General features: G+C 39.6%; 9 protein-coding genes and 1 long non-coding RNA gene across 10 annotated transcripts; 4 read left to right on the top strand and 6 right to left on the bottom strand.

Moving 5' to 3' along the window:
* The first annotated feature begins 6,386 nt into the window (after positions 1–6,386).
* Positions 6,387–35,186, top strand: LOC105388502 (adenomatous polyposis coli protein). Its single transcript, XM_048621864.1, has 14 exons — positions 6,387–7,393; positions 19,486–19,897; positions 21,575–22,885; positions 23,029–24,958; positions 25,358–25,523; positions 25,954–26,084; positions 26,647–26,762; positions 27,043–27,131; positions 27,305–27,342; positions 27,571–27,785; positions 27,985–28,056; positions 28,337–28,416; positions 28,802–28,929; positions 29,426–35,186. Exons 2-14 carry the CDS (start codon positions 19,592–19,594, stop codon positions 33,961–33,963), a joined length of 9,120 nt encoding a protein of 3,039 aa, XP_048477821.1. The 5' UTR covers positions 6,387–7,393; positions 19,486–19,591; the 3' UTR covers positions 33,964–35,186.
* Positions 35,187–39,225: 4,039 nt separating this feature from the next.
* LOC105384915 (zinc finger protein 569) lies at positions 39,226–44,853 on the bottom strand. The gene is made up of 7 exons (XM_038119793.2): positions 44,688–44,853; positions 44,042–44,439; positions 43,747–43,845; positions 43,200–43,661; positions 42,290–42,502; positions 40,520–41,304; positions 39,226–40,224 (listed from the first exon to the last, which is right to left on the bottom strand). The coding sequence occupies exons 2-7, from the start codon at positions 44,305–44,307 to the stop codon at positions 39,848–39,850; spliced, it is 2,202 nt and encodes a 733-aa protein (XP_037975721.2). The 5' UTR covers positions 44,308–44,439; positions 44,688–44,853; the 3' UTR covers positions 39,226–39,847.
* Positions 44,854–45,847: 994 nt separating this feature from the next.
* LOC105384932 (mitochondrial protein C2orf69 homolog) lies at positions 45,848–58,685 on the top strand. The gene is made up of 11 exons (XM_048621863.1): positions 45,848–45,992; positions 47,907–48,027; positions 48,539–48,568; positions 48,902–49,029; positions 49,498–49,602; positions 51,593–51,689; positions 56,893–56,948; positions 57,129–57,281; positions 57,723–57,829; positions 58,153–58,265; positions 58,544–58,685. The coding sequence occupies exons 2-11, from the start codon at positions 47,926–47,928 to the stop codon at positions 58,649–58,651; spliced, it is 999 nt and encodes a 332-aa protein (XP_048477820.1). The 5' UTR covers positions 45,848–45,992; positions 47,907–47,925; the 3' UTR covers positions 58,652–58,685.
* LOC105384933 (TWiK family of potassium channels protein 7) lies at positions 46,182–47,543 on the top strand. Its single transcript, XM_011555229.3, has one exon. It carries the CDS (start codon positions 46,406–46,408, stop codon positions 47,471–47,473), a length of 1,068 nt encoding a protein of 355 aa, XP_011553531.3. The 5' UTR covers positions 46,182–46,405; the 3' UTR covers positions 47,474–47,543.
* A 1,351-nt stretch (positions 58,686–60,036) lies between the features above and the next one.
* On the bottom strand, positions 60,037–67,826 carry LOC105383799 (FK506-binding protein 59). Its single transcript, XM_038119737.2, has 8 exons — positions 67,452–67,826; positions 66,907–67,049; positions 66,448–66,568; positions 64,538–64,735; positions 63,228–63,425; positions 62,576–62,847; positions 61,333–61,443; positions 60,037–60,820 (listed from the first exon to the last, which is right to left on the bottom strand). The coding sequence occupies exons 1-8, from the start codon at positions 67,651–67,653 to the stop codon at positions 60,644–60,646; spliced, it is 1,422 nt and encodes a 473-aa protein (XP_037975665.2). The 5' UTR covers positions 67,654–67,826; the 3' UTR covers positions 60,037–60,643.
* Positions 67,827–69,187: 1,361 nt separating this feature from the next.
* On the bottom strand, positions 69,188–69,774 carry LOC125491487 (glucosidase 2 subunit beta; the record flags this gene model as incomplete). Its single annotated transcript, XM_048633618.1, has 1 exon — positions 69,188–69,774. A coding segment is annotated over one exon (537 nt), but the record flags the coding sequence as incomplete, so codon positions are not given.
* Positions 69,775–70,378: 604 nt separating this feature from the next.
* Positions 70,379–95,872, top strand: LOC105383798 (BTB/POZ domain-containing protein 17). The gene is made up of 14 exons (XM_048633619.1): positions 70,379–70,682; positions 70,945–71,085; positions 77,070–77,167; positions 77,619–77,700; positions 78,041–78,160; positions 78,708–78,844; positions 79,482–79,598; positions 80,226–80,338; positions 81,418–81,605; positions 82,142–82,312; positions 83,183–83,271; positions 83,556–83,672; positions 87,495–87,576; positions 94,834–95,872. Exons 1-14 carry the CDS (start codon positions 70,596–70,598, stop codon positions 94,897–94,899), a joined length of 1,608 nt encoding a protein of 535 aa, XP_048489576.1. The 5' UTR covers positions 70,379–70,595; the 3' UTR covers positions 94,900–95,872.
* On the bottom strand, positions 88,850–90,058 carry LOC125491488. Its single transcript, XR_007268338.1, has 2 exons — positions 89,467–90,058; positions 88,850–89,221 (listed from the first exon to the last, which is right to left on the bottom strand). It is a non-coding gene; the product is annotated as an uncharacterized LOC125491488 (long non-coding RNA).
* A 56-nt stretch (positions 95,873–95,928) lies between the features above and the next one.
* On the bottom strand, positions 95,929–102,494 carry LOC105390938 (dTDP-glucose 4,6-dehydratase). The gene is made up of 7 exons (XM_038119923.2): positions 102,355–102,494; positions 101,981–102,154; positions 99,553–99,758; positions 99,034–99,187; positions 98,295–98,563; positions 97,812–98,027; positions 95,929–97,152 (listed from the first exon to the last, which is right to left on the bottom strand). The coding sequence occupies exons 1-7, from the start codon at positions 102,404–102,406 to the stop codon at positions 97,099–97,101; spliced, it is 1,125 nt and encodes a 374-aa protein (XP_037975851.2). The 5' UTR covers positions 102,407–102,494; the 3' UTR covers positions 95,929–97,098.
* A 3,202-nt stretch (positions 102,495–105,696) lies between these two features.
* Positions 105,697–113,446, bottom strand: LOC105384103 (synaptic vesicle glycoprotein 2B). Its single transcript, XM_048621862.1, has 10 exons — positions 113,440–113,446; positions 112,979–113,140; positions 112,514–112,676; positions 108,831–108,952; positions 108,257–108,492; positions 107,517–107,671; positions 107,100–107,220; positions 106,487–106,776; positions 106,197–106,324; positions 105,697–105,862 (listed from the first exon to the last, which is right to left on the bottom strand). The coding sequence occupies exons 1-10, from the start codon at positions 113,444–113,446 to the stop codon at positions 105,744–105,746; spliced, it is 1,503 nt and encodes a 500-aa protein (XP_048477819.1). The 3' UTR covers positions 105,697–105,743.
* Positions 113,447–120,659: the final 7,213 nt, after the last annotated feature.

Raw genomic sequence — 120,659 nt, 5'->3', positions numbered from 1 at the left:
AATAGGTATATACTTTGTATAATTATCCTCTTATAGGTAGAACCTTTTGTTTTCGCCAGTAGGTTCATATTTTTCTGGCGTGATTGGTTGTGAACCGTACAGCTATCTCCAGTATTCAAAATGCCGATTCAGAATTAACAACAAAGGTTATAAATACTGGTCCTAACTCCAAAGCTCTGACCCGAGCAACATAAGACCCTCTTGGAAAATCCGTCCCGCATTACACTCGGGGGAGAGGAAACCCTTATTGCAGCAAGATTAGATTCGTTCCTCCCCTCATTTCTTACGTGTTGCAATTTCGAGCCATTACTGTCAAAATAATACCTTGGCCGCTTTGTATCTAGTAATCTTTGAGGCAGGGATGACTTTATGAGAAGCGTTGACTTCGCTAATAAATTATGGGAAATGATGATGAGGTTTATTTGGATGGGGTTTGAAATTTTGATGAAGTTACTTCATTCTTTGACAGTATGATTTGTATTTTTTTCCTATACTTAGCAATAAAATATGATGACTTTTTAATTTACGGGTGAAGTACGTAAAGCGTAAAACTCTGCGCCCTCATAAAGATCGAGTATACTTGGTGCTATAGGTAATTGGTTGGAATTTCAATATTTTCCTCTTTGTATTTTCATTACAGAGGAGTTATGCGCTCACACGATAACCGACCTTGTCTCATATTGCATATGTTATTACCATACTTCATGAGGATCGCGTCCTTGTTTAGTTGTTTATGTGACGGATGAAATTTAATGAAAAATCTTATTTCCTTTTGCCCTGGCAAATGGGGCTGAATTTGAATGCTATTTTACTCCTCCCTTGGGTGGAGTAAAATATACCACCAGTTCTGTGACATTGGATGGAGCTTAGGTAATTTCTATGAAAAGTTGTAAGTCACGTTTATATCCATTGTATAGCATTTCTATATTTTTTTTTAATTTTGCTATACGGTCCACATTACAACCTGATCAAATTTGTTGAATTTTTCCGTTATTTCGTTACTACTACGCCTAGCTCTCGCATGAAAAAAAATTTCGTGTTGACAACCTCAAATATCTACCCCTGAGCCCCTGACCTTTCTTGCCGCGTCGCATGCGACTCCTTGGCTACATAAATATCCTCCTCAGGCAGGTAAAATATATTAAATGAACATTTCCCTGCCATCGTAGCGTTCGCCCGAGCGTGAATATGATAACATTAACCGCTTGCTGAAAAATTATGCCTGCAAATATTATATTTTACCTCCGTCCGTAGTCGTACTTTAGATGTTGTAGTTTAGGCATAAGTTATAACTTATAAGGATTCAGTTTACATAAATAAATTAAGTTTGCCAGATAGCCTTCCGATGAGTAAAATTTCAGTAATGTCGTGTTCACAAATCTTCGTATAAATTTACGTAATTAATATATTTCTTTTCACTTACATATATCTAACTATTCTTTAAATTATCGTAAAACTAATTCGCTGGAAACCAATGCGAAGCGAAGCTCGCTAATATAATACTCTACAACCTAGCAGTGAACCTGCAATGCCAGATTGATAAATAATGAGCTAATTACTCAACAAGCTAAAACTCTACGCCAGTTAGTATAAATGAGTGCAGCAGTTCCAGTAGGGTCACTTTTGCTTGACGGTTTCGAAGCCCTGCTACGCTAACCACTGCTCTATGTCGCTGCATTAAACTTACCAATAGCAAGACTGCTCTCCGAATCGTTGTCTTTTGTCAAGCAAGAATAGCCCCAGACATAAAGCTCCGACAGGCAGTGGAATCGACCAGTCTGCTTTTAAATACTCGTGCCGTCTGCCTGATAGCGAATAAAAATGCAAATAAATGATGTCTGCACGAACTGCCGTGGCTCATCGGAAATGAGCCTTCTTTCTTCGTTAAAACGGTCCAGTTAATGCAGTAATTAGATAATTTGTGACGAATAATTAATCCTTAGTTTTGTAGAATCCTTTCGGGTTGTAAGAAGATTTATGTATTCGTTAAGACGTTTAGTACGTAGGGATTTAAAAACAAAAAATACGCTTTCTATCTCATAGCTACACAATGTCGGCTTTACGTAAATGTAATACGTATACTTATACATTACACACACTTACGTCTTGTAACAAAATTATCCCTTCCGGAGTAGGCAGGGCAGAGATGCACTGCTGCACCTATTTTTATCTAAGACCCAATATAATAGAGACCCGTTGCCATTTCCCGGGCATACCCAATTACCAGTGTTAAAGCAAATATCTGCTCGGAATCGATCCCGGGATCATCCTTCCTTGAATCAGCAAACATCTGACCGATTGGCTTCCTTGTCTTGAATAGCTAGCACCTGTATCGTTGTACCTTATGCTGGTTCCAGCGGTCGATACAGCCTCGTGCCTGCACGTGCAGCCGTCAACTGCACCGGCGTTGTGGGGCTTCATTAGTAGCTGTACAGTCTCAATCACTTCCACGCAGAGTAGATAATCAACTAATTATTCTGCAACTCCACTGCGTGTAGTCTGGTCAGACCACTTTTCACAGACACGTCGTGTAACTCATAAAACCCCCCCTTTTACGTCGGACGTTAAAAACGGGCATTCCTGAAGCCACAACAGGCGTTGATAGACTTTGTACAAATCACTTGTAAGATAAAATCGAGTAATTGAGGTGTCTGTTCATCTGCTAGCTATAAACATATAACCCTAGATAAGCAATAACCATCCACCGCTATTACTTTCACAATAAGCCTCTGATACCTCATAAGTGGCAACTAAGAGAATGGCTCTATTCAAACGTATGCTTCTCCCATTACTGCGTTCCTAGTACAAATAAACATAAGCTTATCCCGTTTGGCCTGACTGCCTTGGCCGTATTGATTCAATCACAGTCTAACTTACTCCTACGTAGGCAATTATGTGTCGGCACTTCAAAATTAAACTTCCATTGATAATAGCCGTAGTACACTGAATTTAAATTCAAGGTAGTGTTTAAATTATTTAAACTAATCTAGCAAAATTGTTATCATAAATCATAACCACATACAAATCAGCAAAGAAAATTATGCAGAATGTACACAAATAACAGTATTTATGAAAGATGTCTAGCCATACGTGAACATTATTTATTGCATGGAATGTGTCACCATCATGGCGATAACTGGACATGTCGTTATCGACAGATCCATCAACAAAAGGTTCCTATATGTGTGTAATGAAAGCGGAAAGTCTGTCTCTAATATTCGCCAAACAACGCCCTCTCTGTCTTTTCAACCCCCATTCACACACAGCGACCGCGCCTCATCCCTTAACTTCCCAAGGAAAATGCCATCGGGAAAACCACCACTATTTTCTCTACGCCTGAGCTTAAAACCAAATTGAAGCGAATATCCGCTTGCTACCATTCGGTTCTGCGCTAGAAGCAGTCGGCACGACACAATTCCACCTTCAAATTGTAGACCTTGTGTCCCGAAGGTTAGGGTTGAATGTGTTGGTGCACAGTGCGCAAGCACGCAGCCTCCCCTAGGGTTGGCACGTTCGATCCTGCCAGTCACCGCGCCGGCGTCGCCCGCTCGCGTCCCGGACCAACATCGAACCGGAACAAAAAAAAACAAAAGCTTTCACCACAGATAATCACCTTTTCCTTGCCCCACGTAAGGATAATGGTGGTGTCCTAAAAGAGTTTTCGCGTAATTAGCTTGCAATCGTTAATTTCGACGAAGTTATTTACAGTGGTTTTATAAGTGCAGTTTTATATTTCATTGTGTAATTATTTTTTGGTGCAGTTAAAGTGTGGTGCTAATTGTCCTCCATAATAATTCATCGATAAATAGTGAAGTTCGTGTGTGCAATTTCTTAGTATCCAAACAAATCTGCAACTAAAAAGGCTTAGTACTTCCAGCTTAGTACAAAATATTGAACGTCAATTGTTATTTTTAAAATATCTGAGGTACTGTTCTAGATGATTCTATTTGAATGTATTGGGTATCGTCGTGTGTGCTTCCTTCGTAGATAGAGTCGCAAAAGCTTCTGTGCCTTGAGGAAAATTTATTAAAATCACGAGCTTGCATAACAAAAACGGCAACAAACGCTAAGATATTAAACTCTTCTATCTAGATCTGCACAACAGTTCAACTACACTGTTAAAGAACCTAAAACCTCTAATTGAATTTTCGTATGAGTGTTCCTAGTAAAGTCACTGAAGAGATGACGTCAGATAAAGATCTATAGTAGTGCACACAGTATCCGCACTGCACCAATTTAAATTGTATTTCTAGGATAGATTTGAAATTCTAGGAGGACATGAAGATTTTTTGCAAAACTTTTTCTAAACTCACTTTTTCCAGATTATTCCAGTGCTATCGTGTGTTGGCCACCTTCTTACAATTACTGATTTATAGATCTTTCTAGCATCTTCTTCTCCTAGTAACAATTTGAATATCAATAACAACTGTTTTGGAAATGGTAAGGCACTGTTTACAGTCGCAATGCGCAAGTCTATAGGCTTTTTCAGTTCTAAAACTGGCTTTGAGCCAATTTATCAGCTGAGTTCCAACAATGAAATATTCATCCACTTAGTTAATGATGATGGGAATATTATTCATCCGAGCAGACGCCTCCGATCCGGTCGCGACTTTGAATAATGTTATCCGACTGAAAAACTTTGAAAAGGATTTACGAAAATGTGTCACATCTGAAACTCTTCAAACAGTTTGCTTCGAACCGCGTATCACGCATACAATTTGTTGACAGCAAAACACTTTCTATTACATTCATTACGATGAACGTTAATAATATAGCATAAACAAACAACACAAAGTACAGTGCAAGAAATGACATAAACGCTGGTACTTCCTCGTCAGGGCAGCTGCAGTAAAAACAAAAGCAACCCACTTCATAGTAATCACACACCTTCCTATAACTCCTGGAACAATTGCATTTATTTTACGAGCCAAGTTTAATATCCATTAGTTGGTTTTAGTCCCCCTTTTATAGGGAGCATGGGAGTGGCCGCGAGTGGTCACCACGTGTTAGTGACAGCGAGGGACCAGCTTAATTAAACTTGTATGAGGAATTAGTTCGCGTTTTGCTTCAATTAAATGGTTCGTGAGGGATCCATGTATTTGGGTCATTCGGCGCTTTGAGCTTATGAATTTCCTTGATGCTTGCAAGTCTTACTTTGTCTACAGAAGGTTTTGAAATGCTTAGAATTTTGAAATGAATCTACATAGTGGTTGTGTCGGTTGAGTATCATAGATTGATTGCAAATGACTGCTAGATAAGAGGTATGGTGTGCGTATGAAAATAAAAGAGAGTAATGAGCCGAAGATGAAAACGCCTTCCAAAACTACGTTTGTGTGAGATGAGAACTTCGACCTTCTCATCATTCAATTGCAGAAGTAAAACAACAATAATTTGTTGTGCGAAAGACAATCAGATAATTATTCTGCTGTATAACATTAAAAACACTGAAATCAGTGAATGTAGTGTGACTAGTTGAGACAGGGAAAAAAATAGACTTGCATTCAGTGTGATATAACATATTAAAGTCTAAGAACCTTATAAGGGTATGTGTGTCGACAGCATTGAATTTATTGTTCCAATGTAAGAGATTAATGAGGAAAACCTGAAACACCAGCTGCAATTATTCAATCTACTATACGGATAATATAAGATAGTTATTTTTCGTTTTTAACCTAGCATTGTAGATAAATAAATGCAATTCTTTTACCATTAGCGGCACACAAAACAATGCAAAAACATACCTAAGTCTTCAGCGTGACAACAGTAACTGTATAAAGTACTTAACGAGCTTTAAACTTTAAAAAAAAGATCTATTAGAGAGCCTTTCTTCTAATTTCCTTTCTTCAGAGGCACTTTGAGTAGTCACCGTGTAAGTGACAATACTGGCAGTGTTAACACGAGCCGTAGCCCAGATAAACGTACTTAGTATTGTTTTTACTGCAACAGTATTCAGAGCATGGCGCTGTCGTCGCAACCCCGATACGCGATCGACTCTAGTAATATCGAATATGCGACGTTCTACTCTCGTTTACGTTGAAACGAGACAATATCACCGTCTGGGCTGCATGCTTGTATAAATTGTTGCATAGAGAGCTCTCTATAATCTATGTTACATAGTTTACCCCAGATTGGGACAAGATCGACATGGTTAAAATCTGAAGATACCTTTGTATTTCTGTATTTCGAGATGTTTTTTTAGTATACCTACCTACCTAAATCTATGTTTAGCATAATTTTTCTATGTGTTGATTTCTATCAATTCAAGCCTCATCTCTGGATGAATTAAAAATATGTCCAAACCAACATGATTACTTATAATTTGCAGTACTTATATTAAATTTGTTTATTTCTCTTAACCATATGATTAAATTTAACGTTGTTGTGTTCATTGATTACTTAATCTCCCGGGTCTAAGCTTCAATCATAGTAATTGTTAGTCAGTGTATCTGCTACGTTCGTGAAAGTACTGTCAAATAGGTTACATTACACGATGATTCAATCGCTACGTCGACTTCTGCCGAGCTTGATTGACGATCGATGGCCGCATACGAATTAGTGTGATTTTCTACTAATTACCCCTCAATTTTACTTGTTGATTACGTGAATCGTTACATGCTCCAGTGCGGTTTACATTATTTAATTAATATGCATTATCTGTTCTTCGAAAGCATTTTTCTTTACTGCAGATTTTTCCTAAATTATATCCTTGTACCTAGTAGTTATCCTTTGATCATGATTCGTGAGAGTAGTCTGTACAGCTTTCGATTGTGTGTATATTTTTGATGAATCTAAATAATAATAGCGGCGCTTACGTTTCGTTATCACTTTTAAATTCCGCTTCGTTTATTTCGCCATAATCTTAATTGTTTACGGATAGGTACGGCCATAACAAAGATTATTGCGTGCTGAAACACTCCAATGCACATGGAAATGCATGCTAAGGTTAACGCTGTTCAGTTGACTGGCAATAGTGAGAAACATATCCCACCTCGGCGCGCGGCTCGCTCGAGTGGCCGCACGCGCCTTCAGTCTGTGTCGACCGCAGCGCGGGAACTGCGCGCGCTGAGCTTCGCGCCGCACTCGAATTTCGAACACGATATTCTTTTTCCAAATCGTGCGTCGTGCGTGCGGTCCGGCAGTTTTTTTCCTCTAATCAGTGCTTACCGGCCAGTGTTTTGATCGATTCAGAAGAGAATTAATGACAGTGTGCTGCCGTTTTATAATCGTGTCTGTTATCGGAAGAATGCGTAGAAATCGCAACGCTTCAGCAGCTGGTTAGAAGACGGGTATGGTGGCGCGTGCCCGGTGGTTGCCCGGGTTGATGACTGCAGGCCCCAGTGGTGTTGGTTCATGGTGGTTGCGTCGGCCTGATCGCCATAACGGTTGCATGTAGGTGTGTTTTTTGGAATTTGTAAAAAGTTTACCTCACGCACAGGAACTAGTGTGTAGTTTTTGCACCGATGGTGTTTTTACTAACAAATCTAGCCCTGATAATGAAACGAAATATTCTGTATAAACCAGTAACTCCGTAAGACTGAAACAATCAGCTGCATTTTTCATGAATTAATTTTAATTATGAAATGTGTATGTAGTAAGAAAGTAATTTAAATGAGAAAGTGCTTAATAAAATGAAGTGTAATATAATCATAATGCGCATTGCTTAAAAAAGCAGAGAGATTATGAAGGCAAATGAAATTAAGAGAAACATTATTATTTCACCTAAAGTAAGCAAATACACACGTTTGAATTGAATTGCCCGAAGTTATAGCACAGACCTACACTAAGGCCTGCTATTCATTGCACAAAAATATTAAAAGCATTCAATTTAATATGGACTTACTGAAAATCAGTCAGTTTATATCTAATAGATGCCATCGATAAACAAATTAATGATTCTGGGTTTTCCTTTGACTAGTGCTCCGTATTTTGTAAAATAAAACTGACCTTGTCCAAAAGTCATGAAACTCATGAATGAATGATCTCGTCCTACTCGTAAACTCGTAACGTAACTGCAACGCCCTACGAACAGTGCATTCGTTCTAAAATTATATTCTGTTTAGAATTGCTGCTACTACAGGATCTCTGGGTTGTGTTCCCCATGTTTTGATACGGTGGCATGTGTATCCTTTGAGAAATTTAAACTTGATATTAAGATTCTTTAAGAAATTTTCTGCCTTCAATCAACATTCTTCGTATGTTTTTGTCTCAAAAAATAAGAATAAATTTATTCTTATTTTTTGAGTATCAATTTTCACTGAGTATCTATTTTCCCAGTACCAAGATAAATATTGTATTGAGGTTAAATTTGCATTTAGCCACGATGAAATTTCCTTGAGAAAGGCCATGTGAGTTATCTTGTTAAGCAAATAGAGGTATAACAGGGGTATATTCCATCGAATTGCATTAATAATTTTTGCTACACAATCATAACTGATTAGCTATGATTTCATAGATACTCATTATTATAAACATAGTTATCTCATCAAAAACCTCTTGTAACGTGCTTCATCGTTAACCATGGATATCCTTATTTTAAATTCATAATCCGTAATGAAAATGAACCTATCTCAACAAAACTAACACTGACTATGTAATTTGAAGATACAAGTGGTTTTAAGTGTCTTGCAACATGAACTTCGAACTAAAAATACCATTACAACTTAGAAGTGAATCTTTAAAGCTTACTTTCTTTTACAATTTAACCATTGTTCCTCGGCCTGTGCATAAATTAGCCCTTTCTCTAAATATAGTGTACATACTGCGCATAGAAAGTTTATTGTTGTTCTGTGGATTTCTGTACGTATCGACTTTTGGTAGCGATCACCAACAACACTCTAACACTAAGTCAAATCTTAAATTTTATTCCATTGCTATCATCAATCAATAAGAGCATATACGCTTTAACGCAATAATTCAATCAATATTTATTTAATCTGTATTTTTTTAACTAAAATATTTTTGGTTCTTAATTTTTCACTACAAGTTCAACCATGATATTATCTAATCTGTCAACTCATACAATAACTGTCGTTTACAAGAGCTGCCTCTATAATTAGTCGCCACCGTACTAAGGCTGAGTCATATTCTGAAATAGATAGTGGAAGGATTATAGCTACGGGGCCATAGGTGTGTTGGAAATGTGGGCCTTTTCACAACTATGGTTTCGTGTACTTGTGGTTTTGTGTCACCATTTTAATACCTTTATACGAAGGGCTTGCTTCGTTCGGTGGTTAAAATTGGTAAATTACGCTTACGATATTAGACGGGTATCAAATCACCGGTTTTATGAAACAGCGAATTATAAATAGGTACAATTATACAAAGTAGGTAATAAGTCCGTCAAACACAAGTTAATGGACAACCTATAACTGAATTTTTGAAACTGAAACTAAAAAACTGTACATGAAATAATGAAAACTCTAACAAAATATAATCGGATGGCTGCACACAATGATCTATGGTTAAGAGATGACTCATGAAACAATTAGAACAATTACAACTAAAGAACTGTTAGTTCAAGCCGAGCAGTAACAACGATCACGAGTCGCAAACACTTTTTTTGTCTATGATTCAACACTGCGGACATTGCTGATAAACCAGACAGAGCTATTCTGCTCCTTTATTGCATCTTTAAATATTTAATGGACTTAAAAAGTTAAGCAAAAGTACAGTTTTATGACCTGCAGAAGACGTTTGACCAGGAAAATAAATATTAGATAAACAAGTGGAGGACTAAGTAATAAGCAAAAATATATTTTTTGAGTAAAATCCTATTTTGCTATGTTAAATTTCTTTCCTGTGGCAGTATACAGTATGATTATACTATAAAATGCCTTATGAGCTAAATTATTACAACTTCCAATGCGGCGGAATAGCCCCGCGCGATGAGTCACTCACGCGCAGGTGAGAGAAACGCCGGCGCCGGCCAATGACTGTGGTCCGGTGCAGCGCATGCGCACTAACACATTCATTGCAATTATCTCGTTAGATAAGTACTTTAAATGTTCCTTGTGCCGTATCTTTCCGAAGCTTTGAAATCCACTAGCATCTTAGAACACGGTTCCAATTTTGAAATTGTCATTTTCTTTTTCGCCGTGGCGAATGGCCAGCTACACTTTCTTTCATGTTGGATTTTGTATTATAGCTTAGCTCATTCATGTTTTTTTTCTTCAATATATTTATAGATTTAGGTATTTTGGTAATTTAATTTTTATTACTTTTCTTGCATTTTCACTGCTGTTCGGTTCTTTATTTATCGATTTTAGTTCAGTTCATGTTATTTCTATAATCCAATCAGTATGGGTTGTAGTGCGTAAAATCAGAGAAATATCATAGAACACGACATGAAATTGTGTCAGCGATTGTCATGTCAAACGCAACAAGAAGATGTTAACGGTTCCACACCGCAAACTGCGCTTAATCCCAATCACCGACGCTTAAACTAGTGGCTATATTCTCTTTGACCAACACTTTGTAGAATTGAGTGTAGACCTCAGTAATGTGCGGTTGAATAGATTGAAATGATTGATAGATTGATCGTACAGATTAAAAATCGGATTAGATCGTGTCTGGCTGTTAGTTTATTGTAGTTGACTACTTATTTATTTGTTATATAGTTTCAAGAGAAAGCTTATGTGTTTTAATCACCTGATTTCAGTTTACATTCAATAACTTTAATCATATCAAGTAACAAAATAGGTTCTTCCATTTCAGTTTGATCATTCAATATTGGTTTAAAGTAAATATACTTCAATTGTGCGGCTTGTTACACTGTTTAGAATAACATGCTACCTCTCGGCTAAAGGACCAATTTTGATATTATTGTAGGAATAACGGATTAATTAATTCTCTTTAATACCTTAACTAGACACCCGTAAATCTCCATCTGTTTCAGTGGGTGTTTTATGTCTGTCCTGTTTCGGCCAATCGTCCCCGCCCACTCGCTGTCTCGGTCTATCCAATTTATGTGCATCGTCGTATATTTACTTGAACACATTAATTCCTAAAGAGATTTCTGTAGAATACTCGTAGTCTCCAACCGATAACATTTCTACGCAACGGTTATTGGTCCTTCGGCAGATATGGTCAGCATTGTACAGCAGCTGCGATTTTTCAGAGTAGAGTATCTCGTTAATCTTAATTCTCTGGCGAAAATCTGAATTCTGAAACGATCCTTCAGAAAAACCCTTAGTAGGTTTTTTTAAGTTTTAAAGATTTATATAATTATCCTATTTATATTAGACTGGCATAAAAAAAAAATAGTTTTCTATTCTAATAAGATACTTTTTACTGAACCAAATACCCCTTAATATGCCGAGAGGTCCCACCACCATCTCTTAGGATCTGAGTCTCCTGGTTGCGTCATATGACGGCGTCTGTTGAGTCATCTGCCCATACCTGGCCCCTAACCGGTCGCATTCGCAGATTTAATCACTTTCCTGATGCAGCTTTTGGTACATTGCTATTTATCTCACCTTTATCGTTTATCCTATTTTGCTTAGTAGAAAAACCGTTTATTTAATTATTAGATAGCTAAAGCTAGATGCACACTACTAAAAAGTTAATTAATATGTTCTAAACATAAACTGACAGCAACAGATGAAACAAGTGAGATTATTATTATGAAAACGTTATTAACAATACCATAACTAAAATTTAAATTGAAATGCCGACAGAATAAATTAACTTTTCATGTGACTTTGAGATTAAAATGAAAGAATGTGGAACGGTCTTTTAAATGAAAGTAAGAGTACGTAAGAAATAAAAATGCAATTTGTTTTTATTGTCTGCTAGTTAAGGTATAATATTGTTTGTGACTTTGTTGAACTGACCTCTCATAGGTCTGTGAAGTGTTAATTCTAACATTCGCTAATCTTGTGTAATGTGTAGTACAATGGAGATTGATTTCAGATGTTACATCATGAGAGAGTTCTGTGAATAAAGTCATTGAACGGTAGTAACTAGTTATTTCTTATATCATTCGATTGAGCGAATTCCTTCGGCTCAATCAATGAAGCCTTGAAGCGTTAGTAAGAAATATGCAACATCTTTTTTATTTATAGACATAAATCTAATCTACCGTAAATTTTAATTCTTAAATCGTTTACCGCCGGAAATTCAGATAACATCTACCACGAAGCCTGTTCTGTGAAAGACAGGACGTCCAGCCATTACACCGAGACCCGTGAAGGGCCTCACCTATCTTTCCTTCAGGAAGGAAGCACTCAACAATATCCGATCGGAAGAGGTCAAGTACGTTGGTCTGATGAAACGCTATAGGAAATTACGACCTGCATTTCGGCAGTCGCGCCGCCGCCGGGCCCTAGGAGATACGAATCTTGTTTGCCAGACTATCACCATCTCATAGCGATATACCAACAAAGTAAGTTTCGTTGTGTTACTACTTCATCGTTGGCTGATCTTGATGTTCGTAAAATAACACACCTTTACACACATTGTTGTGAAGCGTCCCGGCGCGGCGATGGCAGATAAAACTATAATTACACTAACGAGTACGCAATATTGGTAACATTTACAAATACGCAATTTAAATAACTATTATGAGTTTTTTAAAATGTTATAATTATAATATAACGTATAACTTATCGCAATAACATATTATGCTAATCGCAAGCGCCTTGGGTGTATGAAGCCAAAAATGGTGGTCCAAGGTGACTGATGCATTCTTTGTCACGCCTCCAGCCAAAGAGAAGACAATCAGACTGCCAATTCCATACAGAATTAATGCATAACAAAAATGTTGGGCCTCAAAATTAATTAAAGTTAACAAATGAAGACAAGTCAAAGGAAAATAGTTAATGAGATACTCACGATAAGAAAGTGGTGCGTGATTACATTTTCATTGTTTTGTCTGTTATAAATAAACTTAAACTGCAAGTATTGTAGTGTCAGTACTTTAATTAAACCATATATTATCTAAAATAGAAGTCTCTGAAGTAGGTATCTGGAATACTAACTAACTTTTTCCTGGCATCTTAGATCATAACTTTGCCAGCAGTGTTACTGTTCACACGTACACTAGTGGGTACATAACTCGGTTTATCTCGAACGTGTGAACTGTGCACTGTATTATTATTTGCATCGATTGTGTTTAACACAGTCGCTTCTTGTCGTTATGCATTCCCCGGTTCCCATATTTGTGTAAATTGAGAGTTTATGACGCTATTGCCTAATTCGTTTCCTTCCTGCTTCTACTTTTTCCACTCTTGTTATTTAATTTGGTGTTGTTATTGTTCTCATGTAATGAGTTTAAAATTATACGAATGTTTTGCGTAATTAGTAAGAATTATTATGAACAAAAAAAAAGTTTAAGTGCTACATTTTCATGAAGACCGTAAATCTTCTATTGAGGTTGTACGAGTTTCAGTTCAATCTTGGTTTGATGTGTAGTGCTACTCGTTTACTTTATCACCGTAGTAAAGTCTATTTATAATCGTGAAATGCCGAATTTATGTCAAGGTCCGATAACACATGTTTAATACATTATCCCTCATATTTTAGGAGGCTAATTCCTCTTAAGTCGTTTTATGTTCTGTTAAAGCCTCAGAATAATAATCAAAAATCCTGTTGAAATGTTTCTGGGTTGGTCCTCCTTGATAAGCATCTCTCAATCGCAGTGAAGCAATATCATCTAGCTCAACGACAATAGTTCACACTGGACCGTCCTATTTACCAGCTGTTAGCTCACTAGCCCGGTTCCGCTTCTTAGAATTAGTCGGGTCACCGCATCAGAGATGTGCGGCGCCAATGCATTCTTGGCTGCTGACCTGACGGCGAAGTAGCTTCGGCATCCAGGCCTCATTGTTGAATGTGGAATTGGGACAGGTGCGTGAGATTGGATGTTTAATTTATAATGTTAACCATATGTTTCGTAAAAAGTACAGTTTACATTTTTATCAACATAAGATAAACATTTAAGAGTAAAACAAGAGAACATAATGAACGACAAGAAGATTCTTAGTTCTCAGAATCGAATCTAAAAAAAGAGTAAATTATGTTTCCTTTGTTGTAAGATCATAACAACGATACGAGTGAGTCAAAATATACATAACATGTGTCACATTTTAATTGATTATAATTGCTTGGCATAGTTCAAATAGCTAATATTATTTTCCTGTAAGTATAAGTTATGTTTGTAATTTTTTTGCACTCTCCCCTTTTTCCTATGTATAATTTCTCTCCTCCGAGGTAGTCTGGAAGAAATTACTCTTAGTAATAAGGCCGCCAGTTGTACCATCTATGTTGTGTATTTCCTCGTGTAATTTCTGTGTTTGTGTGCAATAAAGAATTATCTATCTATCTATCTATCTATCTAAGAAAACTGCAAAGACAGATAAGGATGCGATGGAAGATAAGTTAGGTAATTGTTTAGAGGACACGAGTCACATATGTTATAAAGTGTAGAGGTCAAAGAAAAGTAGAACATTGATGTGTAAAGAAAGGCAATCTCCCATATCTCAGTCACGTGATCAGGCAAATGACCAATAAACTTATGGATAACCATTCTTTCGCTGTAAGTATTGCTGGTATGAACCATTCACATAATATGTATACGTACAAGAACTGCTGTGTCTTTGATTATGTAATTAGCCATAATTATACACTTACAAGTAACAATGTTGGTACCTGACATAAATTATGCAGTCATGACTTTTTGCATCATGTTATCCAAGCTTTCTCCGTTTTATGTGGTTTTTCTTATTACTTGTCGTTGCACTTTTGCTGAAAAGTACTTATCGTAAAACTAAATCTTATGTCATGCTTAATACAGCGTAGATTTACCTGGCAAGTTGTGTAGTAAATTTAGAGTTCTTTGATGTATTTGCCACTTATCTTTCGCTACGCCTTTTCATAGTTGCACAGTTTGATTGAGAAATGACTTCATCTCCAATATCTGGCAATTGTTCTTACGTTTATTAAACTCACTTTCACTGCTAGAAATATGATTTCACTTTGTGTTTCATTATGTTTTTGCGGCGACCACGCTCTTTTGATACACATTTGAAGATTCGTAGAAATTAATTTAGATGAGAAAGAAGAATCGCATTTCATTTGTGTGCGTAACATCGGGAGCTGTATTCTTTATGTTAGAATAAAACTCAGTTTTGTTTTTAAAATTACATACCTGGTTCTTTTCTTACTTAAATGAAAAATATTTTCCTACTACCATTGGTTTTTTGAAGATTGTCCCGCCATCATGAGCCTGTCTCACTCCAATAAGTGTTGCAGACGGGTGCATCGCTTTCACTCTCGCCTGTGCCTTGTCTGTGTTACTTCACTTTCATCACTCAACTCAAAATTATTGTTACGGTCTCTTTTAAAAAGTTTATAATACCTAGTTAAGGTTATTTCTTTCTTTTCTGTTTTGTGTTTGGCTCTTTAGCCATCCTTTTTCGATACTATTCAATTGATTTATTATTTCGTTGCGTGTTCAGTATTCGTCTTTTCGCCAAAATTAACTTTAACTAATGGTTGTTTAAGGTTCTACAAAACAATACAGCAACCCACAAAAAATACGATAGTAGTTACCAACTTTCCATAATAATGTGTAATGCAGTACCATAACTAAAATCCTTCGTTACCCTTGTTTCACATGTGAAGTTCCCTGTCCAGGACCCTATCAGCACTACATTTAAACTCGACAATCGCATGTCCAATGGGTCTTCATAAATGGAACCAGTTAAGTCTAAATTGTCCTGACTACATCATAAATTAAGTTAACATGCATAATATTTCCGCCGTTGATTGAAAGAATCAAGAATGAAATGGCTGGATAACCATTTCTTAAAACGTATCCCAGCAGTGCCGTGGTTAGTGATTACGCCTCTAACAGTTGACTGTCATTAATGTGTGCATGTCTCTAACGGTTTACTTTTAGCTGGTAAAAACTAACTCTATTTATAGTGAGCGCTTCCTGTCACGGATCGGGGTTGTCGTAGTACCACGCATGTCTTTGGAATAGATAATACACTCATGGCATTGAAAAAGTTCCATTAACAGCAGTTTAGACTTGTCCGAATATTATGTATTTTATTACATACTTAATATTTTTTTATGGTGATGAGATAGATGTAGACTCAGCTAATTAATAACGACTCGATCATTTAATTGTTAAGATTTATTTTTGATGTTTCTGTCACTCAAAAATTATTATCAACAGCGACCGAGGAAAATTTATGGTTCCAATGTGGTTCTAGTCTAGCCCATGCAGGCACATCAGGAGCGATATAGAAAGAAACCCATTATGTGATGCTCATGTCCCCTGGCGCACAGTAAATTAAGTTAGCAATTACTTAAGTGCACAATGTGTATACCGGGTAAAGGATACAATTTACTAAATGGTTCTTATAGCCTTACCTCAAGTTAAGCTAAGCACTTCATATTATACTAGTATACTATTATAATTTTATCAATATCGTTCTGTTGGCAGCTCAATGTAATAAAAATGCTGTACCATACTGAATAAGTATGAAGTACTTAGCTGTCTTTTGTTTCCACAGCTGAATTTCAGTGTTGGTCCCATAATGAAAGTTTTGGCTTGCAACAATGTCTTCAGAAAAGTTTGCAAATGTTAAACCAGCACCTACCAAGTTTAGCTTTTCTAGAGTAACTGCCTAGAGTACAGTATTTATAAGGCAGAGAAATCTGACCTGTTATTATGAGAGGGGGGTCAAGGGGGGTTTCTCTGCACATGACCGTACAGTCAGCTTTAAAAGTACCTATACACTTTTTTACTTCGTCAAACTCATAAACCGCCTATGCATTTATTCAGACATAGATCGTTGGAAGTTTGACAATGTAAAAAAATGGTAAGTATATCTACTTATGAATATGACTTTACCTAGAGTAGAATTAGCGCGACGATCTCAGTACGTGGTTTCACTTATGTAAGGCGGTTCAATGACTTTTTGTTTTGCTAATTTCGTTACTAGTGCAATTAGTAATTACTCGTCGTAGTACGAGATTTGTTTGAAGCACGCTGTGAGTAGGTACTATGGTTTAAACATATTTAATTCGTTAAAAAAATATTAAGTCTCTTTGTTTTTGTGCAAAAATAACATTGATATATCAAAATAGATATTTACCGCTATAAACATGGGTTTACTTCCGAAAAACGAACCATTTTTACGCCTCATAAAAATTTAACGTCACGTTATGTTTGTATATATATATAGTCAAGGTTAAGTCAATTTCTAATATCCTGCTAGTATTATAATATTTATAAATTTTAATTATAGCACTGGACGGCCAGTAGCTAAACACTAGAACTTTATTTTTGATCTAGTCCCTGCCGATGGCGGTATATAAGTACATATTTGTTCAAAGACTTTTCAAGTCACTCAATATCCTAGCTTTTATATTCCACTGCAGATTCATATCAATGAGTGAATAATTTATGTTTTTTTAAATCTGTTTTAAATTAGAAACGAGATCATTACTGCCAGCGTTTTAAAGCCATTTAAAAACCCCAAGTCTGCTCGAACGGCGCAAAAGGTTTGACAAAGCACCCCTGAATATAGGTCAACAGGCTCTAGAAATAATCCTCATATACGACCATGTCTATGCTTCTTCGCCTGCCGCGCTGGCTTTGTATCAATATGAGCATACCTTATTTAAAAGAAGATGTGATAAGTTTCGAATCGATTTGGTTACTAGTGACTACATACTATTGTATGGCATACTCTGTTGGAGGAACAATAAATAAATAAATAAATATACAAATAAACTCTCATAATTATATTACCAAACTCGTATGACTGAAGCCTTTGTTTTCAGTTTAATAGCGACGACGTAATGTGAGTCATGTAAGTTGTAAAAAGCTCACACTGCGCACTTGACTAAATCCTACAGGCTGTTTTATTCTCAACAACTTTAGTTCTAAAAGGTTTGAAAATTAGAAAAAATTTAATATTACGCAATTCTATTTACCTACAGGCACTTTAGTTTGCCACGTGACTTTGGGGAATTTCATGTTTTTTTTATTCAAATAGAACAAAACTTGTATAAAACGTCCCCATTTCAGCTTACTATAGTTACCACTTTTGCAACATCCTGTATACAACAGTTTTCATTTTCTACTGCTGATCGATATATTGCTATACTTACAGTAAGTGTATACGTATGTGGGATAAAGAGAGATTTATAACCTTGTAGCTACATCCGCTGATAATTATGGAAAATCCAAAGTGCTTACCCGTCTATTTCTGAGAGAGTGCTAATATAGGTTAATGCTCTATATTTGCCCCCTTCTATGCGTCCAATGTGTTTGCCACGTGGTTCCACTGTGTCATCACATCTGTTGCTATGATCCCATGTCGGTTGTATGCCTTATTGCGTAATTCAGTTATATTATATATAACTAACAATCATTGTTTTGTATGTATGGTGTCAACCAGGCAATGCAATGGTAGATGGGGTCCGAAACCTGGCATTATTCAGCTACTATGCTGTTAGGTTTTTTGCATAAGTTTAGCCTCACTTTGCGTGCACTTCAGTGTGTGTTACAATCCAATAAACATTCATAATTCTGTTCGATTGTTTTATTGATAAAGAATCAGAGCGAGAATAACATAGAAAATGGATTCACGTACACTTACTAATATGCAAATTGCATCACAGAGTTTGTGATTTCATTTCATGCGCCCATTTTCTTAGAATATATGTTTTGTTTGTTTCTATTATATCACAATAAGCACTTACATTGTTATTAAACATACAGAGGTGAGCATGTGTAAAATTGCTCCATCTCTTCACATTTCCACATTACCACCTGGCTCCGCTCCAAATAATAGAATCGGCAATCGCGATAAATTTAAAAGTATTTCAAATGTGAACCACCTAGTTCAAGCCCTTCTTATTTTGTATGTAAGCTAAATGAAGATTAACCTATTTATATAAATATCTTTAAGTACTTCTTACCACAGAAATTCAATTTGCGATAACGCTATGAATAGAGGTCATTGGCTTTTATAGCGCTCTAAAATGACTATACCCATGGGTATACGCGGTGTGGTATACCACTAAGTCATGAAGTTTTCAATTTATAAGTCACACACACACACGCACTCACGCCTTGTACTAATGTACTCCCTTGCGGGGTAGGCAGAGGTGCATTGCTGCACCCACTTTTCGCCAGAGTGTATGTTAGTCCCAATGTAATAGGGGGCGGGCCTATTGCCATTTTACGGGCACATCCAAGACCCGAGAACAAATATCTGTGTTTAAACAAATATCTGCCCCAGCCGGGAATCGAACCCGGGACCATCGGCTCAGTAGTCAGGGTCACTAACCATTACGCCATTCGGTCGTCAATTTATAAGTATAGGAGAAAATGTAGCAAATAATTTATTTAACACCGCCGATACCTAATACATTCCACCATAACGAAAAACCTGTCGCAACCACCTAAAACATTACACCAGACAACAAAATTCACTAACTTAATTCTTCCTCGCGACAAAATAGAAGCAAAAAACAAACTCGCTCCAGTGACAAAAACCGTCAAACCGATCCGGGAATAGAAACATGATATAATAAACAACTCAACTGGAGCAGACGCAGTGACGCAACCATGAGTTCCCGGGAATACTACAAAGTGACGTACAGAAGCAAGACCACCGGCGACCACCCATCCTACGACAACCATCCCGACGCATTAGACAACGACGCAGAGTTCAACGCCAACCAGTTCAAACTGTACGATGACTTCACCACAGATTTGAGGATCAACTACAACCCTCTTAGGAACAACCTGTTCCCGGCCGAGCTCGGAAGGAGGGACTTCGCCGACAGGAGGAAGACTGCTGACCCCAACGACTCGGGCGTCGACATGGAAAACGGAAATCCGGTTGATGTTGCGTCTAATGACAGCGATTTGGTAAGTGGTACAGAAGCGGTGTAGAAGGAATTGATAGGTTATGGATAGATGATGTAGCTTGATTGGAGTGTGCCCAAAACAAGAGTGAAGCGAATGTTTAATTGTCTGTCAACCTTAATCCAGTGTTGAACACACATTCGGTGTCTCCGGTTATGGTTGGAGTACGCAATTCGTCATCAGCGTTTTTTAATGGATTGTAGACATTTTGTCACTTCCGTTGACGAGCATTTCGTTCATGTTCCCGCCATGTTGCGTTGCTCAGACGATTTGTTGCCAAACAGACCGATTAAGTCGTTCTTTTAAGAATGAATGTTTAACAATTTTATGTACTAAATTTGTTATAAGGAAGATAAAAAACACGCATTGCCTACACACATTGTTGGATTGCAATGGATGTTCCGGTCCTGAATGTTCTTTCTGCATTTGCAATCAATAAGTCCTTATAAGCGATCGGCCGGCCCTTACCGGCTCCCTAACAATATTCATAATCGAAATAATTCGTTCCTACTCTCTTCCTCGAACTACGTGCTTAGTGAATAAATCAATTGTTTAGGTCATCCACCTTTCTAGCGGAGGTATTCACAAATCATATTGACTTATCGTTTGAAGCAAACCAGTGTATGTTTGACAAACAGTATTATTTTTGTAGTACCGAACTGCTCATGTTTGGTTGCATGTATACATGGTGTGAAACAAATATTATTTTCCATAGAAGCTTTGTTGGTCACGTGACATTTCTACTATGGAGAATCTAAAATTGTTTTCGCCAATTTGTGACATCCTGATTTTATTTTCGGATTAGATATAACATGGTGCACACGTAGGTTTCGGCTTAGAATACCCTTTTTGCAACACCATGTATATAGTTATTATAATATATAAAGTTTATTTATAAAGCTTGGAATCATAAGAATGCAACTTCTGGCTGGCGCGTGCTGAAACAGGGTATTGTTGATTAGTTGCGCCGGACAATTTCATTATCAATGGCCATTGTTTTAGAAACAACCATTACCCTTTGACTTGCTGCAACAACGCAAGTGCAGTTCATAAAAGGCGGTGTCAACGTTTCAAACCCTTGACCTTTGAAGAATATTATGTAAATAAATAAAACACATACAGACAAATATCGATAATGCATGTAATGTTAATATTGTTAATTTGCAATATAATGTAGTTAGCACAGAAAATAAAAGTATATGCTTCGTAAAACGTTAATAGTTGATTGCAATAAACCAATCTCAACAAAGGCGAACCAAACTTGAAAATCTCTTGCCGTGAACTTATTTCCTGTAATCCTCGGCATCGGTATGCTCCCTGGCGTATTGTCTTGGCAATGAGTCATTGCAACATTACTATGCGCGATGAGACTTCATGCGGGCTTTATGTGTGACACCATTATGACTCTGTAATGTATAATTGTATATGTAGCACTGTTATGTTATCGATAATATAGTTAGCTTCTTTTCAATTCGGGGAGAGTTAAAAATTATTTGGTTTCGGTTGTTTGGTGAAAGTTGTTGTTTGGTAGTAAACTTGTTGTCACCGCCAGCCGGCCTTGACTGTACGAATATCATTGTTTTTAATCTGCCGTCGTAATTCGTCCTGTCGGCCTTTACCTTGGCCACGATACCCTTATACGGTCAACGTTTTAACGCGTTTTGTCTCTCGTTGTTGCAGTTGGAGAATGAAGTGATGGTGGACACGTGGAGCAGCATGGACTCGTCCAACTCTCCGCTGACCGACTCCGGCGCGTCCGCCAGCGAGGACCTCACCCCCTCCACCTCGAGCGAGCCCCCGCGCCCCGCGCCCGACCCCCGCGACAAGCCCAAGACCCTCCCCAAGCCCACGGACAAGCGACGCGACCTCACGCTGCAACTAGACACCATCGACGACCCCCTCCCGCGCCGCCCGCACTTCCTCGACGAAGACTACCAGCCCCCGTCTCGCTCTAACCTCGAGTGCAGGATACCCAAGCCGCACTTCCTCGACCACTCCCCCTCTCCCGATGAGCTGGACGAACGCAGCGACATCACCAACCCGAATTTCCTAGACGATGATATCCTAGAAACAGATGACGGTAAGAAATCCGGTGCTTTACCCAAACGACAGCAGAAGCAGGAGGAGCGACCGCGGACGAACTACAGGACCGCACTGCACTATGGGCTGGAGAGTGCGGCGCGGTCGAGTGAAAGAGACAAACGCGCATCGCAGTTGTATCGCGGCACGTGGCCCGGCGAGCGAGAGCCGTGGCCCGACGCCGCCAGCGTCCGTAGCTTCTCTAGCAGTGGCTCGGGCGACGCACCCCGCCCCGCAGCAAACCTCGACAACAAAATGGAGTGTGTGTACTCTCTGCTATCGCTCTTGACCCTGTCGCCCGACAACAACGCGGATCTCAGCGGCCCGTTGTTGGAGATGAGCCGCTCGGTCGAGAGCTGCGTCGCCATGCGCCAGGCCGGCTGCATACCGCTCCTAGTGCAGCTCATACACTCCAAACTGCCAAGAGAAACGAGGGATCGCGCGGCGAAAGCGCTCCGCAACATCATACACACACAAACGGACGACAAAGCCGGCAGACGCGAAGCGAGAGTCTGGAGACTGTTGGAGCAAGTTAGAGAATACTGCTACACGCTAGAAGACGTGGTCGAATCGCGGAAGGAAGGGAGAGAGTTAATAGAGGATGACGCGACGAAGCACCCGAGCCAGAGCGTGGCGGCGCTTATGAAGCTATCCTTCGACGAGGAGCACAGGCACGTGGTGTGCCAACTGGGCGGGCTGCAGGCATTGGCCGCTCTTGTCAGCGGCGACCAATCAGCGCACGGCAGCGGCACCGACGACCACACGTGTCTCACCATGCGCAAGTACGCCGGCATGACGCTGACCAATCTCACGTTTGGGGATGGCAATAATAAGAGTCTGCTCTGCTCGTTTAAAGACTTCATGATGGCTCTGGTGGAGCAGTTGGAGAGCCCCAATGAAGATATGCGACAGGTTGGTACAGAGTTTGAATTATTTATTGTAATGTGTCATTTCTTTCTTAAATAGAAAGTTAAGAAGGAAAAATAAGTATTCCTCAGCTGTCACTCAACAGTGGTCATGGTCACGTATATAATTATGTAACCTTTCTTTTTCAGGTGACAGCGGCAGTCCTAAGAAACTTATCCTGGAGAGCCGACACAAACAGCAAACAAGTATTAAGAGAAGTGGGCGCAGTCAAGGGTTTGACGAAAGCTGCGATGTCGTGCCAAAAGGAAGCCACACTCAAGTCCGTTCTGTCGGCGCTGTGGAACCTCACCGCACACTGCTCTATGAACAAAGTCGCCCTATGCTCGGTAGATGGCGCTTTAGGCTTCCTAGTAGACATGCTGAGCTACAACTCGCCGACTAAAACATTAGCAATAGTTGAAAACGCGGGTGGCATCATGAGAAACGTGTCCAGTCATATAGCCGTCCGCGAAGATTACAGGCAGATTCTCCGCGAGAGAAACTGCCTTAGTGTCTTACTGCAGCATCTCAAGTCCCCGAGTCTGACCGTCGTCAGCAACTCCTGCGGAACCCTCTGGAATCTTTCCGCCCGATGTCCGCAAGACCAACAGTTCCTGTGGGACCATGGAGCGGTGCCCATGCTGAGGAGCCTCATACACTCCAAGCACAAGATGATAGCGATGGGGTCGAGTGCAGCCCTCAAAAACCTTCTCAACTCCAAACCGGGGAAGACGCATATCATATCCTTGGATTCCACCGCGAGGAATATGAACCTACCAGTTCTGCCTACTCTCGGTGCTAGGAAGCAGAAAGCGTTGGAACAAGAATTAGACCAGAATTTGGCAGAAACATGTGACAACATCGAGCCAGCCACTTCTCCTAGCACTAGCAACAGGGAAGAAAAGAACCTCTTCACAGCTACTGAAAGACAAATTGCCATGAATTTAGAAAGGCATAGAATGACTTCAAGCTCCCCTTTGATGGGCAACTTATCTTCCCAGATCTCTTTAAGCCACAGTGCCCATTTAGCTGGTTATCTGAGCTGCAGTAACACACTGTTAAAGGGTGCTTTAGGGACGCGATCCGCTTCAGGTGGAAGCTCCAACAACGTCAATAGATCTGAGAGCAAAGACTCAGTCACCAGCACACACTCAGACACTGTCTTCGAGCGTGTAATGAGGACGGGGAAAGTGCCTGTTCCAACACCGAGGAACAAAGACCTGATGAAGACGGAAACGAGTGAAGCATTCAAAGCTAAGGACGGGAACTTTATCCGCTATAGTAGCCAGCCGCCCATACCCCCTCCAAGGAGTACGGAAATGAGAACTAACTACACCGAGTCCGGTTATGACGTCGACCAGGACTCGTGCGACCAGCCCATAGACTACAGCAGAAAGTACTCGGAGACCAAGAGCAGCGAGCCGGCAGAAGCGCCGCCCGAACCAAAACCCAAGTCGAAAAAGTCCAAGAAAGATAATCCAGACTTTGGAGACTATCAGGAGACAGACTTGGACCAACCCACGGATTATTCCCTCCGTTACGCCGAACACCAATCAGAAACTGGCTCGGATACTTCAGATCCCCCTGTTCCGTCTATCAACGAGGATACTATCAAGCACTTCGCCACCGAAGGCACTCCCTACGAAACTCCCATCATATTCTCCACCGCAACTTCTATGTCTGACCTCAGAGTTATAGGCAAAGACGGCAGACCTAAAGCGCCTAACATCAAAGAGAACCCCGAAGTCATGACGCATTCTGACGAAAAAGACACCTGTTCAATAGAAGACCCACCGATTGACAATGATCGTGCTATCTCAACTGTCGTCTCCTCTCAGCCAGTGGAGGAAAAGAGAGGGTTGTTTGACACCAAGTTCAGTTCAGGGATGGTGTCTCCTGAGAAGCCAGTGAACTATTGTGATGAGGGGACCCCAGGGTGCTTCTCTAGAGTGAGTTCGCTGAGCAGTCTCGGGGAGCCGACGGAAGAAGACAGTTTGGCGAAGAGGAACGCGATGGCAACCATCAATGTTGATCCGTGTTTAATGGATGAGAGTATCAACTCGGCTAAGGATAAAGATGGTGAGTTATGATTTATTATCGTTATAAAGCCAAGAGAGGGAATGAAAAGCTAGGTAATTCTCATGATAGAGTTAATAAAGTTTCCGTTCGTCACTAAGCCTATTTTGCTGTGAATTGTCGTTTAAAAAGCCCTCTAAGAAGCAATGACCGAACACTGCAGCGATGCCTACTCTGAATAAAGTTGGGTAGATATTTGTCCATAGCCTTTCTTTTTGGCCTATTTCATTGGGCCTAACACGACAGTGGCTAAAATAAGCTATGCTATAATGTGTAATAAATACTATACGTACCTCGCAAGATAGTATATTAGTAGAAGTTGTTGTTGCTTTCCTATGGCACCCCAGAGGTGCAGAAGGTCTCCACTAACTGACTGCTAATGTATACGTACAACTATTGCAGGTTCAAAAGCAGTAACCTTCGCCTCAGACGCTATAGAAACAGCCGCGTCCTCACCGCCCTGTGTGCAGGACACGCCGCTCATGTTCTCCAGAAGCAGCTCGCTGGGGTCGCTGCCGCAGGTGGACAATGATAACGATCATCGGCCGGATAACTTGAGTGATTTGAGGTTAGTCATATAGGTTTATAAAATTAACAAGTTTTAACTTAATTAGGGTACCAAAGGTCTTATTACGTAAAGCGATACTAGCTACTTAAATTATGTAGAAAGAAAGTCTTGCCGCAAAAATAAGTTAGAGCTTAATTTTGTTTATCGTGTGTCTAACGAGGCCATAGTTGACAGACAAATACTAGCATGCAAGTACTTTAGTAACTTTTGGTTTCGTGTTAGGTACCTAAAATTTAAATTTATACCTTCGTTTCTCGTGTCTATGTGCTTTATTACATAAAGTCTAAATTAGCCCAGATTTATCGTTTAACACAAAAATAATAAATTCACAATTAAAGTAAAAATACGGTAGTTTCACTCCTTACCATTCAGTAGATCCTTAAAATAACTTTCCACACTACACCACTCTTATACCACCTTACCCCCACAGTCGCATGACCTCGGGCTGCATCTCTCCGAGCGAGCTGCCCGACTCGCCGGGCCACAGCGCGCCGCTCAGCCCGCGCCCGCCGCCCGACCGCGACGAGCCTGATGATGATCATGATGATGACTCTCATGCAGGTACACCGGAGTTAACAACACCCTGTAGCAGTAGCAGTACCCACTGTCGCATGACTCACTAACACCCTGTAGTAGTACCCACAGTCGCTCTCATAAAGGTAAACCGGAGTTAACTAAGGTATACCCTGTAAACATGTGGCCCGCTGTGCCCCGTCATAGTGTGCGATAAAATGCGTAGAGAGCGTTTCATCAAAAAAAACATCTGAAACAAACAAAAACTACCCTTATGCCAGGTGTGTGTAATAAGGGTTTTGACAGATGTATTATTCGGTGAAACGGTCTCTGAGGTAAGTATACATACAGCCTGTACATTTAAAAACAGACGCCTCATGTGCGAAAAATCCTTTGTGATATGGTGGTTTTTTGTAATAAATTGATTCTACAACTGAAACCAAATTTGGGCCGTATGTGACAAATCCTTTATTAATAATGTTCACGACGAAATACCTAAACTAAACTTATTCTATTGTTCTTAGCCTAGGTTTATCGTCATGAACAAATATGTGTTTCAATGGTTTTTTATCATTCTTTCTACAAGCTAACATTCCTCATAAATTCGCAGACGAGCAGCATTCTGTGTTCGAGGAGCGCGCCACGACATTCCTAGTTGAAGACACTCCCGCCTTCTTCTCCACCGCCACGAGTCTGAGCAACCTCACCATTGATGATGACCCCAAGGTACGGATCAGCATCATCATCAGCCCATACTTCATCCACTCATAGGCTTCTCTCGAAGAGCACAACATGTCAGTTTATTATCTCCCACAGGACGTTTAAAAACTCAGGTCGTCATTCTGAAAGAATATTGCTTTTACGATTATTGGAAAAGTCTTTCTTACCATAGTAATAAAGCACTTGTGTTGGAATTCGATTCTCATTTAGTAAATTAGTTTAATCAAACTCACAAGCAGTAGACTAGAAAGAACAGTTTTAAAATAAATCCGTATTTGTTTTGCAGCCAAGTCGGCGTGACAAGTCTTCGTCTCAGGAGGATCACAACACGACCGCTTCCAGCAATCACACGGAGTTAGGTGCTCATGATGACAGGTAAATATCCAGATTACTTATGCACCATCTATGATCATATTATTATTCAGTCGCTAACGCTGACGGTTTTTAAAGTTTTTATTGTAAGCACTAACACTTGATGGACCAGAAATCACTCATTGACAAATCTTTACGGATAACACGGATATTGATAATGGTTATACATTTTTCAGATCTCAAGAAAGACTACCGAAGGCTGACATCGCTAAAGGTAAAATAATTTTAACTAATACATATTTACTATTTTGAATGAAAGAAATAATTTATTCGCCTTCAGATTACATAATATAAAGGAAAAATATAAAAACACAAATTAGGTTCACAGACTAGACAATAAAAATGCTAAAGCAATATCTGTACTGTCCAATGCTGGAAATAGGCCAGTCCCAAGCGCCACAACAGTCCTCTGTCACTCATCGATTATTTCCAATATCCGCAGGCTCCCAAACCCCAGGCGCGGACACATGCACAATCTACTTCACTGAAGACACCCCAGCCGTGCTATCTAAGGCGGGAAGCAATTCCAACCTGTCTGTCCTGTCGATCAACTCTACGCCAGCGGGCGCGAGGGAGATAGCTGATACGAGTGACAGCTCGAATTTAAGTGATGCTGATGGATTGTTAGAAGAGTGCATACAGAAGGGTATTGCTCAGGTATGTGTGATGTTATATGTGGGGACATTTCGCCTGTTGTAGGGTGTCGGATAGCCATCTATCTACATAGATAGATACATAATCAGTTCACGCTACGCAAGTCTGTTCTTAGTCTCCACTCGACAACTCGTTTACTCCACCCGCTCATTGGTTCTTCGGCAGATATGACAGGATAATTGAGTGAAAATTCCTTCCACAGGTGGTAAAGAACAAGGGCCCTCCATCAGACGCGGGCTCCGGCCATCACTTCATGGCCAGAGATGGACCTTATGTGAGTATTACTTTCCATTAGCTACAATCCTCGTCTGCTGGACATAGGCGTAGCATAACCTAAAGTAGTCTTCAGGAGAATCAGAAATCAGAACTCACGATACTCGCTAGTTCAGTCACTACCGTTTTACGCAAGATTTGTGTGTTTGTACTACTCTAGAGAGTTCCCCACAACGGTTATCGGTTATTCGGCAGATACTTATGCCTGAACTCACTTGCAGTATTTTTTTTTCAAATATATTGACTGTTATAGTTATTAATTTGAATGATTTTATTTTCAGCGTTCCATGCCTCCGTATTTGAGATCATCGACAGAAACCGTAAAGATGTCTCATGACTTCGCAGCCAACATCCGCGACAGGTATTCTTACTAATCTTATTTATTTATTATCAATATCTTTGTTGTGGCGATTAATAAAATAATAAATGAGTCTTTATCTGTAAACGTGCAATCGTTAATACACACTTTCATATCAAGGCCACCAGATTGATAAAAAATATATTTAGTCTACTTTTATTAGTCAAAATATCAGTTAGAAAGTGTACGAAAATACACTAAACGGTTTGTTTATAGACACAAACGGATTTTATCATAAGACATTAGACATTTTATTTCTGGTAAGGTAAAAACCTGTGGTATTTTAATTATGTAAATGTGTTTTTATCGCAAGAAATGTTGAAGATGGACAAGTTTTATTAACTTCATAGCATCATTGTTTATAATACAATCTCCATTATATCCACAGTCGCACGCCGAGCTCGGAGCGCCGGCTGTCTCAGGAGGAGAGCCCGCCGCCGCCGCTGCCGCCCAAGACCAGCTTCCCGCCCGCCCCGCCGCGCCCGCCGCCCATCGACGACGCGCACGCGTTTGAAGGTATAATTACACAAACTTTTGTATGCTTTAACCCTGAACCGTTTGCCACTAGGCTACTAGGCACTAGGCTTGTAATTTTGCGTTGGTTTTGGCTCGTAATTCAAACAATGTATGGCCCTAGTGCCTTGTTAAGGTTTACATAGACTGTCAACCTGTAATGATCTGTACCTACTTTGTATGTTTCTATGTGTATGCAAAAAAGAGTTTAAATAAAATAAATAAATAAGGAGTAAATATAATAAGTGAGTAAGGAGTAAATAAGTAAATGAAATTGGATGACTTCGGCATCAGCCAAAGTTCTAGAACGTTTTTGAATTCTCTCGTGTCATAAATAGAAAACGGACTAAGCAAAATTTAATGCAGCGAAACAGTAGGCTGGTCTATTCAGCAAGAAAGCCTTCGGTAATAAAAAAAAAACAAATACTTACCAATAAAGATAACTGAAATATCGATTGAATCATTACCATCAATACTTACTTCCATTCTTCCTTCCCAGGTCGCAGACACGAGAGCCGTCTCCCAATCAAGTCTCAACGCAACTCCCGCGAGAAACCCAAACTACCGGCCACTTCCAACCTCGCTCGAAACGATTCACTCAGCTCTCTGAGCCTCGACTCGTTTGGCTCCACCGACCGGGAGATATTCGAGAAGACCGTCAACGCCGGCCTCTGTAGTCTACACCCGCGGGCACGGGAGGAGAAGGCACACTCGGTGGAACGACCTACGGAACACACTCGGCACAACCGCCAACACAAATCCTTAGACCGCAGCGATAAGATTGTCCCACAGAAGCAAAAAACAAAGGATGCGGAGTTCGAAAAGAATTTAGCGTCCGGGGCGTATAACATCAAACCGACGGGGAAAGTTAAGAGACTGGAGCAAGAGTTTGGTAATCTACATGTGAGTAGGTCTCCGTTCTCTTATCACGGTGATACGTCGAATTCTCTAGCTTATCTCATGAGGACGAGAGGGCCAAGGTATTTCCAGGACGGCCCGCCTAGTTTACCAGCTAGAATTGACAAGGAACGAAGCAACTCGCTTAGCTCTCTAAGTAATGATTCTTTCGGATCGACTGATAAGGAGGCGTTTGAGCGATGCGTCCGTATGGGCATGTCTAAAGGGTTAACGAAGAAAAAAGATGATGGAAAGATGCGAGTGCGAAGCGACGATAGATTAGAAGTGAGAGAGACGCATCGGTCGCGACAGAAGCCGGCTTCGAGCAAAAACAAGCGTGTAGAAGAGTTCACAAGTGCTATGACGCGATCGCCGTTTTCGTACCACGGTGACACTACTACTATGTCGCTCGCGCATCATTCGAGAATGAAGGCGCATTCTTCTAGATTGTTCGACGAAGGCCCTCCGAGCCTGCCCGCTAGGATAGACGCGCCTCCCAGGCAGTTGGAACGAAGCAACTCGCTGAGTTCTCTAAGTAATTGTTCGTTCGGTTCTACGGATAAGGAAGTGTTCGAGCGCTGCGTCCGAATGGGCATGGCTAAAGGACAATCTAAGAGAAAGGACGACGAGAAACTTCGAGTAAGATCCGACGATCGATTAGAATCGCGGGAATTACGGGCTCGTAGACGCAAGCCCGACGGGCAGAGCAAGCTGGCTCTAGAATACAAAGATAGGTCGCTTATAGAGGAGGTGAAGCCGAGTGTTTTGTCAAAAAACGTCCAGCCGCCGTCTGCGCCCCGCGCGCGCGCAGACGGAAGCGACGGCCGCGCGCCCCCGAGAAGTGGGTCTGACGACAGACTACAGGCTAACGCCGAATATCGGTGTGCCTCCGAAATAGACTCCGCTTTTGACCCGTCAGAAACCCTGAATAAGACGAATGACTCGGAACATTCGGTCAACACGACTGCAGAGTCAAATCACGCAGAATCGGATGTATTGAATAGATCGAATGAAATGCCGACAGTCGATTCAGGGAATACGACTTTCGAGTCGACGGAGCTGAATGAAATGACTCGCTCGAACGAGTATTTAGCGCCGAAATCTGCGAATACGACGCTAGAGTCTGAAGTGAAAGACGAGCTGAACCGTTCCAACGAGTCGTACGCTGATGTTCTGGACGGCTCGTGGAGCGATGTCGGATCCCCACCTAAACACTACGAAGCTGGGACACTGACACGCAATAAGAATAAACTAGAATGGACCGACATTAAGTACACAGAAAAACCAGCTGACTATGATGACGCGTCCAAACACACAGATACGTGGAATGATAATACGTGCCCTGATGACGTCACTTTCCCGACGATCAGCGGGTCAGTCCACATGGTTTCTTCCATCAGAAGCGAGGTCGTCGACCCCACAAACGCACTTCCAGATTTGCTAGAAAAGAGTGAAATCACCAGCATGTCATTCTCCAGACCAGATTTAACTAACAAACTCGACAGACAGTCCCCAGACCACGTGATGCCGATGATAGAAGATCACTACGAACACGACAGAATGCTCGACAACATTCCCGAACCCAGCTACATGTCATTAGCAGACGATACCGAACCGAAGTTCGATTCGATTCTATCATCGGCCATTGAGAAAGAAGCGGCGAGATTGGCCGCGCAGCTAAAATGCTCACAATTTAACGGAATGGATACCAGTGTGACGTCATTAAACTCTTTAGACTTAGACAACATCAAGCCTCCATCTAACTTAGGCAGTCTACTGTCTTTAAGCGCGTCAGGCCACTTCGACGATACATCGACGCAAATGTCCAAGAAGTGTTCACAGAAGAGCCGAAAGAAGTCTTTGCCTCATTCGCTTATGGTGAAACGGGCCCTGAGCCACTCATTCCACATTGGCAGTAGTGAACATCTGGACAGTAACCCCATGAGTTTAATAGGAGATATGAAGCCTCCGTCAGAAATGGAGCATTTAGATATGGAAAGCAGTATGGTTTCCGTATCAAGCATAGTATCAGAAGTAGCAGACGCTAAGGAAAAAACACCAGTTGTGTTTGACTTTAAGCAGCCAGTTCAAGACTTCCCTATGTGCAGTCACTTGACGAATGCCTTCCAAGACCTAGATCAGGTCAATCCACCGTCATTATTTGACGAGATGGCAGAGTCGACTGTAGAAATTGAACAGACGACGGCGCATCAAGTGTATGAGGATTGCTTATCAACGCTGAATGTCGTGACGGATATACCTTCAGGCTCTGAGAATTGCACCCCGCTACCCTCAGATATGAGTAGTGTAGAATCCACTCCGAAGCGACAAAGATACTTGACGCCAAAAGAGAAACGTTTAGTAGCTAAGGACAGATACCAAACGTATACAATAGCAGACCCGGCAGCGGAAAGTGACGTCACACTTGCAGTCGACACTGAAACTGACGAGTTCCTCACTTGGACGAAATCCGAGAGCGATTCCAGATCCGACGACTATGTGACTGCAAATTCAGAGGCCAAGACTAAACGACGTATCAGTGCGAAACAGAGACGCATGGAGGACAGAGCGAGATATCAGACGCAAACTGTGGATATAACCAATATAATCACGCAGAATGGTAGCATAGATCCTCAGATAGCGGAGTTACGGGAGCGGTTAGCCGCGAAGAAGACCATGAAACAGAAGCGGGTAGAAGACGCGGAGAGGTTTAGAACCAGGACTTTAAGTGACGACGTGGCGTCGCCCGCGCGGGAAGACGCTGTCGAGTCTACCACAGGATACGACAGCCTGTCCTCCGCTGAACTAGACCAGCAATTACTAGAAGGGCCCCATGATGATGACGAAGTTACCTCAACGCAGATGCTAACCTACACTAAGACTTTCGGCCAATACCTCCCCGTCATAGAAAGCCCAACGACCATCGATCTATGCCTGGTCAACAATCTTAAAAACATAGAAATGACCGCGTCGTACAGACGCGCAATGCAAAATGACCTCAAAAACAACCCGAGTAGCAGCGACTTTGCGAGCTACGAGGGCGACAGCCACTCGGAGGGCCGCGTCCACTCGGACTCGGAGACAGACACGCCCGCCGTGAAGCCGAAACCGAAGATCACCAAACCCGACCTGAGACGCGACGAGAGTCTAGACTCCAACGAATCTATTGACAAGGAACAAGACGGACCCAAAGCGATCAGAGGACGGAAGAAAGCAATGTATGTGTCGCCCTACCGACGCACCACCGCGCCCGCCAAGCGCCCCGCGCCGCCCGCCAAGACTATCCAGAAACCCGCCATCACTAAACCCCTCGCCAAAGCTCTGAGTGCCAAACCCCCCAGCAAAACTCCAACCCCTACAAAAGCCACCAGCGCAAACACGTCCCCTAAGAAAATTCCCCCAAAGTCGCCCTCAAAAATTGCACAGAAGCCGATGTCTATTCCGTTGGCGAAGCCGCTGCCTTTAGAGAGGCAGGGCACGTTCACTAAGGAAGAGAGCTCGGTGCCGGCCAGAGACCTGCCGGTGCCTGAGAGAAGCAATGTACAGAGTCGTCTGGTGAAGGCTGGTACTCCCACCAAACCGGCGCCCACATCACCCAGCCGCCTGCCGCGCGCCCGCCCCGCTCTCACCAAGGCAGCAAGTGGTGACGCTAAGAACCCGCCCAAGAAACCCTCCCCTAGACCCTCCACCTCTGGCATGCGGCCTTCAGCTTCCAACCACAGCCTCCAGAGCAACGACAGCGGGAAAACTGTCACCGTCAGTTCCCGCGGCTCCCGCCAGGGCAGCACCGGCAGCGTCCATTCAGTAACCACAGCAAAGAAAGACATTGAGAGTAAAATCTCTGGGCTGTGGAAGAAAGTGGAGCAGTGCAAAAAGCAGTCGCCGGCGAAGCCCGACAAGCGAGTGTGGATCGAGGCTGAGAAGCCAGACCCAGAGCCGCCGAAACTCATCAGGAGTTCCACCTTCGACCAGCCGAAGCAGCAGGCGCCGGCCGCGCCCAAGCAGAAGACCAGCATCGGCATCCGCGTCAGTCAAATACCCAGTTTAAGGCCAAAGGCACCGGCCCGCGCCGCGCCCGCCGCCGCCGCCGCTAGGAAACCAACCCCCAAAGTGTTTGCAAGGAAACAGCTGAACGGATAAACTTAAATGATATTTTTGTACAAAGTGTGTAGGGCGAGTTGTATGTGATTTGTGCGCTATCGGTTAGGAAAATTATCGAGTGCTTCAACCCTATGGATTGAATGTTAGGCGGATTGATTTTCGATTGATCGTATCGTAAGATCATGAGTAAATAATTGTATGTATTGTGGTATGTAAAATTTGTATTAGCATCAAATATTTTGAAAACATTTCATGTCTTATTCGTATAGGTTTACAGTGATTTACGTTGTCAAAAATTATGAAAATATTTATTTCAGTAGGTACTTATGTATGTTGAGCAATTCAATTGAGTTTATTCGTAGTTTTATAAATATATCTATGTATTTTGTATGCGTTGAATGTTAAAAGATGATTTTTCTTTATTTTTGCATTTATTTTGGTGAACAATAAGTAATATTTTATATTGTTCAAAGTTTAAGTTTTCTTGACTTCAACTATTGTTTATCGCAAAGAAATGTCACAATTATATTTTACCTTATAAAATAAATAAATAGCTAAGTACTTTCTTATAGCTTACTTAAATGTAATGGCGTAAATATTTACTTTTAATACGACAGTAATTTCAAGAAATATTTTTACACCAACGATTTTTAAACAATATGGATGTTACAATGAGCTGAACAATATTTCAGGTGCGGAAACGTGAAGTTTCCTTACTCAAATATAACTAGTTAGTTCATCGTTACATCCTTCATTCCAGATCATTTGTAAATAGATTTTTCACTAAAATACTACATAGTTTTTAAGGTTATCACGAAATTTGTATATTGTAGATGTCATCGCTTTACATTCAGAGTAAAATAGCGTTCGCATCCTGAGAATGCGTCGTTGTGTTACTTCTAGTCAGTTTTATGTTTAGAGACCCCGGTGTTAGTTTCGGCTCTAGATTAGGACGTAATTTTCATCTTTTCAATGTTATCGTAGGATTTTTCAAATCTGGCTTCCTATTATCTTAAATAAATAGAATAATACGCGGGTTTCTGTCTACCTAGTTACCGATACAATTTACATTCTTAGAGTCCTCATTTTTACCATCATGATAGAATAGTAAATATAAGCTAAATATTTCGTTGTACTTAGATATTCTTGTTTCGCCATTACTCATCTCTTACTCATCTGTAAGCCAGTATAATAAATAAGTTACATAGATAGTTAATAAGGTGCATATTTCATGATAAATAAAGGAAGTATACTTACCTGAAGGATCAGTATTTTATTTTTTCCTGCTATAATCCATCGTACCTACTTATCACTTTTAGCCAACCGCTTAGTTCTTAAGTGCCAGAGCAAGACAGCAATAAATTTAAATGTTTGGTGCAAGCCTACAAAAGATCAAAGAGCCACGTTTCTGTAAAAAAAACAAGTAATTGGAACTAGTCAGATTGTTTATTCAAAATGTAATTGTAAAGAGTTTTCCATTCATTTGGAGTGGTTCCTAAATTTAAGACAGAAAATTAAGCATACATTTTTTTTGTAAACATTCACACGAATAAGATATCAATAAAATTCCAATAATTTCATGAAATAGCATTAAAAAACCCTTAAAAGTCCCTTATTAAACTAACACAATTGTTCTTATCATATGAATTATTGATTGTAACAAGTTAGATGCTTCGGAAAATTCAGATGTATAAAAATATGGTTACAATACTATAGAGGTAGAAACCACTAAGGAACTATGTAATGTGCTATAACTTGTTACAACACTGCAACACTGCTTCCAACTTTCAGCCATTTTCATATTTTTTGTTAATCTGCGCGCGTTGTACAACTGGTGTTAGTAAATCTGTTACGTTGGTGATATAGTCATCGACTAATAAATGATATTACGAAAAAATAATAAGATCGCTACTGAATACTAAAATCTGAAGACTGAAAAAGTATTTACCTAAGTATCTTGTTATTCTGATTTTGGGATTCCCTTTCAATTTTAGATTTATATATAATCATGTTGATATATAAATGAATGAATAAATAATTGATATGAATAAATAAATAAATAAATTTTCCGATGCATCTAATATTATTAACATTGTATATGGAGGTACAAAAGATAATAAACTTATGTCTACATTAACTGTAATATGGAGGCATATGGAGGTAGTTCGTCGTCTATTTTATTGGTACTTCTTCATGTATAAAAAACAATAATTCACTTCAAAAGTAACAGAGCGAACGAAGTAATAATAGATTTTACGCAAAAATCACTACCAAAAACAGTGGCAATAATGAACGAATACTAAAATTATAAACATTAAGAAAAAAACTCATTTGATAGTAAATAATGAAGCAAAGTAATTTGCAAAAATATTAGAAACAAAACAAAATAATAATGTAAAACACGTTCAAAGTAAAAGCTACAGACCTATAACATTATGCAAGTTCAAAAGCTTTACAAGTTTTTTTTTTTTGCATGAATAGCTTATTTTTACTATGGGCTGGTTTCGATAATAGTTTTTACACAACTGCTTCAAAACGCGACCAAGACATCTACCATCCTGTGGCATTTGTAAATTAATTACATACTTAATGAAAACAATTTTTTGACTTTGAGCTGTTGCATTCTGGGTCGCGCTTTCCACAAAAGAACTACTAACATCGAGATAAATACGAGTAGATACACAGAAATGTAGCGGCCGACTAACCGGCCATCTTTGGAATTTAGGTACCTATTACATTTATTAAACATTACAGACATTTAAGTTTTACATTACGAGTGACATCGAAACCAGCTAAACCTTAACATTAACAGTTTTGAAATGGAAAATTTTAATTTTGTACACAGATCGGGTATTGAGGTAGTATTGTGCAACCTTTTCTTCAGAGCAGGCAACTGTCGGTACTTATCCAAAGTTAACATTAGCATCTCCGTAAATAGAACCACAATACCCTGTGTTCGAGTCTAACCTAACACCTACTAGCTAGGACAATGATGCCGCAAGAGGCTGGAAAACATTTTCATCTCATCAATTTTTTATAGGTAAATGGATACAAACATGTGGGAAATATTTAAGCATTACAATTTGTTGCATGAAAATGCAAGCAGCAAAAGTGAGTACATATTCCCTGTTTAGGAATATTGCGTGAATGTTATTTTAGTGAATTTCAGAATTCATGCTGAGAATTGTTTCGTCCCTCTTGCGGCTAAGAATAACACCAAATAGGAATATTTCCAGTGATTATCAATACAGAGATTTGAATAAAACTATTGATTAATAAAGCCTCTTAGGAGGTGTAGACAGCGACCGGACTCAATGCAAGTTTATGGTTGGGTTATCTGCCTTATTCTGTAGGACATAAGCTTGCACTGTTCTGTAGCGTTTTTTTTTACATTTTTTTGCAGCACAGCTCCTTAACACGTTGGCCGCCGTAGCCGTGGGATACACCGCCGGGCTACGTTAGACCAACATATTAAACCTATTGTTGAAGAAACTCAAAAGTTTTCATTTTCATGACAAGCTGTCGCGCTGAGGCCCGCGGGCTAACCAAGTGCTCCTATCAGTTTCATTTTCAGAAACAAGCATCACTTTATGCTATCTCGATTAACATACATTTTCTGCATTTTGTTCGCTCAAAACTACCTTTTCGGCAATGTCAAAATCTTGTGTAATGTTATTGTATTTCATCATTTGTCAATTTCGGGTCCAAGCCTGTGATCCAGGTGTGTGGGTGTCGCCAACTGTTGGCGTAAATCTTCCGTATATCTCGACGACTTTTAAGTCTTACAATATTCGAAGTTCACTATAGTTCTATAATAGCTAACAGTCTTTGGATACGATTATCACTAAGACCCCTCTTTAAATTCAACCTTGTAAATAACCATCCCCAAAATATATTTTGGGGATTTTATTCTCTTCAAATACGTCAACGTCATAATTTCGCAGTTCATTTCTGCAATAATTAGTAAAAATATGTCTCGTGATTTGGTTCAATCTGTTTTCAAATTCATTGTGTTCTGAGCGCATGTGGTCACACTATGTTTAGCGGTGCACATCTCGATTTATCAATATATTCGTATTTCTTGACTTGAATGTTTCTCGACCACATGCGCAACCCACACTGCGCACAGCCCGGATAGAGTCGACCGACGACGTTCACGGAACTGTGGCAGGGGGCAGTCAACTGTTTTTCGTGTTATTATTTCCTCCGATAAATAACAAAGTTTGTACTCGTTAGCCTTACACAATCTAAACTTACAACTATAAATATACATAAAAATATCACAGCACTATCGATTCACTTACTCTAGCGGCCATGACGCTTTGCATCATAACCTACGTTTAAAAATAATTAAAACAATAAAAGGAATCGAAAAGAACGCAGAGCGCACCGCCCCTCGGCTTAAAAATGGTGCTTCAACTGAATGCGTATATTCTGTTAAAATATGTTTCAATCCAGTGAGTATATTTTATGTAAAGTATCTCGAAATATTTATGAATTTAATTTAGTAACTGCATGAGTTTAATTCCAAAAGCTGAGTGAGTTAGGTAGCGGTGGCCCAATCCAAGCACACATCAAATTTAAACCATGTATCAAGTGCCGCAAAATCCCAAATATTTACAAAGCCTTTCTCCTTAGCCTAAAACTTTGGATTGTTTCAATGGAAAATAAAAACATTAAAAGCTAAACATTTTGATATAAGAATCGAAGCTGACACAAACTTTAGACATATTCGAGCCTCTACAGGACTCAAGTATCCTGCATTCGCAAAGCGGTTTCATTTCCATACCCGAATTCGAAACAATCATGGAACTCAAAAAAGTATACGACTACTTTATATTTTCCAATTCTCGCTAAGCAAACTTGGTCAGCTAAAGTGTAATTTTGGGGATAATAGCCCTCGATAAAAATTGAGCCTTGTGACTTGACAATACCGATCAATTTCACTTGCCGACTGCATATTAAGCCAAACACCTCGGGACTAGCGCACCGTACAATCACAAATTACATCCATTTTTGGATTTTCACCGTTCTCAATGCTCGTAGTAAATGCATTACGAATCTAAGCCTAAACTATGTTTGCGATCTAATGTTTGTAGATGACATGGCACAACATACTAATCTATATTTTATACGTATTTTTTTTTACTTTTATAGCTTGTTTAGTGGCGTTTGGCGCATGTCTATGCAGACGGAACAGCATCGAAGAATAATCAATATATTTTAAAGTTAATGAGCGGTACTTATATCAGGTATTTACGTGCAACATATATGCATACATGCATATTCTGTTTGTAGCTCTGTAACAAATGAGTCATATTTTTTGTATTTTCTGCGATTTACTAGTTTTAGTTTTAGTTACAATGCTGCTCCGTTGCAAGACATGACCGCTTGCCATCTAACATTCATGTATTTATTATGTTCACTATTTTAACATCTATTATAACTTAAATATCTAAATGAGGTAGCGTTATTATGAAATATATGATTATAAACGTTTGGTGGGATATATGCAGATATATAAATATAACGTGTAACATTAATATATTCCTATGGGTATTGAGGTAGCAATCTTGTCGATTCCGGCTGAGGTAGTAACTAGGCTAGTGGTAATACGCCACTATGACTTGGCAGTATCTGTTATATGTATCAAAAATACTCTTATACATATGTGAACAGTATAGCAATATAATATTTGCACAACAAGACTCTACGGATATCTATATAATATATATTGTAAAATTATTGTTGTATATATGAAATTCAAAGTCATAGTTACCATTTGCCTGTGTATAAGATAGAAAAATACTTTCAACACTAACTCCGACACAAATATTATATCTTGATATACAAAGATGGCTGGAATTCATTGATGCAATCATTGCATTCGGAACCCAATGAAACTGAATAAATTCGCGGCCACCTAGTAGATGTCGGTGGTCAACACCGACAGTATATTCGAGCTGATATTGGGTATATCATCGTAGTTGCAACTCTGATATATTTTCGTGATAATGGGGGGTTCCCACTTGGCGTTGTATTGATTTTCATCGGTTTGTTCGTAGTCGTCAACATTGGTCATGTTTTCGAGTAGTTTGTTTTGCGTTTGCTCCTTGATGGTGAGCAGGGGGTCGATGTGTGGCAACAGGTGGTCGTCGAGGTCGATGATCTGCCCCGCGTAGTCGGAAGCGCTGAGAGCGGCGCCGCGGTGGTTGATGAAGTCTGGTCCGTACTCGCGCGGGTAGCCGTCGCTAGGGGCCTCGGATGCGAGAGTTGGAGTTGGTTCGGGCGGCGTCAAAGCTGGAAGATGATAAACTTGATTAAAGCAAAAGAATGAAATAATGTAGCTGAAGTAAAACGTGTGATAATTATGATAAATGGAGGCGTAAATATTGAATTCTGAAGAAACATAGCCATAGAATATTCTCAACAGAGTTACAGAACAAGCCATCAACCATAAATTGAACGTATTGACTGATTTAGCGAGTGAGGGACCCCTCAGCAGGGAGAAAAGGTTATGAGAAGGGTTCAACATCTCTATCTTAGGCAGTAGTTGCAAGATTTCGACAAAGACAGCGTTTAAAAACATACTAACTTGTAAGCGTAAGCGCGGCATCCCCCTGCTCCTCAATGAAGGCCGCGTCGCCGCCGGCCAGGTCTGTGTTGAACCCCGCGGGCTCCAGGGCTCGCCACTTGCCGCCCGAATGCACGTGCATATAGGCCTCTTCTAACACATCTAGACCCGTTATATCGTTGGCGATCGATTCTGCGACCGACGAGTCGCTAGACTTCTCGGAATATTCCTCAGGAGGCATTTCTTCTTCTATTTCATCAACAACTTTCGCGAGTTTAGACTTTACGTTGCGCGGTTTAGAGGTCTTCTGTGCCTGAGGCTTGGACACAGTCTTCGGGTCAATGTTGTGTATGTTGCGCAGATGCTTGTGCCAGTTCGGATGGCTCGCGAATCTTTTGCTGCACACGACACACTCGAACGGCTTTTCCCCCGTATGCATGTTTACATGCTGCTGTAAGTTCAGGAGCTGCGCGAATCCTTTGCCGCACACATCGCACTTAAACTGCTTATTCTCTGAGTGGATCTTTATGTGTTCTACGAGTCGGTGTTTGCGGCTATATATCTTTCCGCAGATCTTGCAGACATGTAAGACGCTCTGGAAGTGTTGCGTGATGTGTCTGGTCGCCTGGTACTTCTCGGCGAAGGTTTTACGGCAGACGGGGCACGGGAACTCCTTCTTCTTGTGCACGTCGAGATGTTTCTCGCAGGCCGCGAGGTGGCGGAACTCCAGCCCGCACGAGCGACAGTAGTTTTCAATGTTCTTGTGGGAAAGCTGGTGCACGACTAGGCCCTTCATTGTTGAGAACCTGGAAGTGAAGTGGTTTAAGGTCAGCCCTTAATAAATTGCACTAAGAAAATTTAATCTGTTGTTGCACTTGAACTTTTAAATTATACCGATAGAATAAGAAAGCTATAGATTCAAGGTCAGTATCTTAGTTTCAAGTTCCTTTATGTAACTCGGTAATAGGCATTTAAAAGATCAATGGTTTCCGCTCCAACGGGATAAAGTTCAAGGTAAACGAGGGATCCATATCCTAACTTAATTAATTTATGTACCGCGCGGACCCTCCAGGTTTGACGGTTAACAAGAATACTAATTCAGATCTTGTTATTAGAATACATTGTTGTAGGGCCGATGAATGATGAATGGTGTTTGGATTATGATTTACATTTAATTTCGACATCCTGTCGGTAACGTGATCATTGTATGTGAAATCCGTGACCCTCAGATTAGAATTAGAATCGGGCATTGTATTGTATTGATAAAATCCGTTAACCTCTGCTATTGAAGGCAAGATTTAGAGAGCTAAATGGTCGCAATGCTTAAGCTTATCCGTAATTTAAATAGTTTGCCTTGTTTTCGTTATTAATCACAGTTTGAATCTTACCATTAGCTAAGCTAATTCCATCTACAGTTAGTCTAAGCCAACACATAAAGGGGTGTGATATGTACTGAATGTTTTTTTATCATTATGACCATGATATTTTGTCAGATTTCGGCTTTGGTTACTGTTATCGACCCCTAGCTCAAAGACGGAGTCCGGCTATCTTTCTTTAGCTGACTTTGGCGCTCCCATGTCGTACAAAACAATAGAATGACCATCAAACTTATATACTACAAATAACCAATGAATGAGATAAAGTTGTTGTTGAATGCTAGATTCTATTTTGTAAATACATAATTGTTGTACTACCTAGCAATAATCGCGTGTTGGCAATAGCTGTTAAGCATTATTGTTTTTATAATAAATAAATAAAGCTAAATGAAAGAAAGAAAAACGGTCCACTCACTCGACCCCGCATCCCGGCTCGCTGCACATCACTGTCCTCACATCATGCACGTCCCTCAGATGGCTGCGCAGGCTGCTCTCCAGCTGATAGGAGCTGGTGCAGTGGGCGCAGGCGAACACCTTGCCTGCGCCCCCCCCGCCCCCGCCCCCGCAGCCCGCCGCGTGCGCGATCAGCTGGGACAGGCGGCTGAACGAGCGGCTGCATGTGTCGCATCTGGCGAGGTAGTGAAGAATTGAATATCGGTTTATTTGACGTCATCATCAGCAGACTATATCAGTTAACTTCTGGACGTAGGCCTCTCCCAAAGCACACCACTTGATGCGTTCTATAGCTTTCCGTAAACGTAAACGTTTTTATTTGGCGTAAAATTTCATAATTATTTTTCGACAGTCATATATTACTCTACCACCTGGGAATGTTGGAGTAACTTATAGGCAACTTAAGAGTGAAAGTTAAGTAAGTTACCTCTTTATCTGATATCGCAGTAAGTTGGATTCATTCTAAGTTTTCACTGTCGTTTCCAAGGTATAGTAGAAAGTTGAACATGATAATAGAATACTATTAAGAGGGTGGTACATGGAGTGTGAAATGTTCTATGTAACATACCATAAAATAACTCTACTTGTAAAACTTTAATCTTCGAATTAATATGATAGATAGGTGACCTTTCAATGCGTATTTGCGTAACAGGTTATCAGATCATCATCAACAATGACTCTCACGAATTTTAATGACGCAATCAGCAAACAGATAATCCAACTTAACACAAAATGCAAAGCATTGCATTTTATTGTTGAGTCAAATTAAAAAACAGCATTAAATTGATCGCACAGCATGTAAATACAGTAAAATTGTTAAATAAATATAGCTCAGCCAGCAAAATCAAATACATAGAGTGAGGAAAACTAACTTGAATTGATCCTTCATGATGTGATTGTAGCAGTGGTTGGAATATGCCATGTACTTGGAGTATTGGGTGCCGCAGACGTTGCACGAGTAGATCACCTCCTCACCATGCTCTTCATCGTAATGTAAATCAAAATCAGACTTGTTATTGTAATTTTCCCCGCACAGGTTGCAGAGAATGCCCCCGAGCGCAATGCTAGCCGAGTCCCGGTGTTTGTGTTCGATTGACGACTCCTGGAGAGTTTCACCAGCAAAGTGTTTGGTCAAATGTTGGCCTGCTGCCGCCTTATCTGAGAATGTGTCGTTGCAGATCGGGCAGGAGTATGTGAGGACCGCGTGCTGGTCCACATGCTTCTCACAGATGTCTATGGAGTTGATAGTGTCTTCACACTTGTAGCAGGCATACGGGGGGCCACTGTCTTTGTGTATAATTTGGTGGAGTTGCAGTTCTTTCTTGGATGAGAATCTGAAAGAGAATTTGCAATATTAAATAAGTGCTTTTTACATTTTAGCATTTAAACTTTTAAAGTAAGGGCACTAAGAGTACTTACTCTTTGTTGCACGGCGGGCGGCACTTGAACCGGTGCTTGCTCTGTTCATGTTCATTGAGAACTGACTGTTTTGAGAAGGTTTTGCTGCAAATGTTGCACCTGCAATAATTGTAGAGAGTTTAGTAAAATAATACTACTAGTGCTTCTTATATCTAACATGAGTAGTAATTTTTTGTTGACTTTCATCAAGAATGTATTAATTTTAGGATTAATAAAAATGGTTGATTTTGATTTATTTTAAGTAAATTAAAGCATACATGAAACTAGAGTAGAGAAGAAATAAACAGTTACTGACTTGAATCTGTCCTTGATGACATGTGCAGTGTAGCAGTGCCCGCGGAAGCTGGAGTAGCCGGGGATCTCTTTGTAGCAGACCACGCATGTGTACACTATGTCCTTACTGGCCGTGGTGTGGGTCACGTAGTGGTCATCATAGTCCTTCTTGTTGCGACATGTTATCTTACAGATGTTGCAGAAAATGCCTCCAATTATGTCGATTGTCGTGAGTTTTAAGTTTTTTGGGGTATCGTTTTTGGGGTTTGCTGGGGACGGCGGGGCCATGGCTGCGGGTTGTGGGGCACTCTAGGGGTATTCCATTTAGTTGGGGGGTTGTAGCGATCTTGTGGAGATGGTGGACATTGTTCCTGCTATTGTGGTCATCCTAGCGCCGCGCCGCTACATGCTGGTCCGCGCCTGCAATCAACGTGAGCCGTGAGGGGTGTCGCCTACGACCTTGACTAGTATCCTGAATGAAAGCAACGCGATCGATACGCCACCCGGTTATTTATAAATAAGAAACCCAACATCGCTTTAGATAACCAACCACGAACGTAGAGATAAGAGCTGCCTCGTTTCAAGAATACAAGCGTCTTCGTTATTTGCTGATAAGCAAGCTAACACCAGGTTCCGCCTTTGTTATGTTAAATGCAAGAAATACTCACTTGTTCGTATGAAAACTGAGAGGTATGATAAATCGGTACACTACAGCTTACATTTTAGGTCAGAACAGCACAAATTAATTCATAAATTTAATTAAAATGTAATGCCGGATTACAAACAACGCCAAGAAAACGTGTGGAATTTTGACAGCTAAATGAATGAATGAATGAAATATTAGTTCATTCGTTCACAGTTTCGCACATTTTTTCCGTGGTGCCATAGACCACGATGAGTGCGTTTCCTATGCCAACCTGCCATAAAATGCCCAAAATAGTTTGAACCAAGCTAGTTTTGCGGTTTCACGGGCGTGTGAATGCGTCCGTGGGTGCGGTACGCGGTACGGCCTTGTTATGTGCCTTGTACAAGGCTCAATAAAGTTCACAATCGACTGGACTGCAACTCGGGGCTCGTGTAGTGTGTGGGCGATGACGGATTTGTCCACGGAATGGTTCGGCTCGCGGTGCGTGTAGTGAATGGGGTGCTTAATTCATTGTTAAAGACCTATTTAATCGATCTATTATATATATTTAAGCACTGCTAAAAACCCAACCAATCAATTTTCAAAATTGGTGTAAGTAAATACCTACCGACCTACCTAACAGTAAATCATAAAAAGTCTTTGCAAAATCGCACTCTTTATTATCATGACTTTTTAGTTGGACTGGTGGTGATTTGGTAAATTTGGCGAATATGATATACAGCAACGGAGGGGCGAGCCCGGTTTTCATGCAAATACTCCATGGCCTGCCCGCACCACGGTCGCCGTGAACAGCTTCATCAAGATTCAAGACGCATAACCATAACGCCACTCAAGTCACCCAACCGCCCGCTCCGCCCGGCTAGCTGTTTTAACGACGAATCGAGAGACTGAAGGCGCCGACATACTAGCGGACGCTGCTAAAGCTGAACGACAAAGACGTCCGAGAGCGATCTGGCACGAACTTTCCCAAAACACCGTGCACACTATCAGTCGCGGCTGACAGCCGCGTCCGTGCCGCGTCCGCTAATGTGTCGGCGCCTTCAGACTGAGTTCATAAAAGAAAAAAAGTTTTTACTCTGTGAATTTATGACATTCATGGTTGACAGTCTTGACACTAATTGACAGATGACATTTCGAAGAGTCAAAAACTTTGAAAAAATACGCAAAAAACATAACAAAAAACATACAAAAAATGTTATTGTTATTGTTTTAAAATTCAGCACAAAAACTCCAAATTATCAAAATAGAACTCGTAGAACTCTAAATTTTATGTGATCCTCTGGCTATCCATGTTAATTAACGTAATTTAACTCGGTTGTCGTCGTTGGTAAGTTAGTTTTTTCTCATTAAATATTAGTGTTAAACGTATTGATTAGTTGTTAAGTTTATTCGTTAATATTTCTATTACAATACATAATATTTTCGTTCGTTTCTTATTGACCACCTGTTGAAATGATTTTAAATACGATAGGTACTCTTTTCGTACTTTTTCAATCAATATACATCAAATCTAATTAATATTGAATTTCATATCAACGGAATACCTAAATGTTAGATGCCTTCCAATATCATAACTTAACCCATAAAGTGTAATCAAGCGTGGCCGGTTTTGTAATCAAACATTCCTGAGTTGGCCGACTGCCAAGCACTTCCAAAAATAGTTGGCAAGTTCCCATTGCATGGAAGCCACTAATCATTTACGTTAATCTCTTTTATACGTTTTAATAAAAATACGACACTATGGAGCGTCAAAACAATCTTCATTCAAGCTTCCATGGATCCATGAGGAGCAGGGACTCATCCTCCACAGTAGGCAGTGACCCTAGAGAGAAGATCAAAGATTGCTTGAGGAAGTTTATAGCATTCATGTTTACTCAAGTGGGTGTGGGCGCCCTGGTGGTATGCTACGCCATCCTCGGCGCCGCCAGCTTCATGCACATCGAGAAGGACAACCCTGATGAGCAGCTGGAGGACGTCCGCAGACTCCGACACAACTGTGCGGAGAAACTGTGGAACATCACCGTTGACGTCAACCTCTTCAATGAGACCCTCTGGGAACTCAACATAGATGAAGCTCTGAAAGTCTTCCAGAACAACATAACTAATGCTGTGCACCTCGGTTACAATGGCAAGTCCTCAGCAGACATCTGGTCATTCCCAGCAGCCCTCATGTACTCCTTATCAGTGTTTACTATGATTGGTTATGGAAACATAGTGCCTAAAACAGTTTGGGGTAAAATAGCCACTATCGCTTATGCTTTCTTTGGTATACCAGTCTACATACTCTACTTCTGCAATATGGGCAAAGTGCTTGCTCAGTCCTTCAAGTGGTTGTATATAACTGCCCACGAGTGCAGCCGGCGCGAGGATCCTCTATTTGAAGATGGAGAACTGCAACCTGTACAGCGGAAAATAACAGTACCATCCACGGCCTGCCTGTGGGTAATTTCCTTCTACATACTGAGCGGGACCATCATGTTTGGAGCCTGGGAGAAATGGAACTACCTGGACTCAACATACTTCTGTGTGATCAGCCTGTGTAAGATTGGGTTTGGGGACTTTGTTCCTGGTGCGAACATTGCGGACTCGGCAGGCGGTTCTCACTTGAAGCTGGTGATCAATTTCATCTATGTGCTGCTGGGGATGGGGCTGGTGGCAATGTGCTACAACCTCATGTGCGAGGATGTGACTGTGAAGGTGCGGGAGCTGCGGCAGGACCTCAAGAACTGTCTCGATGACATCACACTCAAGATCACCATCTGCATGAATGATACGAAGTACTACCACCAGAAGCACAGTAGAAAGTAACATTGTGTTTTTTGTGGAAGTCAGTTGTGCTATTTTATTGTGTGTAATTTTGTTTATGACTATGTTGTGTGTACTTGGTATTGGTATTCATTCGTATATTTGTACTGATAATAATAATATTTTTTGAAATAAATAAATGCATTTTCTACATTCTACATATTGTATTCTTTTGTGCTAAAAAACTGATAATGCTTTCTCTTCTCTTAAATCTGAGCACATCTTATTGTGTCATGAATGGGAAACAGTTTGCTCTGTACTGACTCACTGACTCAACCTTAGTGCGTTATGGGTCTTATACATTACCTTTCCTGAAGGACACCACTGATCCAAGATATTCAAATAAATGTACTAACTCTAGTGCAACTTTAAAATTATTGTACACATCTTCAAATTTTTTTATATTTTTTAATATAAAAGCATTACTTACCCCCAGCGATGTAGCCCGCGCGGGCATGCGGCCGCTGCGCCTGCGCCGCGTGGCGGGGCTCGGCGCGCGGTTCAACGACGTGCTGTACCAGCCGCCCGCGCGCGTCGGCAATGAGGACCAGACTAGGGCATGCAATACCGGAACAATTTTCAATACCGGTATTGAGTTCCGGTATTACAACTCAATACCGGGATCCCGGTATTAAAACCGGTATTAGACTTCCTTGTCATAAATGGCATATACTGTGTTTAAAGGTCGTATACGTCAAAATAAAACAGTAAAATGCAATCATATTCTGTATTTTGTTGTAGATTTTTACGAGAATTAAGTTTTAGAGTTTAAATTTTAGAATTAATTTTTATTTTACATCCGGTGTCGGTGCACGCATGGTCAACAGTAGATTTCTAGCAGCCAAAAACTGCATTAAACGGTTGGGAATAAGTGCGCTTTCACAGTATATAGGAACACAAGGCTAACTAAATCTTAATCGCTTTATTTATAGCCTAAAAAAGTCCGATTCCGGTATTACTTCAATACCGGTATTAACTTTCAATACCGGTATTGAAAAAAGCGGGAATTTTGTCCGGAATACCGGTATTACGGATACCGGTATTGCGGTATTGCATGCCCTAGACCAGACCCTCGTGTTTTTTGGCGGGGATGTACAGGTAAATACCATAAGAAGCGATTGTAAATCGTTGGTTGATATTTATTTGCCTCGGTTTCGGGTTTTGAAGAAAAGTCTAGGAGTATTGTTTAGCTTACTCTTAGTGATTCGAACAAACATCGGGTGACACCGCCCCACATTATTTAGTGAACCTACGATTGTCAGGTGTTGGATGTCGCGAGACATTTCTGACCAGTCTATTGATATTTGTTCCGTAGGTAATACTCGTAGGTACCTACCAGCTTAACATTACAAATACAACAGCACAAACGACAGCCATGTGTCCCATAAAGCTTTAAACAATTCTCCAACAATCTCTCTCTCTATCTCGCAGGACTACCCGGAAGTGATGTTGGCTCACCGCGACAACCGGCACTACGCCCAGTACAGCCTGGACGCGGCCACCGGGGTGCTCGCCGAACACTTCCCCAAGCACCACGTGTGTGTCGTCAGACCTTCTAGGTACTAACATACATACAAACATAATATACTCACGCCTGTCTCCCAGAGGGATAGGCAGAGACTGTGACTTCCACGTACCACGATCCTGACATAGGTACTTAGTATCAAGCACTAGGTACCTAATAATAATAATAATATGTGACGACATCTTACGCACGGCCATCCGACCTGAAACTATGTAGGCAGAGCCTGTAATATGGGTATCGGACAGCTGATATACTTACCTAATATTAATGTCGATTCTGAAGGCACAAAATTTAATTTTCACAGTTTTACACTTTTACACTATAAATTTTGCCAGTGGAAAATGATTCGAATCTAAAAAACAGAATTTAAGGTCCAAATGAAACTAATTGAAACGCCCGCTCAAATGTTTCACAGTGCGCAGTGTGTTGTATGACTTAATAATTACGCCGTAGGACTTAATTTTCAATTATTGTTATTGTAAATTACCCCCTATGATTTCAGGATAGAGTACAAGAGTTTCAGCTGCTACGACAACTTCGTTCCCAGCAACAACGCGGGCGTCCCGGACCACACGCCCTCGCACAGCGCACTGGAACATCTAGAGAGGTCAGTGTTTGTAGTAGTTCTCACGTTGTCCGCTAGATGGCGGTTAAGCTAGAAATTGGGGAGAACCTACATCGCGGTGTTGAATGTTTTTTTATAAATATCTTATCGCACCTCGAAGCTCAGCGTCTGAATTATCTAGTGAGTTCTGTTTTTGCACTAGGTTTATCATTATCCGCTAGATGTCACTATTATGGGACGTTTACATAATGTAACTAAATCGCCATAATTTTTGACGCACGATTTTCTTCGTTTTTGACCACTAGGCTGGGTCGCAAGTGGCTAACTAAAGCCTTTGTAGCTTTATGAGTCGGTTTGTGAAGCAACTATAATGTGGCAAGTTACTTGGCGACCCTCCTTGCGGGGTGAAAGAAGTGGCGGGGGCGAGGTAGCACGACATGCTACACACGTAGAAAAGTGCGCCCGGATTAATCTCGCGATAGCTTGTAACTATTTCAATAAATTATTTGTTATACTTAATAGTTGTCACATTAATGAGGAGCCTGTCTTCTACGACACAGGGCAACCTAATGTAGAAGCAGTGCATCATAAAATTTGTAACAATTGTATAATAAAGAAATTTTTCATTTTCATTTTCATTTTCATTTCTGACGTAAGTAAAATTTGATTCTATGAGTGTTCCCGTAAATGTCATATTTAGCTTAAAATTTATAGTTTGACAGCATTAAAATTTGGATGTTTACCTTCAGAATATCTACCAATTCGAATTTATTTATTTAAAAGTGTTTTATTTTATAAATCAATTTCCATGTCACTTTCATGTTCACTCTCTGTTTGAACTTGTTCATCGTCGTCGTCATCCTCATCTTCATCATCGTTTTCATTAACTTCAATTATAAATCTAAGACAAAAACTAAAAAAAAATATACCTATGTACTTTGAAGTATAATGTACTAGAGTAGCCAGTCATATTAGTTCAGTGTACACCTATAATATTTTATGTTTAATTTACATTAAATTATAAATAAACAATAACATACCTGTCCAATACATCGTCAAATACTCTATCAGATTTATGATATTCGTCTTAATTTTTTATGACATGGACGTCACAATTTCTCCACTTTTCAGGCGAATAATTAGAGAAAAGCAAGTCTTTTATCTCTTTATCTAAGTTAGAGTCAATCGACGTTCTTGCGAGCTCTCCTTTCACGTACCGCCACACAAGTTCAATAGGATTTAATTCCGGGTGGTATGGGGGTAGGCGAAGCACGATATGACCATTTTCTTTCAAAATTTCATCAATTTTGTAATTTTTCTCTGTGTTTTGCTCATTAATTACTTTCATTAAATCACATAAATTTTGGTTGCTTTCCTAGTTACAAGAACTGACAACTGACGCACTGTCATATGGACTCTTCGTCTTTGTTGTTTACTTTTTCGTATCTGACTGCGCAGTACCAACCTTTAGCCGCGTAGCATGACTGATCCGGTACGCTGTTCTACAAGAAGCCCCTATATTGAGACATTATACGATTTGTTGTTTTTAACGTTATTTTGTTGACGAATTATAGATACCTAATAATAATATAATGATAATATTAAAATGGCCTCAACACTCATCCTAAGACTAATGGTCTCAGGATCAATGATCTCATGTGGGTCGCACTCAAATCATGACAGACTATATAAGACATGTCATATGCAATGTTAATGTTATGAATGATTTGTTAAATTTATTTATTATTTAAGTTAAAATGCAATATTTATTAAGTAACATTGTTTTCTAATATTGTGAGAAAATAAAAGGCTTTATTATTATTATTATTTATATAAGACATGTGGCCGTAACAATGACATGCAGTGCACGCGTTGCCCTTCACCGCTACCCCTCCCGCTACCCGCTGTCGTCTTGGGTACCTCGTCCCCTCCGCGTCTTTCACCCCGCAAGGAGGGTCGCCCGGAAAAAGCACATAATTAGGTAAAGGTCCGCTGGATGCCAAGTTATAAACACCGTCTACTAACCTTACAGACTGCTGCAAGAAGTGGGCAGGAGGCTGCAGAGTCTCTCTCAGTCGGAAATGGCGGCGAGCGCGGCGACAGACGACGCAGACATTGAGGGTCTTAAAGTAAGTAAGTCTTGAATCCTGGACGAAATTGGTCCCTACCTAGCCCTAGTGTCATATGACTCGCATACTACACTTTGAAAAATATAAGGGTCTAGCTAGACAAACGGACTGCATTTCAACTGCCATCCAACTGGAAATTCCAGTTCAGGTGCAGTTTGAATGCAGTTGACACGACTGCAATAGAACTGCAAACCAAACGCGAAGTCCGATTGCAGTTCAATTGCAGTCGTCATGCAGTAGTGTGAACTCTTCGCGTTTGGTTTGTAGTCCTTGTTGCAGTCGTGTCAACTGCATTCAAACTGCACCTGAACTGCTATTTGCAGTTGGATTGCAGTTGAAATGCGGTCTGTCTGTCTAGACCCTAAGGGTAGTCCTATGACAGCTGTCAATGCATTTTATTTGTTAGTTTTGCAGGGAAAACCAACTTTATTTAGCAGGCATAGCATCTCAAATTCCAACTTCAAAGGACCATAGTCATCTGTTCGACGCCCCATTACGTTGTTGCAAAGAAGCATGTAGAAATGAGTAAAACGCAGGTATTTTTGTACTGAACTTTTATTTTACACCAGGCACAATATAAAACACACAACGTCCATGAAATCTATCAGGGCAGTGTTGCCAACAAACAAAAGGCTTTATATCTAAAACTATTTAAAACTTAGAATAAGTATTACATTGTTTTCAACACCTTCCCTCAATGTAATACTTACATTAATACAGTAACTAATCTTGACTCTACATTCATTCTTAAACTTTGACTCTACTCTACACATGACTCTACTATACTTTAATTCTTTAAACCACACATAAAACAAAATTTTAATAATGATTCTTTTCTCAAGGGCTTTGTGAACATGTCAGCAATTTGATCTTCAGATTTAACATACATTAATTTCAACTTCTCTCTCTTAACTAACTCTTTTACAAAATGAAATCTTATATCTACATGTTTAAGCCTCTTAATACTATCACTGCTCGCTGCCATCATTGCGGATTGATTATCACACATTATGTTCAAAGGGCATACATTTTTAATATTAAAATCATCTAACATGTTTATAAGCCAACACGCCTCCCTAGCCGCTACACTCATAGCTACATATTCAGACTCAGTTGATGACAATGATACTGAACACTGCTTCTTACTACTCCATGAAACTAAGCAGTTTTTGTAAAAGAATACATAGCCAGTGGTAGACTTTCTGTCTTCAACATCACTTGCCCAGTCGGCATCTACCCATCCAACTAAAGTCTCACCACTACATACATACTCTATCTTATATGATAAGGTGTGTTTAACATACCTAAGCACTCTTTTAAGTGCTGTTAACAAAACATTATCTGCCCTATTTTGATATCTGCTTAATATCGACAAAGCTACACATAAATCTGGTCGCGTTCCACATACAGCATACATCAAACAACCAATAATTTGTCTACATAAATTCTCTGAGTTTTTGTCTAGTTTACAATTTTTAAAAATCTCTGTGCTATTTGGATCCATTGGGGTAGACATAGGCTTACAATCTTGCATATCAAATCGCTTTAAAATATTTTCTAAGTACTCTTTCTGATCTAGCGTGGTTATATTATTTTCCAAATCTTGTTTCACATTTATACCAAGGAAGTTTGACACCAGACCTAGATCCTTCATTTTAAATTCTTTGTTTAGCTTAGACTTAAGGTCACATATTTGTTTTTCATCGTTTCCAAAAATTAAAATATCGTCAACATAAAGTAATACATAAGTTTGACTGTTACTGTTACATCTCGAGTAGAAACATGAATCACATTTTGAACTAGCAAATCCTTCTTTAGTTATTACAGAATTAAACTTCTCATTCCAATATTTGGGACTTTTCTTCAAACCATACAAACTTTTATTTAATTTTACAATTCTTTCATTTTCATTACTATATGCCCCTTCAGGAAGTTTAATAAAAACATCTTCATCAATATCTCCATAAAGGAATGCTCCGGTTACATCCATTTGGTAAATAGGTAAATTCATATTAGTTGCTACAGCTATAAACAATCTAAATGTTGACATTTTGGCAACTGGGGCATAGATCTCACCTAAATTAAACATATCATTCTGCTCAAAGCCCCTAGCAACTAGCCTAGCTTTATATTGCGTTAAGTTGTTACAATTTTTAACTTTAAACACCCACTTACAACTAACACTGTTATGTCCATCATGTCCTTCACAGATTGTCCACGTCTCATTCTCTTTCAAAGTGTCCAGCTCCCTCTTCACTGCTTCCTCCCATTTACTCGCATCTTTTCTCCTCATAGCCTCCTTGTACGTAGAAGGGTACTCCGTCTCTGTCGTCACATTGTTACACATATAGCGTGGATTCGGCTTCCGAGTACGCTGACCTCTCCGTACCTCTTGGTCTGGTCTCTCTGCTACTTCTTCAGCAGACTCCTCAGATGTTGCACATGGTTCATATTCACTATCAGAAGATTCTCCTGGCAACAGCCTGTCATCGCTCCCTACATTTATGTCTTGCACATTCTGCTGTATGACGGCACATTCTTCATTCACGTGTCCCTCGTAGCTTGGTTCTGACATGCCAGCCTCTACATCAAGGCTCACCAGTGGCTCTCTCTCTTCTGGAACTTCTGTCCTTTCCTTTTGTTCTATGAACACCACATCTCGTTTGGTTTCAACATCATTTTTATTTGGGAAGTAGATTCTGTAGCCTTTCACATGTTGTCCATAGCCAACCATAACTCCTTTCTCTCCTTTAGAGTCCCACTTCCTCCTCTTCTCCTTTGGTATGTGTACGAACACAGGCGTACCAAAGATCTTCAGAGTATTTATATCAAAAGTTTCTTTTGTCCATGTTTCAAATGGAGTCTTTCCTGGCTCATTACTTTTTCCTGTTCTATTCAACACATATGCTGCTGTATTGATAGCTTCAGCCCATAACTTCTTAGGCATATCCTTTGAATACAGCATAGTTCGAGCTGCTTCAACGAGTGTTCTATTCTCTCTTTCTGCCTTTCCATTCTGTTCAGGTGTATATGGCACAGTAGTTTGATGCACTATGCCATGCAACTGGAACAGTTGTTTTACTTCTTTGTTTACAAATTCAAGCCCATTATCACTTCGAAAGGTCTTAACCTTATTTCCAGTTATGTTTTGAGATTGGTTTATGAATTCCTCAATACACTTCTTCACTTCGTCCTTCCCTTTCACAAAGTATACACTCCTGTAGTTTGAGTAGTCATCTTTGAGTATGACGAAGTATCTTGAACCTCCAACTGAGGTTTCTTCCATTGGTCCACAAGTGTCAGCATGAATCAATTCACAAGTTCTGCTTGTCTTTGTCTCACTCGTACTGAAGGGTAATTTATGTATCTTCCCTTCTAAACATCCCTGACACTGATCAACGTCACTATCCTGCACTTGAATGTTATTTTTAGCAAGTACAGTTTTCACATACTGCATATTTTGATGCACTAATCTTTCGTGCCACTCGTATAACTCGGATTTTACTTGGGTAACATTTGCTGCACTATTTTTGTATCGTAAGTCCATGTAGTACATATTTCCGACGCGATTTGCAATCGCACACACTTGTTTTTGTTTATAAAACTTGCATCCGCTGTCATCTGTCAACATGACATATCCTCTGTCAGCCGCACGATTCACAGAAAACAAATTCGTTTTTAGTTCAGGAACGAATAACACATTGTCTATGGTCGTATCAATCCATTCACTTCCGTTGAAAACTTGTGCTGCCACCTGTCCACGACCCAGGGCACTTATTGCAGTCCCATTTCCGACTATCACTGATTTTTGTGACAGAGTTGAATAACTTGAAAACAACTCCCGATCACAACACATGTGCTCACTTGCACCAGAGTCTACTAACCACTGCGATTGTTGAAAATGTTCATTGAATGTCTCTTGCACTACAAACGCATTACCATTGTTTTTATTTTTATTAAATCGGCATTCACTTTTAAAATGTCCCACTTTGTTGCAGTAAAAACACTTTCGATTTGAATTATTAAAGTTCTGATGCCTATTATTAACACTTGAGCTTGCACTGTTTTGGTTATCCACTTTACTGTGGCACTCGCTTTGAAAATGTCCAAGTTTATTACATCTATAACACTTTACACTCTTTTTATCAAATCTTTTAGCCATAAAGGCTGAACTTTGATTACTTTCACTTCTTTTTTCTTTTATTCGCTCCTCTTCGACCAACAATCTTGCCACCAGATTGTCATAAGTTTGTTTGTCATCAGGCGCAGACTCCCAGGCTGATATAAAGTGGCTGAAGTCCTCCGGTAAAGACATAAGAACCTTAGTGATTACCAGCTTGTCTGAAATGTCTTCGTTCATCTGTTTGAGCTGATTCTTCATCTCCTGTACCTTTGATAGAAATACAGCCATTTCTATACCTTCCTCATACTTGTATTGAAAGAATCTTTGTTGTACAATGTGTACACTTGTCTCCGTCTTCTGCTCGTAGACACTGGCCAACTTTTTCCACATGTCCGCAGAACTGCTGCAGGTGATAATATGTAGCATCACCTCCTCCGTCATCCTTGTCACCAGGAACGTCTGAGCCTTGGCATCCTTGGACGCCCAGGCTTCCGCTGCAGTACCGGCAGCTTCGGGCTTCACTTCACGCCCCTCAACCACATCGAGGAGGCCATGACCTCGAAGCACGACCATCGTTTGAAATTTCCAAACATTCCAATTCTTTGAACCTTCCAGCTTGATTCCAGCTTGACTGCCCTCCATGGTATGCACCTTTTTTCCCTTCCTTCTCGCCAACCTTCCTTACTCTTTGCTGCTGAGCAAGTATTTTCCTTCTCGGCGCACGCGTCGAAAAATGGCCGCCGGCCGTGACGCCGATATTTAAACTTTTAGCGAAAAGTATCCTTCCCTGGTTTTACTCAAGTCTCGAAACAGTTGTGGTATGATACGGCCTGGGCCCATAACCTGTAGAAATGAGTAAAACGCAGGTATTTTTGTACTGAACTTTTATTTTACACCAGGCACAATATAAAACACACAACGTCCATGAAATCTATCAGGGCAGTGTTGCCAACAAACAAAAGGCTTTATATCTAAAACTATTTAAAACTTAGAATAAGTATTACATTGTTTTCAACAGAAAATATATATCCGAATTATCATTCGTTAACGTTAGTAAAGTTGTTATTTTATTTTCCTTAGAGCGTGTCGACCTCCCCCGTGTTGGACAGCATCACAGAGGCCGCCGCCGACAAGCCGTGAGTAAGGTTTAGTTCCAATTGATTTATGAGTATAATATACACCATTGCACATAATTTTAAGGCCTACATATAAATATTTGAATATATGGCTCTGAAGTTTCATTCTCCTAGAATATCTGAGACCTTTTTTCCGAAGTATGTAGTTTTTAGTACTTATTCTTTATTCCACTTCCACAGGCCCGCCCCGCCCTGGCTACAGTCCCCTACCCTGCACACCTCGGCTCTGACCCTAGTGGGCTTCAGCAAGGGATGCGTAGTTCTCAACCAGCTAGTACACGAGTTCCATCATGAGACCACCCGGGAGAACAGAGATGACAGCAGTGTTATGAGGTGAGATCGAGTTGAAATAAATCTACCCGCGCTTTTACTTTTACAACGGCATGCTAGAGGTCATTGCAGGAAGAACGGATGGTAGCATATTGAAGCATTGGGTGAATAGGGTATTGGGGAAATTGTAAATACTTTTATATAAGCTTGTAAATAGTAATATCTAATATTTTTTTGTTTATGTAGTCCTAAGATTGTCTTTTTATTACACTAACATAGGTTAAGTTTAATTGTTACTAACAAAATATGGCTTTTGCTGAAATAAAAAGTTTATTATTATTATTATGTTGTGTCTTTACCATCACGGGACCATGGGGTCCCAGGCATTTATTGTTATTATTATTATATTTAATTTTATAACCTCCAAGTGGTCCTTAAAAGTGTATTGACCTACCTACCTAGACGTAATAACAACTCAAACTATACTTAAACCATTGTTCGCAGATTCATGGAGCGTATAAAATACATGTACTGGCTGGACGGCGGGCACGCGGGGGGGCGCGACACCTGGCTCACCTCCCGCCCCCTGCTGGAGACACTCGGCAGGCTCAGTGAGTGGACTAATATAATTACTGCTATGCCGACGGTCCCGGGTTAGATTCCCGGCTGGGGAAGATATTTGTTTTACAGACAGATATTTGTACTCGGGTCCTGATATTTATATTTAGTATGTATCTATATCTATATTATGTATTTGTGTAGATGTATCAGCTGTCCAACACCCATAACACAGGTTCTGCCTAGCTTGGGGTCGGATGGTCGTGTGTGACTATTTATTTACTCTAGGAGCTACATAGTTGCTCATGCTCAATCACTTATGTAAGCTTAGATGTTGGTAAATAAAGATTATAATAACTATTTGTTTTTATTGCAGACGTAACAATCTACGTGCACGTGAGTCCCTACCAGGTGGAGGACCCGGCTCGGCCGTGGATCGGACGCGAGGAGAAGGCGTTTACCGGCCAGCTCAGGAAACTTGGCGCTAATGTGAGTTGATAGTTAGGTACAGTCAGCAAAAGTGTATGACGACCCGGTGGTGTAGTGGTTAGTGAGTCTGACTGCTATGCTTCTTGGGTCGTGGGTGAGACTGATATGTTTCTTTGGTCGTTGGTGTTAATATGTATGGTGTAGGTATATATCTATCTATGTATCTGTGTAGATATATCAACTATCTGATACCCATATTACAGGCTCTGGCTAGCTCTAGCTTGGAGTGGATGGCGGACGTATTATTATTACCTATTACAATTTACTTCTCCTCTCAGATAAGCCGCTACCTGCACCCGACGGCGGCGCCCTCGCTGCACTCGCACTTCGCCGTGCTCGCCGACTTCAAACGAGTGCAGGACGCCGGGAGCGAAGATAAACAATAAACGAACTAGATGGAGTGTCGGTGCAAAAGAAACGTCTCAACAGAAATAACACTGCACAGATGAAATCAAAATAGAAATAAATCGGCCTGATTATCTATCCTAATAGAAAAGGTCGTGTTTGGCACCGTAAAGCTAAACGATGATTAGTATTGCTCATGCTATTTAATATCATGTTGATTAATATATTGAGGCCTTTCATCTTGTAGCAAAAATATCGTGTAACATAATTTTAAATCCATGTAAATAGGATTAAAAAGTTTAGGCGATATTGTTGTTAAAGAATTAAGCATTATTTTTGTTAACTAAATTTTAAAACGAATGATCTCAGTTTGTTACGACATTTATTGGCTTTAGCGGAGTAGGTATTACTGTTTAGAAAGACTCAATTAAATGTACCTATTTTAATTTATGCAATTACATATTTATTTACAACATCCTCTATCTTATTAGTTTCTGTCTGATGTGATAAAAAGTGAAAAATACGGTATTATAATTCAACAAATTTATTCACGTGAATTCATAAAATTTACGCAATAAACCGTACATACGTAACTATTACATACACAGTATAAAACCCCACACTAAATTAATACAAAGTAAAACTATGCTAAAGATTAAAGTGGATAGTTAGGTGAGAACATAATATTGCGAGCAGGCACGTTGTGAACACATAATATACACACACTATTTATATAAACTAGATGAGAAAAATTTACTGTGCTATGACTAAATTGGATCTAATCTTTTTAAAGACTGCTGTGATTTGTAGTTTTTAGTTATGATTTATTCATAATTATTATATAGGTATACGATTTCATAGCGTTTCGAAGGAATGTTTACACTGCGTTCCCAGTAAACAAACATGGTCAGATAAGGGTTATCTGGGGAATAATTATGATGCTATTCTATTCTATTCTTGTTTTGTATGGCATTTGTACTGTAGCACAGTAAATTCCACGAATATCATATGATGCTGTCGCGACTGATTGTATTTGACAGTGACAGCAACAATTTTATTCGTCAGATAGCGTTTATCTGACCATTGAAAAATCCCTTAGAGGCGTATCGGTTTACGCTCGCTCTACTAGTAAGGACTGGGTCTCCTATTTTCGCTGTAAGTCGCGTCCAGCGTCACGCCGTAGGCCGCGTCACGATGCTCACTATAGAAATGTACTGATGCGGTCTCCCTCACACGCCGACGTTGGCGCGTAGACATAGTGAGTATCGTGACGCGGCCTACGGCGGTGACACTTGACGCGACCTACGGAGTAAATAGGAGACCCGGGCCTAATATGCGACATTTCACCTACTGGGAACACAGCCTTATGATTGTACAAACGCCACACTACATTTTTTAATTTTTTATCACTGGACAAATATTAGTCTAATTACGATTCATATAACCCTCTAAGAAAGAAGTGTTTTTATTACATGGCCACACCAAATCACACAGCATATCTAAGCTAGCTTGTTCTAAATATTAGAAAACTATTGCCGAGATCCGATCTTTGTATATAATATGAATATAAAGCGATGTGGGCGGTCGTGTCATGGTATATAAGTATTCTAATAAACGGGCAAATTTTATGCTTTACTTAGATAATTACGTACAAATAGTAGCCCTAAAATACTGACTGCTGAACATACATTTGTCTCTTAACGGTTTTGAGATTTGGTTGTGAGGCCAACAAGCTAAAATTGATCAAAAATGTATTTACCATTGATTGCGATTTCATTGCTATTATACAGTTTGTGAGTTTTGTGACGTTCCCAATGTCAAACAGTGGCCTTTTTATTGCTGATGATGATTCAATTCAGTATGGAAAGAGCGAGTTTTTACTCCGTTCCAGTAGTGGCGAGTAAACGCGAATTTGTATAGCGCAGCAGAGACGCCACCTAGCGGTTTATACGCTTATTTTCACTGCTACAAAACTTCGCCGCCAGTTCGAATACGACCTACACAACCGCCTCACCACAACCCATCCCGCTCGCTCACATGTTCTTAAACTGCCCCTCCTTGTCCAACAACAGTATATTAGGGTTCTCCTTCTCGAATTCAGTTGGTTCCCGCGCCCGCTGCTGGTCCGTCCACTCGCCTTCGCCCGCGCCCCACTCGCCCACCGCGTCGCCTATCACGTCCACTTCGGCTTTAGCTCGTTCCTTCTCCGCCTGGGGATGGTAGTGTGAATGTTAGTTTGTTAACGGTCAGGATAAGCTGATGTTGGGAATGGAAACTAGCGTCATGTTAGGCAAACATTTTGATTAAAATGTTTTCTATTTTTGTGAATGATGAGAGACGATTTGGAGCTCGTCCGATGCCGATGATACAAATCCGTATACGCCCGTATATAGGATCAGCGGCTGCTTCACGGGTCTGTTATCGACGTCGATAAAATTGTTTAATGCGCTTTCCACCAATCACAGCGCCGTATTTATGGCAAATCGCAATTTAGTGACGTTTATCTACGTCGAGTAAGGGAGTACATTAGTACAAGGCGTGAGTGTGTGTTTTTGTTTCATTTTTTATCTACGCCGATAATGAACCCGTGCAGCGGAGGTAGAGTAGTAGGAGGCTCATACACGCCATCGCATGTTTAAAATGTGTCTCGATGGCTCTAAAGATCATGATAATTGTAACTAGTGCAGGGTGATTCAATAGCGTGCGCTACCGCACCTGTTACCTGCACGTCGTGTTTGGCGAACTTGTCGAACATGTTGGCGTACAGCTGCTTCTCCTTCTGCTTCTGCTTCTGGATCGTGCTGCGGCAGATTATCAGCTGGTTCGACGCCGCCTGGGAAGGAAGAGATAAAGATTACATCTCAATGTTCTGGAAAAATTGTGTCTACTTAAGCTACAATTATGATTTCATAATTATCATCTCAATCAATCACGTCCCCACTGCTGGGGCTCGGGTCTCCTTCCAATGAAGGAAGGGTTTTAGCCAAGTCCACCACGCTGGCCTAGTGCGAGTATAAATAATAATAGATACATACAGTGTTGAGAAGAGAAATTTTGGATAATTTTAGTGATGAAATTCAAGCTTCAGTTAGATTTGCACATGACTAACGGTCTTATTCATAAAAAAACCTTAAAGTAGGTTTACTGAGCTCAATAGTTACGGAACACATTAAGCCTATTTGAGGTTTCGTAAAAATCTCTATTCATAATAGTTCCGTAAACCTTCAGTAACTATAGTGATGCTAATAGATTTCACAGACCAAACATTTTGACATTTACCCTATTAAGTTGCCGGTCCGACGAAACCATAAACAAAAATAGCGAAAACTTTCATTCATTTATCAATCTCTATTATCTATGTTAGCCACGGCGCGGCACTTAAAAAAGTTTACGTTGGCTTAAAGGCGCAGTTGGCCAAGCCAAAAACCACAAAAAAAATAATTAAATTTTTACGTTACCATGGCAACTTATTTTCAGCAAATATTAACTCACAACAAATGTCAAATCGTCAATAAAGCAGAACAGCTGTTGACCGGCCGCCATGTTTTTGTACAAGAGGAGGCTTACGGAAGGTGTATAGTAGGGTCCAGCCAACTTTAGCATATCAAGGTTTTACGAATCAGTTGGAGAGTTCTTTAGCGCTATTGATCGTTTATGAATAAAGTTTTTTTGACATTTGCTTATAGCAGGCCTATAGGTCTCCCGTAACTTTTTATGAATAAGACCGTAAAAATATTTCATCAAAAAGTATATGTATAGTCGCAATAAATCAAAAATTGAATCGATTCAAACCTAATAACAGCGGTGAAATTGTTATTGAAAACCTTTGAATTTGATTTCTCATTGAAAAATGGCTATTGTTATATTTATAGAACAACGCGAACTCGGATTACTCAATGGTTTTACTGCGTTATGACACGCCACTACCAGGCGACTATAAATCCGAAAAACCTCTCAAAACTCACCTTATTCTGAGGCTCAGCACTCAACACTTGCTGGAAGTCCTTCATAGCCTGTTCCGTCTCTCCCATGCCCAGCAACGCTTGACCTCTGCGGAATAGCCCTTTCACATTGTTCTCATCTTTATCCAGGGCCTTAGTAGCGTGGTCTCGGGCCTCGAAGTAGTGCGGTGGAGAGACTTTTAAGTATACGAGGGAAAGGTTCAAGTGAGATGACAGGAGGTACTCGTCGGCTAGTTTTTTGTTTTCTTCCGTCTCGCTCGTGTCCGCTGGAATGTCTGTGGGTGGACAGAGATGGTTGGTTTCAATGGTTTAGAAAGTGAATTGATTTTATGGGAAAGTAAGTGACGCCCCTATTGTTTTTCCCGCGTAATTCATTTAAAAAAATGTGGATTTTGTCCCTAATTCGAGGAGAATGTTTGTAATCAAAAAGTTGTCTGGGAGAGATTAAGTTGCTATATCAAACAATTTTATTTTACGGTGCAAATAAACAGTACCATAAGTATGTATAAAATTATTATGATTATCAAACACAAGAGCCCTGCAACCGAATGTATGTATGTAAATAAAATCGGATCCTTTTGGGAGCTACGCTACCACAGACACGTAAAACTCATAATACCCCTCTTTCACCACGGTGTGTTAAAACCCAACTCACCATCGACCAGCGTGACGACCTTCTTGTACATCTTGATGGCCAGCAGATACTTGCTCTGCTTGAAGTAGTTGGTCCCCTTCTCCTTGTAGATCTTGGCTTGTTCGAGCTTCTCGGGGCCGTCCATAGCCCAGGATTCTTTGGCTCGCTCGAAGTTGGTGAGCTTTACTGTGTATTCTACTGATGAGTTTGATGGGACACCTGGAAAGAAATATGTAATTAGTTTATTAGTACTACACACATTATAATATCTTAGTGGATTGTATTACAGTGAAACCTGGTTAAGTGGGACCTGGATAAGTGAGAAAACTCCATAGCTGGAACTCATGCTGAGGTCCCAACACTTTGGCACTGAATTACCTCTGTTAGTGGGACGAGGTAAGCCTCTATAACTGGGATTTGTTCTTTCGATTTATCATCATAGTTACCTCTATAACTGAGACAGGGAGTAAATTTTATATGCATAAACCCCTGTAACTGAGATAACATTGTTTGTTTTACTCATTCATATTCTACCCACAAATTCCACATGTAATTCCAAGTACGTAAGTACAAATTTTGAGCTACAGTTTAGTTCAGTTCAATGTATTTATTAATCAAGTACCTTCAGTTTTAGTTTCGCTTTACTATCATACAGATGTTGTTGAAGCTACAATCGTTATCATTACGTGAAAAACTGAAGTTAATATCCGTTTATGAAAGTGGGAAGGCACGCGAAGAAGTTTGTGCTGAATTTTAATAAATTAATAAATATACCTATATATCTGAGACACTGGGTAAGTGGAATACCTCTATAAGTGAAACGATATTGCAGGACCCTTGAAGTCTCACTTAACCAGGTTTCACTGTATTTAGCAAATTAGTTTCAGTCGACACTAGTAAGATGAAGTTAAGGGTATAAACAGATATGCATTAGTCTACTGCTGGACTTAGACCTCCAAAGCACGCCACTGGATGCGATCTACAGTGTTACAAAAGTGGTATATTAAGCCGAAAGGAGGTGAACTTTTTTTCTTCGACTTTTGGAAATTTTCGATTTTCCATTGACCCGGCTTAGGCCCGGGTCTCCTATTTACTCCGTAGGTCGCGTCAAGTGTCACCGCCGTAGGCCACGTCACGATACTCATAACATCTACGCGCCAACGTCGGCGTGTGAGGGAGACCGCGTCAGTACATTTCTATAGTGAGCATTGTGACGCGGCCTACGGCGTGACGCTGGACGCGAACTACGGCGTAAATAGGAGACCAAGGCCTTAGTGTACCAGTAATAGCTGTAGCTAAAAAACCCATTAATATACAATCAAATAACACACCTAGCACCGCGTTCCCCTCAGACTTAAACGCGTACTTGGGCTTCAGCGTGACCCTGGACTTCTCTCCCTTCAGGAACTTCTCCAGCGCTCGCTCCAGCCCGTCCGGGACATTGACCTCCCCCCCCTCGCCCAGCGGGAAGGTGAGGGTGCGAGTGTCGAACACCTTGCCGTCGGATAGGAGCTTGCCTTCGAGCTCCACTGGAATAGGTATTGGTTTTTATTTTAGTGACAATGTCTTGTTAATTTATTTCGACTAAGGGCCGATTTTTCAATAGTTAGATAAATATGTTATCTAACGTTTTTTTGCCATTGTCTAATTCAATTCAGCAATCATTCAGATGCGACAGCATCAAAATTATTCCCGAGATTACTTGATCTGGTTATTGAAAAATCAGCTCAAAACAAAAACTTAAGTGTAAAACAGATGTTCAGGGCTGTAAAACGTCTTATACCTCTAAACTCCCATCCAAACACATATCTTTACAGGGTGGAACTTTATTAGGGTTCTACCTTTTTTGGCATAAGATTTTTTTGCCTAATCTCGTATTGCATAGTAACGTTTGGTCAAAGTCTCGTTACGCCGAAAATCGTATGGCATAAATCTCGTTTAGTAAAAAGTTATTTCGCATAACATTGTTTAGCCTAATAATCGTATGGCCAAATCTTGAATAGCCTAATAATGCTATGGCATAGGTTTATACAAAGTAATAATATTCGTTTGGCTTTAACTTTGACGGAGCGTCTCCCTACATAGCGCAAACTGGTGCCTTGTATTGTTTCCGCTGTTTGGAAAACGCTCCGCTCCGCTTCGCTGCGCTCCGCTTTGGTTTTGATGAACATGTGCACCTAACACGCTCCTCCTCGCTTTGCTCGTCGTCGCACCTATTTTTAGGTTTCGATCTCATGGGGTTTGTAATAATTATATTGGTCGTTAACTTTCGATTTTTTGATCATACAATATCGTGATTTTCGGGATGTAGGAGAAAAATACCACAATTTGTACATTTACTACATACTTAATTTATATTTTTTTAAGATAACATTAGGATAAACAAGATTATACATAGGTATAGACGAACATAAATTTGAGCAAACGAAACTTAGGTGTTTAAAGATTGTGCCTAAAGAGTTTTAGACGAAACGAGCCTTATGCCACATAAGTCTTGGCAAAGTGATGGTTCGGCCAAAAAAGTTTAGACCATACGAGTTATGCGAAATGAGTTTTGGTCAATAAAGATTATGCCAGATGAGCGGAACCCCTTTATTAGTAATCAAGCCGGAAACAATGAAGCAGATGGCACATTGACGTAAAAAGTAGAATATTAAAAGTGCCATGAGTTAGTGCAAAACCTAGCCTAACAAAGGAACTTACTTTTAATATCATATCAGATTTCATCCCATGACTTTCTAACCTTGTCTATTCAGTCTATTGTATTGTTGTCAACAATGTGAGATACATTACAATAGGTTAATTTATTCTATTCCTTACAGTAGAATACTTTTTTCCAACAGGAAATCCTCATGTTTAATTCTAAATAGGTACATTATGTAAATTTTCTTTCCTTTATACCCTTTGAAATACCAGCTCATAGATACATAACACACATTGCATCTAATTCAATTACTTAACCAACATTAAAACCGATATTCATTTGAACGGATAAGTTCACTGGGGTAACATTACAGCAAGTTCAAAGCTATTGCTACCACAGACAGATACACAGACATGTTAAACTTATATCACCCATTCGTCAGGGATTGAAAGCAACTGTGTTACTACCAAAAAATAGAACATTGTTAGTTTTAAATCAAAATGTTACTCATTTATAAAGTGTTATCTATGCAGCCAACTGATACCGTTAAGCATGTCTAAGATTTGATGCTAAGGCCCTAAAATCCCCAATGCATACCAGTGACAAGCGCGCCATCATTAGGCGTGTCGAAGCCCTCCCCCTGCTCCACGATGTGGCGCAGGATGCCCTTGCTCTTGTTGGGGCTCAGGTCCTCGCCATGCCACTCCAGCATCTCCACCTGGGGATAGTGTATTCAATGTCTTAATCATCATAATATCTTATGTTATAAAGGTTGCCTGGAAGAGATCGCTTTTAGCAATAAGGCAGCTTATTGTGTTATATTAACTGTATAAATGGTTTGATAATGGTATAACTGATAAGTTATTCATTATTGAATAATGTATGACCACAATTTTATCCACAGAGTGTTAGTACAGGAACAATGTGAAGTGTGTTGGTTTCAGGGGGAAGTGGTTATGAGTAGTTTTTTGTGTTCATAAAAAACAATCTATTTTCTATGGTGTGTTCATCAACCAAAAACATACAAAACTAACATGTATGTGACAATAAACTGACCTCAAACTGTAGAGTGGAGTTAGGTGGGATCTTGGGGGTCTTGTCGGAGTCTCCGTACGCGTAGGCCGGGGCACAGGTCAGGATGCACACCTCTCCCTTCTTCATTGTGGCAATACCAATGTCCCATGCTTTGATGACAGAGCCTGTGAACAGTCATAGTAGCATATTAAGGAGAAAGAATTATAACTTTGAAGTTCTTTTATAATTTGGTGTTCTTTTAAGCACTGGTTGTACACATACATTTTAATTTTCAATTCATTAACATAACAAAAAGAATAAGTATTTACTTTCTGAATTAAAATAAGAATTTAATGAAACTAATTTAGAAGTCAAATTTCTTGTTAACCTCTTTCAAGGTCCTACAATAAGTAGGTACATAACCTACCCACTTCCTGGCCCTATGTTTAAATTCTTCTATACATTTTTTAGGTTAAACTCAACCAATCAAATTTAAAGCTCATTAAATTGTAATAGGAATAGGCAGTGCTAATGAAGAAAAAGATTTTTAAGTACCTACATGAAGTTGTATATAGAGAAGCGCTTACCCTTGCCCAGTTGAAACTCGAAGGGTTCATTCCTGTCGCGGCTGGAGTCGAACTTGCTGCCGTCGAGCAGCGTGCCGGTGTAGTGCACGCGCACGAAGCAGCCCGCGGTGGGGGTCTCCGTACCCTCGCCCTCCTTGAGGATCCTCTTCAGCACACCGCGGTCCTGCGCCTTCGAAATATCCACGCCTTCGTCGACCGTCATGATGTTTGATGATGCGAGATTACGGCAGGAAACGAATTAAAAAGAAAACCGAACGGTTTCTGTGTAGGAATGAAGTAAATGGTGATAAAGCGTCGTTAACTTTGCTGAATTTTCTCGAAAAATCGCTAAGCAAACCACACTGCCGGTATCGAACACAAGATTACAAATTGACATAACATACAGAGTAGGTAGGTAGTACAGTCTGGACACTGACTTATTAATCTGTGTGCGTATATATTTCTTTGTTACTATTCCATTCCAGCCACTCAACCTTTCGTGGGTAGACATAAGGCCGTGTCCGCAGTAGGCTCCTATAATATTCTAGCTAGTCTATGAGTAGGCCAACTGTTACAGTGAAACTATAAAGTCCTGAAATTAAATGAGGGCGCAGCTATCTTTCATGTAGCAACCCTATATAGCGAAACAAAACTGATTTTGATACTTGAAATTTTGCCTGTGACTACCTACCCTATTTCTGTATTTAAAAACAACTTACCATGCACAAAAAAGCTCATTATTCAAGCTAGAAGGTGTTAATATGAAGGCTAATAGTGAAACCAATAAATATTTATTTAGATAACGTTATTACAACTGTATAAAATATCCGGATTTTTTGACGAAGGGCACACTTAGTAAAACATCAATTTCTCTTTTTAGACGGCCTGTTCTGTTTCTTCCAGGAGTTAGAAATATTCCATTATAGAGCCCTCTTTTGCAATATGCCAGACGGTACTGTCCGATACTTCTATAAAATAAAATAAAAAATGCTTATTTGAAACTACCTTTAAGTTAAGAAAAACAGAGTTACAGAATGAGAATTTAGTAAGTAAACAAAAAATATAACTTCAAGTATCAAAATGTTATGGTTTGACTCTACTTAAACCTACAACCAGCGGTATGTAAACAATGTTCGACTTGGGCTCTAAACCTAGGTTTATCGATGAATGAAGCGTTGGTACTGATAAAAAATGAATTATTACAATTTGTACAATGTTACATACCCGTCATAGACGCTGTACGAGCGTAAACATCCTCCAAATTCGACAAAATGTGTCCAGCTTCATGTTCCGCTAAACATTGTATATAAACTCGATAAATAAGTTCCCTAGCTTGACTACGAATATTTTTCTTCTTCTTCCTAATTGCAAACAAGCGTGAATAGTTGTTTTTATCTAGATTATCCTAATAATTAATAAGAAAATTGAAAAAACAGCCAACCGCCAACTGCCATAAACAATTGTTATGACTTTTATGTTTCTTTTCTAATGGTGCCAGGCTCCTGAAAATGTTAGTTCCTCAAACATTAATTTCATGAATTAATAGTTTCACTGTAGGTCTGTTAGCGACTGGAAAACCATATTATACTTATGCCTATTCAAATCATACTATTTAGCATTAGGTATAATGATGAAGGGGAAGCGAAGCTCGTGGCAGGGTAGGGTAGGGTAGGGTAGGGTAGGGAAGGGAATGGTAGGAAGGGTAGGGTAGGGTAAGAGGCAGTATGAAGCTAGTACAAAATAAAACAAAGAACACATCATGTTTGTGACGATAATTATGCTTATTGGGTTTAACCTGATGTAACAGTTAGTTATTGCTTGAACTAGAACACAGATTAGGGCACTTTGGTGCATAATGTCTTCGTAGCTGTGCAGATCCTTGCGTCAGCACCTTTTTCTGACTATCCAACCACTCGTCAGAACCATCACAACAGTCACATATACCATCATTCACCATACTCGAGGGGATGGATGTTGGCAAGTCACGGTATGGGTGTGGATAACTGCAGTGGAACACTCCATTTGAGCAAGCATTAGTGCTAGGCTCGTCCGTGCCATCCTCACAATCACAATAATCATCATTCACAGATTCATATGGAATATGCTGTTCTGAGTTTATACATTTGAATTGATACATGTTATCAGCCCGGTAAGCTTCTGCCATGTCCACATCTTTGATCCCTTTTATTACATTGTGCGTTTCTCGGATATCGTTATCTGGTAATACCACTTCTTTGCCATTTTTTTCAGAGCTTAAACTTATAAAGAAGTAGATTTGGTAAGCTATAAATAATATCACAACTATCCTGGTTATTAAAAGACAGGATTTCTTTTTCATATTGATTTAGTTAAACTCAATTCTCTATTCATTGGCTTTTATTATTTTTAAGGCATTGGCACTTGCAGTGTAGTGTTCCATAAAATATAAACACAAAATAATACTGTTCTTATTTCATTGTTTGAAGAAATGACGGATTTCCATTATATTACACACGCAACTGTTCCGCGGGACTTGATTTAATATAGCAGTTTTTACTTAAAGGTCTTCAAATTCATATATTTCACTAAACATAAACATCACAAAAACAGTTTTGTGTTTTCTTGGAAAAATTGAAAACAAACAAATGAAAAGTTTAAATGACATTTGCAGTTACAGTCTGTGATGATCGAATGATCGAACCAAAGACTACCAACTAAAACCACCACCAACACCGTTTCTGAAATCGTTACTTCCACCAACAACAATAATATTCACCAAGGCAAGGGGGCAGGTAGTGTAGTTCAATGAAAGCTTCTTACTAGTAAAAGGAACATGAACTTATCAAAGGAGAGGAGAAGATTTAGTACAAACGGATCCTCAGAATAATAAAGTTAAGAGCGCACAGAAGTATCTTATGTCATTAATGACATTTTGTATTATTTACTCTGTGAATAGTTAAGATTTCAGATTTCATCAAAAATACAATAAATTGAAATTCAATGTAAATTGTAAATAAAATACTATTTATTTACCGGATTTCTAAAAACTAAAAACATACGGCTTTCTTGTGAGACTATTATCCAATCCAATATCACTACCATGCTGGCTGCTTTAGCACTAAACACTAGAAATACCTATCCTTTATAGGTGTACTGTATTAGAGCTGAATTCTGAAGGCTACAGCTATGGATTACTTGAATGTGGATCGTCCCACACCCTCTTCTAGTTTCATGAAAGATGCAGAAGAAAAGGAGGCAAATGATGATCTTGAAGTAAGCATCATAACATAATCTAAACATTACCTATTATAGAATGAATTCTTATTTGTTTACTGAACTAAAAATTTAATCTTCCTTTGCATTCCTGATAGTAAAACACTTCTAAAGCATGAAAGCATGAATATGAATAATGCAACTAAGAATGAAAATTTAAAACGTCTTAATGATTCTTAGTATAATATATATTTAAGTTTAGTGTTCAAATACCTTTGAAAACTAAAAATAAATGGCTAATAAATAAAAAAAATATTTTCAGGTGGATAACTCTAAATGCGTGCTACAGAAGATAGCGACTCTGTATGCAGATCAGCTCATGAGTGACCTGGTGCTGGAGGTGGGCGGTGTCGGCTACCCGGCCCACCGCCTTATCCTATGTGCTAATAGTGAGGTTTTTCAGGTAGGTACCTATAATATTAGGGTCGAGTCTCCTTTGCCAAGCGGATTGGGGGGTGTCGATGCTGGGGCGGCCGAGTCCGGGGAAGCCACGGTTAGGTTTTCAGCCCGGGAAGTGGCGACAGTCATAAGGAACATGCAGAGAGGCAAGTCGCCCGGGCACGACGGCCTTAGCATCGAGCACCTCAGGTACGCTGGTGTACACCTGCCTAGAGTGCTTTCTTTGTTTTACAATTTATGTATTAGTCAAGGCTACTTACCTGATCAGCTTACCTATACAGTTGTTGTACCTATTGTTAAGGATAGAACAGGGGACGCTTCCGACATTTCTAACTACAGGCCTATTTCCTTGGCCACGGTGACAGCTAAAGTTCTGGACAGTCTGATTGATAAACAACTAGCCAAGCACATTCACCTCCATGATGCTCAGTTTGGTTTTAGACCTGACCTATCCACTGAGAGTGCGATATTTGGCCTCAAGCAGACTGTTCAGTACTACACAGCGAGGAAAACACCCGTGTTTGCCTGCTTTTTGGATCTGTCGAAAGCGTTCGACCTGGTTAGTTATAGGATCCTATGGCAAAAATTGCGTGAGGAAACTACTACTCCTTCAGAACTTGTTTCTCTGCTAGACTTTTGGTACAGTCATCAAGTAAATTGTGTAAGGTGGGCAAACACGTACTCTGATGACTCAAAAATGGACTGTGGGGTGAGACAGGGGGGGTTGAGCTCGCCACGACTTTTTAATCTTTATATGAATAACCTGATCGGTGAGCTCAGCAGGACCGGGGTTGGTTGTCATATTGATGGTGTTTGCATTAACAATCTGAGCTACGCCGACGACATGGTGCTGCTGTGCCCATCGATCACGGCTTTAAACAAGCTTCTCTCAATTTGTGAGAATTATGCGGTGGCGCATGGGCTCAAGTACAATGCCAAAAAGAGCGAATACGTAATATTCAAGGCAGGCACTACTACTTATGCAGCTGCTGATGTGCCTGAAATTTCGCTCTGTGGCACCCCCCTACGTCGGGTGGAGAAATTTAAGTACTTGGGTCACTGGGTCACTGAGGACTTGAGTGATATTTGTGACATTGAGAGGGAGCGCAGGTCGCTGGCTGTCCGGTGTAACATGCTGGCCCGCAGGTTTGCACGATGTACAAAAGCAGTCAAAATAACGCTATTTAAGGCATACTGTCAATCGTTTTACACGTGTAGCCTGTGGACCTCATTTAACAAGCGGACATACAGCGACCTGCGTGTCCAATATAATAATGCGTTTAGGGTGCTGATGGGGCTGCCGTGGCGTTGTAGCGCTTCTGCCATGTTCGCGGAGGCTCTCACTGATGGTTTTGCAGCCATCATAAGAAAGAGGTGCGCGTCACTGCTGTTTCGGCTACGCGGCAGCGCCAACAGTATCCTCAATGTGTTTACGGATCGTTGGGAGTTGCCACTGATGCAGAGGTGGATGAAACTCCATACAGAGGTTGGCCCTATCTGATAAAGGTATTATTATTAAAGTAGTACAAATTTAATTATTCCAATATTATTATTATATTCGCCATGTATACTAACACTAGCTCTTAAGAGTAAATTGTACATACTAACAACTAACTATGGATCTTGTTAATCTGAAATAAATAAATTGAATTGAATTGAATAATATATTTTTTGTAAATAAAAGGATATTTTACTTTGAATTGACTTCAATAATGTGGATCTCTTTCTATAGTGTGGATTTTATTTTTAGAATAAGTTAAAGATAGTATCAATTTCCTACAAGATACACACAAAGACAGAAGCATTTAGAGGGTGATCTTAATTATAATGTGTTTAGAATTAAATATAATTGAGAGTTCTATCTACTGGCTTAGTGGCATGAGCTTGGGTGGCTTAATAGCTAGTCACCCCATGTCCCACCTTAGATGAGGAAAATTAGCGTACCACAATAGATAGATAGATCACCAGGTTCGCTGGTGAACATACCTAAATTTATTTATTTATTTAAGGGCCCGTACAGGGTGACGTGCCGCGCCAATTTTGGGATTTCAATGCTCTTCACACAGCACACGCAGTGACACGCACACATGTAAGTTTGCACAGTGGGTCGATAAACTTTTACTCGCCAACTTTATTGACAATTATGTTCAAGTACATTTTGGGTGATTTTAGGGTAAGTAAGTATAATTCTTACTTACACTGGTAGGCACCAGGAAAGAGTAGAAATTAATAGGGGTGCCACTTTACTCTATACTCGGAACCCGATTAGCTTTCTCAAACAAATGTGGTATTTACTTGTAGAAAGGTAACTACAAGTATTAAAGTGTAGATAATAAGTTTCGGGCATCCTCCAGCCAACTGAACCCCGACGACAAAGCAAAGTAAATACATAGTGTCGCAAAAGGGCTATACTAAGCCAAAAGGGGATGACTCAAGGAGTCATTCTGGACAACTTTTGTTCTACGAGATTTGCAAATTCGCGAAAAAAAATATTCGTTTTCCATGGTAAAAAGTCACATGTCCAACAAAGTTTCTATTTTGATATATGAGGTATTGTTAGAAGCGTATTGATGGCGCGATTGTTATAGGCTATGTGACGTTCCATTAAAATGTACATAGCGCCCTCTAGAGGACATAACGTGATGATCGAAAAAATAATAATTCAACTTTGCCGTGTAAGGTATCAAATGAAAGGGCTTGATTTTCACATTACAAAAATATGCATATTGAAGGTATTTAAATAACAACACCAAAATTATTGAAATAAAAAATGATCATGAACTACTGACGTAAAATTTCATAAAATAAAAACAACTAAAAATTTACAAATAAAAAAATACAATTATAAACAAACGAAAAACCCGACTGTACGCTAAAAACATGAAAACAAGTCCCAATGTTAATGGAAAGTATCGCAGGCGGGGAACAACTTGACCGCCACTCAATGCCGTTTTCTAAGTAACATTCAGCTAAATGGTGAACCCTCTGCTGGTCCCCGCCTACGATACTTTCCATTAACATTGGGACTTGTCAAGAAAACTCAACAGGGGTTTCCATACTAAAGTGAACAGGACTGAAAACCATCACACTTTATACCTTTAAATTGCGCTAATTTTGTTAGTTTTTCTGTTGAATTTTGTCCACCTTTTCTGATTGTTTTGGCCATATCTTGGTGATACCTAAATCGATTTGATATTGAAATATCTCATTTGAAAGCTTATAAGTTGACAATGTTTTTAAGCTGAAGTGCACAAAAAATTGTTGTATGAAATTCTTTTTTAATTTAACTTATTTCTTTTTAGGTTTTGAATATTTTAAAAAAATGTTTATCTATTTTGAGGTATTGTGTCTAATTTAAGTCAAATAATGCACATTTGATTATTTTAATAAGTTTATTAAGATGTTACTAATTCAAAACAAACAAAAAAAGGATTGAAATATGACTAGTTTTTTTTATTTTCGGTTTTAAACATGAAATTTTGGCAAAAATTCAAAAAATCTTTAAATATTAAATATCTTAGAAATGGTTAAGTTTCGGATAATGCATTATAGGGTATAATCGACTGGAAATGCCTTCCTCTATCACCTCCTGAAAGGATCAGGTCTACTTATCAATAACCCTGTATACCGCTTTTTCAATACCTTTAAGTAAATTTTTTGGTAGCAGACTAGCAGCATAATATTTTTACTTAATTTTAGGGTTTCGAACGTCAAAAGAAAAAAAGCAACCGTTATAGGATCTCTTTGTTGTCCGTCTGTCTGACTGACTGTCTGTCACCGCCCTTTTTCTCAGAAACGGGTAAAGATATCAAGCTGATATTTCGCATAGATGGGGAGTACCCCAAAAAAAATATTATGGTACTCCCTGTCCCACACAAGTAAATTGGGGCTTATATTTTTTCCAGTTATTTTGATGTGTATTCTTTTTTTTCTTTGTTGTTTTGTATAAGTATGTGTTTCTTTTCTTTAAATCTGTATTTTTTTTGTTGTTCAAATCAAATCAAAAATCAAAAAATCAAATCAAAAATTGTTTATTGCTTCTACAAATTTTCTTAACAACTAGAAGTTGAAGCCTCCTTTTAGACATTAATAAACGTCTGTGCCAGGAGACTCCGCTCTTCCTATAAACATTAAACTTTAACAATTTTTGGAAGCATGCAAAAAAATAATAATAATAATATAATTATAATTAAAGCGATTAGAGAATTAATAATCAATTTCATTTTCGAACATGTGTGAGTATGTGTGTGTGTGTGTGTGTGTGTGTGTGTGTGTGTGTGTGTGTGTGTGTTTGTGTGTGTGTAGGTGTGTGTGTGCTTGTGCGTGTGTGTGATGTGTGCGTGTGTTAGGTGAACTGAATATTAGAATTTATGTTTAGTTGTTGCTGTCTATGTGTCGAATAAATGTATCTTTATCTTCAAATCACGCAATCTATCGTTTGTTTTTTTTACATTTTCGTGGAGAACCAACAGCATTTTGTTAATAAATAATTATTACTTATAAACATATAACAACTTGATGCCATTAATAGAATGAACTTAGTAAACCCAGTAAACCTAACACATCCAGAGGAAAAATAAAATCTCTTTCTCTCTCTCTGAAAAACATACTTAATAGCCTAAACTCGATGCCTTTAGCTATTAACATCTCTGAAATAAAATTGAGCCACCACCGTGTTACTGCCCTCATCAGATCCTCACGAGACCATACCGCAACCAGCACCAAGAGACTGTATTTTTGATCCCTAACCTAATGTTCGTGCGTATTGTCATCACTTAGATCCATTCGCTATATTCCTGCTTCTCAACAGACCTTTACGAGACTGTTATGTCACGAGAATATTGCACACTATCTAATTTAATTTAATGTATTGAATATACTGGAAGAATTATGCTTCCTCAATTTCAAATCAAATTGTGTTGGTGTCATAAAAGTTGAAAAAGTGCAATGACAACCAATGTGCAGTGATTTTGTATCTGTACACGATAAGATCGCGAGCTGTCAGTGCTGCCTAAACCGACGTGACCCTTCTTTGGAGGCCAGCGGCCAACTGAGTCAAACGTCACTTGTGTTGTGTTTATGATTTTATAACACAGAAAGCCGCCATAGATATTTGTATGAAGATTTGAGGGAAAAAAATTGCTCAAGTTTGGGATTAATTTACACAAAATAAGTGTGTGTTTATTAAAAAACAAGGTATTTAGCGCCTAGTCCAAGCCTTTAACTTTATAATATGATAAAAATCATATGAAAATTCTAAATAATTACGACAAAGTTGTTACAATACGGGAGTGTGATTTTCTGGTTTTTCGTCATATTCTGAATTTTATTTACAGTTATCCATAATCATTTACTTGAATTCGAATCATTCAGCACCTAGCTAGACTCTTCGGCTACCTGTGTGATTTTTTTCAAGGTTGTAGAGCATCGTTTACTATATAATTCTATGACAATGCCAACCCTCGATTCCCCCTTGCAGACCCTTAAGTTATCCATTTTAAAACAATTTTTCACAGAATTTTTAACTTTGAATTTAACTTCCATCATTCATTCATTTATTTATTCAAGAACAATATACATTGTATGTGAATATACCTATAAAATAAGATAATTTAACATAATCATTATAATTATAAAAATAGCGTGCAAAAACAAATTAAATACAAAGTCACAAGAATAACAACTAACATTTTCTTTGATAATTCAAAGAAAATGTTAGTTGGCCCTGAAATAGTGCTGTTAAAAACATACAAATTATCTCACTCTTCACAGAAGCATCTAAATTACTCTTCAAATAGTTTGTTAGAAACAAAATATAAGTAGATAAAATATTTATTTGTTGCACTTTCTTACATACTCAACAATTCCTTGTTACAGAAGAAAATACATAACTAAACTAGTACTTATAACTAGATAGTATGTACCAGGCCATGGTACAAGTCAGCTGAATATACTTAATAAGTTATGTGTTAAAATGCTTGTTTGCAGGTAATGCTCATGAACAGGGAGTGGAGTGAGTGGCGGGAGAGCCGCATTGTGCTGCAGGAGACCACGTCGGCCGCAGCTGTCTTTCCACTGTTCTTAAAGTTAGTGCTTGTTACTTGTTATGCCAGATTAATAATAATCCCTAATCAGGGACATAGGATTAAAGAGTTGATTTCCACTCAGAACAGTCCTGTGCCACACCTTCCACTTTGTATCAGCTTATGCAGAGTCAAGTTTGATTGATTAATCATGCCAATCATAAAATGGTCCATGGTTGAACCAACTTTTACATGTTTAAATCTTCATCACTTTAGACTCATAATGCAGAAAAAATATTTTAAGTACTGCAATTTTATGTAAGTAACTACCTCTTTCTCTCTCTTGGCGTCCTATGACCCCCCCGTGGGGCAAAGGGCAGACACAACGGTTTTCCATCTCTGTCTGTCGACGGCAGCGAGCTTCACCTCGGACCACGTCATCTCCGCGTCCTGCATCTCCGCATCATAACTACCTACTTAAATATTAATTGCTTTGCTTGTTGTATATTTTCAGATATTTGTACACTGGCCAGATACGGATCTCACATCAGACAGTGCTGCCGGTGTTGTCTCTTGCAGACAAGTATAATGTTAAGGTTTGTGTCTGTTCTATACATTATGCTGAATCAGAACCCTTTTGCTCACATAATAAATACACATCCTGCTTATCTATATCTTAACGACTTTCTGTTTGCCTATTATAGCCGTGTATTTTTTATTACCTGTGTATGTATGTATTGTGTTAAGTAAATAAACAATCTATCTATCTATCACATATTTCCTTCTCATCCATCGGAATCTCCTGGCATGAAACCAAGGAAAGATACAGGAATGTCTAGAGACGAACTCTAGTGACCTTAATAAACGTCTAGAGACAAACTGTGGCCCTATGCTCTTTGTGGTGTTAGAGGACTAATCATCATGTGATGTTTCCAGGACCTAGTGACGCTGTGTCTGTGCTACATGTCGAACCACATCGCGCAGGCGGCGCGGCTCGGCGAGATCGTCGCCTGGATGCAGTACACCATGGCCTGCGGACACAACGACGTGGCCAAGGTACGTGTTTTGTATCTGCACAATTTAATGTAAAGATTACCTCATCATCATCAGCCTATAGCAGTCCACTGTTGGACGTAGGCCTCTCCCAAAGCACGCCACTGGATGCGATCTTTAGCTTTCCGCAACCAATCATAACCAGCCACCTTTCGCAAGTCGTCACCCCATTTAGCCGGACGGCGTCCCACACTACTTTTGCCTAGTAGCGGCCTCCACTCCAGAACACGTGGCAAGATTACCTACACAAACATAAAGATATAAAATACTCTTTATTTCACACAAACAGAAACAGTTTCCCAATTATACACAAAACAGAAAATAAATGGCTGCGGCCTTATTACAAAAAGTAATCTCATTCCAGACAACCACACATCTGTTACGCCACCACACGTGACATCATAAGGTCTCGGATCTCATTCAGGAGGCCCGATCCACGACTCTTTCTCTCTCTCTCTCTGTCAGCCTTCTATAGTCCACTGTTGGACATAGGCCACAACTCTTTATCTGGATCAAATAAGTGATCTATCTATCTATGTCCATCCCCCAGGCGTGCCAGAACTTCGTGAAGTGGAACTTCGAGTGGGCGTGCTCGGAGCGCGAGCTGCCGCGGCTGGAGGGCGACGCGCTGCTGGCGCTGCTGCAGCACTCCGACCTCGTGCTGCACAACGAGATGTCTGCACACGAGTCAGTACATTACAGACTAGCTGGTCCCGCGAGCTTCACTTCGCCTTAAAAAGTTTTCCCGTGGGAATTCCGGGATAAAAGTAGCCTATGTTCTTTCCCAGGGTCTAGACCATATGTATACCAAATTTCATTCAAATCCGTTCAGTAGTTTTGGCGTGAAAGAGTAACAGACAGACAGACAGACACAGTTACTTTCCCATTTATAATATTAGTTAGGATGTCGAGTGGGCTGCTGGCTGGAGGGCGACGCGCTGCTGGCGCTGCTGCAGCACAGCGACCTCGTGCTGCACAACGAGATGTGCGCGCACGAGTCAGTAGTAATAATAATATGTGGGGACATCTCACACACAGCCATCCGACCCCAAGCTAGGCAGAACCTGTGTTATGGGTGTCGGACAGCTGATTTATCTACACAGATACATATTAACACCCAAGTTTCGAGTTTAAATAGACGGGAATGGAACCTAGTATCTTCGGCATAGCAGTCATGGTCACTAACCATTAGTACACCATTCGGTCATCATTACACTCTGAAATGAAATGTTTTTCATCCGGCTTAAAATGTTACAATTATTTGTCGATGTCGTCGATAGTCAATATTACTCCACTACCATTTCGAATACTTTTCTCGTTTCAGTTTCGTGGTCCGCTGGCTGTCAGTGCAGCGGGAGCGACTGAACGCGAGCGGGCTGCCCGAGGCCGAGGTGAAGGCGCACTGGGAGAGCCTCGTCGTGGCCGTCTTCTCACACGTCCGGTCAGTGTACAGTCGGCAAAAGAGATATGTATGGAATTGTACCGGATGGAAGATAGATGAATCAATATTTTATTGATACATACAAAAATGTCAGGCAGGTAAGTATGTGTACAGTCAGTAAATAACCTAAACAACGTTAAAACGCCCGACATTAATCACTAAAATTAACATAACTTTTGACCGGCTACGTGGATTTTGATGAAGTATGGGTAAGAACACTGGGGGTAACTTTACCTATGATCCTAACAAAACAAACGAAAATCACTTCGGCCGTTTCGTAGCTACGCTACTACAGGCAGATACTTTATTCTCTCCAGACCGTGTTCAGCCAGTGTGACTGCGAGCTTCTCTCGTGTTACAGCCTAACTTATTTACAAAAGTGCGATCGCATTGACGGCAAGCCAGCACTCCTCCGACAACATTGTAGTATATGGCTCTAGGTGGGCTGGCCTTCAGAGCCCCTATTACAGGCTATTGTGGCACTTCGATATTTTAGATAGCCAACGGAGGTTCGAAGATCTTGTAATCGCTGCACAGGTTGCACACAGTTCTCTCCGTTTTTGCCTCGACACAGACACAATTAACTTACAACACCTCTAAATTTCTTAATGAATTTTTCCTCTACAGATTCCCGATGATGTGCCCCAAGCAGTTAGCCAAGCTGCTGCTGAGCCCGCTCATACAGGAGCACAAGGAGTTCTTCATGGAGCGACTCGCCATCGCCATGAGCTACCAGTCAGGTATCAAGCCTCATCATCATCATCATCATCATCATCATCATCAGCCCGCTCATACAGGAGCACAAGGAGTTCTTCATGGAGCGACTCGCCATCGCCATGAGCTACCAGTCAGGTATCAAGCCTCATCATCATCATCATCATCATCATCATCATCAGCCCGCTCATACAGGAGCACAAGGAGTTCTTCATGGAGCGACTCGCCATCGCCATGAGCTACCAGTCAGGTATCAAGCCTCATCATCATCATCATCATCATCATCATCATCAGCCCGCTCATACAGGAGCACAAGGAGTTCTTCATGGAGCGACTCGCCATCGCCATGAGCTACCAGTCAGGTATCAAGCCTCATCATCATCATCATCATCATCATCATCATCAGCCCGCTCATACAGGAGCACAAGGAGTTCTTCATGGAGCGACTCGCCATCGCCATGAGCTACCAGTCAGGTATCAAGCCTCATCATCATCATCATCATCATCCATCAGCCCGCTCATACAGGAGCACAAGGAGTTCTTCATGGAGCGACTCGCCATCGCCATGAGCTACCAGTCAGGTATCAAGCCTCGTCATCATCATCATCATCATCATCATCTCCTTCTTGTAGACTTCTCCCAAGGCACGCCACTTCATGTTATCTATAGCTTTACTAATTACGCATCCAATCATTACCAGCTACGCTAAGCCACGCAACTCGTCGTCCCATCTAGCCGGACGACGTCTACAGAACACATTTACACCATCGGCATTGATTATTGGTCGTTTGAAGTCATCATCATCATCGGTATAATAATCTTCCAATGCTGTAGAGTACTTAATTAAGTATACATTTGGACGATCGCATGGTGTCTCTCTTTGCTTTAGTCTAAAACGAAATCTGCTGAATCATCCCATAGACTATCTTTGTAGACAAGTGTATCCCACTCCCCGTATGACGAGGTTAGTGACCCTGACGGCTATGCAAAAAGGCCTGGGTTCGATTCCCGGCCGCAAATATTTGACGGGCAAATATTTTTTTAGAGAGACCGATGAGATGATTATGCGGCATGTGTTTAACATTACTATGTATTATAATTCCAGGTCAATACGAACGCGTCTCCGAAGTCATGTCTCTACCAGGCAACAGCTCCCTCTTCACGCCGCGCCTCTACACCGAGGACACGTGGGGCTCCGTGCTGGCCGTGGACAACTTCCACTCGCTGCCGTGTTACCACACGCGCCCGTTCATATTCAGCACGCGCCCATGTGTGTCGGACGCCGACACGCAGGTCTAATAGACACCTAATGGTCACCGCACATATGACCGTAATGTAAAGCTGCGTACAGACCGGCCCAACGGATCGCCTCTTTTCTTCTGTCAACCAGAAAAACGCGAGCTCGCGAAAGCCAGGTGCAAAGGCGAGCAGAGGCGACAGAAGAAAAAGAGGCGATCCCTTTGCGTTAGGGTCATATGTGCAGTGACCATTATTGTGAGGTGGTAGGGGCGAGTTTGCGACTACTCAAATTTCCAAACCCTAAAGAGTCCAGAGACCAACTTCCCAACGAACTTGAATATTATTATGGAGCTAGCTGTATTTTCTTCACAGACCGCGAAGCACTTCTCTTCCATCTATCAGTTATCTTAACTTAGTAACAAGAGTTGGATGGTCGACATTCCACATACATTCCTCGCATCTCTACAATGTTTCTCTTCTTTATAATTTAGTATTTTGTGTACGTGAGTGCAATGCACCAAACAATCACGTATTCTCTCTTTCTTCCTATTTTATATCCGTAAAAACAATGAATCCCTCCCTCTCCACAGGACAAGCTAACAGAATGGACCATCGAGCTCTACCCCAAAGGCGTCTGGTTCCGCAAGAGCCTGCTGATAGTGTGGGCGCGTAGCTACGACGTGCCCGAGGCGGTGTTGCGAACAGTGCGACTGTCCATCGCGTGCCAGCACCCGCCAGAAGAGGGGGACTTGAGGGTTAAGGTAAGAAAAAACAAATATAAAAGAAAAAAAACATTAAAAAGTAAGTGGTTTAGGTACTTGTGGTAAGGGACCGCGCGAATGTAGCAAAAACGCGCAAATCCACAAGTCTATTGCGGCAAAAATGAGCTGGGAATCTTGCGACTCCGTGCGGCTAACTAACGAAACTCAGATGATATCGTTATTGAGCTAGAATTTTGAGTTTCGCTCGCTGTTATTATGACGCCATCATGCGCTAAAAACCAATATTTGAAAAAAAAACACACGGGTATGTCTATGTCATATATAATGTAGTGTAAGACAAGTGGTGACCCCGGCGTGGTGTGCTGCCATTAAGGCTATTTGTCATTTTGTGCAAATGGGACATCATTAATGATGATGACCATAACAAGACACTGGTGCACAGTGCGTCCTGCCAGTGATGACGTATGGTGCAGAGACGTGGACACTGACGGTAGGACTGGTCCACCGATTTAAAGTCGCTCAGCGTGCTATGGAGAGAGCTATGCTTGGGGTTTCTCTGATGGATCGTATCAGAAATGAGGTTATCCGTCAGAGGACTAAGGTTACCGACATAGCTGTCAAAATATGCAAGCTGAAGTGGCAGTGGGCTGGCCATATCTGCCGAAGAACCGATAACCATTGGGGTAGACGAGTTCTCGAGTGGAGACCACGAACAGGCAAACGCAGCGTGGGACGCCCTCCTGCTCGCTGGACTGACGACCTTAGGCGGGTGGCGGGTAGTGGTTGGATGAGGAAGGCCGAGGACCGAGTGTTGTGGCGCTCCTTGGGAGAGGCCTATGTCCAGCAGTGGATGATTATTGGCTGATGATAACAATGAAGTTGAATAATAATATTAAATTTTACTTTCAGATCGGTATCCTAGTGTGGGGGGTGCAGAAAGGAGTGGAACACATTTCTTCAGTCGTCGAAAAGGTCCATAGATTCTCTGCACAAAACAGGTTAGTACTTACAAAAAAATCATCATCAGCCCAACTGGCAAATCCTTTCGTCTAGTGTGTGTCACCTACACGACACTATATGTTTATTATCTTTGATTTAAGAATAAATAAATAAAGATTGTCCGAAGAGAATCTTTGATTTAAGAATAAATAAATAAAGAATGTCCGAAGAGAAAAATATTATGTTTGCACAACGTTAAATATAACAAGTAATACCTACACTGCTACACTTATCACCATGTGACTTATCCCAGAGTGTTGATCAAAGACAACTTATCCCACAGAGTGCTAAACATAGACGGCGCGCTAGACTTCGACGAGTTGAACACGCCGCTCTACTCGCCCTCCCCCCGCGCGCGCTCCCGCCCCCCCTCGCCCGCGCCGCAGCCGCAGCAACACAGGTATATACAGGGTGTTGCTAAAGTTCTCATCATAATCACCAGCCTGTGTCCACACACCACACTCGAAGCGGTCCTGGGTTGATCTCATCCAGGTTCTTCCCGCCGCCTTAACTACATGTCGGAAGCGGGGGTGGAGCAGGTGCACGTTCCTGGGGTGGCTGGGTGTCAGGATTGTCCGACATCGTGTTTCGTAGGCGTAGGAATGGCGATTTTAAGAAAAGTCACTTTAAATAATCACTTCGTTTAATTATCGTACAGTTACACAACACAATAACACTTAGCAATCACACAGCAAGCCAAAATACAGAAAGGGTAACGTAATGTCACTAAGAAACGCGGGACAGTTTCTAGACGTGTGCGCAGAACGACGCTCAAGTACAGACTGACTCGACTCCACGTCGTCCCCCACCAACTAGACTCCGTCGAGCGCCACTAGAGGCGCTGGCGTTCCCATTGTCACTTGTTTTGCAGAGACTCCGCTAGGTGGCGCGACAGTTGACGTCCGTTTCCGACACGGCCATCCTGCTGGCACACGCCCTCGTGTGTCATTCTGTGAAAGAAACATTTTCTGAGAGTAACCCGCTCGGCCAATCTTCCTGACATTTAAAAAAAAACAAACTAAAAGTCTCTATCTGTCTCTGTCATCTCTCATTTCTCATCTTTCATGAAAACTCATAAGTCAGAAAACTTTATTCAATCAACAGTATCAGCACTAACACAAATTTACACACAGACACAACTAGTACACGTCAAATCTTATGTACCTAGGTAAATTTCATCAGTTTGCCATGTACCAATCACGAACAAAAAATATCATCAAAATGAGTTATTCTGATACACCATTCGACTTCATTCGAGTAATCACCTATCACCACGGTTAATCCAAACCGAACTCAAAGACGCACCTCCACCTCATGTGGATTGCACGCGTGTATCACACGCTACGGTCACACAAGACCACGGTTAATCCAAACCGAACTCAAAGACGCACCTCCACCTCATGTGGATTGCACGCGTGTATCACACGCTACGGTCACACAAGACCACGGTTAATCCAAACCGAACTCAAAGACGCACCTCCACCTCATGTGGATTGCACGCGTGTATCACACGCTACGGTCACACTAGACCACGACTACAACCAGAGCCTTACACGAGCACGAGCTCTACATCCACTCTCTCTCTTACCTCGGTTCAGCTACTGGTTAAGTCGAATTAATACGGTCGATAGTAACCACTCGAATCCACCCAAACTCAATCTTCATCATTCTCTACATAGTCTACATCATCGTCAATACTGATTGGTACATCGCTCGCTGGCATCTTTCTTAACCTATCGCGAGCATATTTGTAAGTTCGTTTTGAATTTAAAGCCTTTAGTCGATAACGATCAAAATCTAAGACCTCGATTACTTTAAAAGGACCTTTAAATTTTGCATCTAGTTTAGTTTGATTTCGCTCTTCATTTTCTAGCAAAACAAAATCACCAATCTCAAAATTCACTACTTTGGCCTTAGTTCTATCAAAACGAGTCTTATCGTAGTCAGCACTCCTCTGAATATTCTCTGACGAGGTTTCGCGAACGCTTTCAATATTGACTTCGTAATCAACCTCACTACACATCAACGACAAGGGTCTTGCGACTTTACCAATAAGTAACTCCAATGGTGAAGCCTTTGTAACGCGGTTCAAGGTACAATTAATTGCAAGTTGTACTTCACCTAGCTAGAGCATCTTGCCATGATTTGTTGCCACTGGTCGCTACTGCAATCAAAATCGATGCGGCGTTTGTCTGCCAACGCTGCGACACGGCCGTCATGTCATCTCACACGTCCTCGTGTGAGTTATCTGGAAAGAAAGAAAAACAACCGCAGTAACTGAATTTTACTCGGCCAGTCCTGACCTAGTCAGGGAAGAAAGCAGTGGACTGATGAACTCTGCATTCATCACACTGATGAACTATGAAGCTTTAACTTGAACAGTATCAGACAAAACAAATCAATACTCGAAAGCTAATCCACTATCTTTAACTCTGTACTAAAGAAAAACACGGATCAGGATCTGATTACCAATGGTCCTTGCTCACTTGTCCGGCAACCTTCATCCGGTTACCCAAGTACTCATCACGAATGCACACCTCCATCCGGTGTCATTCCAGTGCCTCCATCCGGCACTCACTAACACTTCCATCCAGTGTTAGTCTGCAAGACGCACCACAGAAACACACAATTCAATCGATTGCTTCATCATTACTTAGCATAAAAGAGATCATGATTAAAAAATAGGGAATCAACTTTCGGAGATTTACCTAATGAGGTCATGGACGCATGTTCATAACCCTACTTAACTTAAGCTCAGGATTTTGATCAACCTCCATGTCATAACCTTTTTTTTTTTTTTTTTTTAAAGTCAACAGGTCTGGCAACCCGACAGATTAACAGTTCCAGGACTCGAACCTCGAAAATAATTCCACAGTACCGGTCACACTAACCTCATCCACGTAATGAAACATATAGCCTCTAAACTTTGAAACTACAGTCATAGTTTAAACGAAAACAGCTCACCAGATTAATGCAACATCCCAGCAGGCGCGCTCACTACGCACAGATCGACCCTCTTCTCCTTGGCTGCACCGGATCCACTCGCTCCTCCACTGGCAGCATCCTGGTCCTGTCTGCAACACTTTGGGCAGCTGGATGCGTAGTGGCTCTGGTAGTGGAAGCAAGTGACCGCAGGCTTCACTTTCAGAGCACGACTCAAGGCAACCATAAGCCGTGCGCCTTGCAGATTCTCGTCGTTAACGCACAGGTCCGCAGTCGACATCCAAGAACGTGCGTCGACATCGGATTTACTGGGATTGAAATCGGGTAACCTCAGCTCGGTCGACGACGACGGTGTCTTCATAGCTCGAACAAGCGTCAGGAAATTCCGATTCTGTTGTTCTAGAAGCTTCTGCCATTTTTCGTCGTTCGTGTCGTGGTGTGAAGCACGTGGGGTGGCGTCTTCTGATCCCACTTCTGATGTCGGAAGCGGGGGTGGAGCAGGTGCACGTTCCTGGGGTGGCTGGGTGTCAGGATTGTCCGACATCGTGTTTCGTAGGCGTAGGAATGGCGATTTTAAGAAAAGTCACTTTAAATAATCACTTCGTTTAATTATCGTACAGTTACACAACACAATAACACTTAGCAATCACACAGCAAGCCAAAATACAGAAAGGGTAACGTAATGTCACTAAGAAACGCGGGACAGTTTCTAGACGTGTGCGCAGAACGACGCTCAAGTACAGACTGACTCGACTCCACGTCGTCCCCCACCAACTAGACTCCGTCGAGCGCCACTAGAGGCGCTGGCGTTCCCATTGTCACTTGTTTTGCAGAGACTCCGCTAGGTGGCGCGACAGTTGACGTCCGTTTCCGACATACATATGTCGTTGACCTATCTGGCCGCCGCCGGTCGCCCCACTCTTCGCTTGCCCTTTTAAGCAGTAATGGGGGCTATACTAAGCAGAAATGGGGTGAAAAGAAAAGAAACGTCTCGACAAATAGCACCTTGGAAAGCGAGCTTTTATTTAAAATTAGTTCGTCTAGAAGACTTGTGACTTTATTGGTGCAATGGTTGTTATTAGGTTGAACTTGAAACGTTTTCATAGGTTTGACAGTAAACAAATGTGGCTTTAGAAGTACTTATTCATGCGGACAAACAGTATTCAGCTTTGTTATTGTATGTGGAGAAGAGACAAGATAGAGTGCTTGTTCGTTTATTGTGTATCAAATATCGTATACCTACCTTAGATATTACTAATATAGTCGTGTTTATTTTCAGTCGCTGTGCGAACTGCGCGGGCCCGTGCAGCGTGACCGACGAGCCGCGGCACCTGCTGGGGCCCAACCGAGACCAACTGAAGGTAAGCAGTGTATAGTGTACACTATGATACTTGAGAGATGATCAAAATTATGCAGAGTGTTGCAAAAAGGGTAAGACGAAAAGGAGTGAGTGTGGGAATCATTCTGCACGCGTAGCACAGTATGGCTGCGACAAGATATAAATGACAGCTAGTTGCAACAAATTGTGTGATACCAGTTGTCCTCACAAACGCTAACATGGCCAACACGAAATAATCAGCTACAAGATGTGAGTTACAATTTTGACAGCGAGATTGGAAGATTTGTCTTATTTCCTAACATGGGTGTACCAATTTGTCCACACTTGTCTCAGTTTGACATTTGTTTAGGTAGCATTTTATCACTCAAATTCGAAGGTGGTGATAACATGTGACACAAATTATTATTTGTTTAGTTTTTGTTAATTTCATCCTTGCTCTACAAGAAGAGATACAGGAAAGGAAAATTACTATAATACTTATAGGGAGGATGATCCGGGACTCTAATAACCCGTTGAAAATGCTTGTCAAAACACACATCCTCTTTTTATTTGACTAAAATTATATATCATATTACTTATATGTAGCGGTGTTAGCTCAGACGGGTAAGCGCCTGCCCCTCACGGAAGAGATGTGGATTCAAATCCTGTCGCTGACATGTGCTAATAAGTTAGATAGATATGCATTAATTTGTTCCACTTAAACATTTGTACACTTAAATTAAGAGGCGAAAAGTGTGTGTTGAAGCAGACCAAAAGGGAAGCAACTGAGCGCATATATTTGCCCTTAGGAACAAACCACAGATTTTCAGTTGTCTCCCATACTTATACTTTAAGTTTGCCTATTCACGTCAAAGTATGTAGGTAATGAAGTGGCTAATTGAATAGTTTGAATGCTAAATATAGAGTTCACGAAATGTAAATAATATAAACTGTACACTGAATACATCTGGCACACCGGGCAGTCAGCGACTCATTCTAATCCTTCACCACAGCGACAAACCCTAGTCAGGCTTTATGATTTATCAACAGCACGTGAACAACACACTAACTGAGCTGAAGTGGCTAATTGAATAGTTTGAATGCTAAATGTGGAGTTCATGAAGTGTAAATCATATAAACTGTACATTGAATACATCCAGCACACCGGGTAGTCAGCGACTAATCCTTTCACTACAGTGACAAACCCTAGTCAGGCTTTATTATTTATCGACTACACACTAACTATAAAAAAATAAGTGGGTATGCTAGCATGTACTTACAACTATTTTAAATGGTTATAAAAATATAATATTTTCTTTAGGTAAGTAAAACATTTATTAAACTTTTAATTAATAAATTATAAAAAGTATACTATTTCACACACCATAAAAGCATATTAGGTATTCTTAGTTATCAACTATCACAATAATCAGTCTGAACTTTGCTTATATCAGTCATCAAATGGGTCTCATAGTATGTATGCCAAGTTTTTCAACTTTTTCAGTTCGGTGCCGCTCCAGTTCATTGTTTCACCACAAGGTTGCTAATGTCATCTGACCATCATTCAGCACCACCATTCACCATTCAGGTGGTTTCTGCCAACAAGAGCTATCCAACCGTGTCTAGGGCATCAATTTTTGACCGGTTTTGACCATCTTCCATCTTGCCTACAAACCAATTTCAATGTTCTGTAACAAACAAAAATGTTTCATTAGATTTTAGTTATACTTATGAACTAAGATTATGACTCCTATTGTCCGCTTCATCATCATCATAACCCATCACGTCACCACTGCTGGGGTAGGGGTTTCCTTCCAATGAAGGAAGGGTTTAGGCCTAGCCGACCAAGTAGTGCCATGTGAAAAAAGTTTTTTGAGTTGTTTTGTGTGCATATGCCCAATTATAATAACATGTCACGGATACTGGCACTTACCTACTGTTTTTTTCCTTCCATTGATTATATAAATATTATTCAGTCAGGCCGTGGGACAAGCATCGAAGATGATATTCTGCGCCCGTCAGGATCCTGCCCGGGCTTTTTTCTCAAGGCCTTCTAGCTCCTGGGTCCGGGTAGACAGTGGGTGGGTCATCAGTCAGGTGGTATGCTGTTTTGTTCTTCGTCTCAGGGATCCGTTGCATCGACGGCTGCCGATAGCAGGAGCTCCCAAGGAATCTGAGCGTGCTTGGTCGGGAGCAAGCTTGGTCGTATATCATTTGATGAGACGATGTCCAAGAAACTCAATAAAGTAGTTTAATGAGCCAATATGAATCCATGGGGTAGCGCAAAGCAAAGTAATATTACCAAAATAATACACTCGAAACTATCGAAAGCACCAAAAAGTCAAAATTTTCTTCAAGTTTGACGTTTGGTGACATTTTAATTGTCAAAAAACCATAGACAATATAAACAACAACCACAAATGAGAGGTTTTCGGAAAAAAATAACATTTGAAAAACTTATTTGCACAGAGCAGAAAAGTTACAGTGTCACTGGGACTAATGCCGAATCACTCAAATAAAACGAGTCCCATGTATAGTGCCACAAACTTATCTGTTCCGGTGAGAGCGAACTAAATTGGTCCATATAATCTATGTATGTCAATATGAAATTCATTAGTAAGTAATGAGGTATGGACCAATTTAGTTCGCTCTCACCGGAACAGATAAGTTTGTGGCACTATACACCCTATGCTAACATTTAAGACTGATATCAAAAAGTGACTCAATTTAATCAGTCACTTCACATGTTGTCTTATTATGGCCATACTAGCCGTGCTGAACATCTTTTTAAAATATTCATGACAAAGCTTTATTTATAGAAACTTGGTCACGTAACTTTACTGTACAAGAGGTAATTTTTTTTTACGAATTTAAAAAAAAACATAGATTAAACGTGTCTTAGAACGACCCCCTCAGTCTCCCCATTTATACCTTTTTGGAATAACCTGTATCTGTATAACAATCTGCCATCAGTGCAGCGCAGCGGATCAATCCCTCAAATACAGGGTGTTAACTTAATTGCGTTGGAGCGGGAAATGGTAGATACAGCTGATGATACTGAACACGATAAGACATTAAAAAACGTATTTTATTTGCTTTAAGCTGACCAACATAAAACAGTTTTATTTAGTTCATTTTAAAATTTCATAGTCACCCTATTCATGTTTAGGTACGTTTGACAGAATGACCATGAACTTAAAAGCCAAGGTCAAGGCCAAAAAAATCAAAGCCAAGGTCAATAAAAAAGTATGCGTGCATCAGCACCACACTTGGAGCCACATCGTCAAGGTACCTACAGAGATTTTGGGTACTCAAAGTACCCAATCCATTGTAGACATTTCATTTTACTCCATAAGTATCACTTTATTGATACACGATAATTATCTTTTATGAATACAGAACAGTTTCATTTTATGCTTCATAACATAGGTCACACGAATTCACAGCACAGCACAACATAAAACGAGATGAGGAACAAGGCTTGGTAATCAAAAGATAGAATTGTAGGTACCTTTTCCCTTTTAGGTAATAATTGTAAAAAATGATTGTAAACAAGTAAACAACAATGACTGACTGACAGACTAGATCCACAGAGAAGGTAATGACTATCATAAATACTCGATGGTTATGATACGCGAGATCGTTATTATTCTACTGGTATTCAAAGTGAGGCCATACTTATTATGAGGATTTCCGTACTATTCGTCATCAAAGACGTCTCAATCACAAGTACACAACACAAATCGAGATGAGCGAGTGTAAGTCAACCAATTCGTCATTGAAGTAGACCCTGTTATCATCCTGTTATGCATTGTGGTCTTTTATCTTTAGCTGCGTACAGACCGGCCAAACGAACGCCAACGAACGGGTTTTGTTGACCTTCGTTGCTCAATCTGCCCCTGTATTATGTATGATAAATGTCCATCGGTGTGCGTTCGTTGGGCCGGTCTGTACGCATCTTTAGGTAATAAAAGAAAAATAAAACATGGTGAGTATCAAGGGTGAATACGTGAATACTATAATGTGGCAAGTTACTTGGCGACCCTCCTTGCGGGGTGAAAGAAGTGGCGGGGGCGAGGTAGCACGACATGCTACACACGTAGAAAAGTGTGCCCGGATTAATTAATAAATTGCTGTGCTGGGGCTCAAGCATACCGTCAAATACTATACGGATCGCAAAACGAACGTGTATGCCTGTTTTCTAGATCTCTCCAAGGCATTTGATCTAGTGTCATATAATGTCCTGTGGGAAAAATGTAGAAAGTCAAACCTACCTATGGAACTAGTCAATATTTTCCAATACTGGTATGATCATCAGAGTAATAAAGTAAGATGGGGTGATGTTTATTCTGACGAGTATGGCTTGGAATGCGGGGTGAGACAGGGTGGGATAACATCCCCAAAGCTCTTTAATCTCTATATGGATGAACTTATCGGCGAACTCAGCAGTATGCATGCAGGATGTTATGTTGACGGTAAAAGCTGCAACAATTTCAGTTATGCGGACGACATGGTGCTGCTGAGTCCGTCGACTGGTGGGTTAGTGAAGCTACTTGGAGCCTGTGAACAGTACGCGGAAAAGCATGGTCTCAAGTACAATGTAACAAAAAGTGAGATAATGATTTTTAAAACTGAAAATAAGTTACCTCAGGAGATACCGTCTTTTTTATTATGTAAAAATCAACTGAATCGCGTAACTAGATTTAAGTACCTTGGGCACATTGTGACAGATGACCTTAAGGATGATGAGGACATTGAGCGGGAGCGTAGGGCGTTGGCAGTCCGTGCCAATATGCTGGCCCGCAGGTTTGCACGCTGTACAAAAGAGGTAAAGGTCACCCTATTTAGGGCATATTGCCAATCTTTTTACACGTGTAGCCTGTGGGTCAACTACACGCAAAGGGCTATCAATTCCCTGCGCGTCCAGTACAATAACGCCTTTAGGATGTTGCTGGGGCTGCCGCGACACTGTAGTGCGTCGGGCATGTTCGCGGAGGCGCGCGTGGACGGCTTCCATGCCATTGTGAGAAAAAGGACGGCCTCATTGCTGAGCAGAGTGCGCGGCAGCACCAACAACATCCTAGCAGTCATCGCGGGGCGGCTCGATGGCCCAATACTGAAGCACTGGGTAAGTGTCATTATTGGTACACTTACAGTATGTGGGAAGTCGAGTCGTCCCATAGCTACGTTACCCTGACATGCTATATTGTTTTATTCGGATCGATTGTATTTAATATTTCATTTTTTATCAATTTAATTTATATTTTACACAATTTATCCTTATTATTTATTAATGTGACATTGTTTATTTATTTATTTTTATTTTGTTTTAAATATAGCTAAATAGAATTGAACCGATATAAATTAATATACTCTATGAATTATACTAATTAATTTTAATTGTGATTTATTGTGATGTAATTTTAATTTTAATTAATTTATTGATTTATTGTGATCTAATTTTAATTTTTAATTATAATTTTATTTTTAATTTGATTGACATTGCATGTACTATGGATCTTGTTATCTGAAAATAAATGTTTTATTATTATTATTAATCTCGCGATAGCTTGTAACTATTTCTGACGTAAGTAAAATTTTATTCTATGAGTGTTCCCGTAAATGTCATATTTAGCTTAAAATTTATAGTTTGACAGCATTAAAATTTGGATGTTTACCTTCAGAATATCTACCAATTTGAATTTATTTATGTAAAAGTGTTTTATTTTATAAATCAATTTCCATGTCACTTTCATGTTCACTCTCTGTTTGAACTTGTTCATCGTCGTCGTCATCCTCATCTTCATCATCGTTTTCATTAACTTCAATTATAAATCTAAGACAAAAACCAAAAAACATTATACCTACTTTGAAGTATATAATGTACTAGAGTACGCCAGTCATATTAGTTCAGTGTACACCTATAATATTTTATGTTTAATTTACATTAAATTATAAATAAACAATAACATACCTGTCCAATACATCGTCAAATACTCTATCAGATTTATAATATTTGTCTTAATTTTTTTATGACATGGTCGTCACAATTTCTCCACTTTTCAGGCGAATAATTAGAGAAAAGCAACTTTAAGTCTTTTATCTCTTTATCTAAGTTAGAGTCAATCGACGTTCTTGCGAGCTCGCCTTTCACGTACCGCCACACAAGTTCAATAGGATTTAATTCCGGGTGGTATGGGGGTAGGCGAAGCACGATATGACCATTTTCTTTCAAAATTTCATCAATTTTGTAATTTTTCTCTGTGTTTTGCTCATTAATTACTTTCATTAAATCACATAAATTTTGGTTGCTTTCCTAGTTACAAGAACTGACAACTGACGCATTGTCATATGGACTCTTCGTCTTTGTTGTTTAATTTTTCGTATCTGACTGCGCAGTACCAACCTTTAGCCGCGTAGCATGACTGATCCGGTACGCTGTTCTACAAGAAGCCCCTATATTGAGACATTATACGATTTGTTGTTTTTAACGTTATTTTGTTGACGAATTATAGATACCTAATAATAATATTAAAAAGGCCTCAACACTCATCCTAAGACTAATGGTCTCAGGATCAATGATCTCATGTGGGTCGCACTCAAATTATGACAGACTATTAAGACATGTGGCCGCCTCGGCTGCGCGGCCGAGACTGCCGTAACAATGACATGCAGTGCACGCGTTGCCCTTCCCCGCTACCCTCCCGCTACCCGCTGTCGTCTTGGGTACTTCGTCCCCTCCGCGTCTTTCACCCCGCAAGGAGGGTCGCCAAGCAACTTGCCAATCTATAAACGCTTACCTTATTCTGAGTAAAAAGGTTTAATTATTGTTCTGAGCTCCTAGAAAGTCATAAATTATATTCTGTACGATCTATGAAACTTTATGCACATCAGCTGTTTAATTGTTGATTAAAATGTCATTAATCACCATGAATAATTTCAATTTTATTTAATAATTGTTATTACCTACTGTGTAATTAATTACAATCATAGTTACATCAAATAAATTATGAAAAGTGAAGTTGATAACAAATTTACAGTGTGTGTTCTTTTGCAATCGAATGTCTCATTGGTTATGTGTTTGTGTAGGGTGACCATGTTTTTGATTAAGGTAAAACTTTCCACTTTACTTTAGATTTTAAACATAAATATTCGAGAATCTGATGTTTTTTTTCTTAGAAACGTGCTTGGTTAGACTAATACTAACCCCCATTTCCCGCTCAAACGCATTCTAGTTAACACCCTGTATTTTTTCAATAATATATAATTTTTAACCTTATTATTGTATTATGTTTTCCAGATACAAGTGGTGATAGTCCCTCTGACGGACTACTGTACGATCGGCAACCCGGATATGAACGCGTGACCGCTGTCTCGCACCAACCGAAACCATACTTAGAGGAGGGAAATAGACGGAGTATTGATGTAGTCCTTACACAATGTCGTTTGTGTTCAAGTTAGGTATGCGGTACTTCGGTGCAGATGACGCAAGCATTTGTGCTATACAAGATGATGCTAAAGTGGTATAAAGACTAAAGGGGTGTGACTCAGGGGTGAAAATAAATAATTTTCCGTTTTTTTACGAATTTACAAAAGTTGAAGAAACATTGCTGAGAATGACGACCTGAGTCACCTCCGTTCGTTTTACTATACTTATCATCCCAGTATAATCAAAAGGTCACGTTTATTTGGCGTTCGGCACGATGTGAAAGATTAATCAAAGAGTGTAGCACTAGTTTATGAAATATCGCGCAGTTTAAATGATTAGCTGTGATGACCAAACTGTGAATAACTTTACAAGGTTTAACTCTTTTGTCTGCACAAAGTAAGAGACAAATAATGTTCTTGATCTCGATTTAATCACTCAGAAGAAGCTTATTCTTCAATTTTAACAGTTGATGTTGTTCAGGATAAATTTACATAGGCTAGTTCACTGATTACATTTCACCCTATATGTATATTTAAAAACGATGTGATTAATTTTTCTTTATGTTGAATAGTATTATTTATTTACTGCGTGTTGGATTTTGTGTAAATAAAGTCTTCATAATGTGTATGAAGTCCAATTTAAAAGGATTCTTACAGTAAATTTAAATTGTGCAATAAAAATACAATGGCACATATAGTTTGATTTTGAACAGCCTTTATTCGTCACTTATGTGTGTATCCAAAAGGAGACTTATGTAGAATAAGGGATGGTCTAAAGATGCTTGGAGATATCCAAGGTTTGAGTCTGCTTTCGCAGGTAAATCTAGTTATTATTTAAGAATTAACATGAATTGTATGTGCCTATTGATTTTACATTATAAATAATAATAATAATATACTTTTCAATCACATCTCTCTCTTGTTTTTCTCCGCTTTCTCCTTATTTCAGGTCCAGAATAAAACCACCTTTTCTGACTACAAAATGTTTATTGACTATCCGATTAATATTTTATATCAATTTCGAAAAGTTTCTAATGTATTTTAAAACGTAAACAATTATAAAATAAGTACATATATAATTAAGTATGTTTATTATGCACAAGCTTTAATTTCTTAATTACCTTTGCTTAAGAAATTTATGTAGGTACTACGAAACGTACTAAAAATAAAATATTACCGATAAAAATGGTGAAACCATAAAAAAATACGATTGAACTTAATTAACTTATTTCGTAGTACAATAACGTATAAGTACCTACAACACATAGCTGAAACCTTGTTTCTTAACATAATCTATGAGTAATATAATAATCTCAATAAAATTTATATGTAAAAAAAACTTTTGGAACATCTCATAGGATTTATACCGCAAGTAGCATAGAAGCAGCAATTTCTTCATCAGTATGTACTTAGTACTTTTATAACCTCGTCGATACGGTTTGCAACCTAACCTATCAGTTGTTGGGTTGACTAGTCACATTTGACTATTCACATGGTAATATTTAAGTTGTAAATGCAAGACAGGAATATAAGTCTTAGGGTAAGTATTGTTATAGGAATGTGTCTGGATATTACTTTTAGTCAATATATTGGAAGATTTTAGTAAAAAAGCAAGGAAGGAATTGCTTTTTGGTCTCCGCAGTCTTTGTTTCCTTACATATAAAGTTATGTTTTCTTTAAAAAGTTAATTTTAATGTATCCTACATCTTTTTATTGTCGTATTAGTCTCCAAATAGGTTAATTCTATCAAAATCGGCGGAATCTTTCATAAGATAGTATTTTTCTTAGTGAGACATACTCATACTAGCTTAGAGCTATCACAGTAAATATACTTTGCAATAAAATATAAAATCGTAACATTCGATTAAGAAAAAGAATAGTCAACGTAATGGTAAAAATAAATACCAATAAGTACAATTAGTTGCACATAATTTGAAATTTGCTTGAAGAAAATATTCTATAAAAGCCTTTTCAAACTACAAGTAGTAAAAATATTGTAACAGAGTTCCTTTCATTCTTTGCGTTCTAACAAGGTGAACTAAAATAATGACTGAATGAGTGAACGAAACTAGCGCGACTGTCGGTATCACTGGGAGATTGACTTGTTCTTACATTTTACTTTTACTTCTGGATTAGATCACAGGAGCAGTTCCTTTGGGAAGAGGTTCATGGCCACAAAGTCTTCCAATACCTGGGGAAAAGGAATAAATATTTGTAATGCAAAGAAACAAACTTTGATGGTAGTGTCAAGTGGGTAACAAAGGGGGGTATTTCGTGTACCTTACGGTTAAACGCAAGCTCAACTAGCGCCGTGAATTAAAAAATCATAACTTCCGTTTGAAAGCGTTATTTTCCAATAGTGCTACGTTTCTCGCTCCCTTCATGCTTATTCCAATTTTTACCTCCACAAGACCAAACACTAGCTTCCACATTCTAGGTACCTACTGGGTATTGGAACGTAGGTTCTTAAAATTGGAATTAGCATGTAGGACATGAGTGTAATAATGTATAATGAATAGCTTCCAAAACCTACATAGGTACAGGGCGTGAAACAGGGCAGGGTGTTGACATTCTTCGGTAGTTCTATCTATCACAAGACACCACATACCTCGGCATTATTCTCCGTCGTGGGTCTCGGCACAGTGACCCTAAACCCCGTCCCCGCCAGCGCGGCGCCGCTGAGGCACAGCTGTCTATATGTACGTAGTATATGAGTTCTATAACCCCGAGGCACAGCTGTCTGTATTTAGTATATAGAACCCAGAGGCACAGCTGTCTGTATTTAGTATATAGAACCCTGAGGGATAGGCACAGCTGTCTGTATGTATGTACCTAGAATATAGCACATACCTCAGCATTATTCTCCGCCGTAGGTCTCGGCACAGTGACGCTAAACCCCGTCCCGGCCAGCGCGGCGCCGCTGAGGCACAGCTGGCGCCGCCGCAGCAGCTCGGCCGCGGCGCCCGGCTCCAGCGGGCAGTGGCTCAGCGAGTAGCGCCGGCAGATGTCCGCCCAGGCCGTGAGGTGCTTGTCGTTCGCTTCCTCGGCTACGGAGGCTAGGTCTGTCTGGTGAGTGGGGGTAAATAATAATTAATGAGGTACTTATATGATGAAAATGGTGGCGATAACAGTTGTGAGCACTGTGCAAAAGCTGAAGAAGTGAAGCTAACTAACTTGTTGTCTCCTAGATTTGACTTTATTCGTTTCAATAAGATTTTTGTAATCTTATTGCGTTCACATGGATGCATTTTCTAATATTTGAGTTTACAAATTATGTGTAGAGCAGGCCACGGAGTCATTAGAAAGGTCTGTCGTTTAAAGTATGACTCTTACCTTAGCCAAAGTAGAAATAGCCGTGCCATAGTAATCATGGTTAATCTTGAATATCTCAGACACAATCTCCGCTAAACTCCCCTGCGAGCTGTTAGCTTCGTCCACCACATTGTATATCTTCCCGACCGTGTCAGACCTCGTCCCAACATGCCAGATGGCCCGGCACAGATCTGTCACATGGACGGTGTTTAGCTTGAGGTCCGCTGTCCATAGCAGCTTCATTGTTTCGTTCAGGTGCTTGTAGATTGCGCCGAGGAGCAGGCGGGGCGCTGGAAATGGATGAAATGTATTGGGTTATTGAGTGACAGAAAGAGGTGTTCAAACAGATTCAGATACAGAATACTCCATTGCCCTTGGACGTGGAAGGAGTTTCAAGTAACAGAAATTATTTTTTAAATGGCTGCGTAAAACATATGATAATAATATGTGAGAACTATAGCTATTGGTTTCTGAAAGGCTAAGAGCAGTGTACCAATATCGAATATTGTCGATTCTAGGCGATAAGTAATTTGATAGCGATTTCTATGATCTGATCAGCGCCCCTGTCGGTAACGTTATAAACTACTAAAACGCATACAAACTCCAGTGTACCGCCTATCAAATGACTATCGACTAGAGTCTACAATATACGTGATTCGCACAAAGCAGTTGTCACTCCTTAGGAGAGGCCTATGTCGCTTTTATATAAACAATTTTTGACTGATTACAGTGGGTTAAATTGAAAAGGCTGCATACTCACTGAAGCTCCGCCGGTCGCCGGGTCCGTACACGATGGCTGGCCGCAGCACCGTGTACCGCAGCTCCGGGGCCAGCGCGTGCAGCTGATCTTCTACTTGCAGCTTCATCTTGGCCTCCGTCGTCCACGGGGACACTGGGCCGTCTTCGGTGTGGGGCTGGGGAGTGGGAAATGGTTGTTTATTATGTTGATTATAGATAATGATTAGAAATTATATACCTAATGCACAGATTACTTAACCTGTGACTCTTGTGAGTTCTCGAAAGAAAGAGACACAATACATTTTAATTGTGTCTGATTTCAGGATTCAAACCATTAATGGAAACACACAATAGGAAATTGGAATGGTTTCTGATTCTACTCTCTCATCATCCACTAATCACCTAATCACAGTGCTGCCTTTAATGAAAAAGTTACAGTTCAACATAGGAGCACCACAATACTCTATGGCTCCTTATCCAACCACTACACCCTGGCTATATTACAGAATCATTTTATTAATCTTTCTAAGACCATCCACACCTTATCAGAGCTGTACATGAATCCACTGGACATCTCAACCAGGCGGCACTTCAGTTTGGCGCAAGTCTTGGCCACATTGATGCTCAGAGTGACAATCCCCTCTTGGTACACAGGCTCTGTCTGTCCAGAGCGAGTCTCTGCTGCACAGTTGACGACCAGCGACCATAGAGCTCCGTCCCCGGGGTCTAGAGCCGAGGCGCATGATGCTGTGGAGGTCAGGGTTGGGTGGTTATGTAAAGAAAGAAATTAAATATATTTGTGAAAAAATTTAATACAAAAAGTTCTTTTAAAAATTGAGATGTTATTATTTTTTTTATCTTATAACTTCTTGTTCTTCTACTAATACTATTTTTAAATAACTGTACTGTACTGTAAAACCATCTCAAATTATTTAGGATTAGGATAGTTTTAGTGACTTGTTTTTAAATGATCATCCTAATAATAGTAATAGCTGGTACCATAACAGTCACTATGCATGACAATACCAGAAAAACTGCACTTTTCATTACTTGTTAGTTGCTCAATCTTACTTTTCCTGTTTAATAGATGAAGACTTAGTTAATTTCCATAATTATGTGCTTTGTTACCAATAAATTTTAAGCATGTGATAGTAAAGGATGATGTTCTATTAATTACTTTAAATGTTAGACTTTCTAGGACAAAACTTGCTGTAATTTGATTTGATTTATTTCAACAAATCCACCGAAGTCAGGGCAAGAGGAGCTGACTTCATTATGAATTTCACACATGACTTCAAAATTGTATAACAATGGCTTGTGTACAATATTCAATGCATTGTATGGAAATCAGTTTTATATGAATAATCTTTGGGTGGAATGCTAATAAAATAATGTGGCTTAAAAATCACTATACTACTATTTATAAAAGGCTGATTTGATGCCGCTCGACAATTATTGTTCACAAAATAAATTGGATTTAAATCCCGCTAAATGTTTCTCTGTAACTTTCTCTAGAAAAAAGGTAGGAATCACTTTTAATTATTCTTTGAAGGGGCATAATTTGCAAATGATTGATACAATCCGTGATCTAGGTGTGACGCACGATTCAAAACTACTTTTTGACACTCACCTCAATAATATTGTTAAAAAAGCCTCAAAAAATCTTGGGTTTATAATGCGTTCATCAAAGGATTTTAAAAATGCAAAAACTCTCAAGATTCTATATTGTACGTATGTTAGAAGTTGTCTGGAGTATGCATCGCAGGTATGGAACCCACGGTACAACATTTATATTAACAGAATTGAGGCTATCCAAAAAAAGTTAATTCGTTTTCTTAACTACCGTATCAAATCCAAAGTACGTGAATATATTGCATCATGTCGCCGTATGCACCTGTTACCATTAAACAGAAGACGCGAAATTGCTGACTCCCTCCTTCTCATGAAAATAGCAAGGGGTGATGTCGACTGTCCCGAGCTTCTGTCTAGATTAAATTATTACGTACCGAACAGGCAACAATTTTAATAAATTAGTAGAACAAATTGACATCGACATCTTTCACTCAAGTATCTCATCAGCGAGGCGTAAGCTTAGTAATATGTTTTTTGAACCGTAGCCTATATTTATCTATAATGTTAAAATTATTTACACTGTCATTTCAACAACATAAAACAAAATGTTATTATCAAGTATTACTGTTATTAGTTATTAAGTAGGTACAATAGATAAATAGTATAAAATAATGTATGTACTGCAAATAATAAAATCCTAAGGTACAAGCTTAGCATAAGATTAGTAGGATATTTAATTTAAATAGTTCTACATTATTGAATAATGCTTACGTTGTTTTCAAGTGTCTACAATGTTACTATCAGTGGAAACTTTAATTGACTTCCTGTTACTTTAAGATATATCCTATCCTATTCCTATTCTCTGTGGGGGTGTAAGTACCTGCACCTGGCTCTCTCGAGTGGAACCTTTGTGCATATCCCCAAGGTCTAAACTGCCTTAGCAAGGTCTAAACTGCCTTCCAAGGTCTAAACTGCCTTACTTTAAGATATAGCTACATACATTGTTATAAGTCTCTAGTTTTCCGAACAAAATAAAATAAAATAAAACATGGCTTATATTTAAGGAACAAAGTATACAGTTACTATACTTAATATTTTGAGTTGCAATAGTAGCTTCTTATCTACATGGGAAACATAGTTAGATAAGGTTTACAAGGATGTTGGTTGAACAAAGCTATTATCCTTGATTTATTTGCCTTTGAATTGAACATAATAATAGGTATTTAAAATAACTGTCCTAACATACATATGAAGTTATCACTTACCCACAGAGTCAATGACATAAACATTGTTGATATACAATAAACATACAGTGTTATTAATTTCCATTGTATGGCTTTGCAATCCTTGAAGGAATACCACAATCCAATTAGAGAGTATTGGTTAATTAGACTCACCTGGATTAATGAGATTAGCGCTCTTGTATTCAACGCGGGGGTCCTCGAACGCTTTACTATGTGTCGGGTTCAAAAAAGCCAGTTGCGGTGGAGTTTTGTCCACCACACGAATGCCGCTGACGAGGTCATTTGATGTCAAATAATGCACCAGGTTTCGCCCGATGAATCCGCATCCTACAGGACATCGCAAACAGATTAGCACGCCCTCAGAAAATAAGAACACCAGGTCAAACACCTGATGACTAATACGTGAAAAAGCCGTTACGAAACCAAGAGCAAAACAATGCTGTAATTATCACAGGTTTTTCAAGTTTTATTAATGAAATTTTATTGATATTCAGCTACATAGAAATAGTAGTTAATTTTTACATTACCCCCTAGTATCAGCACCCGTGGTTTTCCACTTTCACCGGTGATTTCGGTCATTTTTGCGATAACGTAAAATATTGTGTTGTGTGTGAGGAAATGGAATCAAAATCTAAAGTTGTGTCAAATGTCAAAGACGTCAAAGTGACGTTTTAAATTAGTTATGACGGCTGGAAATGGGGTTGCCATGAAAGCAGTGATTAGTTTACTCAGTATTTTTTACAAACTTTTAACTTCTATGGAGTGACATTCTCACTTGTTCTTTGGGTGAGTTCGTAAAGGTTATGTTAAATATGTTAAGTATTGGATACACACAAAAAAAACACGCACTCACGCCTTGTACTACTGTACTCCCTTGCGGGGTAGGCAGAGGTGCATTGCTGCACCCACTTTTCGCCAGAGTGTTATGTTAGTCCCAATGTAATAGGGGGCGGGCCTATTGCCATTTTACGGGCACATCCAAGACCTGAGAACAAATATCTGTGTGTAAACAAATATCTGCCCCAGCCGGGAATCGAACCCGGGACCATCGGCTCAGTACTTTTCTACTTAACTCTTGCCCAACCCCTAAAGAGTCGGCTAATAAATGTAATGAGTACTTCACTACTATAGGGGCTAAGTTAGCAAACGATATCCTAGAAAAACAAAATGAAACCGAAATTCACCTAGCTAATTTAGCCAAATCACACATTACACCATCACATTCCTTCTTCATGCTCCCTACTGATGAAACTGAAATCCTAGACTACATCAGACAACTTAAAAATGACAGTGCACCTGGTCTTGACGGTCACAAAAACACATTAATAAAACATTTAGCCCCTTACATATTGAAACCCTTTGCACACATCTGCAATCTCAGCCTTTCAACTGGAATATTCCCAAAGATCTGGAAAATGGCAGCTGTTACACCAATACATAAAGCTGGTAATAAAGAAAACCCTTCTAACTATAGGCCTATTTCTTTGCTCTCTGTTCTATCAAAACTACTCGAAAAAATCGTTAACTTTAGACTTGTAAAATATTTGGAATCTCACAATATTCTCTCTCACACTCAGTTTGGTTTCCGTCATGGAAAATCAGCCGAAGATGCGGTATCTCTCCTAATTAATTCTGTCTCCCAACATCTAGATAAAGGAAACTGCTGCGTAGGAGCCTTCCTTGACTTGGCCAAAGCTTTTGATACCGTTTCTAGTAAAATTCTTCTACAAAAACTTCAGAATGTTGGTATTAGAGGCGTGGCCTTAGACTGGTTTTCGAGCTATTTATCTGACAGAGAACAAGTCACGAAAATTGGTGAAGTTGTCAGCAATCCCATGGAAATTAAATACGGAGTACCACAGGGCAGTATACTGGGTCCTACACTCTTTCTAGTCTATCTCAATGATATTTCGACAGCTCTTCCATCAAATGTTGAGGCCGACATCATTTGCTATGCAGACGATACTGCAATCATATTTAACGGTGTTTCTTGGAAGTCTGCTTTAACACGAACTTCAACAGGATTATCCGAAATATCTAAATGGCTCTCTAAAAATTTGCTTACCCTCAACACTGACAAAACCAAATATCTTTGCTTTCATAAAACTGCTGCTTCTCAACTTGACCTTAACATCCCAATCCATATTCATAACTGTGATCACGTCTCACCTCTCTCAACCTCTGGTTCTTGTCCAACCATAGATAAAGCTGAATCCATTAAATATTTAGGAATCATGATTGATGACAGACTTTCATTTCAAAAACACATTCAAAGTCTCTCTGGCAGAGGACGCAGACTTATAAACATCATGCGCTTACTTAGGAATTCGGCGACTAAAGATACCTTGCAGCTAGTATATACCAGTTTATGCCAATCAATACTCTCATATTGAATTAGATGCTGGGGAGGTTCACATAAAACTAGCATGATTGCGTTAGAAAGAGCGCAAAGATCAATTTTAAAAGTAATGCTTAAGAAACCTTTTCGATACCCTACCACAGCCCTTTACAAAGAAATCAATGTTCTAACTATCAGAAAACTATTTATATTCCAAGTATCACTTTCCCAACACCAACAAATTATGAACTTGCCAACCTACAGCCAGATGACAAGCCAAAGAGTATTTAGATTAGTTCCTATCACCGCTAGAACAGTCTTCGCTCAAAGATTCGCACCTTTCCTACATCCCTATATATACAACAAAATATATAAACAGTGCAACCTGAAAGACCTCAATAAGAAAGAAGCAAAAATAACTATTTTTAACTGGCTACTTACTCTAGATTACGAAGAAACAGAAAACATTCTATGCATCCCTAAATAGTTACCTACATAAGAATATATTACTGTATTTAAGTACTTGTACATTTTCAACTTATTTATTAATATTATATGTGTATACTGATATTTATGTATATTTTCATTTTTCTACTTAGTATCTATTTCAACACTACACTATTATACAAAGAACTTTATATTCTACCTATTTCATAGGATCTATAGGTATAGGTATTTTATACTATTATATAAAATTACATTGTTTTTGTTAACCATTGACGGATTTTATGTTATGTTTAAATTTAAATTTTATTTCACTTAGTTATTTAAGTTATTTTAGTTTGGTTTTTACTTACTATTCATTCTCTACCGTATGATTTGTATCTTCAATGCTAACCAAATATACTACTTTCACCCTAATCTTACACAAAATGTTGACAACAAGCCACCTGTTCTCAAATGTTACAGTCTGCCTACTGGTTACGCACGGCACAGGCTTAGCCTAGTGTGAGAACCCTAGCTAGCTACCATAGTTTTTTTAATCTGGTCCAAATAATTTATAACTGTTTTATATTCATAATATTTATTAAGATAACCTGTGTAAATTTTTTAGTTAAATAAACATTTTTACATTTTCATTTTTTCATTTTCAGTAGTCAGGGTCACTAACCACTACGCTATTCGGTCGTCTAAGTATTGGATAGTGTTTATTATTAATTGTATATTATTGTGAAAGTTTTTGTTATTGTTTGTTGTTTCTGTATTGTTGTGTTAGGTCTATCCTGTTACAAATTGTAGATAACATAAGTATTAGAAATAAAAAAATAAAAAAAATACTTTTGGGCATTTATAAATGGCCCATAATAGAACAAATAAAAAGTACGGTCGGGAGGGGACTGTGACCATACGTTAAAAAGGTATTTAAACCACAAAAATCTAATTACGAAAAAAATATTAACTTTTACAAGATTTCATAAGGCAACACTGTAATAAACGTTGCGTTCCGTTTCACGCATATAGATAACAAACGTTCCACGAAAATGAAATAATAGTGCAAGAATACCGATTCTTTAAATGAACATACAGGTAGTTAGCATAAAAAACTATTATTTTATTAGTAACTAAACTAAAATTTAATTAAAATCGCGTTTTTTCATCATTTGCTACCACTGTCTGTATCCTAGTGACTGCTGTCTCATTTTCCGAGGCTTCTTCTTTTGTATCAGGCGGGAGAAAGAAGGAGACTGCTAGTCCAGCTAAAAACAGACAAAGTTAATTAAATACGAGTAAAGCTACACCATCTGCTTGTATCATTCCGTTTCTTGCAACTGGTCGATTAAGTTAACTGCGATGTCTGCGATTACACTTTTGTGCTTTGTCAAACTTGGTCAAACTTACAAGCCGCCATGGAAGTAATAAGTACTTATTACTTTTACTTACTTAGTTACTACTTTATTTTGTAGTTTGACAAAGCACAAAAGTGCCGCCAACTTTACGTTCATTCAAGATGCCATCTACAACCTTAGCTAGCGTGTAATTGAACCGTTAAAGTACCTACTTATACCTATAAGTAATCACATAAAAACTGACCTATAACCAGCAATATGTAGCCACTGACCATGGCGGTGCAGTGGTCAGCCAGGAGAGCTGCGATTATTTGCACACTGAAGAACCCGAACCCTCGCGCCACCACCACCGAGAGACATGTCACCATCCCCCTACGGATTTTATGATTAATTAATCAAATGCTTTGTGTATACGTAAATCCATTCTTCTGGGTCATATGAATGCTTAGTATAATATGCTAGGATAAAAAACACTATTCTCAGTGGTAAAGTTACGAAAAAATGCTTTTCTAAATAGCGGTAGATCATGCTCACCTCAAATGTGTGGGATTCAAGTCCACTAGATACGAATTAGCCGTGCCGAGTATCAGGGAAACATAGAGAAACACGTAGAACAGGGCCACGCTCAGCAGAGGCACCCTGATGAAGAGGAGGGTCAGGCCGGCCGCCGCGGAGATCAGGAATACTAGGATCGTCGTGCGTTTCCCTCCGATAGGAACCACGATGAAGGTCAGGAGTAGGGTCAGGGTGCCGCCACCTCCAGAGTAGCCCATCACGGCGTAGAGAGTGCTTTGTTGGATCACGCTGTCGCAGTTTAGGTCCGTCTGCGGGCAGAATGATAAATGAGAGGTGGAATGAAGATGGGTTTGAGGAAGGAATAAGTTGAAGCGTGGTCTTATAGAGTTTTAAGCATTAATTAATAAGTAAGTAACTATGTACTAAGCATGGGACTCTAGGTTTCGTTACCATACAGGTTAACTATAAGTACCGTCTTTCAAAAGTCATTTATATGTACCTATGGCCTATATGCAACTTCAGTAGTCAAACCAATTGAGATCCACGGAAACCGCGGAAACCAACGCAACTAAGTACCTAGAGATCTTCACATGTACCTACATTGATACCTAGAGGTGATTCTGGCACTCACGCTGTTTGTAGAGGAGAGGGCGGCGGTGCTGGCGACCTCACAGAAGGATTTCCCGGAGCTGTCCTCACCGTTGAAGAATGCATTCGTCATTGTCGGCACCCACATCGTGAAGCCAGTTGATCTGAAAAAAGAACGCATGGCATTATAAACAATTGTTCTCGGGACGAAAACCATAACACCACGATTTAGGAGGTGGTATAACTATTCTAGATCAAAGCTCTCTTTTTGAAACACTCCGTAAAAGCTAGTTATAATAGCACCGAATTTATAGAGAGAAGCCAAACGCATCTGGGGCAAGGAAAGTATCTGACTTCATTAGAGTGACAATGCGACCTGCCAGTGATTGGCTTTCTTTGACTTTACCGACGCAGCTCCTCCATAAGATGTATTTTTGGGCAATGTAAACACGACCCTTACGTCATATAAGCACACAGCAGCATGAAGTACAGGATGAGGTTGTTCTTCCGTAATGGAGTCTGGAACAGCGGGGCGGTCTGGTGCCACAGGTGGCGTGCTAGTGAGCCCCCTACCGCCCGGGGCACGGGCGGCTCTTCCAGGTATACTGACGTCACCTGGAAACGATATAAACTGTGCTTCAGTAATACACTCCCGGGCAATGAAATAGTTCCACTCACAAAAAGCCGACACCAAACGATGCCAATTTTTTCTAACATTTAATTTATATTTTGAACAAAATATGATTGTGTTTAGTTGGAAATATCCTGATGCTCCGTTAAATGTACTTCAATGTTGCAGAAGGCGTCATAAAGCTAGCTTTTTCCATTTAGGAGTAAATGTGTGTTTTTCTCAGTGAAACCTTTTCATTGCCCGTGAGTGTATTATAGGAGCGCGAGTCAAAATGAAGGGCTTAGAGTTTTGTAGATAATCCGGCAAAAACTCCAAACTTAATATTTTGGAGTTAGGCCGCTATTGCTATGAGTGTGAGTCATCATCAGCTAAGAATCGTCTACAGCTGGACATAATATTCAGCTTCAACACGTGTAAAGATAAGTTAAAGGAAAATCAATCTATGCCTTAATTGATCGAGATTGTCTAGATGTGGACTGTGGAGGAATGATTTCACAGGTAAGGATAGCTATAATTCCCTATCATGATTATTTTATGTCAGACAGCAAAAAACTTAACAACAAACTTACCTCATAAGCCTCCTTCTCACCACAGTTCGCTCTATGTATAGCCCTCAGCACTTCTATAGCATCTTCATCTCTGCCCTTACTCATCAGGAACTTGGGGCTCTCATGCAAGAACACCAGGCCGATGACCCCGACGACTGCTGGTAGACTGATGACCTGGAGTAGCAGGCGCCAGGGTCGGTAGTCCAGCCAGGATAGGCTGATGTGGAACCGCATGTTGAAGATTGGTATTGCGAAGACTGGTGGGAAAAGTTATTGTATCGAACGGCTGATATGGTTGAAAAATTACTTTTTGTACTTATAGGAACACTCGATCAATGACAAGCTGTGCTTATAAGCCAAACTTATTTATAACTCATATTTGCCAGTAAAGAGACCTATTCGCTGCAGAAAATATGCAGAGATGCACACACCAGTCCCGCTGCACGGGTCTGTTATCTACGTAGATAAACTTCACTATCACATATCGCGATGCGCAATAAACAAAGCGCTGAGCTTTTTAAAACGAGTTTATAGACATCGAAAACGAACCCATGCCGCGGGACCAGGGCATCATAACCAGCAGCAAGTCACTCACCGCATATGAAGAGCTGCGAGTACATGGTGGCGCTGGCCATGACGAACATGAACTGGCGGCGGCGGCGGCGCGGCGCGCACTCGCCTAGCAGCACGAAGGCTGCAGCGTTCGCTGATGCTGTGCTGGAAATTTAAAATTTCAAAGTTTCATGTCTCCCTCCCACTCCACTCGCGGGTGTTCTATAAGAGAGATCGTAACGTCGCGAGCGTTGCGAGCTTGTATCGCTGCGATTCGCAGATTGTGTTGTGTGTGAGCCTTTACAAAATGCAAGCAGTTTTGTGGTGCCCTTGCCCTCAAAAAATGGGGCCGATTTATTTTCATTCATCTGATTTACCTACATACTATTTCTTATTCTTACCGACTCTTTGTAGGACATGTGTAGTTATTACCATAAATGTAAATAAAGTAAAGGTTCTACGTTCTGTGACTGTAGCTTTCCGATAACAAAAGCTAAGCTAGAGTTTACTCCATGTTTCTCACCGAGTATAGCTGAAGTAAAACACGCGCAAATATAGAAATACTATGAGAACAGCAAACGGACTCATAATAATATTATCACACTCTATATCACTGTAATCGTAGCGTTGTTTACGCGTGTCCTGTTAAAGGCAGCCTTTTTCATATTAACATTGTATCTTTATCGGCACGCGCTAATATCTCTTTATACATGTGCTACCCTAGTACCTCGTAAGCTTTCAATAGAGCCTTAACCGATTGGAGACGTGATTTTATGGTGCCGTTTGCTATCCTGGTTAACTGACTGTGGATTTCCCTAGGGCTTTTCACAAAATGATGACGTAAGGATTCATGCTTTTAGAAATTATGGTGTCCTGGTACATTGAATCCTCAAACTTCGATTGATTACGTAACGAAGGAAAATGAAAGTTTGGCTGTATTGACTATTTGTCTGCTTACACCATCCCTCGTTTCTCCTATCCTAGTATTTTGGTTGGTGTTTGAGACTCGATGGCGCTACAAGCGTCAAATAACTTGTTGCACAGAAAGAGGGCGCAGACCTTGAGGAATAGGTACCTACATTAACTGCCAATTTCTAGAACTCTATCTACCGATGACTGGTTACGATTTTGACAGGTTGTAACTTGTGTCAAAATAGTATGTAACTACCAGTCATCGGTAGATAGAGTTTAGACACTGGAAGTAAAAGATAATTTTTTTTTTATTTCACACAAAGTTACCATTATAATAAAAATAACTCTATTCTTTTAGAAGTAGAGCCTAGCAAATTTGGAGTTATTTTATTACCAAAGTGCTTGGCTACGAGCGAGCTACGAGTTACCCTCGTAGCTCTCGTAGCCCCTCGTAGCCTCGTAGGCAGGGCGGCGTAGCATGTCTAAATACGTTTTTTTTTACGAATTACGATTACTCTTGTTCTTTAAATAAAATATGTTCATACTAAGCACCAACAAACTGTTTGAAAAAGATAACGCTATCACACAAAACGTTGGATAGGTGTAGTGATTGCAGGTGCAGTTTCCTCCATCCTCCATGAATATCATGTAAGACCATTGCTGCAAGCTGCAATTATTTTACATGAAGTTATTACTTGCTGGTTAGTACTGCAACCCTGTTAGATCCATCGCTAAAGGTTACGTAATTTTTTCAATTCGATTTACGCTTGCTTAAAATTTCTTGTTTATATTTTTGGTACAACTTTCTCATCATATACAATTCCCTTTCCTAGAGCGTAAGGTTTACTGAAACACAGTCGCTTTTTGCGATAAGGCTGCCTATATTGTGTTTTGGTTATAAGTTTGTTTATGTACAATAAAGTTATAGGTTCTACTAGTACTTGCTTTACTTTGCCATGTGATTTGTTTTATTCCGTCAACTCTATACGAATTCCACGATTTTAATAAGTATGAAATTTGGTACTTTCACTATCCGTTTAACACATAGACTCTCTCGCGTTCCTTATATCCTAGTAGATATCACGTTGTTGCGTAACAGTGGCGCTAGGGGAAACCAGCTTCGTTGCATATTATGCAACCTTTTCACAAAATGTTCCAACGCAAAGTTGAAAGCAAACTCTAACTTTACCGACAGGTGTTTCAGTTTGTTTCACAAAAACGCTACAATTTGTAAAAAAAACAATTTGGAAATTGCATTTGTTGTGAAGAATACATTCTTATAAATATTTTTTTTGAGTGTGTGCGTTCTTTTGTCTTATTATCTCTATTAAAAAGTATTTACCAATGTATTTTGTTATTGTTATTGAAACATAGAAAGCAAGTTATTAACTGTAGTGAAAATCATATTTTATGTTGTACGTTAACATTATTTATGAAATTTTGCATTCTATAGTTTTCTTCAATCGAATACGGGAATGGCAAAAGGCTACTACGTTCTAACCTTAATTATCTTCATCAAATTCATAACAGCTCTGTTAAATTCGCTATTGGTATCCTTTTCAGCCCTGCCTTTCAGATAGATAGAGACAGCGGCAGCGGAAAAACAGAGATAGAAAACATTTCATATTCACTTTCACTATCATCACAGCACAATTACCTTCTATAGTCCGCTGCTGTCCTGGTTAAATGGACGTTGTTTCGTCGCAGTGGGGCGCTGCAAGTCGCGCACGCCTCTTCAATATCCGTGAATCACGATTTTAAAACAATTAAATAACTAAATAAGCAAAGAGAGGAAAAATTGCTATAGGTAGGTGTTTAGTTACCTACCCAACATACATTATAAAGATATACAAGCTATATTAGTTTCTATGGATGCATATAGGTACCTAATACTGTTGTGTTTTCTGTTGTCACACTGACATATTGTATAGTCATTATTAGATCTGGAAAAGCATTAAATGAAGTGAAAGATTATCGGGCCATTGTGAACTGCGATTAAAACCCTAAGGTCGTCGTCGTATTCGTGAGGTCTCTGTGCTACGGAGGCACCGTAGCGCGTAGCTTGCTACGGCTGCTACGCCGTAGTAACTTGAGAGGACCGATTTTCCATTTCCCTCAGTTTCCCCACAGGAATAATTGTTTTACTCCTCTGTACCTCTCCAACCCTAGTACGTTCGTAGCCAAAACGTTACGTAATTTTCCGAGCAACTAACGACTAGCGGAACCACACGGGAACGATCGTAGCGTTGCCGGTTGGGACACAAACCTCCTCGTTTCAGCTATTATCCTGGTACATTGGACCTCGAGGAGTCTACTCGGTAATACTCGGAACCGAGCATGCGCATTTCTACTTTCCTCTTGTTATTGAATTTGTAAAGACTATTAAAATTTATTGTTATCTTTCAGAAAATATAGTATGATTGCGACTATAATATATGTATAAATTATATGTAATTTAAATGCATCTATGCTTATCCAAACTTGCTAATTTGACTTGTATCTAACTTGGATTCGAATCGAAGTACACCATTAACGATATTATTAACGATATTGAATTCCGAATTTTCCGACTGATTTATTTGCAAGTTAGTACAAACTTACCAACTTAACTTGTATTTTGTAAAATACAGCATGAATATGAAGTTTGACTGAAAGATCCTTATGACTCTATAAATGTACAGCTGTCATAGGGCTCATCCTATATTTTACAAAGTTCGTTATCACGATGAATAAGAAGATTTGACTGTTAACGTTTTGCCTGACTTATAATAAGCATGCACACAAAACCCCATAAGTATGTAAATAAATACGCACAAAGCCCCTGAGAAGAACTTGATGAGAGCCAGAGTCTCGTAAGAGGGCGCCACGCTCGCGGCGATATTCAAGATGGCGCCTACTGTCATGGCCGCCAGCAGCGTGGAGCGCCGGCCCAGCGTGTCGGCACACAGGCCCCATGCGTAGGACGACGTCATTACACCTGGAGAAACAGTGTTGGAGAGGGAGAGCATAGGTTAGGGTTCTTGCAAGAAAAATAAGGGTTAATAATGGGTTAATATTATGGATTCTGCCAATGACTACTACGTATGGTTTTGAAAACTGCTGGAAGAAGACCTATGTTTTGACTAAATAATCCTGTTATTTTATGGCTACCTTGGATTCAATATATTATGGTGATAAGAACGAACAATAATGGAATACCTACTGATCATAAGTAAATAATCCACTGTTACCTATCGTTGGCGTCTATCGCCTTCATGAACCAATGAGTAGGAAACTAACCAATCAAAGGCGCAGCAGACAGCATGGCCTGTTGGTTAGTGGAGAGACCAAGGTCGCAGGCGGCGGCAGGGAGTGCCACGCTGAAGCCGAAGATGTCCACATACATGGCGAGGATGAGCAGGCAGCAGATAGCTAGGAGGCTGAGGGTATAGCGCCCGAATCCTGGTGGAGAATAAGTTATGAATGCTAGCAAAATAACTGGTTGCCTCTATTCAGAGTTAGACCCAAAAAAAATCCACCTGTATATAGTACACTTATTAAATCAAAGCATCAATAAATAGTCTAAAGTTTGTTCAGCAAGTAAAATATAGTAAGTACATCAACAAATCAACATACTATGGAGCCTAACCATGACCTACATGCCGTCTTATGTGTGGTGTTGGGTAGGTGTTTCAGTACCATACTGCAAAGAATTCTATATACTTAGTTTTATACTTAGATAGTAATTAAATGGTACTTGCCGGCCATATCCAAAGCATCGTCATAAACATATTTTCCCGCCAGAACGTTTTGTTTTTCAAGAACCGGCATTTTTTAAACGTTTATTATTAAAGTTTGATTTACTTATAAATCTTTAAAAAAAAACACGTGTGTGCACCTTTCAGGCTGCCATGAGTCAAATGAAGGGAAAATTTATGTTGGTATTTGTACAATGTACATGTAAATAATTAGTTTTGCTTGTATCGTGATTCGTGGTAGCATTGTGAAGAGGCTGACTGACATGTGTACTATTCAGGACATCACAGCAATAGCAATGATGAAGCGATAGTGAAGTAATTATTAGAATTGTCTCATTGTCTTGTAAATATGGACAGCTCCCTACATTTAAAATATATTTGGGAACTGTCAACATTGCACCTCTGCTTATTATTATTCCATTGTCGTCTTAGGAAGAAATGCCAAAGCAAAAGTTTTAAAATCACCATTATGTGCTGAATACTTACAAAGTCTTTTAGATTCTGTAAACAATGGTTATGATGTGTGTGTGATCTGAATGTAGGTACTAAGTCATAATATTGAAATAATATAAGTAACTACGTCGCACCTATGATTCCAATATTTCACAATATCTTGCATCCAGTCATCACCAATATCTTTTAAGGAACTTCTTGACATTTTAAATATTAGATAGTGGTAGAGTGGTGACTATTGGTGACAAAATAAATAGTTGTGACGTAGTGCAATGGTGTAAATCCAACAAAAGCAATCATGGAACATCATAGAACAACGCGGACTCGGGGTGGAACACTATCAAGTCAACAAATATCACTGGGGTAGGGGTTGGAAAATTATAGTGTTCTCTGTCGTTTTCATTGCTGCATCTCTCTTACGCCGGGGTGGAAAATCAATACATCTCTTGAGAACTCTGTGATCCTGGTAATTCTCACGAAAATGGCGGATCCCTAGTATTTCTTACGACTATTAAGCGTTTGAGGAAAAGTAAAAACAAAAAAATGCATTTAGAACTTAGAACAAAATCTTTATGTATTTATTTAAATGAGGCTACCTTTTAAACATCGTTTAAAAGTAAAGAGAACGCAATAGGTCGAATGTTATTAAACTGAGTTTGAATTATTTACTGTTGGGGGAATTTCTATTGGGAAAACAAAACGAAATTTGAATCGTTTTGTTTTTTTATTTTCACGCAAGTTTTTTTGTCATCCGACGAACCTACTAGGATTTTAGGAGGCACAGAAGTATTAGGCATTTGATGCCTGTTGATCTTAGGGGGCGGAGTCACAGCTGAGCCTGGTAGAATGACCACTGCCCTCCCAGTGACCAGTGCCTATCCGTCTAAACTTGAACCGATCTATTCGGTTTATGTTTAGATGGATTTAAACCACTGAAGATATTTAAATTGATTAACGTTGTAGTTTGTACAATGCGCTATGGCTGATATGGCTCTAATATTTGAAAAGAACCATTTTATATTGTGTTTTAGAGGCATGCTATCTAATAACGATTATATCCCTGAGTCATTATTGTGAGGTACATACGATGCCGATGGGTATTAGAAATCTCGTTCATTCAGAGAATTTTATCAAGGCATTTTGCCCCCCTATCCATTGTACTAGGAGATCATATGAAACACGGATGTGGTTCGAAACAAGTTTCATACACAACAAAGTTACAGGCTTTCAGGCTAAGTTACCTTACTATCCATGTTACTAGGATTCTATGAGTATAATGTAGACTTAGGTGTTTCGGAAACAAATAAAGGAGAATGGCCATTTCTCTATGGCGCCATGACCCAGAGCGGCCATTGATGAAACATACACTAACGTGTAGTCCGTAACTACAGTATATCCTGGTATTAATTTTATTATTATGAGGCATGGGAGAACGAAAATATAGGTGCTGAAAGATCAAGTCTTTCTACTGTACTAGATGTTACCCTCGAGCTAAAAATTGATTTTAAAAGTGTTCCCGTGGGAATTCCTGGATAAAAAGTATTCTATGTTACTTAGGGATAACGGGAACTTGAATAGAATGAAATAATTTTTGAAATTGGTCTCTTTATAAAAATAGGTTTCTAAGTGTGAAATGTGCAAAAATAATTATGATATTATTTGCATAAATAAAGTCATGTAATACATTTTGTGATACACTATGTATTGGGGATCCAATGATTTACATTATAAAACTTATTTGTGCGTGTACTATTCATCAAAATCTTATTTAACGAAAAAAAAATAATTAATTAATTTACTTTTGAACCCTAATATCTCAAGAACCCCATGGTTTAGATTTTTTAAAATATTTTTCCCTGATAATAGACATTTTTATCAATAACTTAAAATAGGTTTGGTTAGTGGCTGCTAACTTACGCTAAGCGGGTCAGGTTTCGCCATTCTTCTTTAGTTGCATTTTTAGTAGGGGCCGCAGGAAACAGAATGTGCAGCTTGAAGTAAATGGTATCAACATTGAAAAAGTTCACGTAGTCAAGTATTTAGGTATCTGGTTAGATGAATCTCTAAGATGGGGCAAACACTTAAATGAGGTATGCAGTAAGACCATGAAATTTGTTAATATTTTGAAAGTTTTGGCTGGATCCGAGTGGGGGTTACATCCAAAGCATTTAAGAAGACTATATATTTCTCTTGTTCGTAGTCGAATTGATGATGGCAGCTTTTTATTTGATAACTGTGCAAAAACTAATTTATACAAAATTGATAAAGTCCAGAATCAGGCACTTCGTGTTATTGGGGGCTTTATTAGAAGCACTCCTATCCATACTATGGAAAGTGAGCTCTGTGTACCGCCTTTACATATAAGAAGAGAATATTTGGGATATAAATACTGCTCTAAGGCAAAGTCATGGTCCAATAGTGATACAAACACTTTATTAGAAAAACTTAGATTACATTGTGGAAATAGGTACTGGCAAACAAAGAAAAAACCTTTGTTATCTACGATTTACGAAGAAACAAAAAGTGATACTATTCATTCATCAGAAATACTTGAGTCCTTTTGTCTAGATACCTGGGTGTCAAATATTAATGTTGCGGATGTGGTTAGAACTCAATTGAAAAGTTTGAATAAGCCAAAATCGTCCTACAAGAATAGTTTTTCGATTTTGAAATTTAACATTATACAAGAGGTTTATGGAGAATATAATGCCTGGAGATACCTGTATACTGATGCGTCAAAAGATGTTCGAGGCATAGGGGCAGCGTTTTATGATCCTATGGCAAAAAAATCCGGTATATTTAAAACTTCGGCAAATATTTCTATTATGGCGGCTGAGTTGATTGCAATTTCCGAAGCACTATCATACGCTATCTCTGAAGATCTCTACAAATTTGTTATCTTCACTGACAGCAAAAGCGCATTACAGCACCTCTCTCGTTGCACTTCTGGTGGCAGAGGTGTATCGATGGGATACGTTGTGCTGAACAAAATGAAGGAATTAATAAACAATAATAGAGTTTTTCGTTTGCAATGGATACCTTCGCACATCGGATTAGTAGGCAATGAAGAAGCTGACCGTCTCGCTAAAATGGCTGTATTGGATGGTGTTACATACAATATAAAAAGTAATTATTCAGATTTCTTGTTAAAATATAAAAATCGGAATCATGAACACTGGAAGGAATATTTTGATTCAAAATCTGTAGAAAAGGACGTTTGGTACAAAACGCTACAAGCTGAACCTCCCAGAATCCCATGGTTTGCTGAGTGTAAATTAAGTAGATATGAGATTGTTTTGTCCCATAGATTAAGATCAGGTCATTTGCCATTAAATAAGTTTAAATATATGATGAAAGTTGTAGGCTCACCGGATTGTTCAGCATGTTCAGTAGTAGAGGACTTATATCATTTTTTGGTAGAATGTAAACAATATAATTCGGACAGAGCAATGTTATTTCGAAAACTTCGAGTCAATCTAATTGACGTTGGTGCATTTCAGACTATCCTTTCAAATCCATGTTCTATTGAGGCCAAAATATTGTATAGTTATGTAAAATATTGTTTAGACTTAAGACAACCCTAGTTTAGCATTTATTTAAATAGTGTATGTCTCGATGAGACTGACATGGTCACAGTTTATTGTAAGTGACCTAAGTCTCTTTAATAAATAAAGATAAAAAAAAAAAATCCATATTAAGTAGGTAATTCAGTAGCAATTTGCTTATTGATTGGAGGGTTGTTGTTACCCCGAAAATCAATATGAATGACTGATCAAATATTAAAATATGCATTATTAATTATTATTATCATCACACTTTATCAATACATATAAATCTTTTTGTTTTGTCTAGTTGTTGAACAAGTATCATCATCAAGTATCATGAATGAACGCGAGGGGAACGGGGCAACGAACGGAGCGACGACGATACGTCATCGAAGGAAATGGGGTGAGAAAATCAATATCACGCATGCGCCCTGCGTCCCGCCCGGACACATCTTATCTTCCTCCTAGTAGTCATACAGTCCTAGTACTCCCGCCCACAACACTGAAATTTTCCTGCCCTCCTCCAGCTTTTCTCGGAAGTGGAAACCTACAGTTTCCGGCATCGTTAGGGCGGCATGAATTGAGCGAGCTGAGCTGACCGAAGTAAAATGTAGCTTTTTGCATTTAATTTTTCATCATTGCATTATAAAACCTGTTATGTTTTTGTGTTTTTATGAATACTTGGATAGGCAGAAAGGTAATCTGTGAAAATACATTTAATTTGATTTCCCACGTTATTAAATTAATTTAAGTATATTTTTTTCTCTCTGTTTTATTTGTTGTTTTTTTTTTCTCTACAAAAGTCATCCTGAAAAGACCTCAATTCTGGTCTAAAAGTCCTTGAAAAGTCCCCAGACAGCCTTTGGCTACGTTAAAACATAAAATTTTGTTACGTTACGTCATCAAGCAGGTTACGTCGAAGTGTAAGGCTACGGTTTACCAGGATACCATGGTTATGTGAAAGTGGTATCCACGAGTACGGGTACTCCCTAGCACTTCATAAAAAGGTGGCTCACACAGGAAACTAATCGCGAGTTCCACCTATGTCATCTAGGCCAGTTTTAATTTTTTAATAATTCATACAAAAACTCAATCTTCTCCAACTTTTTCCAAACTCTATACCTACTCTAACTCTGTACCTATGTAAAAAGGTTGAGTAGAATTAAAATTCTTCAGAAACACCATCTAAACCGGCTTCCTTTTATGATTTTTAGTACACTTTCTCACACCTTGTAGACGTAATTTTGTGAACTTCTCTCTATTCTTACAACATAGAAGGCTGTTCTTGACAAGTAAATACCACAAAATACAATCAATCATACATATCAAGAATTATAACCTGAAAGGGTATTAAAAGTCGTAAAAAGGGAGCGGTTTAGATGATCATTCTGAAGAATTTTAATTCTACCCGATGACTGATGCAGATTATTCCAAAGCCCTGTATCTCTCTAAATTCAAGCAAGTGTTCCAAGTGTTCGTTATAACGCCCACACTTTTAAAAGTCAATCGTGAGATACATCTAACAGGAGATAAGGGAGTGCAGAGGTTTGGAAATGTCAACAAGTTGCTGAAGGCTTTCAAGGCACGTTGCGCACAATCCAAGTTACTAGGAGAGTATGAAAGTTAAGCAGCATAGGGAGATTCCACAGAGAAAAGGAAAAGTCTAGACGTAAGACTAGACGTTTGGTTAATTTTGAGGAGATGATACTGAAAATGCACTGTGTACTTACTGTGCTTGTTTCTAGAAGCTAAATAAAATTAGACGCAGTGCGATGAAGGATATCTTTTACTGTTTCTAAGTTATAAAATATACCTACCCCATTTAATTATACTTATGATAATAAAAGAATATAATTATAAGCATGACTTTTTAGAATTTTCCCCCGAGTGCTATATTCATGCCTCTAAAGAAATAATGATGGACATGCGTCTCTATGTGATTGAGACCCCGTCACAGTCATAGATACTCAGATTACAAGATTTTATTTTTTGTTCCCTATCTCTCTTTAGTTGATGTCTCTTTCACACAAAGCAACAGTTTGCCATCAGTAGGGCGATCCGGAAAAAACGCAGCACATTCTATTCGATAGTCTATTCGAAAGTGCTGTCAACCTGTCAACAACAAAATGGCGGTGTATTGCGGTGTACAGATTTGCGAAAGTTTGACAGCTATCATTCCATAGGTCATTGTCAGAATAATATCATGTACTCTGTGGTCATTCTTTTCGAAACTCATTCGAAAGGTAAAAAGTGTTCGAAAGTGCTGTCAAGTTGACAATAGTCGCACTCGAATTCGATTCTATTCGTTAGCTCGAATTTTCATGATACGGGTACAGTTTGCATAATCAACATCAAAGTAGAATGAACCGAGGGGTGGGAAAATCAATATTACGCATGCGCCCTGTGACCCGCCCGGCCACGTCTTATCTACCTCCTAGTACCCTTACAGTCCTAGTACTCCCGCCCACAACACTGAAATTTTCCTGCCCTCCTCCAGCTTTTCCCGGAAGTGGAAACCTTCAGCTTCCGGCATGGTAGGGCGGCCTGAAATCGGAAGTATCAGATCTTCAGCTTCAGGAAAAATTCCGATAGAGAGTTTGTGGTTTCGTATGCCGTTTGTTTTTCTCTAGAGAAGACCTACTGCGCAACTTACTGCGCAGTGGGCAGTAATTAGCACCGAATACGAAATAATGTGAATGATAGAACCAAGCTTCATTTTTAGGGTTCCGTAGCCAAAATGGCAAAAACGGAACCCTTATAGTTTCGTCATGTCCGTCTGTCCGTCTGTCCGTCTGTCACAGCCGATTTACTCGGAAACTATAAGTACTACAGTGATGAAATTTGATGGGAATATGTGTTGTATGAACCGCTACAAAAATATGACACTAAATAGTAAAAAAAAGAATTGGGGGTGGGGCCCCCCATACATGTAACTGAGGGATGAAATTTTTTTTTTCGATGTACATACCCGTGTGGGGTATCAATGGAAAGGTCTTTTAAAATGATATAAAGTTTTCTAAAAAACATTTTTCTTAAAGTGAACGGTTTTTGAGATATCAGCTCTCAAAGTCGTAAAAAGTATGTCCCCCCCCCTCTATTTTTATAACTACGGGGTATAAAATTCTAAAAAAAATAGAGGTGATGCATGCTAATTAACTCTTTCAACGATTTTTGGTTTGATCAAAGTATCTCTTATAGTTTTTGAGATAGGTTGATTTAACTGTA

Source organism: Plutella xylostella, chromosome 6, assembly GCF_932276165.1.
Source record: "Plutella xylostella chromosome 6, ilPluXylo3.1, whole genome shotgun sequence".
NCBI classification, from domain to species: domain Eukaryota; kingdom Metazoa; phylum Arthropoda; class Insecta; order Lepidoptera; family Plutellidae; genus Plutella; species Plutella xylostella.
The sequence above is the reverse complement of the archived record's forward strand: the minus strand, read 5'-3'. Positions and strand labels throughout refer to the sequence as shown.

Excerpts from the sequence above, each read along its gene's own strand:
- LOC105384933 (XM_011555229.3), top strand. The coding sequence starts at position 46,406 with ATGGAGCGTCAAAACAATCTTCATTCAAGCTTCCATGGATCCATGAGG.
- LOC105388502 (XM_048621864.1), top strand. The coding sequence starts at position 19,592 with ATGAGTTCCCGGGAATACTACAAAGTGACGTACAGAAGCAAGACCACC. Across the intron at positions 19,898-21,574 it reads CGTCTAATGACAGCGATTTG|TTGGAGAATGAAGTGATGGT; the intron begins GTAAGTGGTACA and ends TCGTTGTTGCAG. Across the intron at positions 26,763-27,042 it reads CCATTGATGATGACCCCAAG|CCAAGTCGGCGTGACAAGTC; the intron begins GTACGGATCAGC and ends TTTGTTTTGCAG.
- LOC105384103 (XM_048621862.1), bottom strand. Across the intron at positions 108,953-112,513 it reads AAGTTCTTCTCAGGGGCTTT|CACAGCATCAGCGAACGCTG; the intron begins GTGCGTATTTAT and ends TTAAATTTCCAG. Across the intron at positions 105,863-106,196 it reads CTACATATTGCTGGTTATAG|CTGGACTAGCAGTCTCCTTC; the intron begins GTCAGTTTTTAT and ends GTCTGTTTTTAG.
- LOC105390938 (XM_038119923.2), bottom strand. The coding sequence starts at position 102,406 with ATGACCGAAATCACCGGTGAAAGTGGAAAACCACGGGTGCTGATACTA. Across the intron at positions 102,155-102,354 it reads ACGGGTGCTGATACTAGGGG|GATGCGGATTCATCGGGCGA; the intron begins GTAATGTAAAAA and ends GATGTCCTGTAG. Across the intron at positions 99,759-101,980 it reads CGCTAATCTCATTAATCCAG|CATCATGCGCCTCGGCTCTA; the intron begins GTGAGTCTAATT and ends TGACCTCCACAG.
- LOC105383799 (XM_038119737.2), bottom strand. The coding sequence starts at position 67,653 with ATGACGGTCGACGAAGGCGTGGATATTTCGAAGGCGCAGGACCGCGGT. Across the intron at positions 64,736-66,447 it reads TGATGGCGCGCTTGTCACTG|TGGAGCTCGAAGGCAAGCTC; the intron begins GTATGCATTGGG and ends TACCTATTCCAG. Across the intron at positions 63,426-64,537 it reads TGAGGGGAACGCGGTGCTAG|GTGTCCCATCAAACTCATCA; the intron begins GTGTGTTATTTG and ends ATTTCTTTCCAG.
- LOC105384932 (XM_048621863.1), top strand. The coding sequence starts at position 47,926 with ATGCGGCCGCTGCGCCTGCGCCGCGTGGCGGGGCTCGGCGCGCGGTTC. Across the intron at positions 51,690-56,892 it reads CAGACATTGAGGGTCTTAAA|AGCGTGTCGACCTCCCCCGT; the intron begins GTAAGTAAGTCT and ends TATTTTCCTTAG. Across the intron at positions 56,949-57,128 it reads GAGGCCGCCGCCGACAAGCC|GCCCGCCCCGCCCTGGCTAC; the intron begins GTGAGTAAGGTT and ends CCACTTCCACAG.
- LOC105384915 (XM_038119793.2), bottom strand. The coding sequence starts at position 44,307 with ATGGCCCCGCCGTCCCCAGCAAACCCCAAAAACGATACCCCAAAAAAC. Across the intron at positions 42,503-43,199 it reads ATCATGAAGGATCAATTCAA|ATGCGACACATGCAGCCGCT; the intron begins GTTAGTTTTCCT and ends CTACCTCGCCAG. Across the intron at positions 41,305-42,289 it reads GAGCCGGGATGCGGGGTCGA|GTTCTCAACAATGAAGGGCC; the intron begins GTGAGTGGACCG and ends CTTCACTTCCAG.
- LOC105383798 (XM_048633619.1), top strand. The coding sequence starts at position 70,596 with ATGGATTACTTGAATGTGGATCGTCCCACACCCTCTTCTAGTTTCATG. Across the intron at positions 77,168-77,618 it reads GTCTTTCCACTGTTCTTAAA|ATATTTGTACACTGGCCAGA; the intron begins GTTAGTGCTTGT and ends GTATATTTTCAG. Across the intron at positions 82,313-83,182 it reads AGGGGGACTTGAGGGTTAAG|ATCGGTATCCTAGTGTGGGG; the intron begins GTAAGAAAAAAC and ends TTTTACTTTCAG.